The 144,179-nt window shown below is 45.8% G+C and overlaps 1 protein-coding gene across 1 annotated transcript; it reads right to left on the bottom strand.

Moving 5' to 3' along the window:
* Positions 1 to 25,910: 25,910 nt before the first annotated feature.
* On the bottom strand, positions 25,911 to 130,578 carry ADI1 (acireductone dioxygenase 1). The gene is made up of 4 exons (XM_085610770.1): positions 130,366 to 130,578; positions 87,003 to 87,122; positions 69,780 to 69,959; positions 25,911 to 28,405 (listed from the first exon to the last, which is right to left on the bottom strand). Exons 1-4 carry the CDS (start codon positions 130,483 to 130,485, stop codon positions 28,286 to 28,288), a joined length of 540 nt encoding a protein of 179 aa, XP_085466896.1. The 5' UTR covers positions 130,486 to 130,578; the 3' UTR covers positions 25,911 to 28,285.
* Positions 130,579 to 144,179: the final 13,601 nt, after the last annotated feature.

Below are 144,179 nucleotides of genomic sequence, written 5' to 3'. Positions count from 1 at the left end.
CTGCTGGGAGTACTCTGCACCCACCCCTCCTGTGTCTGGGCACTGCTGGGAGGACTCTGCACCCACCCCTCCTATTTAACAATATGTACGCTTAGAACATACACGTGTGTGGGTTCGCTCCATGGGGGTACGGGTCGTACTTACACTGTTGGGGTGGGAGTACGCTCCATACGTACGCGGGTGGGGTACGGGTCGTACTTACACTGTTGGGGTGGGAGTACGCTCCATACGTACGCGGGTGGGGTACGGGTCGTACTTACACTGTTGGGGTTGGGGTACGCTCCATGCATACGAGGTGGGGGTACGTGTCGTACATACACGGTTGGGGTGGGGGTACGCTCCATGCATACGCGGGTGGGGGTACAGGTCGTACTTACACTGTTGGGGTGGGGGTACGCTCCATACGTCCGCTGGTGAGGGTACGGGTCGTACTTACACGGTTGGGGTGGGGGGTACGCCCCATGCATACGCGGGTGGGGGTACGGGTCGTACTTACACTGTTGGGGTGGGGGTACGCTCCATACGTCCGCGGGTGAGGGTACGGGTCGTACTCACTGTTGGGGTGGGAGTACGCTCCATACGTACGCGGGTGGGGTACGGGTCGTACTTACACTGTTGAGGTGGGAGTACGCTCCATACGTACGCGGGTGGGGGTACGGGTCGTACTTACACTGTTGGGGTGGGGGGTACGCTCCATACGTCCGCGGGTGAGGGTACGGGTCGTACTTACACTGTTGGGGTGGGGGTACGCTCCATACGTACACGGGTGAGGGTACGGGTCGTACATACACGGTTGGGGTGGGGGGTACGCTCCATGCATACGCGGGTGGGGGTACGGTCTGTACATATCCGTACCCACGCTGTGGAATGCTTGTACGGGCAATACCCAGGCCTTTGCCACGTGGGTACAGCCGTCCCGCCATTGTTAGGGTGACGTAGGTGTGGGCGTGGTATGACTCGTACCCACGCTCTTAAGGCGTGGGTACGGGACGTACCTGTATTGTTGTGTTGCCGGTTCGCATCGTCAGGCACTTCCGTTGTGGCGGACGCTGGCTTTGCTGGACACGCCCCCACCCCCTCGTAGTGACCAGGGCCTGGGGGTCAGGTATGTCCAGGGCATGTGTGCTGTGTGACTTTGGTGGGGGTTTTGTGGCCTGCCCCTGGTCCTGCCCCCCCCCCCTTTCCCCCCTCCCTTAGTTGTTCTGACCTTCTGCGGCATCTGCGTCCGAACCTGTAGAGGAGGTCGACTGCTATGAGGGCCGGGATGACACGTAGGTTCGGGTCCATGTCTGTCCGTCGCGTACAGGTACTCCTTGTTCGCGTCGTCCTGATTTCCCGGCAGTTTTTGGCAGCCGGAAAATATTGTCCGTGCGGGATGACGTCAGTGCGAATCGTAATTCCTGGTTCGTGAATGGCAGGCTGCGTGCGTCCCGACGTCACGTCGGCGCTTTCCCGGATCGCATTTGTATGTTTATTTTCGTCGGTCGGGGTTTTGTACGATTCGTACGGATATTGAGTTTCCGTGCGAGTCGTAATTCCATGTTTGTATATTGTTACGACCGGGTACGCGTCGGACGGAGAATATGCTCCGTCCGACGGTTCGTACCTGGTTTTTACAGGATCGTAATCGGCACCTATGTGTTTTATTATGTATTTAATATGTATGTGTTAATTATTTTATGTTAAGTGTTCTACTGGTTTAAAAATATATGTATACAATTTTTATATGTTAATAATGGTTTTTTTAAGTTAATTTTGTGTTTTAGTACTGTAGCGGGTTGTGGGTTTATAGGGGAATAGGGTGGGAAGTAATTTAATTATATTAATTTAATTATAAATTTTTGGGAATTATAAATTAATTTTAAATAATTTTAGCGTTTAAATTCTGTAGCGGGTTGTGGGTTTATAGGGGAACAGGGTGGGAAGTAATTTAATTATATGAAATTAATTATAAATTATTAGGAATTATAACATAATTTAAAATAATTTTTGCGTTCAAATTCTGTAGCGGGTTGTGGGTTTATAGGGGAACAGGGTGGGAAGTAATTTAATTATATGAAATTAATTATAAATTATTAGGAATTATAAAATAATTTAAAATAATTTTTGCGTTTAAATTCTGTAGCGGGTTGTGGGTTTATAGGGGAATAGGGTGGGAAGTAATTTAATTGTAATTAAGTAATATTTTTATTTATTTATTGGTATTGATAATTATATTATTGTTAATTAAGTATTAATTGGTAATTAATTATTATTAATTGGTAATTACTTTTTATTAATTGAATAATTGATAATTATGTTAACTGTATTATTTTAATATTTGAGTGTTTTGTGTGTTTATAGGGGAATAGTGTTGGAAGTAATTGAAATCTAATTAAGTAATTATTAAATTTGTTGTTGGGTATTGATAATTAATTAATTGGAGATTAATTATTAATTGGTAAATATTTCAAATTATAATAATTTGGTTATGAAAAATAATTTATTGTTGATTAATAATCAATTGGTAATTAAATATGTTTAAATATTATTTATTGATATTTCTAATTAATATACTAATAAGTAATTAATAATTGGTAAATGTATAATAATTAATAATTTGTGTATAAAAAATATGTAATTGTTTAATATTTTTTAATTGGTAATTAGTGTTTGATTATTTTTTGGTCTAAAAAATGTAATTGTTCAATATTTTTTAATTGGTAATTAATATTAATTAATTATTATTTATTGGTATTTATTAATAATTTATTGCTAATTAATTATTTATTGGTAGTTATGTTTTTAATATCTATTGGTATTTGTAAGTAATTTTGAGTTATTTAATAATTAAATTATTAATTATTTTAAAGAATTATTTTATTTATAAGTATGATTTTTTTTAACTTGTAAGCTATCCAACACTTGCCCTACTGTTGCACTCTCTGGAGTTAGAATAGTAATTTTTACCCCTACGCAATCTAACACTTTCCCTGCTGTTGCACTCTCTGGAGTTGGAATAGTAATTTTTACCCCTACGCTATCCAACACTTTCTCTACTGTTGCACTCTCTGGAGTTGGAATAGTAATTTTTACCCCTACGCTATCCAACACTTTCCCTGCTGTTGCACTCTCTGGAGTTGGAATAGTAATTTTTACCCCTACGCTATCCAACACTTTCTTTACTGTTGCACTCTCGGGAGTTGGAATAGTAATTTTTACCCCTACGCTATCCAACACTTTCCCTACTGTTGCAGTCTTTGTAGTTGGAATAGTAATTTATACCCCTACGCTATCCAACACTTTCTTTACTGTTGCACTCTCGGGAGTTGGAATAGTAATTTTTACCCCTACGCTATCCAACACTTTCCCTGCTGTGGCACTCTCTGGAGTTGGAATAGTAATTTTTACCCCTACGCTATCCAACACTTTCCCTACTGTTGCTCTCTCTGGAGTTGGAATAGTAATTTTTACCCCTACGCTACCCAACATTTTCCCTACTGTTCCACTCTCTGGAGTGGGAATAGTAATGTTTACCCTTACGCTATCCAACATTTTCCTTTCTGTTGTTTTTGTGGGAGCTGGAGTAGTAGTTTTATTGTCTCTGCTATTTAATATTTTTTTTATTATTTTAGCTAATGTAGTATATAATTAATTTTAACAATATTAAAATTAAATGTAATAGTTTTAATTTGTTATAAATAATTATTTAATTTTTATTTATGTTATTGTTTTATGTGTAATGTTTTTGCAATTAGCATTTTTAAATAATGTATAATTTATTAAAATAATTATTAAAACATTATTAAGTATATATATTATATATTATATGTCTATGTTTAATTAATTTTTTATTAAAATATATTTATTAATTATAAATTTTTAACATTGTGAAATATTTTTAATTATGTTTATTTTATTTATAAGTATTATTATGTTTAACATATTTTTTATAACCCAAAAAAAAACGGTATTTTTAAAAACGATATTTTTGACATCTATATTTTATTTTCGATATTTTTGTACTTACCATGTTGTAGATAGGATGTCGATATTCTTGACATCGATATTAGTGTTGCGATATTTGTGTAGGTCGAATTTCTGACTTTCGAAATTTTGTCAGAGAACCCCTGGGAATGCATCAAAATGCTACACCTCCCCAGAGGAGTAACGAGGGGAAATATCTTTATTTCCCTGCGTTTTTCCTCTTTCTACATATTCTGCAGCACATGTAGAAAGAGGAAAATGACTCTGAGGATTGATTTTGTGCAGGAAAGTGTCCCTTATTGCACAAAAACAATTTTGCCTGCAACACAGGCACCCATGTATCACCACTTCAAAATCTTGGTCATCATTTGTTCTCTCACTCACTTCATGCTTCACTCACTCACTTACTTATTCACTTGGTTGTTAACTTACACTCACCAAGTCACTCTCATCTGTTCAGTCACTTACTCATTTGCTCACTCCTTCACTCACCTAAATCACTTGCATAATTGTCGCTTACTGACATCCATTCTCTTTAGTTTGCGTTACCACTCACTTACTTACATGCTGCTCACCCCTTTAATGGTTTTTTTTGCTTGCTTATTCACTCACTAATTTGCACACTTGAGTTCCAGTCCCTCACTGCTTCAGCCACATACTCATTCCCACATTCAACTGCTTATCAACTCACTTGCTCAATCACCCCTCATTCATTAAGCCGTTCAAGCACTGTTTCACTTATGTACTCACTTGTTCATTCCCTTACCCGCTTTGATAGCCATATGCTCATTCAAAACCCACAAATCCATTCACTTGCCAATTCACTCATGCATTCACTCCATCTCTTATTCTTTCACCACTCGCTGGTTAACTTGCATACTCACTAATCCATTCATTCAAATAGTTACTTTATAAAGATTATGATTATTTGAAATATTTTGATTTGCAAGTTTCTAATTGAAAGGATGAATACAGTATGCATTTATCTTTAGCTCTTAATTTTCATTCCTGAATGGGCTGAGAATATCTTAAAGGGGGGGGGGGGGAGGTGCAGTCGCCTAGCTGAATGCACTGTGGTGCATCTCCATTTTTAGAAAGGATTATCTGATTCCACAGTGACTTAGCTGAAATGCCCCAGAGGGTGACATTGTCACATCTCTAGAATGAACTGGCAGATAGCACGCTGGTCTTTTTAGTCTGGAATGGCCAGCCTCGGATTTGCAAGATGGACAATTGGCCATCGGCCGATGGGCCTGTGGTTGAGGCCCGTTGGTGGGTCGGTTTTGTTGTGGCTGTTTCAGTCTCCACCGCAAGGGCACATCAAAGGCTGTAGTTAAAGCCTTTGCATACATCTAAGCAGCTTGACACTATGCACTATATGCCAGGCTGTCTCATTGTCAGAGGCAGAATGACAATGGGCTGCTCTGGATGTCACTTAATGAGGTGTGTCTTCCCAGTGGTTCCCTCTAGGTGACAGTGGCCTCAAGGAGCTGCTGATGGGAAATCATTAGCACTTGCTTTGCAGTGCACTGGTTTAAAAGAAAGATTGGTTCTATCGGGGGGGTCAACTACTTAGAGTACATAGCAATAGCTTATTGGCATCAAAATCAATGATTTGCAAAGAACAAAGTATAACACACACCAGAAAAATTGAGTCACTCAAATTTTAAGAAAAGATCAGGAATTGATCAAAGGCTGTCGCAATTTACACTTTCAATTGCATATGTGAAATAAGTGACTGTGGTGAGCAGTGACGTGGTGAATGGTGATGAAAATACTATATACAAAAACAATTGTAACCAATGTGACAAGGAGGGGGAAATAATTCAAAAAAGTCCTTATTATTTTACACATATGCTTAATAATCCAATGGCGAATGGGACTGTATTCTTAAGTGTGGACATTGGTAACACGTCGACGTTTCGACCCTGTGTATCGCGCAAAAGTGTGTGTGTCAAGGCGGGTCTCCCTCAAGGCAGGAGGGGAGAGATGGCAGCCTAGGGATTGATTTAAAGAGCCAAGTCAGGTATGTGTTATAGCGCAAAGGTGTGAGACACTATATTACTTAGAAGCGATGAGTCTTACCCAAAAGTAGATTCTAACTTAATTTTGCGATGAGTTATTCTTGGTCAGGTAAGTGTGGGAGAATAAATCAGAAGGAACTCCACCAGCCGGTTTGGAGCCTGTGAAAATCGAAGAGCTGAATCAGTGACTGACAACTGTGCTATTGCTATGTACTCTTAAGTAATTGACCCCCCGACAGAACCAATCTTTCTTTTAAATACGTATACCCAGGTTCTGAGGGACACTGGGTTGCCCCATTACGTTTACATTGCAGGGCACTGGGGCAGGAGAGATGACTGGAGGGGGTGGTGGAGGGTTGGTGTGGGCCAGGTTGATGGGGGCTCTTCTGTTATTTTCTGTCTTCCTCCACTGCATGGAGCAGGAAGAGATACATTTGTTTCTGCTGTTCTCCTTTGCCTGTCAGAAATCAATTCCTGCATTCACTCCCCCTGACACATATAATAATAAAGAATTGCTTAAATATAGATAAGTGGAGGAGATCCAGATGGTTGTGCTACGTAGAAAAACTCCTAAACAAGATTGGGTTACCCGAACTGTTTCAAGATCCAGACGAATGTAGAAAGATCTCTAAAGAAAAGTTCAAAAATGTATTTAGGATGAGGGTAGAGTTTGAGAGAAGGGAAACTTATGGTAAAAAGCAGGCAATGGTGAATTATAGATCAATACCCCCAGTGATAGAGAGAGGATATTTCTTTTATCTGTCAGACGTCACAAATGCACATCATAGATTCATATTGATTAGGTTTCGTCTGAATTTGATCCCTCTTATGTTAGGTTACCCTGGTAAAACTTATAACCATGCTGATTTAACTTTTTGCCCCTGTGATGGCTTGTCAAGACAAACTGATCTGCACCTTGTGTTATTCTGCAAATTGTATGAGGAGAGGAATAGTTATTTAAAACCGATACTGCAGAAGATGAATTTTAAACAATGTAGGGTGGCACTATATTTTTTAAAGAGTCTATCAGATCCTCTGACTTGTTTTACATTAGCTTCGTTTCTATGGGCGTGCATGAAAAAAAAGGAAAAACCCAGCACTAGAACCAATCACTGGATGAAAAGTATGTAATAGGAGTAAAACCATGGAAACGGACAATCCTTTATAGATTTAATTGTAAAAATTTTAGTAAGATTAAAATGAACTATTGTATTTTAAATGAAATTGAATATCAAAAATTGTTTTTTTTTATACACGTACATTTATGATCATTTTGTAATTGATCGAATAAAGGATTTTGATTGATTGACTGATTGAATTCCTGCATTCAAGAGGGAGAGGTGGGGCCTTAACCCGCTTTGAAACTGGGAAACTAGGTTTGAATCCAAGCGTCAGTTCAACATCCTGTGATCCTGGGCAAATCACTAAATCTACAGGGGCCCAAATTTCTTTTTTTTACCCCTCCTTCTGTAATGTTATCTGATGCTCATGTAAAGTGCTCAAAGGCCTCTGTGCCATTCTCATGCTATATAAAACTGCATGTATGTGAGGAAAGTGACACTATTTTTAAAATTAATTTTTTTGCATTAACACACTAGCATCATTCCAATTGTCAGACTTTGTCAAAACGTGCGCGTGATGCTAGCAGCAGGTAAAACCAAAAAACTGATGCACCTTTCATCAGTCTCTGAGGATTGAAGGGCCTCTCTTGAGTGCTGTAAAAATAAAGGGAATATCTAAAAAGCCCAGGGTGAGTGTAAAAAGCAGTCTAGGTCTGTGTCATGTCCTGTTTCCCAGCGGACATTAATCATACCATCCACAGCAAACTTCGGGTTAAAAAATCTATTTAACATGAGTTCCTAGTATTTTTCATAACTCTGAGCTTGCAAGGTATATTTTTTCTATTTGAATGTTAATTTCCAATTTAAGTATTGGATCTATAAGGCTTAAATTACTTTCATTACTGCAAATGTTTGACAATATTTCGTTCTATGATCCTAACCAAGCAGTGTATTGCGAAAGGTTGCGATCTGCGAATGTGGGCCACCTTTTGTTTTTGGCTGTCCGGGCCTAATTGTGGTCCTAATCCAACCCTGGGAATAGTCTTCAGGTTTCCATTGTGGGCTCTCTGGAACTGTCTCTGAGGTGAGTGGGAGCACTTGGGGAACTGGTTTCTGAGTAAGGTCTATTGTTTGGGAAGTCTGCTGCGAGTCCTTGCTTTCAGGCTCACATTCCAAAGTACTTGCAGTTTTGATTTTATAATGAGGTAATTCATATTGGGAAATCACTCTCCAAATGCCCCTAAATGCCTGGTGACCTTTCAAGTACTAAGTGCCTGGGCATGTATTTTCAGGCGCCACTCAAAGTGTACTCTGCTAAGCCTCAAAACTTTTGCATTATTTGTTCATATTTTTTCTTTAAGTGTATACCGTAATAACCTGTTGCACCAATAACATAAATTAAAAGGTGCACTTGCATGTTCCTTGTCTAACCTGGGCCACACAAACCCTCGAAACAGCCCTGCTTCTGTGTCTGTAATTGCGGTTCAGAAAGGTGCTGGATGGAAAAACATAGCAGTTTCAGGAGGGCGGGGGGGGGGGGAGGAGGGGAGACCAATGTGAATATGGCAGCACGCAGTAACAAGCGTTTTACAGTCACTGGAGAGGTCACTGACCAACAATAACAGCTGAATGTGCTGTACTGGATGAAACCAATTTCAAACTGAGATCTTGGAAAAACAGTGTGAAACCACAGCCGGAGTCAGTGACACCAAAGTGCAAAAAAAGAGAAGAACTGGAGAAAGCAAGAGGTGGTCTGGGGAGAGGCAGTGATGTAAATTGCAGCATGCAATGTATAGCATTTGAAGAGTCACTGAAGAGGTGCATGGCCAGAACAATAACCAACAGTGCTACTGAACTGAGACCAGCCTGTACCATACCGACTCAGACAAGCACGTGTGACCGACACCACGAGGTGCAAAGACAAAGAAGGAGAAAACAAAAGGTGGGGGAGCAGGAGGTCTGTGTATGTGGCAGAATCGACTCGGGCTACAGGGAGAGCTTTGGGAATTCTCTCCTGCTGTTTTATGCCTGCCCTGCAGGTATTTAAACGTCTTCCATTTGCATTTCTAACGACAAAAAACACATCTTTAAAAAGCATTTGGAAGCGCAGCATCATCACCATCAGCCGCACTTCAAAGGCTCCAATGAAGCATTGAATGAATGCCGTGGAATCCTTTGTAGTGCGCGCTGAGTTTAGGTGTTCGCGAGGAGGGAAACCTAGGCATGCGTGCCCCCTCAGGCGCGCAGTGTACAGGGAACCATGGCATGGACATGAGCATACAGGCATGTTGATAGATGACTTTGGGTCCATCTAGCAGCAACAGGTGAGCATGCCAATACATGAGAAGGTCCAAGGGGTTATGGGCCGCCAGCATATATATATTTTTTTTTTCATCAATTATTCCACTGTACTCCAGAAGTCGTAAGTTTTGAAGAAGCTTTTAATAAAGCATAGTTCCCACCACCATTACCACCACCAAACGTTTCGACCAAGAGATGGTCTTTGTCACGGTTACGTGAGTTATTTTTTGCCTTCACCCTTTATAGTGTCCATTTGTGTGCCCAGTTAGATTGCATTCTGGGACACCTAGTTCCAAATTCGTCATAGCTTAGTTCAATACGAGTGTTACACTTTATTTACTCCTTGCAGTTATATATTGGCACTATTGATTCTTCCACATGATATAACAATACATTAAGTGGTAAGTTCTTATTGTTCTGCAAGTGAATTCCTCTTGTCATGATCAACTTGATTCAGATAGAGCAATCTTTATTCACCATTTTACTCCGCATAGTCTCGCATTATATGGTTAGTCCATTTCTTGCTCAGTACTTTGCGGTTTAGTACCGTTCATTTGGGAGTTGACTTGCATCTGAATTGTATTTGTGGTAAGTTTATTTCCCAGTATAGTACCCAATAATTTAAGTGCCTATATCTGTTTTAACACAGTCATAGATGTATGAGTAATTCTTGATCTCCGTTCAGTCCAAACAGAGTCTTTGTTTTGAACTTGATGATCAGGCGCGATTCTAATCTTCTTAATTTGAGTGTACGGTACCCTCCACTTTCATGGATTGGAACAGTTGCGATCCCAAAATAGCGTATGTTCTCCCAGTTCGTTTTATGCTGTGTGTGGATATGTTTTGATATCGCATAGTTCATGTCTTTGTTATGAATAGCCCTAAGATGTTCTAATATTCGCTTGCGTAGAGGGTAAATGGTGCTCCCTAAGTAGCGTAATCCACAGGTGCATTCTATCATGTAGACAACATATGTAGTCTCACAGGTGATTCTTTCGTTTATCAAGAATGTTTTTCCTCTAAAGTCTTTAATGTTTTTCACAGACTTTCCAATTTTGCAAGCTTTACATTTGTTACAAGAACAAATCCTCTTTGTTTTTCGGTCAACCAAGTAGTTGATTTCTTTGGCGAAAAGTGGCTATTTACAAGTTTGTCTTTCAAGGATGGAACTTTGCGATATGTTATATTCGGTCGTGGTCTGATTATTTTTCCAATATCGAAATCTTTTTCCAAAACATTCCAATATTTTTGCCGAATTTTTGGGATTTTAAAACTCTTTGCTGTACGTGAGAATTAATCTTGTGTCCTCAATTTTATTCTTTGCTTTGACAATTAGAGTATCTGCTCTTGGGACTGTTTTTTGCCCGTTCTAGGCCTTCCTTCACATCTCTGTGTTTGTATCCTCTTCTCATGAATCGCTTTTCGGTCTCTTTAAAGCTTTTCTCTGCCCATTCATCCGCCGAACAGTTTCTCCTCATTCTGATAAACTCTCCGTATGGTATGCTTTTTATCAGATTTGCTGGATGGAAGCTTTTGCCGTGAAGTATACTGTTGGTAGCTGTTTGTTTGGAGCGGATGATGTAGGTGAATTTCAAGCCTATGCTGTTGTTGTTCAAGATGTTAAAATATTCTTTGAATTCACTAGGGCTGCCATTTCAGATCAGGAAGAGATCATCGATATATCTCAACCATAGTTCTATCTTAGTTGTTTATTTTTCATTTCCCTCTTTTCATGCAACACAGTTTTCCCACCACCCCATGGTGAGGTTAGCATAGCTTGGTGAAAATGATTTTCGCATGGCAGTCCCGCACATTTGGGTATATATTTTTTGATTGAAAAGAAATATATTATTCTTTAGGTATAGTTCCACCAATTTCATTAACATCTTTGTGTGCTTTAGTTTTTGGATGTTCCTTTGGCGTAGAAAGTAACCTACTGCATTTAATCCGATTTCATGGTCAATAGAGGTATACAATGATACCATGTCAATGGTTACCAGATAGAATCCCTTTTGCCATCCCATATTGGTTAATGTTCTTAAAAAGTCCCCCATATCTTTGATATAGGAACTTAAGTTGGTTACTATGGGTGCAAGGTGATGATCCACATAGATCGAAATGTTCTCATATAGGGCGTTGCAGCTGGAAACGATGCTTCTTCCTGGTGGGTCTATGAGAGTCTTATGAACTTTGGGGAGAAAGTATATAGTGGGCATCACCGGGCTGTCATTGAAGAGAAATTGGGCTTCATCATCATTGAATAATGATGAAGCCCAATTTCTCTTCCTTCAATGATGACGAAGCCCAATTTCTCTTCAATGACAGCCCGGTGATGCCCACTATATACTTGCTCCCCAAAATTAATGAGACTATCATAGACCCACCAGGAAAACCCATTGTTTCTAGCTGCAACTCTGTTTCCAAGCAACAGACTTGCCTTTTAGTTCACAAAAAGCTTTGAGTGGGTGAGGGGAGCATGAATGTTTGTTGATATTTTTTTTTAAACTATCACTTTCAATACATTTCTTTCAATGCAGAAATATAATGTAATGTACTATGATGAATCACTTATGCATGTTCAAGAAAAGCCCTTTTTTTTTTAACGTTGAAGAGATTTTACATGCGGTATGTGGTACATTTTACAATGCAAACTTTTTCAGTGCTTGGCTAGTTGCCAGGGTCTTTGAACCAAGCCAAACATTTGGCTCAACTGTCTCGGCTTTTTCAGTCAATTATATGTCTCACCCACCCTTGGAGCTGGGTCCATATGTCTAGCAAGGCCGACTTCAGGGCCCTCCTTTATCTCTCCTTAGTCTTACAAGGCCCAGTAAAACACTCTTTTCCAAGTCTCTTTCTAAATGTTATCACTCTCAAAAAGTGTTTTGTCCATGTAATTTCCCCTTGATGGGAAGAGAGGGTTTCTGAGATGATCATATCAGGCAAGTGACACTGTTCTCTACATGAGCCTAACTCAGGAGGATAAGCAGCTTTTTTCGTACAGTCGTATTTTTCAGCAGTAACCTTATGCACATATTTGCGTGCGCAACAATGCTGGATTAGTTTCCCTGAAACTAAACTTGTTTACACATCTAGCTTCGTACAAAATTATCACAATGCCCTGAACATCATGTTCAAGGTCTCTTTTCGCACTATGTACAAATATCATCTCTATCTTCATTCACGGGGCGGCAGTGCTATCTACATTTCCATAACTTCCCTATTGAATACGCACATCACAAGGCTGCTTTCTATTATAAAAGATGAGCATCCTGATTAGCAGAGGAGGCACTCCAGCTGACACCAATCTGAGGTCCGTGCATGCTGAGAATTCACCACGCAGCGGTCCGACATCTCATGAGGGTGTCCAGTTCGTGACCAAGAAGGGGTCCTTCATTCTCTCCCACCAGGTAATGGGGTTGGATCGTCCCTTGGGGAGGATTCTTGGCTCTACACCTACACACACTGTAGGTACACTTAGAGTAGGGTTTGCATTGTAGGAGTACTTTCAATTAATGCCTTGTTATATATGCCAGCATGTATACATTGTTTTAGCATCATGGTAGAACTATATCACCTATTCACGGTATTGGTGCTGAAATCATCCCACTGTGTATTCTTTGTATACTTCTCTGAGAATAAGTGAGCACGAGTGACTGTGAAAAAGGTTCTGTACTGTTTCCACGATCCAAGAGGGATCAAGGTTGTCATGTTCAGTGGTTGTCAGAAACCTTTGCTTCCTGGTAGGTTGGGGGGAGGGGCTTACAGTGGCATTGAGAGCTAGCTGGTCTGTAGGCCAACATATCATGCGGGGGTGTCCGGAATCAATCTTGGCACCAACCCCCTAGATTATGTTGTCCAAACAATGCGCAGATCCTACGGGCTACTAGTAACTAAACGACACTAATTGTGCTCCATCTTTGCCAGCCTTCAGAGAGAATCGCTCTTCATTACTACCTCCACCTGACCCTGGATTCTGCAGCACACTCCCTTCCAGGCCAGATTATCCACTTTTCTACCATCCTTCTCCCATGCACCTGATCTTACAACTGACCTTAGACCCCAGCCCCATATCAGCCACCATCCACCTCCATTTTCATTATTTCCAGTAAAAAAATCAGTAAAATCCCCTTCAAATTTAAAACATTGACTATAACAGTAAATATAATTAGTATGCACTTTAAAATATGTTCCACAGTTGCCCTAATGACCTGACTACTAATAAAAGAAACAGAAAGGTCATGACAGGGCCGGCTCTAGCGCAAAAGTATTTTTTGGCGCCCCACCAATGACCTCTTTCTCTGCAGATATCATTACTACCACCCTTCCACAGTGCCCTTCATCTCTTTGTAGCCTCTCTCTCTCATATGCATTTCATTTGTTGTACTCTGCTACTCATATCAGTGTAGGGTGTCACAGTACTTTAATCATGCACACATTTTACACAGAGACAATAAATCATACAAGTATTTAAATCAGTCTATAGGAAATGTCACACAAGCCAATGATGATTACAAGGGTGTGGCCACGAGGCGGATGGGAACGGACGCATGAGTGAAGAGCTCCGCGCCCGACCCCGTCTTTTATCCTGCTTAGAGGCATTATATGAGGCCCCCGGGAAGGAGAAAAGGACCCGACGCACCAGCACCCAGGAAAAGCGGGTATAGAGGCAGGGTAGACGGGGGCACCGCCAAGAGACAACTGAGCCAGGGGAAGCAGACACAAGATGGTGGTGTGAGGGCTCCGAGCTCAGACTGGTTGCGGAAGCGGCGCGGCCTAAGAGGACTGGCAGGGGCAACCGACGAGGAAAGACTCCCCCCAGTGGAAGCCCAGACTGAACCTTACTGAGGGAGACTGGGGACATCGGACGGCAGAGTGCCTGGGGCACCAACGACACCGGAGGCTGTGAGGACGCAAAATGGCGGCAGGAGCGACCAGCGAAGATTTCAAGATGGTGAGTGGCTGATGCTGTGAGTAGGACTTGAGGATTGCGTTGCCGCTGCAGAGATCGCGGATTGAGAGGGCAGGTTGTGCTGAAGCGCGGCTGGAAGCAGAGTGCGGGGAGCGGCGGGCACCCCTCCCCCCCCCCCCCCATCTTTCTATCCCCGAGGGCGGCACTGGTGGCATGGTGGTAACCGGCAGAAACAAGCCGGCGCAGCTGGGGGCAGCTTGGGTCCCCCGGAGTCAGAGTGCCTCACAGGAGGCGCCGTGCTCATCCTGATCGCTTAGCTGGTCTGCGGAGGCCCCGGAGGAGAAGGTAATAGCGGACATTGAAAGGACTGCCCAAAGCTGCGGGGTGGGGACTGCGTCAGCGCCGGCGCAGGTGGCCGGAGCCGGCTGGAGAGGTGCCCTGCTTGTGGTGGATCAGTGCGGTCAGGAGACGGCTGGACATAGGGGGCAGCTGCTGTGGAACCAGGTGGGGGACCAGGTGGGGCTGCACAGGAACTGGAACCCTGGGGCCGCAGGCACCCATAAAGGTGGTGAAGATAGAAGGTGAAGAGCGCGGAGAGTTGCTGAGAGGACGGCTTACCCAACCGAGGTGTGGCCGCATAGTGGGGATCCGCCGAGAGGCTGCGACGCATAGAAGACAACCCGGAGGCTTTGCAGATCTCGCGACCTGAGGGAACATGGGGAAGCCGAGAGGGAAGCAGGCGTGAGCACCCGCGGAAAAGGAAGAGGACACTACCTTTAGGGAGGCGCAAGAGGGTCTGCAGCAACGTCCAGAGGGGTTGCTTCAGCAACAGGTCGATCAAATACTGAAGGCCTGTTGGACTTGGCCCTTCTGGCAAGTTCACCTCTAGAACTTTTTGCAGTATCCTAGCTTTTATTCTGCGTTGTACTAGTGGTTTTTGGCCTATAGGCGCTTTCACACTGTGTCCCAGTGGAAAGCGCGTGCGCTCTGTGTATGATTTAGTGAGACTGACCTGCCCTCCCATAGGAATGCATGGGGGATCTGTGTGCCCATGGTAGTTCCTGATGCGTGGGGAGTGCAGGGTCGAGTTTGGTATGTGCGAACTCGTGAGAGTGAATATTGCGCGATGATGTTTGCGGCATTACAGTAGCTAGTGTAGAAGTGCCACTTCTAGACACTGTCATAAATGTGCAGTGACTGCCTGGCGTGTGATTGGCTGGTGTGCCTGGCCCCAGGAGTCAGGATGAGTCTGCCCCAGTGGTGGGTGGAGAGAGCTGCATGTTGAGTGGGAGGAGTACACCTGGGACCTGAATAGGGCTGGGCTTTCCCCACACAATGCTGGCTCCGCGCCCTGTGGTGCGACTGATGACCCTGGCCTGCTCTGTGAATAGGGAGAGGGGCTGAGCAAAACAAAGTGCTCAGGAACCAGTTGCATCTGGTTCGCCCCTTCCCTGCACCTTTGGAGACAAAGGAATCTGTGTATAAAAGAGGGGCTGTGACCCCATGAGAGTGTTCTTGTTCTGACTTGAATCTACCAGGGGCGTGCTGCTGCTGGGGCCCAGGGGAAGGCTTGCCCCTCTGGGCCCTGCCCAGGCCCTGGATGCCTGATGGACTCCTGGGACCTGCTTGGATTTATCTTCTTTGCCCCAGGACCTTTGCATACTTCTAGAGCCTGGTGAGCGCTTCATTGCTTCTTCTAGCACCCTGGGAGCGCTATAATGATTTATTTTGAGCCCGAGGAGCGCTGGAGCTCCGCAGCACTGGGCTGCCGTCTGTGTAGAGGGAATCCCCATCGTAGGGATTCCCCCGTGATGTCAGCCGAAGCGGGTGCCCATCCCGCGTTACACTTTTTATTCGGAGGGAGCCTACCCCTCAGTGCCACCTCTTTAATTAACTAATCCAGACTGCGGGAGCCCACCCCGCCTATTGACCTTTAATTAAGCGGGTGCCCACCCTGCATTGCCGCCACACGAAGATCACCGCCGCGGCCCGAGCCGCACATCGAGTCTCTTCCGGGTAGCGCTGGGCAGCGACCTGGAAGACAGGCAGGGCTGTGACTTCATGGGCGGGGCTTCCAAGACGGAAGGGAAGCCCCGCGAGAAAGCTTTCCGGCACCTCAGGGGATGCGGGGCTCCCATGAGCGCGGGAGAGAGCCCCGCGCATGTTCCTGAAGCCCCGGGTCCCAGGAGGGGGCCCGGGTGAAGTGGGGAGGCAGCGTCCGTTCAGGCAGGGCTCCCGTGTGCCGGTGGGAGCCCTGCATGCACACCTGAAGCCCCGGGTCCCAGGAGGGGGCCCGGGTGAAAACGCAGAAGAGTCCTGCCCCCGAAGATCCTCGCCAGCAAACAGCCCGGTGAGTGTGAAAGGGCTGGGGGGGGGACTCCGCAAGAGACTACTGTGGGGCCTGGTAAAAGGCACAGACTCAGTCATGTTTAGAGCGGCCCCAGATGGCAGCGGGCCGCTCCAACGACTTGGGCATCATTATTCTTAGAGCCCCAGATGGCTCCAACGAGTGGGCCAGTTTTGCCAGTGGCGCCGCCGTAGCGGGCCACTGTAGTTCGTGGGGCATGTTCTGTTTTAGGAGCCCGAGCGCTCCAACTAGGGGGCAAGGTTATTTTAAAGAGCCCCGTGTGGCTCCAACGTTTTGGGGGCATCTCTTCCTTCTAAAAAGCGCCAGTGCGCTCCACAGTACTGGGGGACATGGTGTGTGTAGAGCCTAGGTGGCTCCAACGTTTTGGACACTGTTTCTGGGGCCATTGAGAGCCCAAGCCTCATGTGACTTCCCGGCTGCACAGCACTTAGTGCCAGCTGCAGCGTTTAGGCCCTGTTCTTGTCCCCAGCTGCCCAGCAAGTAGTGGGCAGCTGCTAAGTTTAGGTTTTGGCGCAACCTGAACCCTAATGTGATTTAGGTGTTATTGTGCTTTATATACTAATGCGTTGGGTGCTAGGAAATGTTCTGTGTATAGCATGTTTTGCGCACCCTGTGTTTTATACCTCTAAATGTGGTCATTTCTGCCTAGGAGGTTGTTTTACCTGTTTAGGTTGATGTTAGGGAGATAATACTTCCCTGTGCGATATACGCCCCTAGTGTAGTTATACTTAGGTGGTTAGGTCTAATGCGTTAAGACTAATGAGAAATTGCATAATGTGTTTATGCCCCTGTGATGGATGCAGGATTGGTTTTATACCTGATGCTAGTGTGATGACGCGGAGGTCATTATTGCGCCAGTAGTTACTGGTTGTGTTCTACAGTGCTAATTTGTGTTACAGTTAGTATATGTTCTACAGGTACAATTGGTGATTTGTGCCGATTCTGACAGTGGTCCATGTGGCCCTGTCCCGTGTAAATAGTCCCTTGTAAAATTCTGCCCAGTGCCAGTTGGCACAGTGTAAATTGTGTGAATATTATCTAATGTGCTTTAGTAGAATACAAAGGCTATTTTTATATATAACCTTGAGCGGAGTTTCTTTTGTGGTGGGCCTTGGGTGTTGTTGCTGGGTGCGCGCGCAAACGCTTTACACATTGTCTCCGGGATAAGCCTGACTGCTCGTGCCAAGCTACCAAGGGGGTGAGCAGGGGTTATATTTGGCGTGTAACTCCCCAGCCCTGACTAGAGTGGTGGTTTCTGCCTGGCTTTGGCGCAAGCCCTAGCCAACCAGAAATCCCATTTCTAACAAGGCCATAACAGACACTAGTGAGGCCCTGCAGCTTGACATTGCGCATGTGACGCAGGGCTTAGGGTTGCTCCGAGCAGACCACGCCAATCTGGCCGACAAGGTAAAACAAGCGGAGACTGCCATAGAATTCCTGGAACCAGCTCAAAAGTCGATGGCAGCGAAGATGACAGATTTTCAAAGTAGGCTGCAGACCCTGGAGAGGTGGACAGAGGATGCTGAAGGGAGAAATCGGAGGAATAACATCCGGGTGGTGGGGCTACCTGAAGGGGTGGAAGGATCCAGCATGGTGGACTATCTGGAGGAATGGCTAAAAGGGACTGTCGCGCCGGAAGGATTGTCGTCATTCTTTACGCTGGAGAGGGCCCACAGAGTACCGGCCAGGCCCTTAGCACCCGGGAGGCCGCCAAGGCCAGTGGTGGCCAGGCTGCTTCATTACAAGGACAGGGATCTCCTACTGCACAAGGCAAGGACGGCGGGCCCATATACAGTGGACAATAGTAGGGTGACATTGTTCCCGGATTACACGCTTGAGGTCTAGCGCCGCAGAGTGTCGTTTGTGGCACTCAAAAGGGCACTTCGAGATGAGGGTATCCAAAACTCTCTGATGTTTCCAGTGCGCTTGAAGATTACAGTGGATGGCAAGATGTCCTTCCAGGACAGCCCAGAAGAGGCCTGGGAATGGCTGGAGAGGTATAAAGCGGGTATTGGAGAAGCAGGGAGTGGAGTGGGAGCAGGAGCGGAGGGGCCTCGCCCGCGCAGACTGAGGCGTCACCGGCGACGTCAACCAGCGGCTCAGAAGCCGACAGAGACACAAACTGAAAGGGAGAGAGCGGCCGCTTTGCAGGCCGTCACGGCTATCTCTCAAGTGGAAGGGGGTACGCCTCCTGCGAGAACGTACTCGGAAGGGGGGTCCTTGGAAGAGGACGATGAACAATCGGATGCCGGAAGGTTGAAACTGCCTCATGTGACAGCCGGGACGGCGGATGAGGTTGTGGATGGGTGATGTAGGCTCTGGATCGGGAGGGGGTTAGATGGGGACTAGGTTGGCTAGGACTTGCTTATTTCGGCCCGGGGGCAATGCAGGGGCTGTGTAAAATTTGGGAAAGAAGTCTCGTTGATGTGAGGCTCCTGAGGGGGCTGCTTCGTTATTACAGGGGTTGGGTGCAGGTTTGAGGCCTATTAGGTGTCCGACTCTCTGAAGCTAAGGGCGTACCTCCCGTAAGTTTGTGTGGCTGTAGCTCCCTAAGGGCATCGAGGAAGCAGTTGAGCAGTTGTTTGGATGGGTTCTAATGTTGTAGTGCCTGTTCTGGAGGGAGAGAGTTGGGGAGGGGTTGGGAGGCAGATGGGGGGAGTTAGGGACACCGGTGTGCTCTTAGATGGGGGATGTGTGCAGGGGGGGGATTGTTTGACACATGGGGTCGGTACATGATTTGAAATGTATTACATGGAATGTGCGGGGGCTTCACACGATGCACAGGCGCCATAAAGTGCATGCCTACCTAGTGAGACGGGGGGTGCAGGTGGCGCTCCTTCAAGAAACACATCACAACCGGTCTGAGGGAGCAGCATTGAAGAAGAGATGGAGGGGGCAATTATTTTGCACGACTTACTCGGCCTTTGCCAGGGGTGCCCTGGTGTGGGTCAGAGCGGGTGTCCCTTTTCAGCCAATGCAACAATTGATTGACCCAGAGGGACGGTTTGTAGCAGTGATGGGGAAGCTAAATGGAGTAGAAGTGGCTCTGTGCAGTGTGTATGCTCCCAATGTTGGCCAGCCCTCCTTTTTTGAGAGCTTGTCAGGGAGCCTGGCGCCATACTTAACTGGTGCGGCAATATTGTTCGGAGATTTCAACTCAATAGAAGATGTGGATAGGGACAGATCCCACCCTCTGCTTTCTGGTGCCCCAGTACATAAGATCTCCAAGGCGAGGAGAGCATGGCAAGCTAATTGGGGACTGGTCGACACTTGGCGTGCCCAGCATGTGGAGGAGAGGGATTACTCTTATTATTCTGGCCTCCATGACCTGCATGTGCGATTGGACGCAATATTATGTACCCCATATGTTCACACCAAGGTGACAGGTAGCGAGTATTTAGCGAGAACGATCTTGGACCACAACCCACTACTAGTGCGGATACGAACCGAGAGAGGTCACCTGTACCGACTTGGCGGCTCAGACCGGAGGCGCTGGAGGATCCAGTCTTTAGCGAGGAGCTGGGGGCAGGCATTGAAAAATACTTTGAGAAGAACGAGGGACGGCGACATAGGCATCAATTGAATGGGATGCGTTTAAGGTTGTGGTTAGGGGTATCTGCAATAGCAAGGTGGTGGGAGTAAGGAAAACGTTATTGGCCGACCTGGAGAAAGCAGAACGCCGATTGCGGGACGCTGAGAGAGATCGACCTGGGAGGCCCGGGGCGCAGACTGAGGTATTGGAGGCTAGAGTGGCAGTACAGGTGGAGAGACTGCGCTCCTATGACTGTAAGAATTATAGAGCACGGATGCATGCAGAGGGGGACAAATCGAGCGCTTTGTTGGCGTAGCTAGCTAATCCGGTGCCCAGGGGAGCAACGATATTGGGCCTGACAGCTCCCACAGGGGAGGTGGTGAACACGCAGACAGGGATAAACAGATTGTTCTTGGAATACTACGCTGAGCTCTACAGTACCCAATTGACTAGGGATGCCGATGGCATAGGGGAGTATCTCGAGGAGGTGGCCCTGCCGAGCTTGAGTAAGGAGCAGGGAGACTTGCTGGGCAGTGAGATCACGGTGGGAGAGATCAAGAGTGCGATCAAGCACATGGCCCGTAACGCCAGGGGTGGATGGCATTCTCATAGAATTTTATTCCAAGTACGTGGAATGTCTGGCACCGCACTTACAGGTGGTTTATAAGGAAGCGCATAAAGTAGGGAGGCTGCCTGAGACGACTAGGGAGGCTATTATCATCCCCCTCTTGAAACCTGGGAGGGAAGCTACGGATATGAAGGCTTACCGTCCGCTTTCAATGTTGACGACCGACTACAAAATCCTGAGCAGGATCCTGGCATCCAGTCTACTCCCATATATGTCGCGGTTGGTGCACCGGGATCAATCGGGTTTTATACCTAAGCGTAACACTGCTATTAATGCGAGACGATTGTTGCGAATTTTGGAGGAATACCAGGATCCGACATAGACTGCCCCGATTCTTTCCGTGGACATAGAAAAGGCGTTTGATAGTCTGGAGTGGCCATATCTCTTTCGGGTAATGCGCAAGATGGGTTTGGGCGAAGCATTCGTGAGGTGGGCCCGAATACTATATAACTCAGCGACGGCCAGAGTACGAACGGGGGGGGGGGGACGGGGGGGGGGGGTGTCACCGCCCTGCTCAGTGGGACGAGGGACGCGTCAGGGCTGCTCGTTGTCTCCGCTCCTGTTTGCACTGGCGAATGAACCACTGGCGATGCGAGCTAGATCAGGGAGGCATTCTGCTGGGCTGGAGATGCGTGGAGAAGTGCATTACATACCGCTTTACGCTGATGATCTGCTGATGTTTTTGGCCGCCCCGACGAGGTGCTCACGGGAGCGACGGAGCTGTTGCGGATATATGGGGAGGTATCGGGGTTGTGAGTGAACTGGGAGAAGACTTGTTTGTTCCCGGCATGCCGGGCGATGGACGCTCCTACTAGACTGGAGTGAATAAGATGGGAGCCCTGTTGCCTGCAATATTTGGGGACTAACATCTACCATGAGCAGGCGGATCTATTGGAGGGCAATGTGTACAGAGCAGTCCGAGGGGTCAAAGGGAGCATGGCATTTTGGAGTACTTTGCCACTCTCAGTGGCGGGTAGAGTAGCACTACTGAAAATGGTGGCACTGCCTAGACTCTTATATTATTTCAGGACGCTGCCGATTTGGCTCCCGGGTGCGGTGTTTAAGACGCTTAGATCCATGGTAGGCGGATTTCTGTGGGGGGGTGGCAGGCGGCGAGTGGCACTGGCCACGATGATGAGGCCTAGAGCGGAGGGAGGATGGGCCGTCCCGGACTTCGAGGTGTATTATTTAGCGGCCCAGCTGCACTGGCTCACGCAGGCGGTGGCTCGGGAGTTTAGGGGACCGGTTGGCTCAGAGAACCGTTGGCAACCGAGGCAGGTTTTATCATTTATAGTTCTCGGTCAGCGATTGCGAGTGGATTCATTGATGACTGAGGAGAAAACATTAAGAGCGTGTTGGAATAGATGCAAGCATAGGGGTGGAATCACTCACCCATAGGCACCGGAGATTCCCCTGGGCATGTGCACGGCCTTACCACATGGAGGAGACTTGTCAGCGCTAGCAGAATGGGAGGAGATGGGGCTGCAAATGATCGGGGACCTATATTAGAAGGGGGCCCTCTTGCCTTTTCAAGCATTACAGGTTTGCCTAGGGGTGCCTTTTTGCTGCATGCCGCACTGGTGTCTGCGATTCAGAAACACTGGGGAGAAGGGCTTTCGGAGCCACAGATATCTCTGACTTGTCAATGTGTGGTAATGGCAGCGGGGATGTTAAAGGCAGTAACATGTCTGTGTAGACGATTGGTGACGGAGGGATTGCAGCCACTGATTCAGTTGCGTGAAAAATGGGAGGCAGACCTGGGAAAGGATATCCCTGAGACGACCTGGACTAAAATAGTGGAAAGGGCATGGAAAGGCACGCGGAACGCCAGGTTCCAACGTATCCATTTTTACATTATACACAGGGCGTATTTAACCCCAGAGCAGATAAATAAATATTTTCAGGTGTACTCAGCATGTTGTCCAAGGTGCAACATGAATGCGGCAGACTTTCAACATATGCTGTGGAGCTGCCCGCAGCTTGGAACGTACTGGGAGGAGGTGGTAGAGGTCCTGGGTGGAGTGACGGATAGGCAGATAGAGCCAGATATGGGGGCATGCATACTGCACTGGTTTCCGCACACGGCGCAAACTAAGATCACGTGTAAGTTCATTGACCTGGGGCTCTTATTAGCTAAACGGGAACTAACAAGGCAGTGGAAATCGAAGCAGGGCCCTAGAGTAGCGCGATGGAGGGCGGAGTTCACAAACTGGGCGGCTAGTGATAGTATGGTTCGGGTACAATAGGCCAGGAGAGCAAATAATGAAAAAGCGATGGAAACTGCACAGGCATGGGAAGCATTGGTAGCCCTGCTGAAGCTCCCAGAGCCGGATTCGGATACAGATTCCCTGGAGACTCCTCGGGAAAATGATGGAGCACACAGTATAGATAGGTTTGGGTGGACTACAGGAGAAAAGGAGCAGGTACGGAGCCAGCGGGAATGGGAGCTCGACCCTAATACAATCCGAGATCTGCACACCCTAGCATGATGATGACGATTGATTATCCTAGTTTAAATTACTTGGAGCACACCGGTGGATGGGGTTAGGGGGAAGAGGGAGGGGCAAGAGCATGCAGGGGGCACCACGTTTGAGAGCCTTGATTTACTGGGATGGTATCGAATGCATATATTGATGTCAATATCAACAGGAAGTGAGGACGATGGGTAGTTTATCGTAGTATTGATTAAGATGAGGATGCTACCCAAATGGTCGACAGTGAATATTTTTGCAATGTACCAAGGAATGTGCCTCCCATTGACAATGTGCCTTATAAGTGGGGGTTTGTGTGAGTTGAAAATCAATAAAATATTAAAAATAAAAAGCCAATGATGATTACAAGGTGTAGGAATCACGTCATCCATACTGATGGGAAGTATATTTTAAGAGGGGTTGGTCTCGAGAAGCACAAACTCAGGATTTAAAGCGTACCTCAGTGGCTGGTTTTACTAATAAAAATAATTATCTTCCCAAATGAACTCTTTTTAGTAAAATTAGAATAATGAAAGACTAGGAAGTTCTAACTATATTGCAACACACAAAAAAAAACACACAAAAAAGCGAAGTTCTAACTATACCATTCAGTTTGTATGCAGCTCTTTGACGACAGTTCATAGGTCAATGTCCTATGTCAGGATTATAATTTCTGAACTGCAAGTAACAAAAGCATCTCTGTGACAAAGGCAGTATCCCACTGAGCTAACCACATAAACAGTTTATCTGCATTTCAAAACTGCCAACAGACAAACAATTGTTCTCCAGCAGGATCATGCAGTCTTCATAGGTCTTTATCTGTGGTGCTCCAGTAGTCTCCATTACCATAAGCAAGCCGAAACTGAATTAAGGCAGCGGATTTAAAACTCAAAGAAGAGGAACATCTTTTCTTATTTTAGTGTAGGATCCTTGTGTTCTTTGACTCCGTTTCTCTCCTCCTTTATGATCCTTGTGAGACCTTAGTTGCAAGATCTGTGATCACACTTGGTGCTGTTTTTTTTATTTTTTAAAGGTTATTTGGTGTTTTCGGTATCTGGAGGCAAAAGACTGATGTGCGAAAAAAAATTTGCTACTATTTGTATGCTGTGTTTGAAAAGTCCACAATGATAATAAATAAAGAAGAAAAATAAAGAAGAAAAAAAAAAGAATTACACAGAAATCCAAGATGGAAAAAATGGCTTGTAATAATGTTAATTTCAGTGGTTATAGATAGAGTGGTCCCGAACACGTGCCCAGATGTAGCTGGGAAAGTACAAGAGTTGCTTGCACTATAAATTTGGGATCCTAATAAAGATAAGTCTGTAGACCCTCGATTTTATGTTGGTCCAAATACAAAATGTTTGCCAACATCGGTCATGTTATAGCGGTGAAGCAAGAGCTAAAGGGACAGCAGACAAACTGGTGGTACTTTCTTTTAGACTGATCATAAGTGGAATTCGGTCTGTGTACATAAAAAGAAGTGCATTATATTTATGCAAATGTTACTGCATTCATGTAATAGTTAATAGGTTGCAGTAAGTTATCAGAGGCCAGCATTACACCCTAAATGATTGTGAGTTTAGACTTCCAATTAATGGCAGAATGTAGGATGGGCAGTGATGGTGTCCACAGGTAAAGATCCGGATACAATGCATCACAAACGTAGCATTGCGGGCTCTTTGAGGGAGAAGGCTTTGGAACGTCAGAGGTCTCAAAATGAGAATCAAGGTGTGAGCCAAGTAGTGGGCAGCATTGCATTTGATGGGGTCAGCCAGATGTCAAGAGACCTGCGAAGTGGGTGGTTGCCCGAGTTTCCTTTAGATCTTTCTCTACCTGCTTTAAGTTAACCGGTGCCGAAGACAGCATGATCTTCATGACCAGTCAATGTTGGTGATTAGGTTTAAATGTGTTTACCTTGTATTGATTTTCATTTTATCTTTGATTTTTGTTTAATTGCAAAGAAAAGGCAGTGGTGTATTTTCGGCATTGGCGGAGATCTTCTTGCTCTATAATATGCTAGAATGTGGTGGAGCTCTTACGGAGAGCTGTGAAGATGGCAGCTGGAGCTTTGGACGCAGAAGGTCATGTTAGAAAGGTCTCTTCAATAATGTAATTTCGTGACCTATTGATTCTACTTGCTGGACTGTTGTCAAAAATCCCTAACAGAAAAGCAGAGTGCCCTCACAGGCTTGGACCAATCCAATGTTAAACAATTTATTCAAAAGAAAAATAAGTAAGTATTTAAAAGAGTGTTGAAGAGATACATCAGGAATCTCTGTCAAAAGAGTGACGGTGGAACTTTCTAAGATCACTTCCTACTGAGCAATAGGAGCTTCAACCGCATATATGGCGCACCAGACAGTAAATGAAAGCATGGCCATTGTGAGCGGGGAACAAATGCACAGGCTCATGGCAATTAGTTTACAAAAGTGCAGTTTAGGTTAAGCACAAAGCTTAGTTAAAGTGGTTATTTAGAATTATTTTTTTGAGTAATGTGTTATTTTCAGTGATTGCTTCTTAATTAGATGGGTTATTTATTTGTTGTGTGTGAGAGAAGCTGGAATTGCTGCAGGCCATATTGTACATGTTGTCCGCGTGTTAATTAAGCTTGGAAAAAACGTATCTTTATATAAAAGTCACAACTACAGGGTTCGTAAATGCTTGTTTTATTTGATTTTAATAACATTATACACATCCCAGATATTCACATTGACCATCACTCAATTAAGTCATTCACATTAAGCAGGAGGTACAGACATGTATACCAACAAAATCACTTTTCAAAGGGTAATACTGAGTGCAAATGTATGTAAGTAAAGTACAGAACCTATTTTAAATCCTAGCACTACATAAAGGAATATAGGACCTAGTTATCTGGTCAGTTTTATTTTTTTTAAACTCTGCATTAAGTGACTTATTGTTGCATATTTACACCATGACAGAGAGACATAGCCAGAATTTAAGTGTCTCATTATGAATACAGTATTTATTTGTAATAATTTCAGACGGGGTGGTTAGCATATAAATGTCTAAGCCCTACCAAAACTAAATGTAAATGAATTAGATAAAGAGATGGAAGACAGCTGTCTAATCATGGTAGAACCAGAGCTGAAACATTCAACTATTCAGCACGACTTTATCATGATTTCTGTTGGGATAAAATCCCATTTTAATGAAAACCTTATTAAGCAGTAAGAAACAACTGTTGTACAAAAAGGGCATGGCTTGTATAACTCTGTACACTTATCATTAAAGGCACTTTGTCTTTCTCGACCTTGTCTCATTTGTGTTTGTACCGACCTGTGACATTGTAATACTTAACTTCTGAAATCTACCCTGATCAGCGGTGGAAAGGGCGAAGGCAGGAGAGAGGAGATAGCAACGAGCTACTTGTGATACCACATTCCCTCTTCAACGTACATCTTTTTTAATCATTCCCACACATTTAAAATGCATGGGCCCACTACCCAAATCAAAACCAACTACAAAACCTATATGACTGATTCCAATGGCTGACATATCAAACAAGACCTCCATGTAAAACAAGACCTCTATGGAAAAGCTCAGATTGCTCCAATCAGTGTATACACAAACAACTCTGTCACAAAAGGTAACCCTGAGATTGGTCTGTTTATTTCTGGTCTACTTTTGCCTAAGTCTCAAGGGTATGATCTCCTAAACAAGGTTTTTATTCCTGCAAAACTCACCTCTTTCATGGCTGCAGCTTTTACCTTTCTTGGCTCAATAGGAGTGACATTGCCTGGTGATCCTCGTTGCGTTTTGATAGGTACTTTGAATTCTCTTTTGACTTTTTAGGTACCTGGCTTGGGTCTTTCACTGGAAGCCTCAAATGCTCCTGCGGTATTCAACAAATGAACAGTGTCAATTATTCTGCAGTGAGGCAGTTTTTGAGCTGTACTGTATTGCCTTCTAGCTGAATTTTGTTTTTTGGATGAAGAGCTCTGAAACGCTCTGGACTCTTTGGGATCAAACTACCTCCTCCATAGTGGATTCTACCCACTTCTTGAGTCTACTGCTTGGATAGTCATCTCGGCACTGCTTAACCTAAAAGTTTGCCTCTATTTTAGCTTCAGGGCCACTTATATTAGAACTCCGAACTGATGCTTTCTCAGCGAACCCATTACATTGTTGCTATGAGGTCTACTCCCTGTTGACGGCCACTTATATTAGAACTCCGAACTGATGCTTTCTCAGCGAACCCATTACATTGTTGCTATGAGGTCTACTCCCTGTTGATAAAATCAGGATCTGCTGAAGTATCCGCATGGGGAGTTTCTCTCGTGACTTGTGTTAAGACTTGCTTCACTGGTTTGGAAAAATTCAACCCTTGTTTTCACTTCCTTTTAGGTATTTTGGACCTTACACAGGCTGCAGAGATTCCTCTTGGTATTGCTAGAAAACTATTAGTCCAAGGGGAGAGGATGTAGCTTTGAAGGTGCTTTTTATCAGCTCTATATCCAGTGAGCAGTCACAGGAAAAGAGTGTTCTTAGTCTTCCCAGCCACTGTGTCTGGACTGCTTCTACTTCGCCTTCATGAATGCAGACTCAAAAGCAGCTCTTCCTCCAGCAGCCAGGACTATTTTCATCCACACATGCCTGGTTGGGGTGGGGGTGTAGAAGAGCTCTGTTTACATCCACCTCACACAAAAAGGATTCAACCAATGCAGCATTGCTTCCTTTGTAAATCCACAAGGCAGATTATGGTCAAGAGCCTGACATTTGAGGCCACCTTGCTGCCAGGCTGACCCACTCACCAAGAAGGTATTAAGAACACCTCCTCATAAATGTATTAGACTTGACCTTTTACTAAGATTTACACCAATTCCTTTGAATCTTAAGACGGACAAGATAAAATGTGTTGACAACCTAGACCATACTCTAGAAGCATACAGAATAGGCTATGAAATTAGAAAAAAGTCAAAATGTATCCTTTGGAAACAGAGGAGAGACAATTAAGAATCATACTGTCTGCATTTATTTTTGAGGATTCACCAGGTAGGACTATTAACCCATCTGTGTAAGAGTGTGCACATATTTTTCACGAGCTTCAAAATGGTCAGCTGGACGGTTGTATGGTGTCCACACTGGCTCGCCAACGAAAAGCCTCATCGCTTTCACATAATTCTGTGAATAAAAGGAAACATGGTTAGCAGGTCAAAAGTTTTTTTGTGACAAAAATGTATATCTGGATATAACAAAATGAATGAAACTTTGATTGAATATAGTGAAAATGATTATAAAGTATCAAGCTTATTTTGTCAATATATTCCTGTTTAACACAATCCATTGAAAATATTTGAGCATGCAGGGCAATCAATGTCACTGCAAGAGTCAAGTTATGGGAGCGATAACTAAAACTTTGCAGTAATAGCAATATTACGTTTGCCTGCTCCCACCACCATCTCCGACGCAAATAAAAAGCTGTTGCAATAAAGGGAAGTCCTTAAATAAATGACAAAAACTGCAAACGTCTAAACCACTCTGATAAAGAAATGTTGAATTCAATCGTAGGGAGAGGGAGGTAAAACACGATAACAGTCTTTACTTCGCTATTTAGCTAGAAAGCTATTACAGGAGAAGGTCTGAAATCAGGTTCCAAAGTAGAGAATCGGTGAAATCATCTACCACAACAAGATGAAAAAAACATCATTAAATTGGAGGGATGGAGCTGGAGGCCAAGGAGCATGGCAGCACATAACACTCCCCGGCTGTGCAGGCCCTGGCCATCTTCCTCCTGGTCCTGCAGTGGCCTGCCCTGCATACACATGATGTGGTCCAGCTGAGGGAATGTGCGGTTGCTGTTGGGGTGGGGGCCCTTGTAAAGGCACAGACTGCTGTTCTCGATCACCTAGCATCCACCATTTAGGATCGCAGGTGAGGAGCGGAAGTCGCAGGGCAAAACCTATTGAACCAATTCATCACTCATCTACCTGAATGGTGCAGCTGCACGCTGCGATCTCCCCTGGGTCTGGCCTTGCTCTACCTGCCATGGGCCAGCAGCCCCATCGGGTGCACGGACGAGATCCAACAGCAAGCCCTGTAATCCTCGCTTCAATATTGTTGTGCACTCCTGTGAGGCTGCCATCACTGCTGCTCCGCTCAGGGACCTGGGATTGCAGGGGCCATCACTGCTTGTACCGGAGCTACTGAAGCCTGATGCCCTCAATATAGAAAGAGCACTATGCCCACAGTCACAGTGGCGGCCATCCTGATTGAGGGCTAGTCAACCTTCCCCTGCATTGCCCGATACTGACTGGGCGTATTCAGTGTAAAGAAGGACAGGAGTATCTCTTTCTCACAGTGTCCATCTTAGATGGGATACCGCATCTCCACTGTACATGAGAGGCAAGATCAAGTAAAGCCAGAGTGGCCCATCTGAGATCCAACCACTTGGATCTACCTCCTCCTCTCTGGTCCCAAACTTTCATCTAGCCCCTCCCTTAGGTCTCCACTCCCTCTTGTGCTGCACATCATACCTACTTTAGCTACACTACCCCATCTGCACACAGAGGAATGCAGCCCCATAACCAGCTTGGAGTGCAGTGCGGGACTTACCCGTTCTTGCAACTACTTGCCCACACGCTACCCAAAGACCCTACCTGCCCATGTCGAAATGTCCAAGTCAGTCTACTCACCAGGTCCTTTTCTCAGAGGCGGTCTTCAATTATAAGACTTCTACCCCAGCACATTTGGACGATATGGCCAGAGATTCTCCGTCCATATCTTCTTTGGCACTGGACACTTTATTGCACGAACTGTCAGACATCAAGGTCTCCATGGGATCCATAAATGAGGCAGTATCTAAAACGGTCTCGGAGGTGCAATCCCTCAGAACTGATATTGCTTTCTTCCACCATTGATTCAACATCACGGATGCCAGGGTGAAGGACACAGAAACCCGGTTGTCTGGATTACCGGAATGGTCATTGGAGATATGAGCTCTAAAACTTCAGGCAGTGATACTCCAAGTACAGCCCGGGGGCAGCTTGCGGCCCTCATGACCTTCACATGCGGCCCCCTTGGTAAACAGCAGCACAAGCTACTGTTTACTTACTGAGCACTAATATTCAGAAAAAACTGTTAAATAAACAGACAAGCATTTATTTGCAGGTTAAATAAAGTTAGGAAGTAAGTGGTGTCCTGCACCACTGAACTTTAGCTGACCTGCAAATAAAGGCTGGTCTGTTTATTTAACATTTTTTAAACCTCCTTACACAATCCCGGACCCACCCAGAAACCCTACAGGCACCCTGCTGGAATCAATGCGGCCCTCGGTCACACCACAGACCATAATGTGTGTCCCCAGGGCAAATGTTTGCGAGTAACCATGATTTAAGGTGATGGATCTAGAGGACAGGAGCAGGAGAGACATTATACGCATCACAGGCGTCCCTACAAAGCTTGAGAGGGCAAACATGATAACATTCCTTGGCACCTTCCTACCACATCTCCTGAAATTGTGGTTCGCTTCCCTGCTGGAAAAACAAATGGCCCACAAGGTTAAGTCCCATACATCCTCCACATCACAGGCACACACAGCCTATTTTGGCCTATCTCCTGCTACATCAACATGCACAATAGATTATCCTAGCAGCACGGAAACATGGTACCTACCAGTTTGAAAACTAATCCATGTATGCATCAGTGGATTTCTCTCATGACCCCAAACATAAAAGGAATCCGTTTTTGGCATTGTGGCCTCGACTACAGAAATGAGACATATGCTATGGCCTCCTGGAACCTGCTGCGATGTTAATTACTGCTGAACAAGCTAATACAATGAGCCGGAAGGCCTAGAGAAATTACTTGACGCTTAGACACTTTTGACAGACACGGACACTCACAAACCAAGCACTTCCCCTGCGCTACCTGATGCATTGATGACCTAGACGAACACCAGAAACTGGACAGAGTCATCCAAGGTGCGTGGTTTAATGACGTGGACATTGCACAGAAGATTTATACTAGAGGTGAGCTGCTGACACTATACTTTTCAGGTAAAAACCTGACCTGCTATAAAATGTTCACACAGGGATCTGATCCATTAGTGAATAAATGCCCTGCTTGCAAGTGTCACTTCACTCCTGTGCTTGAGCATGTAGGGCCCTTCAGCTCGGTTCCTTCGGACACAGATCAGGTGATCATCCCACAAGAATCTGTCCCCAGGATTAAATGTTTTTTAATCAAAACAATGCCTTTGGTTAAGCACCATGCCGTGCTGGCCGCACCTTCGATGGAATTGTTTCCAATTGTAATCTCTACACTAACTTTGCTATCTTGTCTGCGACGTTGTCTGATCACAGTGCAGTTAGTTGGGAAATCCTTATTCATCATAATATTGCCCCTAAGAAGGCTCCTGGGAAGCGAAGTTATTCCCGGGCTTGGAATCAGGTCGACGCCCAGGATCTTAATTTGTTTTTTTTCTTCATCTCCACACTTAAAGTCTGACACTCCTGATGAAATGGTTTCCATTTACGCCTCATGGCTATCTGAAGAAACTGATGGGCTGGCGCCAGCCAAACGGTCCCTATCTAGGAGAAGCAAACGTACTTCCTTGTGGTTCGGGGAAGCGCTCCAGGCTGCTAAGAAAGCCTGCAGGCAACAAGAACACATAAGGAGGGAAAATTACGACAATAACGAAAAATAAAAAATATAAATTGCTGCTGGCAGATTATAAAAACTTATGTTGAAGGACAAATCAAAGTAGTTCATCAATTCTATTGAAGCAGCTAGCTGTTAGTCTAAGGCCCTCTTTCAAGTTGTTTGCAAACTCTCCTCACCAGCGGCTAGGAGTTTGGAAAACATTAAATCAAGATTTCTGTAACTCTCTAGTATCTTTCTGAATAAAGTGGAAGTCATCTTTAATAACTTCACCTCTATAACTGAAACACAACCTTCTGGGTATATTAACTGTCTTAGGGACGATATTAAGCAGTTGTTCTCTGGGTTTAGTACACTCTCAGTAGACCGAGATAGACAATTGATTCTCTCAACCAAATCAGGCTCCCCTCATGAACCTTGTCCTCTAAAACTCTTATATCTCATTCCTGCTCTGTTTGTTGCCCAACTGACGCCCATCTTTAACACAGTACTTAAGACCGGTGTCTTTTCAAAAGCTTGGAAATCTGCCTCTATTGTTCCTTTGCTTAAGTAAGCCAACTTGAGCTCCCTTGACCCCATCAGCCTTAGACCAATATCCAGATTCTCTAATATCTTCGCAGGGAAAGGCAAAGAAATTAATCTTCAATTATCAGCTTTCCTGAATAGTAATCTATTGCTGGATGATTCCCAATTTTGGGTTTCGCAGTAGGCACTCTACAGATTTGGCTCTTATTGGAGCCACAGAAATGGTCAGGGCTGCAATTGATGATGGGGCAGTGCGGACATCCTTCTTGATTTGAGGGCAGCTTTTGATACTGTCAATCATGACCTAATGATATACCGGCTGGCGGATTTGGGCGTAGATGGGCAGCCCTGGCCTTTTTTAGATCCTTGCTGGCTGAGCGAGCCCAGACACTAGCCCTGGGTAACTTCACGTCAATCATTTTCTCTGCCTTGGGGTGTACCCCAGGGCTCTGCGATGAGTCCAACTCTTTTTAACATCTATGTTACACCGCTGGTTGCCCTGGTGAAATCATTTGGGGTTTCTATTGTGTTATATGCAGACAACACCCAGATTGTCATGTCCCTTTCCAGAAGTGGTCCGGACATGAGCAAGTCATTCTGGGTGTGTATGTGAGAGGTGGGGCCTAGATAGATGTGAACTGCTTCAAGCTGAACTCTGCAAAGACAGAGGTTACACTCTTTGGTAAAAAAGTTCCTTCTGGAAACCCTATTGGTGCCTGGAGCAATTGGGTTCTCCATCAGTTCCGGTTATCAGGGTGAAAAATCTGGGTATCCTGGTAGATGTCAAACTTATCAACAAGGAACAGGTTAATAAGGTAATCTCTACTTTCTTCCTCATGCTGTGCATGATCAGGAAAATAGTACAGTTTCTTCCATCTAATCTATTGGCCACAATGATCCTTTGCCTTGTAATCTCTAGGATTGACTATTGCAATGGCCTTTATGTTAATTTACCCAAGGTTTTTTTTCTTTTTTTTTAATGCTTTATTTAAGTTTGCAAAATCAAAACAATACAAAGACATTGGCTGTATGTTCAATAAGAGACCGTCGATAAGATACATCATGACACCTCTGGCCCCCAAATCATCAACAGTATCTAATAATGGCATCAGTTCAGTGGCCCCCCGTAATCGCCCCAACATTCCCAACTGTCAGAGTTCAATAAGAAACATAAGAAGAACCACCCGCCAAAGGGCCCATCGTTCAATCTCCGCAGCTGCCGCAGCTGTCGCCCCACACCTCCCGTCCAGCCCACGCCAGCACAGACCAGCATCCCAATCAGAACAGCCATGATGACATAACGTCGTGCCAGGTTCATCACTTCTCCCTAGTCATAACCCTGGCGCCGCGCAGTTCACCCCACTCCCGTAGGCACTATTCCGGAACTGGAGTGTGGTGGGGAAGAGCTCGGCAGGGTAGCGATGTATGTCTTATACGGGCCCCAAATGTCTTTAGGTCGCGCCACAGTGGGGAGGATACTAGAGTAGATCTCGCTGTTTGTGCTGCAAAAAGCCATGGAAGTGAGCAATGCATCTACCGTGGGGGCCATTCGATCCCCCCAGCGCTTAGCAATCTCTCGCTTAGCAAGCAGGAGGCCCAGAGAGGCGAGCCTTCAGACAGTCTTAGGGAAATTTACCGTGTAGCCCAGCAGCGCAACCTCGGGTGTGGGAACCAACGTGAGCCCCAGCATCGTACCCAGGATCTCGTGCACCTGTGTCCAGTATAACTGCAGTCTGGGGCACGTCCACGACAGGTGTGCAAAATCGGCGTGTGGTGCCGCGCATTTCCAGCATGTGTGTGGTCGAGAGGGGTCAATGGCGTGGAGTCTGTCAGGGGTCATGTAGAAGCGGCGAAGGAATTTGTAATGGAGGAGCTTATGGCGACTATTGAGTGATATCGTGCTAGTGACTTTGCAGCAAACGGTCCACTGTTCGTCCGTGATCGGCCTGCCCAAATCCGACTCCCAAGCCGCCCGCAGCCGGGCATCCGCATAAGGAACCAGAGCTGCGCATGACTTATAAGCTTAGAAACTATGTGGGCTCCCGTGTCTTTATCAATGAGGAGGGTGAGGGGCTCAAAGGACTCCGGCTCGAGGGGGAATCCCGCGATTTCCGACCTCGCCGCGCAATAAAGCCGGCGTAGTACAAACTTATCCATGAACGTAGCCTCGCTGAAACGCGCCTCCTGCGTCAGAGAATATGTGCCCGCCAGGGTATAAATCTCCAATCTTAGTGAGGTTAAACTTATTTAAAGTGCGCTGCACCAGGAGTTCTCCCGTACCCGGCAGCAGCCCAGGGTTGGGAAGTGGGAGCGAAGAGGAGTACAGGCGAGGCCGGGCTAAATAACGAGCCAGGCGACCCCAGGCCCAGCTGGTGGTGGACACCGTTTGTATGTCCACTGGGCTCCGGGGAACCCCCACGGGCAACACCGCCGACAAGCGACCCGGGAGCACGAAATCCGCCTCCGGCCGAAGGAACGGGATCCGTGCGTCGGGATGATACCAGGCGTAGGCGTGCGCACATTGAGCAATCAAGTAGTACAGGTACATATCCGGTACACCGAAGCCGCCTCTGTCATGAGGGAGCGTAAGAGTCCTCCAGCTGATTCGGGGGCGCTTCCCGCCCCAGACCAGCTTAATCAAATGTGACCGCAGGGTGGAGAAAAATGCCCGAGTAAGAGGAATAGGGATATTATTAAAAAAATACAGAAATCTGGGAAGTACAACCATTTTTATAATGGCAATTCTGGCCGACATGGAGAGCGGGAGACGCAGCCACCCCTCCACCTGCGTCTCTAGCCTGGCAATCGCGCGGCCGTAATTGAGGCGAATAATTTCGTCAGTATTCAGATGTATCTGAATGCCCAAGTACCGTACCGAGTCGGAGCACCATTCCAACGGGAACTCGCACTGCCATTGGGACGTGCCGCTAGTCAACGGGAAAATGATGGACTTGTGCCAGTTGATGCCCAGTCCAGAGTGGGCTCCAAAGCGGAGAATTTCTCGTATTAGGGGAGCCAAGTTGACCTGAGGCTCTCTGACATACAGTATCGTGTCGTCCGCGTAGAGGGAAGCCAATAAGGGACCCGTCCGGAACTGGAGACCCCTGTGCAGATGCCGCTCCTGGAAATGTCGAATTAAGGGGTCCATAGCCAAAATGAATAATAGCGGGGAAAGCGGGCAGCCCTGCCGCGTGCCCCTCGTGAGAGAGAAAGGGCGTGATAGCGTACCATTGATACGCAGACGAGCCGTGGGGCGGCTATACAAAAGCCGCGTCGTGGCGAGGAAGTTCTCCGGCATGCCCATGCGGTGCATGACAGCAAGAAAGAAAGGCCACTCTAGGGAGTCGAAGGCCTTCTCAGTGTCTAGAAGGATAGCTGCGGCAGGCGTGGCCGGGTTGATTCTATGGAGAACCGTGAACAACGTCCGCAAATTGAGAGACGTGGAGCGACGCGGGACAAAGCCCGACTGCATGGGCGATATAATGAATTCCATCAATTGAGACAGTCTGTTGGCCACAATTTTGGCCAGTATCTTGTAATCGAGGTTCAATAGGGAGAGGGGCCTATACGAACCACACAGCGTCGGGTCTTTATTTGGTTTTGGGAGCAGAACTATTACCGCTTCACTAAGGGTCGCCGGGAGGGACCCACGCTCCAGCGCCTCTGCGTATACCTCAATAAGTCGTGGCGCCAGGAGATCCGCAAAGGCCTTGTAGAAATCCCCAGTGAAGCCATCGAGGCCGGGGGCAGAAGAGCCGCGAAGCACCTTAATCGCGCCCCGAACCTCAGTCGCCGTTATGGGCTCCGCCATGAACTCCTGCATACCCCTATCGAGGAACACTAGCGCGATTTCGGACAAGTAAGCCTCACGGGAGGCCGAGGATTCACCCAACTTGGTCTTGTATAGATCCGAGTAGTAAGCCAGGAAGTCGTCCCTGATCTCGGTAGGCGTAGTGTGCAGCGAGCCATCCGTCCCCCGCACCTCGACTATCAGGGATTTGCTGTACGGGGGTCGCAGAGCCTGAGCCAGCGTGCGACCCGGTCTATCCCCCTCCCCGTATCTACGCGCCGTCTCGTACTTCCCCAGGTACAAAATCTCTCTGTCCGCCGCGTCCCTGAAGTCAGCCAGGAGGCGGAGTCGACGCGCGGACACGTCGGTGGTGGGTGCAAGCAGCGCCTCAGCGTTAACTGCCTTCAACTGTGTCTCCAATTGTGTAATCGTCCTGCGCAGCGCCTTTAGGACCCCAGCCTGTTTGGCTATACAAATTCCCCTAATATATGCCTTGAATCCCTCCCAAAGCATGGCCCACGAGTCAACCGATCCGGTGTTAATCGTGAAATAGTCCTCGATTGCCTCGGAAATTTCGTGGACAAATAAGTCATCCAGGAGCGCCCTCCCAGGGAATCGCCACTGCCGCTCATAACCCTCTGACCGCGGAACGTCCAAGCACAATGACACCGGGGAGTGATCCGAATATGTTCTGGGGAAGGTCTGCATCGCGCGGAACCATGGGGCCAGGCCAGGGGACAGGAGCCAGTAGTCAATCCTGGTCCAAGTGTTGTGTTGTCCCGAGAAGTGTGTGTAGTCGGTGGTGTGTGGATTGCGCCTGCGCCAAATGTCCGTCAGAGAGAACTGGCTGCATAGGTCAAGTAGCGCGCATCGCGCCCTAGGCTTAGAGTGAGCCGCCCCCGAGGTACTGTCCAGACTCTCGTCCAGCAACAAGTTAAAGTCACCCCCAAGTATGAGGCCGGCCGGTTCAAGAGCAGCAAGCTGGGCGGCGAGCTCATGAAAGAATTCCGGAGAATCAGTGTTAGGAGCATACACACACACCAGAACAATAGTATGGCCCATCAACACCCCTCGTATTATGCAGTAGCGCCCCTCCCTATCCCCCACGAATGCCCGGCAGTGGAACAGGACCCTCTTATGAATCAACACCGCGGTGCCTCTGGCGTAGTTGCTGAAATTGGAGAAGTATCTATGAGCGCCCCATGAGGCCGCAAAGCGTGAGCCAACCGAAGAGTGAAAATGTGTCTCTTGGATAAAAGCTATATCAACTCTATGGCGATTCAAATAATGTAATACCTGTTCACATTTACGTGGGTTGTTCAGACCCCTGACGTTCCAGGACATTAGCGATAGGCCAAGGGGGGACTCGTGCAGGCCTATTTGAGCCATCGGTGCCATGAAACAAGGAAGAAGGGTATAATAACATTCGTGTCTCCGTGTACCTGCATAATTAACACAATGCCAGCCATGTCAAAAAAATCAAAATAACCAATCCCAACCCCCCACCCTCCACCCAGCCATACCACGCAAACGTGAGGCAAACCCCAACCTGTGGAAAAAAAGCAGAGTTGCAAACAACAGTACCATACGCAAGCAACGATCACAATATAGAACATCATAACCAAAAGCGTTCCCAGCGGTGTCAACCAGAGGGGGATGACAACGACCCGCCACCTACCCAGCACTATAAAGCAGTTATATATAAAGCAAAGAGTTCGCAAGTCCCCTGTAACAAATATTCAGAAAGGGATAAAGCCAGTCCACAGGCGCCGACTCAGCCGACCCCAGAGCCAGAGAACAGGTCCTGACTATTCGCTGTTCCACTACGCTGAGGCGATCGACCATCCTCGTCGCCCCCCGGAGGGTCCTTGCATAGCTTGTAAGTCCGGCAGAATTCCTGCACCGCAGTAGGATTGTCAAAGATCCGCACTCGGCCCTCAATGTCAACCCGGAGCCGGGCAGGGTAGAGCATGCCATATTTGAGGCCCAGATTGCGGAGCGCCGCCTTAACCCCAACGTATTTGCGACGGGCCTCCTGGACCATAGCTGTAAAGTCGGGGAAGAATGAAAGTCTCGAGCCCTGCCAAGTGATCTCTCCCTTTTCCCTAGCCAGTCGCAGGGCCGTGTCGCGGTCTCGGAAGTTCATAATACGGGCAACCAGCGGACGGGGCGGGAGCCCCGGGCCAGGCCGCGGACCCAGGGAACGGTGCGCCCTCTCGACCACAAAGCCTGGTGTGAAGGAGTCTCTCCCAAAAATATCTGAAAAAAGCTTTTCCACAAAAACGTCCAGTCTGCCAGTAGCCGTGGACTCCGGAACCCCAGTAATTCGCACGTTATTGCGCCGACTGCGCGATTCCAGGTCCTCGTTCTTGATGGCCACCTCCTTCAGAATGCGTTCCAGTCTATCTATGCGCTTGGTGTCCTGCCCCGCGCCATCCTCCACGGCCGATATCCTGGCCTCAGCCTCCTGCAGTCTCTTGTCGTGGGCCTGGATCTTGGTCCCCATTGTTTCCAGCGTTCTGTCCAGGGCGTCAAAGCGACCATCGAGGGCCCTGAACCCAGCACGCATCTCATGCAGCCAGTCCGGGGAAGGGGCACCGGCCGCCGGGTCACCGGGCCGGCCTCCGGAGGGGGCCGTCATATCTGGACGGAGTTCCACCGGTTGTTCAGGCAGCTTTTCAAAAGGCAGCGTTTTCTGCTTTGGGTCCTTACGACCCATGCCCCCACATGGCAGGGCCGCAACCAGCGCGTCACGATGGGAAGAGGGTTCCAGGACAATGAGGAGGCGGCACAAGGGGACAGCGCACTCCGCAACCCACTGGGCCCGTGTCACGGGCGATGAAGCAGCCTTCACAGAAGTGCCATGCGCTGGTCAGCAGCCGGGCGAGGCCCCCACTCCTCGGACCAGGCAGCGCCCTCCAAATGCAGAATCATATTGGTTGGCTTCCCAGCTGGCACACACTGTATACTTGTTGAAAACACACAGACACCTGCATGGGCTCACCTGGAAAACTACAGACAACAGGCGATCTCGCGGTTTATTACTCCTCACATGCACAAATGGGCCTAAAGGGTAACCCTGTGCTCCATACCTTAAGCGGCGCATGGAAATGGGCACACACACTGCTTAAAGACCCCCCCCCATAATATGTATCTGCACGCACCCATCTTGAGGGATAAGCACATCACAATAAGAGGAGTGGAACTCAAATGATCCCTTTGGAGGGAAAAGAGAGTACTTCACAATGTTCAAAAATACCCTCGCCCACTTAAGTTCACTATGTTGGGCCTTCAACCAACAGTTCTGGGATAACGTCAACACTTCATCTACCAAAGACAACTTACTGTTACATTTTAAAAACCAGATACCTGCCATATGTGACCATGCTCTTAAATTAATTGCACAACGTACACTTTGAACCGGCAAGAATTAAAAAAAAAAAAAAAATCAAAAAGCTACTTTCTACTAGATCTAAAATATCAATTTTTTAATGCAAGGTATTTCAGAACCCCCGTATATCTTATCAAACTTCACAAGAGAAGCGGACTGTAAAAGTGCTCTTGCTTTAATAACTCGGACGCGTTTGTCCCAGTTTAAATTATGGGAAAAGAGCATACTCAGCCATTTATAAATTCTCACTTGGTTGAATTTTTTATTATCTAAGATCCATGTAAAATGTGTTGCCTTTTTACGAAATACTAAAACTTTAGTTTTTCCCCTATTTCTTTTTAAATAATTCTTTTTATGAAGGCCCCTTGGGGTGTAATGTAATAAAACCAAATCATCTGCCTACATTGGACATGGTATATGGGACAATCCCATCTGCACATGAGAAACGACAAGGGGTAGGCTCTATATTAGACATGGTATATCTGGACCGGGTAAAGATCTTCCTTTGGGAGATGAGTGGAGGCTCCCTGTATTTTGGTATAGGGATGAGGATGTGTGTGGGACAGAGCTGAGCATGTAACTCAATAATAACAGTAATACTGAATTGCGATTGGTCTTGGTACATGTGGAAATGCTGGACTCCATCTTCAGGCTAGCATTTCTTTTTCCAGGTTAAAATGACTAATGTGTGGATGGGCAGCTTAGTTTCATCAAGTTAACCGAGCCCCACTTTCCTAGGCCAGTCCAGCCCCCCGGCTGCTCATGGGTCCACAGTTCATACAACAAGACAGAAAACCAGAGTCAACCTGGCAGATGAACGAGGCAGTGCTGGAGTAGACAATTGCATAGCACAAATTGGATGCAGATTCCCTTAAATGAACTCTAATTCACTCATAGTTAAAAAAATGTAACACACGTAAAGGATTACTGAATGGCCTAGCTTGGATGGGAAGAGGGAGACAGTCAGTTCAAAGATCCTTGCACCGGCTTCCCACATAGACCAGTCAATACTACTTTTTGATTTTTAAAATAAAAACAGGGCCAGACTTGTGTTATTGCTAGAGGACAGTACTGCCTGCTGTACAGTGGTAGCTAGCAGGACTAAAATATGGTCTGGTGCGATGGCGCCAAACTTACCAATGCGGCTCTCAGGTGTAGCACTTCTCCTCTGGTGTCCACATGTAGGAATGGAAGAACTTCCTTCCTGCTCAGTGAAACGCAAATCTAACTAATCCTGGAGCTGCTCTCATGCTGTTTTCAGCATGAGAGCTGCCTCAGGATTGGTGGAAGCAGGCTATCCCCAGTGCTCATTTGAAAGCTGGGAGCCTGTGTCAGCAATCCCCCAGCTCTGGGATTGCTGGGTCAACAGTATGCATGTCAGGCAAGACAGCCGGCTACCCAGACATGCGCACTGAACGGAGCAGCAGTCATCCTGCAATCGCAGGATTCAGCCCTGCCCTTGCGCATTGGCTGTACACAGGGTGAGCTGGTGGCAAAATAAAATAGCATCATTATGCCATTTAATTTATTTGTGTTTGCCTGCTGTGCTCACAGCAGGTGGGGCGATGCTCCTCCACTCTTTAGGAGGTACCTCCACTGCCAGCGAATAGGATGAGCAGCAGTGCTATACACATCTGGTTTGATACTCCTGCCCTTAGTGAGTCCCTTGGACCTTGCTGGTCCCAATGATTGCATCTTGTCTTCCACGCCATTTGTTGCTACCAAGGCTTGTTGATGCTCCCGCCGGACACTGACCACCTAGACCATGGCTCCTGGTCTTTCTCAGAATAGCCTGGTCCCCACAGCTGCAGAGACGAGGTAATCACCATCTCTCCTGAGCTCCCTGGCAAGGGTGGGAATTGTGCTTCTTGGCCACCTCAGAGTGCCATAGACTCTGTCCCCTCTGCTTGCAAGTTCTCCTTTTCAATGATCCACCCTTGGATTTCACCGGACATCTTCACAAACTTCTCCAGAGACCTTTTCTCCCAAGTATTCCACTGTCATCTATGGCAGATTCCTACATCCATTCACCCCTATGCACCTGGCTTCCCTGGTGCAAGTAACCTGGTTTCTGGGGTATCCACAGGTGGGGTGGTTCTCCAACCTTCATTCTTCCAAAGTGTTTCTTCGGGATCGTTTGGGAAGGGTCCTTTTTCTTTAAAACTGCAACCGTAACTTCTCCATAGACTTCCATTGGGCACATGGCTGTGTTTCCATTCTGCACATAGTCTATGTGGGGTTCCTGGGTACTTACCTTGAGTGGTTCCTTGTTTCCCCAGATCCTCTGAATCTTCTGCTCCATGTTCCATTCTCATTTGCAGTTCGCATTCCACTTTTAGTATAGGGTTTGGTTGCTTTCAGGAGACCAGTGTATATTTGTGCTACTTTCCCGATTTCTTTGAAGTATTTTGTGTGCACTATTGATATCTCCGGCTAGGAGATCTACCAATGTGTTAGTGAAGGGTTGTGTAATAAATAGACTTATTTTTATAAACACTGTGTGGTTCTTTTTCATCTAATCTATGCAGTCGATTAAATGCAGTAAAATTAAGCTGCTTTACATTCCTCCTTCAAGATAAGCCTGACGGCTGCTCTCCACAGCTATTACTTTGAGAGCTTTCTATGGTTATCAAAGACCACTAAAATCACCATAAGGGCTGCCTGTATTAGAGCAAGGTGCCTCACTCCTTAGAGCAGTGGTCTTCAAACTTTTTCATTCCGCGCCCCCCCCCCCAGTGTAGAAATAAAAAAAATAAAAAAAATCGGGCCCCCCCCCTCAACATTTTTCACAATTATTCTATTTAACTGACAATGTTTAAATATTTCTAGACTTATTTAAATATTGCAGCTAAGTTCTGTCACTGTTTTAGAAATGCAAACAAATACAGGATTTCCAAACATACTATTCTGGTGAGGCAGGCCTTACTAATGTGTAATAGTATCCACAGTGTGATTATTCGAAATGGTAGTGGGGGTTTTGGAGAAAATTTGGAGTCCATTCCCTCTTGACGCCTTCTCCCAGCCAGGATTTAAATGACGAAGGATGTTAATGAGGTCCCATTACAGACGTGCTTACTGCCGCTCATTTTTTTGGGCTGAAAACTAAGCATAATGTTTCTTCTGGCCAGAGCCTGGCACCCCCCCTGGGATCACTTGAGGCCCCCCTAGGGGGGCCTGCCCCCCAGTTTGAAGACCTCTGCCTTAGAGTGTGCACCATATACTAAGCCAGACTCCTACACAAGGGAATAGTATTAAATGTTATTTCTTGAAAATAGGCTGTCAGTTCCAAATCCGATGTGACTTCTGTGGTATGAAGTACAAGGAAATAGTTATGAAATAGTATATTTGTGTCCTTGGGGAGGTATTCCTGTTGTGATGCAATTTTATAGGCCAAAAGTCTATTAGCCTAATCCCCTTTTCCTGTAATACTGCTGTTTTATTTGCAACATTTATCTGTCTGTTTCCCCCAGAATAATCTGTTCCATTTCACCCTTTGTTGTCTGGAGCTTCCTATACGTTATCTGTGAGACTGTTTGTAGGTGTTTCAATTTCAAGGAGCCTATTTGCTTAACTAATGCTTGTTTGCACTTCCTATTGCTTCTAAAGAAGTTTGCCTGAGATAGCTCACCTTGCACAACTGCTTTGACACAAATCCAATTGGTCGCACACTGCTCGTCCTACCAGCGTGTTACCCCAAAGCATTGTGGTCCATGAAGTCAGCATCAGCGAGTGCGCCTCTGCCAGAGTATTAAGCAAAATCAAAGTCGCGTTGGCCATCCCTGGACACGTGTTTCGAGGTTATTACCTCTCGTCAGCAGGGAATAAAAAAATATTTTGTGTGTAGCATCATTGTTTTTAGGCCTGCTCTCTTCCCTGTTTGCAATTAATTTGTTTGTTTGAAAAAAAGAGGTCGTGAGGGAAGCTTTACTATATGTTAGTGTTTATTTCCCCTTTTTCCCTGACCTGAAGTTCATTTGAAGGGGGTCCCATTTTCTTGCTGACCAATTGGCTTTGTGCACAACTGCTTTGGCGGCATCCCACCTAGGCGAAAGAGACGTAGAAGCCTCATCAGTATCCTGGAAATAATGGGTAACCGTTTTCCTTATTGCAACCTAAACCAATGGGGTCCCTATATAGAACCCCATTCACATGCCAATGTTTACCAGGAGTCACTATATACGTTCCTGTGTCGTATTGGGTCAAAACTGTGGGATGATCAGAAAGGACTGGTGTCCCTGTGACTTTGGGGGTAATCAACCTATGTGTAATTTTTGTGTGCAAAATATCAATTCTGGATGAGTACCGATGTACACTTGAAAAGAATGTAAACTCCTGGTCTCAAGGGTGGTGCACTCTCCACTCATTTGAAATATCGAGATCCCTAATGCCATCTAACAGGGGAGATGGTGTACCAGCTCCTCCAAATCTGGTACGAGATCGATCTATTGTTGGATCGAGGACCGCATTAAAATCTACCCTAGAAGTAGGATACATTTGACAACTCTGCCAATATCTCAAAATGGTCTGCATAGAACCGATATTTCTGTTCTGTTGGAACTAAGGTGGTATCAGAAGCCACCTTTGTCTATATGGTTATATTTGGTACGGAACTTCAGCCCCCTTTGAAACAAATTGGTCAAACATCGAGTCTTCGTGAGGCCCGGTGAGTGATATTGTAAAGGACATAATGGAGAGTTGAGTCTAGGAACATCTTCCCACCTCAGGTAGGTTTCCTGCAAGAAGGCTATTTCTATTTCCTTGAAATCTAGACATTTCAACAACATTTTGCGTTTCAACTGTGAATTTAGACCATTCGCATTAAGTATTAAGATATTAATCAACATCATGATGTCTGCTTGTGAGGTGCTACGTAGAAATCAGGGACAGCTGCAATGCAATGAGTTCCAGTGGTCTACAACACCCACCTCGCGCAGCGTCTAGTGCTACAAGTAATTTGGCAGAAAAGTAAAAATTCAACTCTATCCTACATCCACTGTAAAAAAACAAACAAAAAAAAAAAATAGATAATCAACAATAAGAAAAAACAGGAGGAATAATGTTTGTTCCAAAGTAGAAGGGCAGCAACCAAGCATATCTCTGGGCTGGGAGATTCTGTCACTTTCCTGAGAAGTAGAACTTTCAGTAAAACCGAAACCCCAAGACAACGATAAGTTAAGTTAGTCTCCTTCCTCTGGGGTACTCAATGGTAATGTGCTAGCAGAAATAAGTGATTAAACAACTTTGGTGCGAACTACAATGTTCAACACTACTGAAAGGAATCACTCTGTCCGTCCCCTCCCCAGTAGGGGGGCAAGTGCATAAGTGCACCAGAGTCTATGCGGACCATGGTTCAGGGGATGGCCATCATAGATTATTTGGAGTGACGGACCAATTTGTGGGACATCCCCCATCACACCCCAGATGAAACCACGAGCCTCGTATTCAGTCCTCATCTGACTGCGCACTGGCCTAAGACCAGAGTTTTTGGCTATGTTGGCGTCTTTCCAGTCTCTGCTGTTGTGGGGTTCTCTGGATTTGCCAAGGGTTCTTTCTCATCACTGTTTGCTCAGAGTCCTCCTTAGAAGCGTGTCTGTAGTTTTATGAACAGGCAAGATCGCTTTAGCTTCTTCTAAAATGTAGACTGTGTGACGTTTGTCGAGGTGAAAGAAGAGCAGATGGAAGGGGAAACCTCAACGCTATGGTATCTTATGTTATCTGAGGTAGGTCGTAATGCTTTTGAATTCTTTACGTTATGACAAAATATAGGCAGAGATTTCCTGAAAGATGAAAATGTTATCTCCCTCAAACTGTATCTCATCCATTTTGCAGGAGGCGTGGAAGATCTCTTGTTTTTGACAGAAGTGTACGTTTGTGAGAACATCCAGCATCACATTTCTCTTTTTCTGGTAGGTACAGAAAACACAGTGTGTTCTGTTGAGAAAAATTTCAATTTGACGGGATTCCCAAGATCATGCAAAATAAATTTTGGACATGTGAATAGAGTTGTGCATCTGAGATGGCAGGGTCGATTCCCATGTAACGTAGATTGTTTCTCCTTGATCGCGTCTCACCATCGTCCGTTTTGCTTAGTAAGGCAGAATAAGACCTCTCCAGGGCCGCAACTCTCTCAAATAGTGTCATGTTCCTTAAAGACGTGTTCCCAAATAAATTTCGAACACGCTATAAGCAGATATGGTCAATAACAAACATGGTCAACATGTTTCAGCCAACAATGATCTAACATTTTGATCGTGGCTTTCTTCAGGACCGATTAGTACTACTGCATCAAAAGTGAATAAAAGAAGTGCAAAAAATTACATGACGAAAGCAAAATGGAACGATACCACCTACAGATATACCTGCTTCAAAGAGAATAAGCGGAACTGCAGGGGTTCACAATGGTCACCCGTAATAAATCGGAGATAATCACCTCCACTCCTGATAACGACTCAGGGCATGAGGCAGCGCTCTGGCAATCGCTACCCTGGGCGGTCTTCCTGATCGTACCGTGCGGTAGCTCCTTAACTACACCAGGTGTGGTTAAGAGGAGTGATGGGAGTTTGTCCTCTTTATGAGGACTTTTTCCTTTGAAACATTTTGTCTTGTCGTCATTAGCCTTCAGCAATGTTGGACAGGGTAGGCCAAATTGCCACCTACATGGTGCAGGGGGGGGGGGCGGTCACTGAGTCTGGAGACCAGCAGGAGGCAGGAGGAGGGGAACTTCACTCAAGAGGGGGTAGATAAGGGGGCAGGGGCCATTGTGGGGGGGAAGAGGGACCTGGAAGGCCAGGGGTATTGAGAACTTAGAATGGAGTGAGGGTGAAGGGGACGAGGGGGTGTCAGATGTGGCCTTCGATTTCAGCAAGTTAGGGCGGCACTGGGCGTCTTCGACGTTTGGTGTGGAATCAGGTAGGGTGTGGGGGGACGGGGTCAGGGAAGTTAGGCCTAGCACCCCAGTCCATACTTTTACATTGCAGGCATCGGGGCAAAGGCGGGATCCAGACTCGGCACAGCTGGGAGTGGCTTGGCAGCGCGTAGGTGAAGGGTGGGTGGAGCCTGGCACGGCGTACCCAGTACCGCCGTGGGAATCAGTCGTAGCTGGCACAAGTAGGCACCAGGCCGCCTCGACAGCCCCAACACCCGACGGTCCTCAACGGGACGCGGGACACCGGGAGCGTAGGTCTTCCAGCGGTTGGGAGGCATTTGGACGGAGGAGGGTGCAGTCGGCACCACCGGTTGACAAAATTTGGGGGCCTATAGAGCCCGACGTGTTGGATTATGATGTAGATGGCATGGAAGAGGGTGAATTACGGGATGAAGTGGATGGTGCGGGGGGCCCAGTACTGCTTGTTCTAGTACCTTGCAGGTTTCACGGCGCCCGGCGGAGCCCACGGGTCAGATATCTGGGTTGGTGGACAGGTTGGCCCCAGTACAAAGGAGGAATGGAGCGAGACGAGAACCCTCTTTGGAACCAGGTAATCAATGAGAGCCAGGGATACCTAAAATGGGGTCGATGGGGATTGGGGTGGGGGAGGGGGTGGCGGGAGACGGAGGGAGGTTAAGCAGAGGTAAATATGTTTTGGATATGGGGGTGGGCACGGATGCAGCAGGTACAGGTGACGTCATGAAGACCAAAGAGTTGGGCAACACAGCGGAGGGGACGGGGGATACAGTGGTTAGACCAGAGAGCAAGGAATTGAAGATTAAAAAGCTGCCGTACATGGGGGTTACAAAACCTTTGGGGGCACAACTGATGTTGACCACTAAAGAGCGCATTTGGAAAGGGGAATATGTGGAGCTGCTTAAAATGCTACACAGGGAGGAGGGCGCAAACAAAGGTTCAAAGGAGGAGGAATACGAGCTGGCCACACAGCCGAGAGTGCCCCTTACCACTGAGAACTGTACAGCTGCTTTTCTAATATATGCCAGTGTGTACTGCGAAAAATACCCGGAGAGGTGCGTGGCTCTCTTTAAGTACATGGACGTTATTAGGAAGGCGCAGATTACGGGGGAGGGCTATGCCTGGGCGCAATATGATGAGAAGTTTAGGGCCCGCATGGCATGGGACACCGAAGCCAAGTGGGGGGGAGTTGGATACTGACCTCTGGCAGCACACAATGGGATCCGCCCGGGCAGGGAAGACGATTTTTACGGCCAGCGGTCTCCCGCTCGTTTATCGGCTCTTTCAGGGGCGACCCAACTGGGGAGGGGTGGGGGGGCACAGGTAAGGGGCAGGCGGGAGCGGTGGGGGCCTGTTGGGATTTCAATAAAGGACTGTACACACTGGAATAGTGCAGATTTCTACATGATTCCTCGAAATGTGGAGGCAGACACGCATTGGTCAACTGCTTCGGGGGGGGGGGGGGTGAGGTCGGGTCAGCAGTCGGTGGGGGTCAACAGTGGCACCAAGGGGGTTATCACTCCGAGGGACAACAGCAGCAGACCAGCGGGGGAACTAGGGGGGCTAAGGGGGCTGGGCCTAAAGGCTCGTACACCGGTTAGGGTGGACACACTAGTGGCAGCTTTACAGGGTTATGACCAGACGGCTGCAAAGACACTACGGGACAGTTTTACTGACGGTTTTAGGTTAAGGTATATGGGCCCCAGGATGCGACGTTGGGCGGACAATTTACAGTCAGCCAGAGAACTCCCAAAGGTGGTACAAGACAAAATCGGTGAAGAAGTTCGTGAAGGCCGCATGGCGTGCCCATTTGATGATTGGCCATTGGCGAATCTGATGGTCTCCCCAGTGGGAGTGGTCCCCAAGAAGGAACCGGGGCAATTTTGGTTAATCCAGCATTTATCTTGGCCTGAGGGTAATTCGGTGAATGATTTCATTGATGACACTGAGGCTACGGTGTCTTACGCATCGGTTGACGTGGCCATGTCACTGGTAGGGACCGCTGGTGCAACAGCAGAAATGGCAAAATGCGACAAAGTTGGCTTGCCTGCTGCTTCCAGTCCACCCAGAGGATTGGGACCTCTTGGGTATACATTTCAATGGTAAGTGGTACGTGGACAAAGCACTACCGATGGGCTGCTCAATATCTTGAGCATTATTTGAATGTTTCAGTATGTTTCTACAGTGGTCGGTTTCCAGGCGTACAGGGCACCAATTGGTGATGCACTACCTGAAAACAATGGGGCCCAGTACGACTCTGTCCTTTTTGGGGATTGAGCTGGATTCCCGTGCAATGGAGGCATGATTGCCAAGAGATAAAAAGCAGCAGATGCTGGGGCTCCTAGTGGCCATGCTGGGGGAAGGACAAAGTCACAATGTGTGATATTCAGGTGTTGCTGCGACATATTAACTTTGCGTGCAGAGTAGTGAGAGTAAGGAGGACTTTTTGTAGACGACTGGGTAGGGCATTGTCTGGACAGAGACCGCCACATTACCATGTACGACTATCAGCGGGAGTGGGGGAGGATGTGCGAATGTGGCAGTTTTTCTTACAGGATTTCAATGGAGTGCCATTGGAACGAGAGGAGGACATGGTATGGGATGTTCAGATTTTCTCAGATGTAGCGGGCAGCCAAGGTTTCGGTCTTTTCTGGCAAGGGAAGTGGTGCGCGGAACAATGGCCTAGCGAGTGGAGGGCGTGGGGCAGGAGCATAGCTTTCCGGGAGTTTTTGCCCCTGGTAGTCGCGGTAACACTATGGGGTGAACAGCTGGCCCACAAGAAAGTGACATTCAGGATCGGCAATATGGCGGTAGTCACATTTGTCAATCGACAGTCTGCTAGGGGTGAGCAGGTACTGAAGCCGTTAAGGGTTTTTGTGTTCGGCCGCTTGCGCCATGACATAATTTTTCGTGCAGTGCACGTTCCGGGTGTGGACAATGACACTGCGGATGCTTTGTCTCGTTTACAGTGGGGAAGATTCCGTGGGCTAGCCAAGGATGCAGACAGGACTCCGAACCCCCATGCCGCGGCAGTTGTGGTACTTCAGCAACACCGGATGCTTCAGCTGGTGGTAGGTTCCCTAGCACCTTCCACGTGGTCAGGATATAGCCTGGCAGGAATTTCTGTCTTCAGGGGCACAGCGGAGGGCGTCCCCGATGCACAGGAGAGAGGACGTGATACAGTTTATAATACAGCTGATTGATAAAGGGGTCTCTAGAGTGACCATTGCAGGGAAATTGGCAGGGATTGCTTTCGTGGGGAAGCTTCTATGGGGAAATGCTCCATCAGCAGGGGAGTTGGGGTCACGCATGTTAGAAGGGTGGATCCAGAGAACAAGGCACAAGGGGCGTGTCCCGTCAACCGTTGTCATGGGACTTATTGAAGAAGGTATTGGGAGCCTTGCTCGCGATATGCGAGGACAATTTTGAAGTGGGCCTTTTTTCCACATTGATGGTGTGGATGTTTTTCGAGGCGTTCCGGGTTTGAGATGCTGGGCCACAAACATTCAGGTGGGGTCACCTGGGCAGATGTTGCGCCGGGATCATGTTTGCATTTGGCTGTGCAAGTCCAAGACTGATCAACGTGGGGTGGGAAAATGGGTGTCATTGCAGGCGGCAGACCCCCCACCTTAACTCGTCCTTGCAGATGGGAGGCTCGATGGAGGGCCCTGTCAGGGGGCCAGGCTGGGTGGGTTTTTAAGCACAAGGATGAGCGTAGAGTGACAACTTTTCCGGTACTATCAGTATTGCGCAAAGCGCTTTCGGCGCTAGGGATTCCCAGTAGGGTATGTGGTACATACTCACTCATTCAGGATTGGGGCGGCATCTGAAGCTAGGAACAGGGGATGGGTGAGGGAAGTTATCATGAGACTGGGAATATGGTCTTCTGACTACTACAGGAGATATGTGCGTGGCGCTGCTGGGTGATTATAGCGCGGTTACATGCCTTTTCCTTTGTTCACGCAGTTTTTCTGTTTCAGGTTCGGTTGTGGGCCCCCTTGCCAGGGAGATGACGATATGGATAGTGGGGCATTAATTTGTGAAGTGGGCCCAGGTTCAAGCACGGGACAGCTATTTCGGGGAGAGTTTGGTGTTTAATAAAGAGTTATTTAAAGTTCAGTGGAAAGGGCGGGGGCATGCTTTGAAGAGAGTTGTTGAGGGCACCGAACGGCATGTTGGTGGCTGGTAGGTGCCCCGACATTTTGTTCATTCATTTGGGGGAAAATGATATGGTCCGGGAAAAAGGTTTGGTTCTTATGCGAACTATGAAGAGGGATTTACCATGCTGAAGCGCCAGTGGTCAGTATGTTCTTTAATCTGGACGGAGTTTGTTCCTCATAGGGCATAGAGGGGTGCAGTTAACCCGGGGGGCAGTGGATAGGACCAAGAGGAAGTTGAATACCGAAATGGCACGGTTTTGTAGAGAGTTGGGGTTTTTCAGGATTGCCCACAGAGAGATTAATTATGACACTGGAATTCTTTTTGGAGTGATGGGGTTCATTTATCTCGTTTGGGGATAGATCTCTATTTACTGGAGATTCAGGAGGTCCTAGCTCGGATGCTGAAGGTCTAAGCAATCTTACCAGGGCAGGGGGGCGGGGGGGGGGGGGGGTCCAGGGCAGAAAAAAGGGGAGGCGGCGTACCCGCCTATGCTGCTGCTTTTTCCTGGGTGGCGGGGTTGTTAAGAAGCTGGCTGCATTGGCAGCAGTTTTTTAATAAATGTTGGAAGTTTGTGGGCAGGGTCAAGGGAAGGTTAGGCAGGTAGGATAAGTTTAGATTAGAGGTTAGCTAGTTACAGTTGCAGAAAGGCAGGTAGGGGTTTAGGTTTTTAGTAGAGGGCAGGATTTTGGGAACTGCAATACTGTGTATTGGGATTGTTATGGAATGTTATGTAATGTTATGTTATCGGCAGGGTGGGGGATTGATGTGGGGATCATAGGGGTGGGGGGTGGGAATGGAGTTTCAGGTAATTTATGTATAGTGAGGTTTTAGTTTGTAAGGCAATAGCCTAGGTTGGAAGTTGTGATATGCACCTGTTTTCAATAAAGCGGCCTTTTTCACACACAAAAATAGGTGTCTGTGTTGGCCTGCCCCCCTCCCTCCCAATGAGCATACCTGGGGGGTTTCAGGCACTGCCACTTGCTGAGCATCTCAGGGCGGGGTTGAGTTCCAGGGCTGTACTCCGAACAGTCAGCACACACCAGGCGCAATACTAGGTAGAAGTTATGCTGGGGGTGGGGGGGTGGGCTAATAAAGATTTCGGAATGGCAGGTCCATTTACGCGGGCTGTTTTCTATTGAGGAACGAATACCCAGGGTCGGATTGGTAACGCAGGCACTCTGGAAATGGCCGAAGGGCCGGTAGCCAAGTTCCAGCTGTGGGATGCTGTTTTGGGCAGCCTGGGGTCTGTCTGTCCTATTCGTAGGTGCCCGAGTGGCCTTTCTAGAGGCAGATGGGCCGGTATTAATGTATGCTGATTGAGCAGGGTGCCTGAGCAGAAGTGGTCTCACTTGCATTCATGTGTGGCTCAGCAGTGTGAACTAATCTGTGCTTTTTTCATGTAAGTGAAGTCAATAAAACATGCTCCAACCCCCTTTCTTTACATAAAACTTCGCTGAAGCAGTGTTTTGCGTAAAGGCAATATGCAAATGTGGGCCACTTTTTTTTGGGTGTGCACGGGCCGATTTTTGATCCCAATCCAACCCTGCAAATACCTACATGCAATACATAATGTGAGGTGTGCAATAGGTAAGAAATGACACATTCAAGACAGGTTTACTAAGATGTGAGCACACGCCTGGAGCATCTAGTGTAAGCAGTGGTATAGGTGTGTGCTTCAAACGCTTTCGTCCGAGGTTTCCATTTGTCTTAACTGTGAACACTGATCCACATCAATGCGTGTTTCAGTAACTGATGCACGCCCACTTGTGATCCAGAGGCATTCAGTTACTCCAGGCTGTACGCGGAGGTACTAGGATGCCCGGTCCTGCCTGGTGCTGTAGGTAAGCATCAATAATATCTGTGTTTTCAGAACGGCATCACCCCTTTACAACAGTCACTGTTTAGTGCCTTAGTTTTGGCCTACATTAAATAGTTGTTTTCATTTATACACGCATCGTAGCCACCACTACTTCCAATGGGAAAAACCGAGAAAGTTGTGGAAATGTAATTTAAGTAGCCTGGTTGGAGGTGTCCACGGGTCTGTAAATAAGAATGATTAATTAGCAAAGTCGTCCTTAAAATCCCATACCAAGCTAATAAGCCTTCACCTGTGTTATTTGTAGAGATTCAGAGCCCAGGGTCGTTTCAGCAGTTCCCTCGATTCCCTCTGCTGGGTAGGGCATTTCACAACAAAACACTCAAACCCGCAACGGACCATGACCGTTGCGCAGATCAGGAGGTGGGTCTACAGCATTTGTGGGGGCCTCGAATCTCCCTTTAAGGCAAGAGTCGTGTGTTCCAGGTGCATGCTCGAGTGTCTAACTAAATCAAGGTTTTTCTTACTTTACCGTCTGAAACTTGCAGTCTTGATTTTATAATGTGATAAAACAGAACTACAAATCCCACATGCAAAAAAGAAAAAAAAAGTCTGGATGAGGTACTCGCGCAAACAACTGGGAAAGTTCAGGGCTATGCACCAGTAAGAACCTCCCATGATCAGGGCATTTCTCCAGACTGAATGATCGTGCGAGCAGGAGACTGATCCTAGAGTTCAATGCATTGTATATTTTTGATTGTATTGGAATTGCATTTATGTAACATTACCCTACATCACCCTGTGTTACCATCATGTTTTAATATAAACCTTTTCCTTTTACCCTTAAATTAGAACACTTACTGGAACGCTTCAATTTCAAAACTTATTTAAAGGTGGCTGCATACCCACTGGATAACAATTGCATGGCTTTGCTTCACTGCACGTTTTAAAATGTATTTTTGCTGTTTAGCACCAGTAATACGGCTACAACCATTTATTTTGATTTTGCAGATGCTGAAAACACTATGAAATTAAACTACAAAAGCCAATAGGTCTGCATTAGCAGAAAAAAGGGGCGGGGCCTATTGGCTGTGCCAATGCTTGTTAATTTAGTTTCGGCACCACTCCCTTTCAGATGTAAACCATTTACTGCAGTTCTTTTAACTTTGCTGAGCATTTACAGGTGTCTGAGGACCTCATCTACTTGTATCACTCGTACGACACACATATTGAAATGTTGTTTCTAGTGTTTTATGGTTTGTGCCTTTCGCTCTAACACATGAGGAAAGTCACAACTGAAAGCAGCCAAAGTACAACCCCCTAGAATTTGAAATAAATTAAAACTGTGTGATATAAAGACATAACATTTCAGGTACATTTAAGAATATGAGCAAGATAGCTGAAGGGGTTAGGTCAATGCTAGAGATTACGTGTAACCCTCAAGATAACCTTGGGGACAAGGGAGAATCGATTCCATCTTTACAATGCAGGTATCAATAGTGCCACCTGGTTTCCATAAAATTGCAAGGCTGCTTAGTGATTGGAGGGAGGTATGCAGTCATTTTTATGTGACCTGCGGGGCATGCACTGAAATTCCTGTCTCCAGGGTCAGATCAGCCTTCGATCAATGATTAACAGTTGCAGCTATTAGCCCTGTATAAAACATGTATGCCCTGTCTAAAACATATTAATATGTTATTATAGTAACTGTTAACAGCTTTTTAGGGAGGCAATTCACTTTGGCCCATGAGTTGAACGAAACTAGTTACTTACCTGTAAGAATAGTTTTGCAGCCTAGGCTCTTCTAGATTCACATACTGTGCATATTCCGCCATCTAGTGGTTGGAGTCGGAAAGTGCTTTTGCTTTTTTGTGTGCTTATTTTTCTTTCTGATGGGTGGTTGTGAAACCAAATCCTCTTGGTCAGGGGTTCAGTCTACAACCCCCTATGTGTGTGTGCGCGCAAGCTTTGTATCCCTTGTGATTGTGTCTGCCTGTTGAATAAGTATGGTACGGTTTATATGCCTTTATTGAGCTGAGAGTGTAGGGACACTTGTTGACCTTTAAAAGGTGATATATATTTTATTGTTCAAGCTATACTTGTGTTTTTTATATACGTCGCTGTATATATTTTGGGCATCAGTATGAAAAGCATAGTACTTGTGTTATGCTTTTTTACACATTTATTTATTAATTTGTTTATATGTGGGTAGCTCGGTGTGACATTTTTCGAAACAGGACAGATGCAGCACATTTGCTTTTGTTTAGTTCTTATATAGTACAAATGTACTAGTGTAAGAGGAGACATATAGCCTTTTTGCTATCTGTTAGTCCTAATAAAGTACTTATGTACTATTAGGGACTAGGTCATGAGTCTCTATCTTTTTTTTATTGTAATCATTTTATTCATTGTAAACTTTTACTCCTTCACAGGGGTGGAGGGAGGGTCGTATGTGAATCTAGAAGAGTCTAGGTTGCCAAACTATTCTTACAGGTAAGTAACTAGTTTAGTTGTGCACGATAGACGTCTTCTAGATCCACATACTGTGCATCAATTGTGTTGCGGTATTTAGCAGTTGTGGAGGAGGGAGTGAAGTGTAATTACTCTCCACAGGATAAAAAAAACAAAAATTGTGTTGTGTACCACTTGTTCTTTTTGAGAGAATATGTGTTCTCCCGTTGTGCGCATATAGTAAGTATCCATATAGCTCTACTTTCATGAAAGTATACACATATATACACACACCCTTATACATATTTGTGAGCGTGCTACATATTTATAGATGTGACCTCAAAAACCCTTTCTTTTACGGTTGTCGGCTAGCGGTTAACTGGATGTATACTGAATTAGTTATATTTAGTAGGCCCATTCATCTTTATGTAGGCTACAGCGTGATTTGGTTCTTTTAATTTGGGAGTGCTATTTTAATATCATCTTCTACCAACCACTAGCTCTCATTTGTATATTGTCAGAAATTGTTCGTATTTTTGTAATGCAATGGGCAGGCTTTTAAGTCTTGTGTAGATGTGGCTTAAGGGTTTTTGGGGTGCCTGGTTGTTTTATGTATGTATGTATCCCTTGTTTTGTTGATGCCGGCTTTAGGTAGCGACACAAAACGCTATGCGTATGCCGCTGACGTGTTGAAGTCAGCTCTTACCTTTCCCTGTTTATGGTACTGCCTGGACGTGGACGGTAGCGTATGATTATGTGACTTGTCTAGGGCTTTATGTGCAAATTGAGGGGAGAGGAAAGAAGGCTTTACTTTGTTATATGTACAGTGCGTTTGTATAGTAAGGCAGTGCTGACTAATTTTAGGGCACTTTAGTTTGTACATATAAACATAAATATAACTATTAAAAAAAAAATATATATATATAGAACCTGTGGTGCCCTTGGTTGAGGGTCGGCGCTCTTCACTCGGGCCGGTGCGTAGTTCGCCCGGCAGGGCAGCCGGTGTAAATAGCAACAAGAGACCCCTGAGCCCAGAGGTTGCAGGAACACGCACTCACTAGGAAATCAGTTGCAGTTTTGTTTTAATTCAAAGCCAAATTCATCAGCAAACAAGCCAAACAACGCTGGCCCAACGCGTTTCGGTTCTCACTCGAACCTTGATCACGGGTTACCAACAAAATGACCAGACATTATTTATTTCTATTTTGCCTTTCACTTCCTGTTTCACAGTTTGCAAAGCATTCTGGTCATTGTAGTGTTTTTAAATTACACATTGTGCTGGTGAAGTTGCAAAAAATACCAATTAGATAAAATAAAATGGTGATATAACATATGGAGAAAAGAGATAAGTTTTGAATGGGTTTGTCATTAATAAAATTCTTAACAACACCCTTTTCTTTAGGTAATGATATACGACAATTATTGGGATTTGGGAACTCCGCTATTGTAACTACAGGTAAACGTTACTTTACACTTCTGGATTATAGACACCCTCTGGTGGGTAATGTCAATAGCATGGCATACACAATTTATTTGTTGGCTCTAAAAAACTGTGATTACGATTTCACACACAGAGTACTGTACTTGACTAATGGATTGCATCCCTCTAGTGGGTGTTTGGACATTATACTTTCTTATATATGCCGAAATTGGCTAATTGAACCCATTAATCACAGAACTGAAAGTAATAACAATTAAACTATTAAAGCCTTATACTGTTATACTATTGTGTCATGCTAAGATTACAAGTAAAACCGGTAGAAAGTTCACAAATGTACAAAAAGTTCCTCGTCCTGATTTAAGCCATAAGGAGTCAGGGTTCTGAATGAAACAATGTGCTTAGACTCCTTTTGACGGAGAAGTTTTTCTCGGTTACCTCCGCGTTCCAGAAATGGTACTTGTTCAATGGCGTAGTACCTAAGCAGTTCCCATTTGCTTTCATGCATACTTTCCATGTGTTTTGCAATTGCATTAGAGCGATCTAAGTTCACAGTGGCTCTAATGTGTTCCAGGATTCTTTTCTTGATTTCACAGATTGTACTGCCTATATACTTTAGCTTGCATGGACATTCGACCACGTACACCACATATTTACTTTTGCAGGTAATATGTTGTTGAATTTTCCATTTTACGCCTTTTCTGCCTGCAACCTCTTTTTTCGGAATGCCAATTTTGCACGCTTTGCAATTCTTGCACGGCCAAAAACCTTCGATATTAGTCCATGGTTTCTGTGGTTTGGATTTAAAATGGCTGCGAGTCAACTTATCACCTAAGTTAGGCGCTCTTCTGTATTTGACGTTAGGGTGATCCCCTATGAGGTCTGCAATAGTGGTGTCTAGTTTGAGGATGCCCCAATGTTTTTTCAGGATATGCACCAGATCGCTGGTTTCAGTGGAATAACTTGTTATGAGGCGTATTTTAGTGAAATCTTCCTGGTTTGTCTGTTGTTTGTTTTTGAGTAGCTCTGTGCGATTTCTTTGTTTTGCCTTTTTTAGACTAGTTTGGATTATCCTGCCAGGGTATTTTCTTTTTTCAAATCTTGCTTGCATCGCTCTGCTGTGATTTACAAATTCGTTATCTGCGGAGCAGTTCCTGCGTAGTCTTAAAAATTCCCCATAAGGAATATTCCATTTTTGATTGGTTGGATGGAAGCTGTCCGCGTGTAGGACTGAGTTTGTGGCTGTTCGTTTTCTAAACAGGGTGGTTTGTATGGTGTTGTTCTGCACGTAAATTTCAATGTCAAGGAATGAGATTTTGTTTGAACTTATCTCATAAGTGAATTGCAGGTGAGTTTCATTGTTATTCAAAATTTCGAAGTATGTTGCAAATTCTTCATTGGTGCCATCCCATATTATGAACAAGTCGTCAATGAAACGCCACCATGCGATGATTTTTTGCACATGTTGGTCGTTTTCACTGTTCCATGCGATTTTCTGTTCAAACCATCCCATTACCAGATTTGCAAAATTTGGAGAAAAGGAAAAGCCCATGGCTGTACCCTTCATTTGTTGGAAATGTTTTTTATTGAAGGTAAAAATATTGTTTTGTAAACAGAGTAATCATTTGTAACAACATGTAATCACAGTTTTTTAGAGCCAACAAATAAATTGTGTATGCCATGCTATTGACATTACCCACCAGAGGGTGTCTATAATCCAGAAGTGTAAAGTAACGTTTACCTGTAGTTACAATAGCGGAGTTCCCAAATCCCAATAATTGTCGTATATCATTACCTAAAGAAAAGGGTGTTGTTAAGAATTTTATTAATGACAAACCCATTCAAAACTTATCTCTTTTCTCCATATGTTATATCACCATTTTATTTTATCTAATTGGTATTTTTTGCAACTTCACCAGCACAATGTGTAATTTAAAAACACTACAATGACCAGAATGCTTTGCAAACTGTGAAACAGGAAGTGAAAGGCAAAATAGAAATAAATAAATGTCTGGTCATTTTGTTGGTAACCCGTGATCAAGGTTCGAGTGAGAACCGAAACGCGTTGGGCCAGCGTTGTTTGGCTTGTTTGCTGATGAATTTGGCTTTGAATTAAAACAAAACTGCAACTGATTTCCGAGTGAGTGCGTGTTCCTACAACCTCTGGGCTCAGGGGTCTCTTATTGCTATATTATATATATATATATATATATATATATATATATACACACACACACACACACACACACACATATACAGGCACACACATGCATGTATATATTTTCTTATCGAAAGTACTCAACCCACTTTGTATACCGAAGATGTTGGCATGTACATGTATAGGCATGTACGTATGTTTGTGTGCCATGGGTATGTTTACATACGTGTATGCTTATTTTGGGATCGCCTCCATCTTATTCCTTCTGTGGGTTTGGAGGTATTTTAGTGGTAGGAGGATTGACTTGAGTTGTGGTTGATGGATGTGCTCTTTCTGTATCCATGGGACATCACAGGCCCCTGGTTTTTGGATCTGTGTTACTGCCCTTAATTTGTACTGTGCACAGTGGGCCTTTGGCCAAACTATTTGCGAATGGGCTCCCCATTTTCGGTAGGCTAATGCATGCCTTTAGTGGTATTGAGCACCCCTGTTATAAAGTGCAAAGGAGAGATACAGTAACATTTGAGCATGCTCCGTACAGCCTTTGTGCACCCTTTATTACTTAGTAAGGAAGCTTGGAAGGTGTACCTTGTAATGTTTTCATTCTGTCTTTATGCAAGTTAATAGCTGTTGTAACAGAAAAACAACCTGGTAAAGGGCTGTGTTTTTCTTGCATGGTCAGTAATAAATTCTGTCGAGTAGGAGACGCTGTCTGATGGACCAGATGTAAGGTATGGGCTTTATATCTTTGTCCCAGTTAACTTTGCCTTGCTATATAGTATGTATATGTATGTTTTGAGGTGATGATATAAAACATTTCTTCGTGTATAGATGCTTTATGTGGTGGATGGGTGTTAACCCTTCATTTTATGTGGCAAATTTAGAGGTCATGGTCAACCCCAGTTGCCGGCCATATGGGATACCTTTGAAAGTCGCAGTTAACTCCCCTTGAAGAGTTGCCGGCTCCCTTATGGTGTCAAGATCAGTCTCCGTGGTAGGAGCATACTCTCACCTTTTAGGGTCACTATGCCCTATAACGTGTGTGAGGCCAGTCTTTTCGGTGAAGCTGTCTCAAAGGATAAGTTTTGATATTACTGGTTGAGGGAGTATGCTCAACTAGGTGGTTGAGATTAGTCCCTTGTGACTGAGGCCGACTCGCTTTTTGTTGTTGCGGCAAGCACCTTGTTGTGTTGTAAGTAAATGCTGTTTTGGTGAAAAAGATGCAGTGTAGCCCGTGAAGATATGTACTTGTATTTTGGGGATAGTAAGTCTTCCTGTGTGAGACTTATTTCTTTATTAGAAGCTGACCGGGTGTGACTAAAACCGTGTATAGTGTTTTCATGTGCAGGCCCCTTTTGTTTGAAAAAGGAGTGCAAAATCTCATACGGTGCCAACAGGGCTGTGAAGCATATTAGTGGTGAATGGGGGAAGAGAGTTGGTATGCGTTCTATATCTTGTGAGACTGGCTTTATAAATAAACAATATATGTGCTCTTCTGAAAATCGGCGATTGGCTACTGCATTAAAACAGGCGTAATACACCTACTTAGGGGCCGATTCCGATCCGGGTCGGGCCGGAAAGCACTCCGACCGAGTCGGTCCCCTACAGTCAGACCGAGAGAGTACGATGCGCACATATGCGGTCAGACTCGGTTCGGTCGTACTCCCATAGAAGTCAATGGGAGCCGGTCGTACGACGCGTACATGGGCTCCCATTGACTGAATGGGTACGTCTCGAACAAGTGCGCCCCCTACAGTGGGTACGCGTTGGTTCCATCCGCACTGTACATGCCTGTGTTGGGGAGACCCATAGGTCTTCCCTTGTGTCCGAGTTGTAGGGCTGCGGGTGTTAGGGGGTCCGACGCGGACACTCCAGCTCACACAGGCTGTCCGACGCGTGCATCGTACTGGCTCGGTTGTAAATCGCATCCATTGCACGCCACGGTTAGCTTCCGACCGGGACGTACGGAGCAGTTCGGACCCGGAAACAACTCGGTCAGTGAATCTCATGTAGCTCGCATCGTACTTGCTCGCTCGTACAGCTGTACGAGTCGGCCGGAAAACACGTGTACGGCTTGTAGTTTTTCCGGCCGAACCAGATTCGGTGCCCTTCCGACCGAGATCGGAATCAGCCCCTGAATGATATTTTTCTACCCTAAATATATGTATCCATAAAGATCTACATCAATCTATATACCTACCTATATATAATATGCACATATATGTATATAAATATATACATAACTATCCCTTGATATTTTTGCTTTATTGTGCGTTCCTTTTGGGGATGCATCCAAATATGTGATCCGTAATAGCAACACATTTCTTTATTGGGTGCAGAATAAATATAAACCCATGTTTTACTACCCCACCCCTTCAGGTGTAATTTTGAAAGAGATAGGTACATGGCCATATGTACTTGTGTTCACATTAGCCTAGCCCATGTATTTATGGGTGTGATCTAAAACTACATTTGTCTTTGACCCAGTGTACCCGGGTGTTAGGTGTTTTCTTGGTATAAGGTTAAAATACAAAAGTAACATACAATTGCAACTTTAAAGTTTGTAGTGGCTCACTAGGTAATGTTGCAATTGTGCGCGTATTTGTACTTTGTAGTATGAGGTTCTAGTATCACATTGAATGCAGCAAAATAATGTATTTATTATAATTTTGTGTGAAGTGGCCGTAGTAACTGGTAAATGTTGGCATAGTACCTGTATTAGAGTCTTGTTTAGGGCCGTACGATCTTTCACTGTGCATGCTATCTGTTATATAGCACAAATTTTGTGGTCCATTGAAAAACAAGTCGATTGTGTGCATATATTATTAGTAGTTTTATGAAACTTGTTTCTTTATTGCATATGCAAAATGATTTTAAGTCAATTATTTTAACCTGTGGCTGCGGTAAATGTTGCACTCGCACCTGTGTTAGTGCATGGTTGAGGCACAAGCATAGGCTAGTTGTGAACTGTTGCTCTCTAAAAGTGCTGAATGCTTTGCCGTGAATTGTATTATTGAGCGACTGTAGAAAATGCAAAATGTTGCAATTTTCACCCTTGTTAGTGCGTTTTTTAGGCACATGGGTTATGTTATTGAGGGGCTATATGTTATCTATGATTTTATTTTATTTTTTTTAAAGTTTTTTATTGTTTTAGTGTGCAAGTAACATCTTAACATCCTTATATCGAGTCACAAATAGTTTCCGAATCATTCAATCCCCCCCAACCGCCTATCTATCAACTCCTTCCCACCCCTGCTCCCCCCCTCCCCCTCCAGTGTGCTCCGTTCCGTATTCCATGTTTCTTGCTGACTGATCCTTATGGTTTACCGGAAATGTGCCTTCTCTAAGGTACGGCCTCCCTCCCCATGTTGCCTGGTGCTTTCCCTGTCTAATGCTCTTCCTGGTCTCGCGCTCCCCCTACAGCTCCCTGTGGCCCGCCATCCAAAAGAGGTTCTGACTCATCTTGCAAGTCTCTGACAGGCCTTCGCAGCGCCTCTACTAATGCCTCCCAGGCCCGTGCTCCTTCCAGCATTACCTCTTTCTGCGATCTATGCGCCAACCGCAGTTTAGTCACACTTTCGCTCGCTGCCCACTTAAGAAATTTGTGTTTCCATCTCCGGACTCTAGGTCCCTGACTCTGTTTCCAATGGCTGGCTATCTCCCTTTTAGCTATTATCAGTCCCAGATCAATAAATTTGCTGGTCACCTTGTTGTGCTTTGTGTGCGGGTACCAATGCAGCAAGCTCACCCCCATATCCTTGTTAAGTGTTCGCTCTGTAACCACCTCCAGCTCTGTTATCACTTCTCTCCAATATACTATCAGATTCGGGCAGGACCACAACATATGCTGAAAGTCCGCTTCTACAGTCCCACATCTAGGGCAGCTAGCGTTCTCCACCTTAAAAATCTGTTGGATGTGCTTCGGGGTCATATATGCCCTGTGGAGCACATAGAATTGTATGAGCTGAAACCTAGCGTTCCGCGTAATCTTCCATGCCCTTTCCACTAGTTTAGGCCAAGTAGCTTCAGGGATGTTTCTCTCTAGGTCCCGGTCCCACTTCCCCTTTAGTCGGTCCAGCGGTTGCCTTCCCTCCTGCTCCATCCTCCTGTTAAGGCACGTAACGGCCTTGACTGTGCCTGCAGCCATGGCCACATATTGACAAACCAACGACGTCTCTGGTTCCGTCAGCCCCATCTTCCACCTGCGTTGTATCCCCGCTACCAGCGCTGCATGCAATAAGTAGTGCCCCCGCGGCAGGTCATATCTATCCTGCAGGCTCGAGAATGGCAGTAACGCGCCGTCCTCATAGAGGTCGCCCACCATAAATACTCCCCTCTCCTCCCACTCTCCCAGAGCAGACCAATCTCCTCCGTGGGGCAACGCCGTACATGCTCCGATCGGGAGCTCAGGCGCGTAAGGGCTCTCCACTCCATGCTTTTTATGACACCTGAGCCAGCATCGCTGTAACGTTCTCTCCTCGCTAGTAATAGTATCTTTACGCAGTTTCTGCCCCAGCAGGATATAGGAGATCACATGTCGCGGTATCCAGCAGTTATTGCCTGGGTAGGGTCCCCGATACGTCGCTGCCGCTGCTTCCGTAAGCCACTGTAGTTGGGCCGCCAGATAACGCTCAAAATCAGGTACTGCCCATCCCCCTGCTGCTCTGGGGCGCATCATTATATCTATGGCAACCCGGTTCCTACTGTTCCCCCATACAAAGCCTCCTACCATCGCTTTCAACTGCCGAAATACCGCCCCAGGTATCCATATTGGGAGGGTCCTAAAATAATATAACAGTCTCGGTAACACTACCATTTTTAACAAGGCCACCCTCCCAGCCACCGATATCCGCAGGGCGGACCAGAACTCCATACTCCCCTTGACTCCTCGAATTGCCCTACCAAGGTTACCTTCCAGGAGCCCGTCATGCGTGCGATAGATGTGAACTCCCAAATAAGGCAGGCACTTGGGGTAGCACTGGCAAGTCTGGCCGCACCGGAAATATGCAAGTTTTCAGCCAATTGACCCGTAACCCAGATCTTCTGCCATACCCTGTCAGCAACTGTTTCGCCGCCTCCAGCGCCTCCCCGGTATCTTCCAAAAACAATAAGAGGTCATCCGCGTACAGCGAGATGTATTGCACATCTCCCCGTAATGTTAGGCCCCGGTACTGCTCCCCTGTTCTTGCCAGCATAGCTAACGGCTCTATCGCTATTGCAAACAACAGTGGTGAGAGAGAGCAGCCCTGTCTCGTCCCGTGCTCTACTTTATATGCTCTAGAAATAGTCGTACCCGTACGTACTCTGGCTGTGGCCCCAGTGTAAAGAATCCTAGTCCATTTTATGTAGTTGTTTCCTAGTCCCATTTTCCCCATCACATAATGTAAGAAAGGCCATTCTAGGCTGTCAAAGGCCTTTTCAATATCTACGGCCAGCACCGCTGCCCCCGGCGTAGTGTCTCGCTGCTCCTCCAGGATACGCAGAAGACGCCTAATATTGCCAGCCGTGTTCCTTTTGGGGATAAACCCCCCCTGATCTCTGTGGACCAGGGAGGCCATGTAAGGGAGCAGTCGCGACGCCAGTATCCCACTCAGAATTTTATAATCCACCGTTAGCATTGAGAGCGGCCTATATGCAGCTAGCTCAGCGGGGTCTTTGCCTGGCTTTAGGAGGGGAATTATAATGGCCTCCCTAGCGGTGTTTGGCAGCGCTCCTGCCCTCCAGGCCTATTTATACAACGTCTGTAGCCGGGGCGCTAGTATGTCCACAAACGCGGCATAAAATTCGACTGGTAGCACATCCACTCCCGGGGTTTTGTTTTGGGCCATGTGCTTGATCGCCGACCGGATTTCCCCTAAGGTTATCTCCTGTCCCAATATTATAGACTGTTCCTCCTCCACCTGGGGCCACTCCAACCCGGCAAAATAATTCTCCATATCTACCACATCTGCCACCCCCAGGCTACGATACAGCGCTGCATAATAACTCGCAAACATCTCATTTATCCCCTGCTGGGTGTATACCATCGTGGCGGCCGTAGTGCGGAGCCCCAATATCAGCGCTCCTCTGGTCTCCGGAGCAATGAGTCGCGCTAAAAGCCTACCTGTTTTGTCCCCCTCATCATGCATTCGTGCTGTGTATGCTTTATAATCAAACGCCCTAAGCCTTTCAACTTGCCGCGCTACCTCTTCCCTTGCTCCTGCCATCATCTAGCAATGTTTTCCGCACCCCCACCTTCTCGAACTACCACCTTGAATGCCTCCCATTCTGTCGCTACATTTGTTGTTGGATTATCATTCTCAGTAAAATAATGGCCGATTCCCTGTTGGAGTTCGTCCTGGAATACCGGATCCTCTAGCAGTTTAGGGCTCAGTCGCCAAGTCGGGACCAACGCCCGTTCCTTGTGCCATCCTAAATGGACCAACAGGGGGTTATGATCTGACAATGTTTTGGTCAGATACTCACTGTATTGCACTTTAAGACATACATCTGACGTTCCCAGCATCGCATCTAGCCTAACATGCAAATCATGCAGGCCCGAGTAATATGAGTAATCGCGCTCCTGCTGGTGCTGTTCCCGCCATATATCCAGCAAGTTCCAATTTGACTGCCAACTCCGCCTCCTGTCTGCCAGCTTCACACTCGCCGCCTCAGGTAGCGGCGGGTGAGATCTGTCTATGGTGACATCCAACACTGAGTTGAAATCACCCCCCAGGAGCATCAAGCCCGGCGCATATGCAGCCATGACTCCGGACAGGCGGTCAAAGAAACTACCCTGGTCAACATTTGGGGCATATATACTCCCTAGCGTGACATCCACCCCATTTAAGCGCCCCGCCAGTATAACATAGCGCCCCTCAGGATCTATCTCCTTGCGCAACAGCTGGAAGGGGACTCCCGCCCTAATCCACACCAGCGTCCCTCTCGCGTATGCTGAATAGGTAGTATAATACACCTGCCCACGCCATCTGCACTGAAGCGCCCTCCCCTCAGTCACTGTGAGGTGCGTCTCTTGTAGAAGGGCAATATGTGCCCCCCTGCGCACCAAGTAAGCATGCACCTGGTGGCGCCTAGTCATAGTGTGGAGTCCCCTGACATTCCAGGTTATGCACTTAATGGCCGGGCTGGAGGCCTGTGTCCTATCTCCTACCCCTATCTATCCGCCATGTCGACTGGAACACACTGGTCCCCCCCTGAGTCCCGCAACCAAAACCAAACACCCCCCAACTCCCCTTCCCCCAGGACAGATGCCCCCAACCTGAACACCCATCCAAACTAAGAAAGTAACCAGAGTGCTCGGACCCCTAAGGAATCACAAACACCCTATATCAATGTGGGTAGGCCCAAAGGTCCAAAGAGGCCCAGTTCACCCCGCTCCCGCCGAGTCCCAGCCTTCAGTAAGTTAAGTCCTCCCCATTCGGCAATATACCAACCAGCTCAGCAGGAGTATGTCTCAAATGTTCGGGTGTAGCGAATTATAAGTCCATCAGCTCGTCCGCTGTCCTCGTATGTTATCTATGATAGCCTTGGGAATGGCCAACGAAACAACTTATGTTTGTTGCTGGAACCTTACTCCTGCGTTCCTGCCTGTGTTTAGAGAGCAGCCAAGGAATGCGCTTCCTGGAGATAAGCACAAGATTTATAGGATCTTTGTGCTCGATATGTAGGCCAATTTAGGATCATTAGAGTCCCTGTGTCCGCTCTGAAGTGGAGTCGGGCACGGGGGGGGGGGGGTTTTATCACCTTTGTCAAGATTGCTCAGATAGCCTTTGTAGAAGTGAGCTGAATCTGGTGCCGCGTTAGAAGTGTTGTGCCCACATATTTAATGTCTGCGAAGAACAAAGGGCTTGTTCTGCAACCAGCCATAACGTTATGTGATGGTTTAGTGAATGTTTTGTACGCTGAAATGGGAAAAATTTGGGAAGTAACCCTCCTGTGTAGGTCTCAACATTGTTTAAGAGATCTGTAAAATCCCCTCTTAAGTAAAGAAGAAAAAAAACTCTTTGTTTAGCTTAAACCCTTGTAAGCATAGCGCAGATATCTGAGCCTTTAGCAATGTTAGAAACAAAAAAGATGACTTGGGAATAACTCGTTCCCTAGAAGCGTCGTGCGCCGTGCTGTATGGAAGAGGCACTGTTGTGCGTTCCCATCGTAGTACTAAAAACTATGAAAGTAGGTTTCAAACAATTTTAAAAACGCATAATACGTGTGTAAACAGCACATTGACACATTGCCGTAAGCGCAGCATGGTAGACGTGTTTCCATTTTCAAACCTTGTAATTGAAATGCGGCTGTGTCGCGTTATTTAAAGTTTTTTTGCTAGTACGTGGAGCTGATTCACCTGTGCTTTTGCTCATATATTACATATAAAAGAGCAAATTCTTACCTAGGTTCCGGATGAACCCTCAGCTCCCTGCAGAAACACTCCCCAAATACCTGAAGACTGTATTCTGCCAGCGAAAAATGTATTTGCCCTGGTGCATGAGGAACAAAGTAAGCAGCGCAAACAAGCTGCTTTGCTTAAAGATTTCCCCCTCATGCAACCTTCCTTGGTACCAACTCTCTTCAGAGTTTCTGGTGGGCTTTCTTTTTTGCCTGCGTCTGCTGCTGTATTTTCTCAGACCTCTTCAGTGCACCTCCGATCTCCAAGGCGAAAAAATAATCTGAGAGCTTGCACACACACAAAGGGGGCTATAGCCTGATCAAGAGGATCGGGTTTCACAACCACCAATCAGAATAAAAAAAAAAGAAAAAATGCTCTTTCTGGATCCAACCACTAGATGGCGGAATATGCACAGTATGTGAATCTAGAAGCTGTCTATGCTGCAAAACAAGTATTTATTCTTTAATAACTGTATGGGTGTCAACAAGGTTGACAGCTTTGTTGTGTTTACGTTTGCACCCACCGGCTACTCTGAAGTAAAAGGAGCATCATTTTCAATCGTACCACAGTCCCTTTTTTTGTAGATTACGAGTGTAACCAACCGGCTTTGACGCAAACACTACCTGCAGGTACAACCAGAGGATTCTGATGAGAAACAACTCAGTCACACTGTTCTACAAAGAGATCTGCAAGAGGAGTTTTATGGGTTCTTTTTGCCTTAAAATATATTTCACTACAGCCAGGCAGTGACAAGTGAAAGATTTGGCTGCACGTCACCATCTTATCATCTTCCAAGTGTAAGGGAAAAGGGCTCCAGGTAAATATCTTTAAGTCAATCTTGGAAAAACAAAACTAAAAGGAAATATTTTTATATGTCTAAAACTGAATGAACCATTATTTTGCAGAATATTTACAAGCAGCAGACAGCCCTCGAACTTTCTCCAACTTAACGCGGGGAAAACAGAGATACTGCTCCTGGGGAAAAATACCGCGTCCTGGGGAGATAGCTGGTGGCCTGATGTCTTGGGCCAACCTCCTAGGCCTAAGGAATGCGTTAAAAATCTGGGAGTCTGGGTGGACTCGGCACTGAGGTTCACGCACCATACTAAAAAGGTGGCGGCCACCTGCTTCGGCATTTTACGTAACCTCAGACCCATTTTGAGGTTCTTCGACTGCCGCACCCGCCAGTTAATTGTTCAGGCGACCATCCTTTCAAGACTGGATTATGCCAGTTCTCTTTTATTAGGGGCGAACCTTGCCGAAACCTCCAGACTACAGAGAGTCCAGAATGCGGCGGCCAGGGCGCTGGTAGGTCTCCCTCGCCACTCCTCGGCAACCGGAGCCTTGAAAAAATTACACTGGCTCCCGGTGGGTAAAAGGATCCAGTTTAAGGCACTGTGTTTAGCCTTTAAAATCCTTAAAACCGCCTCTCCCCCAATGTTGTGCCCCCTCTTGTCGGAGTATACTCCTAGGAGGTCGCTTCGCTCAGAGGGACAACATCTCGCGATCATCCCTCGCACCAGACTGGCCAGAGTAGGCGGCCGATCCTTTAGCTTCTTAGCTGCCAAGTTATGGAATAGTCTTCCGGAATCTATCCGTGGCATGCAGGACCTTTTTGCCTTCAGAAAGGCTATCAAAACTCACCTTTTTCAATAATTGCTTCCATTTCTTTGCGCCTCTTTCTCTCTGCAATTGGTCTTTTCGCAGCGCCGGGACGCCCCTTGGCTGGGGCAGCCGTGCGCTATATAAATTACCAGAACATAAACATTAACTGATGACAGGCAGGAGTGGTGGAGGGTGGAAAACTGATGAAACCCCTAGTGAGGGGCCATATGCTTTTTAAGTCTGGTCAGGGAATGGAGCAGTATTTGGTGCAGGTTACTTGTAGGCGAGACCAGTTTCTCTTGACCAGGTTTCGTTCTAGACTCCTAGACCCTGGGTTGATTCTGAATACAGGATGCAATGCGGCTGCAACAACAAGTCTCCGCAGGCCACACTTCATTTTGTTATAATTTGTAATCACTATATCTGGCCTTGAAAGAGATTTTTGCTACCATTGTTGAGGATTTTGAATCTTGATCAAGTTTATCCAACCTTTTGTACTTCCAATTGCCCCCCAACGCTCGCGTCTTATCAGCTGTGATGAGCTTTTTTACATGCAGCTTTGGCATTTGGACGTTTGAGGCCCGATTGATAAACGTGTATGTACTCAACACTGTTTTTGCCCTGTTTTTATTCTACTTTGTATGCTATTTTTATTCTTAGGTGTCTTATTTACATGATGAGGTTATTGTAATGCACTCTGTTCTTTTATGGTCGCTTTGATCAACCGAATGAAGATTCAGGTGATGATGATGCACAATTGTGTAAATGTCCAAAATTTCACGTATATTAGCAAATGCAAATTTTGCACACTCGTACTTCATTTAGGTGCATCTATTAAAAAGGTTTGTAAGGTGTGTTTTATTTTCTTCAAGGGATGTCTATTTCCCTATGCTTTTAAATTGTTAGTTCTCCATAGCGTACCCAACGCTATGTAGAACAATGCTTAGCTGATGTACACACAAAATAACTCACTGAATTTTACATATGTATTCCCAATTCGTTAATCGGAGGGGTGGGGCAATGTATTCCTACTACTAGATGTAAATATCATAAATCTCAACTTGTTGTGAATGAACTGCATGTGGGCAGAGATGAATGCCTAGGCATATGCCTAAATCTATATATGTGGAGATCTCCGTCAATAGATTTAACTTAATGAATCAGGCTTAGAAGTCCGGAGTTCCTGTAAAATTCAGAAATAAGCCATGAGTAAGGCACACCTACCCATAACAAAAATCTTAGAAATCTGTCCCACTGCTGAAATATTTGTATTTATACCTTTTCATCCAATGTAAACCGATGATAAATGCCTGCAGGGAGAGTTATCATATCTCCTTTCTCCATGGCGATTCGAATCCATTTGTCATCTTTATCTCGGACATCGAAATAACCACTTCCGTCAATAATATAGCGGATTTCGTCATCCAAGTGCAAATGTTCTTCGTAAAAATGCTTGATCTTTAAGGGAAGAGAAAATCATGATTTTTTGTTTTTAACTGAAATGATATTAAACATTTTTTTCAAAACTAAACGATGCAACAATATCAATGTTTTTCAAATTTGCAAAAAAAACACTAAAAGAAAAAAATTTGCGTCTTTGGGTAGCTATTGTGAGGTTTCTTCAAAGTCTGTTCAAATGGTAAATGTTCTTTTGATTAAACAGTACTGAAATGTAATAATCAGTTTTAAACTGTCCGTTTCATACAGTTCTTCCTACAGCAAACCTTCTACATGCAGTATCCAGGCATCAAGAAATTCTATACGAACCCTTATTCTGCGTGATGTTAACCACAAAATAATATCATATAGGGTAAGAGATTCCAAAACCTCATGAATCACAACCTTACAAATGCAACAAGAATTGACAAAGCCAACAGGTTGGGCTTTGGCTACCAGCATTTTGCCTTCGCCAATGTTTGTTTTGTAATGGTTTTTGTAAAACTTTGTTATTGGGGAAGTTATCTGTTTTTAACCAATACATAAATAAAATACTCAGCTGAAGGCACATATATATATATATAGTTTGAAACCACAAATCACACGTTTCCGTTCTAGTCTGCCACTAAAGGGAATTATTTTTTTATGTGGATGTACTAAAAGTGAAACAGCAGAATGCCATCACTGACGGTGAAGTTAGCCTATGGCTGAAGTGCGCTTACCCACTGTCCCCTGCTGTAGAGGGTAGAATAACAAGCATTGGCATAGCCAATAGGTCTCACCTTTGGGACCGTATACGTTTTTAGCCAGAGCTATTAGCTTTGCCGATGTCTTTAACCTGACTGTCTGACAGAATATCGACAGACAGAAATTCGACCTACAAAAATATCGACACAAAAATATTGATGTCAAAAATATCGAAGTCCTAGCTACATAATGGCAAGTACAAACATATCGGGGAAAAAAATATCGTTGTCAAAAATATCGATGTAAAAATATCGGTTTTTTAAATGTTTTAATAATATTGTAAGACTAGGTAAATAATACATATAAATAAAAGAAACATAGTAAAATAATATTAAAACATGTTAAAAAAATAAAATCTAATACATAGAATGTTAATATAAATTAAACATATGCATATAAATTAATATATATACACTTACTCCACATAGTGCAACAGTAGGGAAAGCGTTGGATAGCGTAGGGGTGAAAATTACTATTCCCACCCCCAGTGAGTGAAACAGTAGGGAAAGCGTTGGATAGCGTAGGGGTTAAATTAGCAATTATTAATTGAATGAATTTTGTAAAATAAATAACATATTAAAAATTAATTAACAAAAAAATAATAAATAGCAATACAATTAAATTAATATTTACTTAAACATTAAATTACTTCCCACCCTATTCCCCGATAAACACACAACCCACTACACATAAAGAATAACACAATTAATGTATTTCTCAATTAATCAATTAATAGAAATGTATCAACAATTAGTAAAAAATTAATAAATTAATTAACACTAACAATAAAAAATACATACATTATAATTACTATAATTATAAAGTCAATTAATAAAAAGTAATTACCAATTAATTATTGAACAATAATCAATAAATAAACACAATTATAATTAAATTACTTCCCACCCTATTCACCTATAAACTCACCACCCGCTACAATTAAAAATTAACAATTATTTTAATCAAATAAAAATTAATTACCAATTAAGAATACATCAATAACAAATAAAAAATAATAAGTTAATACTAATTTAAAAAATGATAAATTAACCAATTAATAAACATTACCAATAATTAATTAATAATGAATTAATAATCACTAACAATAAATAAAAACATATTGATTACTTTCCACCCTATTCCCCTATAAACCCACAACCCACTCCGATACTAAAATGCAAAATTTACTTTAAGAAAATTACTAATTTCTAAACATTTATTACATATTTTAAAATAAAAAAAAATTACATTACAAAAAATGTTAAATATACATATAAAATATATTAAAACTAGTATAAATATCGATATTATTAACAGCGATATTTTTGCTAACGATTGTACTAACTTCGATATTAAAAAAAAAAAACTATTAAGGTCGATATTCTGGTCACCGATATTCTTGACATCGATATTCTGTCCGTACGATATTAAAAACTCGATATTAGTGTAGGTCCATATATTAAAAAAAAAAAAAAAAAAAAAATGAGATTTTGACTGCACACCCTTTAAGCTACAGTGTAGAGCAGTGTGGCTACTGTGCAGCATGTTGAAGAGTTATAATAAAAAAGCGTTGTAAGCATTTGTTATTTTATATACAACCACGAAGATGTTATGTAGAACTGAACAACCCTATTAAACAAGTACTACAGTGCATTTACATTTTTTCAGAAAGGTATTTGTTTATGTGGTTTCCTTCGTTAGAATAAATGGTGATAAACATGGAATTACCCAAATACTTCCAGCTATTAATCTCTATTTTTATCTATTTCTTTGTTAGTAGACAAGATCTACATGACCCTTTAATAGTAACTTGACACAATTGATGCACAGTAATGTTAAAAGCAGAATAGAATTGTGCTCATGAAACAGAAGTAAGATTAAAAACTAATTGCTCTTCTTACCAGCTCAGGTACTAGTCAAACTCCATCTTAAAATGTAAAGAAAAAAAAGATTTCTGCACAAAACTATCCCCCACGGTAGCAGAGAAACAACAAAGATCCAGCCTGTAGAGCAGACACAGAGTTTGTGGTGGGAGCATAGTTCTGAGATGTCAGGCAGAGTGCAGCTGAAGCTGCAAACACAGATGAGGAGGAGGGGGGGGGAGGGGAGACAGGAAATGGGAGGTTGCGTGCGTTTGACTGTTTCCTGTGCAGTCTTGTCTCACCCGGTACCGCAGACCCTGTTACTGCTGCATACATAGAGTTACTGGTATTTGAATTTATTTTTAGATAGCGCTTACTACCCCTGACGAGGCATCATTCATTATCACCAGTTGGCTTCTACCCTGCTTCTCAGGAGACATCACTAGGGGCTCAACTATCATAGGTGCAGCATGTGTGGGGGCAACACTGCCTGGGGGTACCAGGTGCTTCAGCCCGAGCAGCCACAATTGCCCTCTCTATGTCGGTCTTTCACTTCTGACCCATGTGGAGGTCAGACCATGTGTCACACGATAGGCAACGTGGTGAAGAGGTGATATCACACGATGGAAGGTAGGGGACTCTGAACACTGAATGTCAATAGCAGATTTTGAAACCACCCAGGCGATCAGTGGCAGCCTCAGCAAGCTTTTGTGGGATTTTTTTGGTTTGGGGGGTGAGGGCTGGAGGAGATGTTGGTGGGGAAAGAAGACAGAAGAGTCTCTTACACACTGTAGCTTTTTCTTTTTTAGCTTGGCAGGTCAGGGACGTGACCCATTTTCCTGGACTACAGACTATCTTGTTTGCAAAATGCAATTAGGTCACCCACTGCTGAGGCTTCAGAGCCTTGCTCCCAGAGGCAGCAAACATTACATCATGGTGTGAGCCACTGGCAAGGTCAGCGTGTACTCTATCTGTAACATTTGTGTGCATGTCCCTTGTGTTCCCATCACAAGAACTTGACCAGTCACCACTCAGCCCTGCAGACGTCAGCCATGCGGCTGCCAGAGGCACCTACAACCACAGGCACCTACAACCACTTGACGTCTGAGCGCGGCTCCTTGGAGAGCCTTCCAGTCCCGGGGACTTCAAGGGTGTGAATGTCTTCAAAGGCAGCTGGCCACCAAGCTTTTTAGCGGATAATAAACTCGTTTTGGCAGCTGCGCAGTGCCATCACACCCGGCCACATTCCATTTTTAAGAGGTCAAGGCAAAGAGGTGTTTTATTTTTCTGGTTTCCAAGTGAAACAACAATCAGAAAAGTGTAAAAGAAAAAATGGTTTATTATGTCATCTGAAACAAAACATGCCTTTTTTAGTCAAATTTATATGCTCTATGCTTGTCCCTGGAGGCTGGTTGACAAACTGCGGGAGGGGTACTTCTAGAAGGCAGTCTGTTCCAAGTCTAAGGATGCCCACACCATGCCCCTGACAGGCCTTCTTGTGTAATGTCCACTTGTTCAATGCCTTACCTGCAAAGATCAGAGACAAACCTTCTCTGGGGAAGTGTCTCTACACCTACCACAACCGGTTGTCACAAAAGAGAGGTTCCCAGGGGCACTGTGGCCCAAGATTTTAAAGGTGTTCCAGGGTCCTCAGCTCAGAGTTCCAATGGAAATAAAAATGAAAGCATTTCGTGTTCCTTTAATTTTTCAGTTCATGATGCGCTTTGAAGGATTGCTCATATGTTTAACGGGCTAATTTGTATCGATTTTTTAATTTGAGACTTTTGTATAGAGTCGATGTTGCCCATTGGCTACCTATAAGTTCCTAATATGCGGTTATTGTGCTTTAATCATATCTCTTTCCTTTTCAAGTCCATGGTCACCTTCTAATGCTCCATAATTTTGTGTTACGCCACTGGGGGGTTGGTCCTAGTTCATCGTGAGTGTACCAGTTTTCATGTATCTTTCCTTTGGACAACGTCAATCTCATGGTTCTGGTGGGAACATAGTGTGTGCCTAGTTTCTAAAGTAAATTCGACCATCTATCCCAAAGTGTAGCATTCTCAGCCCTCTCTATAGTTTCCTTGGCACCGAGCGGAGCGCCCACAAGGCTGCTGTGCTTGGAGGGTTTCCTCAGGTCAGGCACACGATGGCAGACTGACTCTGCTGCAGGAAATCAAATCGAGTGCCGGCAAGTGCAGAGAAAGATTCACCAGGGCCTGCACGGCGTTGCCACGGGCCCGAGTCACAGCGGGTTTCCGGTAAGATCTTCAGCGCCACGTGTGTCTCTCACCGCCTCAGTCGTGTAGCCACTCCCGCGGTTCATGGTTTCTACCTCGCTGGTTTCTCTGATCCGGCCGGGCTCAGCTGTCAGCTGCTGCCGGTACCCCCTCAGGGGATTGGCGTTTCCAGCTGCACGGTCGGCCAGGTAGACCCTTGCAGAATGAGGTTGACTCACCGGCCAGCAATCCTTGCAGCTTTGAGGGACCGCGGCAACGGCCAAGTCCATGTCCCCTCGCCGCAGTCTCGATCATACTCTGAGGCGTCGGTCCCTGGTACTGTACCCCAGAGGCGGGTCTGCTCCCCTCTTGCGGACTCGGGGGGGCTTTCCTGCTTCTCTCTTCTGTCTACTCTGAGGTAGACTCCGATCTTTGCCCCAGTCTCGTTGCTCCTTGTGGCTATTATATAGCACCCAACAAGCTTTCCTTCGGTCGGTGCCACACAATGCACCACGCAGGCTAGGCTTTCAAAAACTCAGGATATAGTGTGGGCCGATGTGGAGCAGCAGGCTCACGTGTCCTCCATCAGTGGCTTCCAAGCCACGCCCCCCCCCCCCCCCTTGACTGTGTTAATTAATGAGAGGATTCTGTAAAAGTCACTCTTTTCAGGGGCCTATCAGGTTTTATTAATGCAATAATCATAACTTCCCATATAGATGGGGTAAGGCTGCCTTTCTGGTATGACTTTATGGCTATGAGTCTCTGTATTAATAGCTTCACATATTCCCTATAGAATTGAACTGCCAGTCCATCCAGGCCAGGGGCATTGTTGTTCGGGAGTATGGGGATTACTTGACCAATATCTTCAGTATTTCTAGAGTTTGCTTGTGTGCAGGCCCCAGCCAAGCTAGCTCTGGTGTCCAGAAGCTTATTAAGCTCATCTAAAATTGGGTTAACTATGGAGGAATACAGCTTCTCATAGTCATCTTGGAATTCATCCGTAATTTGCGTAGCCTCATTCACTTTAGATTTGTCCTCTCTTTCTAGTTCTATTATGAGTCATGGATCGGGGAGAGGAAGGATGGAGTGTCAGGGGGAGGGTCCGGGGGGTGTGCACTCACACGCTGTACAGGAAAAAGCATTTCCGTTGCTAGGACACCAAAATGCAAAATGGCGTCAGGCTGTCCACAGTCTCTACGGACACGCGCATGCTGTCTGCTATGGACAAATGGCAAGAGCAGCCATGTTTGCCCATGCAGACGCGTGCACGCAAGCCCTTCGCAGATTCGATTCCAAAAGGTACTCGCAATAGCGAGAGCAACGCATGCGCTGCTTTCGCTTGGCGAAACCTACAAATGTGAATGAGACATCAACAGACCAATGGATGAAGCGGTTTAGCTAAAAGCACTTGTAACAAAATATATTATATATAAATTTAGTACAATCAAAAGGTCTTGGCTAACACCAGACGTAAAAATACCAATACCCTGCCCAACTTAGTATGTATATGTAAAAAAGTGCAACTAACCAGCATAAAAATCAGCTTACAAAAACAGCACACAAAAATTTGCAACACTTTGGCAACAGGTCACCTGCATACTGGTAGCTTTGATATGACTGCTCTTTATAGAGAAGCATTCTCAGGAACTACCAAGGTCATCACAAACCATTATCAAGTAATCTAAAACTGTTCTTCTCTCATCCAGATTAGCTGCCTTGGAGATAATGACGCACAACGATTCAGTGTTGAGGGATACTAGCTGTTGCATGGTAGGATTAAACCTTTTCTCTTTGACACTGGTAATCATCATGTCAGATATACCATAGTCAAATGGTCACCATGCATCTCTGAAAGACATTGTGATAAAGGTCCAGTCAAAGAAGTAGTCCCCAATATAAACATCAGTAAAACAATGCAACCATTATCTGCTGGCTCATTGTAAATTTTAGGATCAGAGTCCAACTATCTAAGGTCAGCAGAGTTTTTAGGTCTTGCCTAGGCAGGGCTTGCTCAGTCTCTTCGAGACATGCTGTATTCAGAATAAAGGCATGAATCTCTGCCCACTTTCCATCCATCTTTTCAATTGTCTCCTGTTTTTTGTTAATGGTGGCTATTCATTGGTCAATAGGCTTAGTAGTCCCTCCTTAGTACTGCCTATTCTCTTCTTGTAACCTCCCATGAGGACACCCCCTGTTAGACGTGTTACTCAGTAGGCTTTAATTACAGCCTCCGAGCACCATTTTCTTAAATAGGGTTGTCCCTCAACACTTTTTAAAAATCTTTTGTCCAGCACAGCACGCCTCGGCAAGAATAGCGGCCATGCTTTTGTTTTGAAATATGCAGGGCGAACCGAACGCAACCGCATGCCTTTCTTTTTCTATTTCTGTTTTTTTACAATGGTGGCACCCGCCCTTTAGCTTTGAACATCTTAGGCTAAAGCGTGGGTGCCGTAATTGCTTTAGAAGTAAACAAATAGAAAAAAAATGCAATTTCTTTTCTATTTGTTTACTTTTGAAGCAAATCGCGGCACCCATGCTTTAGCTTAAGATGTTCAAAACTAAGGCACAGGGGCCGCCATTGTTACAAAAGTAAATAAATAGATATACAACTGTGCAGCTGTCCATTTATTCTATTTGTTTACTTTTGTGACAATCGGGGCACCCGTGCTTTAGCTTTCAACATCTTAAGCTATCTGCGCTTTAGCTTTTAACATCCTTTGCTTAAGGTCTCACATTTGCAAGAAGAGAGTGAGCTATGGACATTGTAAATGACAATGCCTTTTATTTATGTGTTCACAAAACCTGCAAGCAGTGTTTACGCACCGCTTGCAGGTTTTGTAAACACATAAATATAAGGCATCATTTACAATGCCAATAGCTCAAACTCTCACAAACTGCAAGACCTATTGCATTGCAAATGCTTGTTTTTTTTACATCGCAACAGTATAAATATAGTTGGAAAAGATTACACCTGGAGCTTTTCTGCCAAACAGGCACTATTGCCATTAATGTCATCTCGCATTCTTGTCTTTAACATCAGCCTCTCCCTCCTCTTATCCCTCACTGATCTACCCTCTCAAAATGTGACTAATAAGATAGAACAGGAATATTCTCTTCTTCCATAATAGAGTTAGACAGACATGATAACGTGGTCAGAGTCACAGAAATTTAATGAGAAAAAGAAATGTGGAATATATTTTTGTAATTCCTCAATACGATTGTTGTGAATACATATTATAGTAACCTGGTCTCAAATAAGGGTAGTTGCAAATTCTACCCCAATTCCTATCTCCTCCTTACTAGATTCCTATCCTGGGTGGAATGGGATGTATGATTATCTCCCATTCCATCCCAACAAGAAACCTGGGCATTAAGAGGTGGGGTTAAGCAGTCATCACTTCTCACGTCTCTCTCCTACACCTGCCCTAATCAGATCCTCACTAAAGAGCTATCACACATGGTGTCACCCACACATGAATGAGTAAGCAAGGAAGTAAACACTCTGATCCGTCCTGAGAACTCTCCCATTCCCCTTACCCACCTCCTCCATAAAAAGAGCTTGCATCCAAGCAGATGTGACAGACAGGGAGACAAAAGTAACCTAACAGAATGAGTGGCTATTAAAAGTAAATGCAGAGGGGGCAAATCAAAGTCGCCTCACAGAAGGGTGAACAAAAACAGGGGCAGAAGACAAAATCCCCGATATCTGAACCTCCTTTAGGCAACCCTCAATGTCATCTGAGCAATTGCAGGGACGGAGTGTTAATATTTTACCTTATAGCTAGGACCTAGTTTACATAGGAAAAGCATTTTTTGACGTGCCTATAACTTTAGCGTTGTTTGACCAATCTTCATAAAATTTTACAAAAAAGTGTCAAAGTAGGTTCTGTTTGTCATGGACAGTTTGAGGGTGATCCATGCAGTGAGGACTGAGAAATCGGGGCGCGAACTATGGGTGTATTTTTGATGTTAATTCCCATAGGAACCTACAGCCGGAACTGCTGGACGGAATTAATCCAAATTTGACAGAAAGGTTGATGTTACGCAGATTGTGCTTTGTGTTATGTGGTGCAAATCCATTCAGTAGTTTTTCAGTCGAACATTATCGTGATATCTCTGGTCGCGAAGCCTTCGCAAAAAAAAAAAAAGACGAGCTTGTGCAGGGGAATGCACCACTCTGATTGGCTGCCATCACTTCAACCAGGAAGTGTTGGCAGCCATCTTGCGACTCGGTTTCACAGAGTCTCCCCCAAAGGAAAGTGAAAATAAAGAACAGGGGGCAGGGTAAGAATACCCTGACCCCAAAGCCTTGGTATTGGAACCCCCCGCACAGCATAAAAGCATTAAAAAAATAAAAAATAAATGTTGCAGCGAAATCACAATAATCGCAAATTTGTGGGGAAAAAAGCAAGCCCGCACTTGCTTTACAGTAACCCCCGGGTGGGCCAGGCTCTGTGGGCATATGCTAATTATAGGAGACTGGCGCACAGGGCCCCCCTTCCTGGGCTTATAAAGCCCCAGCGACTGCCACCTCCCAGGCGCGAATTCAGATTGTGTGGGGGCCTCGAAGACCCCCTGCCCCAGGGAGCGCCACCTCCCTGGGGCTAATTTCAATAAATCGGGGGGGGGGGGGGGGGGATCGTCACGGACCCTCCCTGCCCTGGGGACCACCACCTCCCCAGGGATTAATTCATAAAAGCTCAGCTAACTAGAACTGCTGAATTTCTCTGGTTTTGTACGAGCGAAATGTCGGCCTAACTATAAGGTCACTGTAACCTTTGGCTTTTTCAGTGAATTTCTAAGGATTTTTTTTTTTTTTTTTTAATCCCTTTTCTGTAACCTTTGTTTTTTTTCTGTGAATACGATTGAAAACATGCTGGTATGCGAAGACAAGCTCACACTGTTTGGCTAATATGTGTGAATTCCTATGGACCTCAATTAGATGTAGGTATCCAACTCCCCACCCACATCTGTTTTTCTACTACACTTCATTCAGCTCCTCCCACATCTACAATTACTGTAGTCTGTCTGTCATCCCAGCCTGCCTTCAACATATCAGTTATCTAGGGTTTTTTCTCAGTTATTCCAACTAATACTATTGTACTATTGCTTTATCCCTTTTAGCACTATTCCATCCACATCTTAATAAATACAAACTTCCTCAGCAAAGTAACTATATTTCTTTTTGCATCTCATCAAAAACAACTTCTATCCAGCTACAGAACAGGTTTTGATATGGTCATTCAACTTCCCTGCCTGCACCCATGTTTGTATTCTCAAATCATGCTACTTCAAGAACCAGTTCCCAAGGCCTTACATGCCATAAATACCTTGAATCCGCCCTCTGCACTGATTGCCTACGTTCTACACTGGATCACCAGAGACTGCTACTGATCGCTTTTAGGCGCCCCCTTCTTGCTTAAGATTGGAGGACTTTTAAAGTTTCTGTGAAGGTTGGAATGGTGACCAAGGCCATAAATACATAGTATGCTCAGTATCGGATTCATGTTGTTCATATCAAAATCCTGTTATCTGCCTCTTGGTAATTTCTGTTAATGTTATAACCACAATGGTACCTTGAAGTTACTTGTTTAGTGCCATATGCTCACTGACAGACGGTCACTTAACAAGATCATGCTTGGGATGATATCAAAGGGAGTGGCTTTTTGGAGTTGATGTCATCAGACTCTACACAATGTCTGTCAAAGTGCTACTAGGGTGTTACTCTCCATGTAAGTAACAATGCTGTAGTTAGCTGGTAGTTTTGGGACTCATCTGCCTTGCCTTACAACAGTATCTGAGTGGAAGTAGTGTTTGTTGGATGCAAAATGGCGAGTCATAGACAACAAGTGGTTGCTGGGGAGAATAGTGCTGCTGGCAGTGGAACTGCTGTGAAGGATTTAGGGGTTGCAGTAATGGTAATAAGACCTCTTCATTGCCTCAGGCATTTATTTGCTTGTCAGACATATATTCTGCAGATCTGTCCGATAAATGATAATACGATGACTAGGACAAATGGATAAAGAATCCACGCAAAAGCACTGCAACTCCCATCTCTTTCTTCCAAACCCACATCCAGCTTTGCAGTCAGCTAACATATGAAGGTCTGAAATCAGGAGTTCCAGACATTTAAATTAAACTATCCTTGACTAAGGTGAATCTACAGCTATCAGATGCAATTGATTGAACACAAAAATGTAAACAAACGCTCGTGGTCACCATGTGCTGCTAAAGAATATTTTTCTCCCAGGGATATTCAACCATACATAATTTTTGTTGCTCACATACCATTGCTAAGCATATGCCCTCTATCCTGGGGCAGTAGGGAGACAGCAGGCTTTGTAGTGAAGAGCAAAACTGCACTTAGCCCCTTCGGTGCTCATGACGGAATGGTTCCGTCATGACCCACGGTTGAGCTGTGCTCATGACGGAACCATTCCGTCATGACCACACCCGCGCAAGATTCCGTCAGCACAGCGGCGGAATCTGCGCAGCATCGAAGGGGTTAAAATCTAGGCCACCGAGGCAAATTACATCATCGGGTTCTCATAAATGCTTCCATACTTCCTTACAGAATCTGCTAGAGAACAGTGAGATACATGTGCCTCAGATACACAGTCTGGGCCTGTGTAGTCCAATACGTTTTTGAACTTGCCTTCTTGTGCCTATACCCTGAGGCTACAAGTCCACCATTCCTTAACAGGCTCCAGTCAAAAAGGTTATGTACTGTGGTTAATAGCTCAGCACTGGTTGTGGCTCAGAGATGATTGCTGCTGAAAGGGAGATAAAGGAGATTGCTTGGTATTTGCTCAAATATATATACACATGGCGATTGATGCATTACGCATAATATAATCCCCAATAGATTCAAATCTCTGGCTTGGAAATTATGAGTGAAAATATGCATTCACAATAGCTATTATTTGTGCGTGATCCTGAGATCTTATCAAGCTATAGAGCTTGGTGGTGATGCGTGGACTGCCAAAAGAAAAACGTTGTGGATGTTTTCCACTATTTTAACACTCCCTATCAAAGTTATTCTGATATCAGTCACTCGTGAGATTTCCATCACAGTCTGTCAACTACATCGCCCTGTGTAGCCTCAAACAAGGCAGAATACATCTGGGATTGTCATATTTAACCCCTTCGCTGCGGCGCGAATTCCGCCGCAGCGCTGGGGGGGTTTGGGGGGTTTGTGGCGCCGCCATGCTCATGGCAGAACCACGCCGTCATGAGTCACGGGTGAGCTGTGCTCATGACGGCGTGGTTCCGTCATGATTCCACCCACTTGCGCTAATCGCCCGCACAGGCGGGGAATTAGCGCCGCGTGGGAGGAGCGGCCACCAACGGCCGCAGTAGGACGGAACCACTCCGTCATGAGCACACGGCGCCCGTGGCTCATGACGGAGTGGTTCCGTCAGAAGCATGCAAGGGGTTAAACTAATATTACTCAGATTACAGTATTATGCTGAGCTTGTACTGCATGCCCAAGGATGTCTTTGGGGCAGTGGAAAAAAAAAAAAACATAAAAATCACAAAGAGCAAACCCAGGCAACAAATAAACCTGCCAAGTAAAACAAAAGACAATATAAAAAATCACATTTTAGAGCAATCATTCAGTCTGAGGTGACTGGAAACAGAAAGGATGACATGAGAAAGACATCAGAGACTTCTTAAAAACAACCTATTCTCATTTAAAAAAAACACGTACTGTTGAGAAATGAAAATAGCCTGAAGCTCAACAACACTACCACTACTAAAGACTGTCTTTAATGTCACCCTTTCAAATTTATTTTAACCACAGTCTCAAAGTGTTTATCAAATACTGGCATGTAATCTGTGGAACAAATGTGTCAACTCATCAAAATGAGGGCTAATAAAAACCAACAATAAACATTATGGGACGTGAGACGTGGTTACCAAAACAACATTTGTTCAAATAAATTACATGTAGGTCTCAGAATCAAACTAGTAATCTGTGGAAAAGATTATAGAGGATAGGGCTGATCAATACTGCATTAGGAAATTCATTTGTGACTAAGCGGAGTGGTTCAGCATGGGGCTTTTGGGTATTTAAAGATCTGATGGAAGCTTCATTTCTGAAGGCTCTTCCACAATGATGGCTAACTTAACTAGGAGTCCAATTCTCTTACTAGATCTTCCTAGCATTCGTCCATTCCTTTTTGGGTTTGCACCTCCACTCTTCTCAGGTCAAGATGGTATTTTTTGTGCACATAGCGCTGAATACTCCTGATGGATGGAAGCACTGAATCCAGTTTTGCAGGTGCAAATTCTTTAGAGTAATAGCCATATGTGCCATATGATTAACATAAAAGTTAAAGATGAAAGGACAAGCATTTTAAATGAACAGACTGCACTATGAAGACATAGTTATTAATATAGGCCACAGCAATGCTTATATGCAAGTTTTTCTATAGTCAGAAGTGAACTCTACAATGTTGAAATGTGCAGAAAGGAATTTAGAGACCTGGCCTTAATGTGACATGCTTAGCAATATTCATCATAACCGCAGAATGTTCCAGTTTAACAAATTTATTACATTTTGCCAAAAAACATCAGATTGTAATGATCAAACTTCCTATTTACCCTATATTACACAATGTTTGAATAGAATAGTTGCATATTTTAAAACAGTGTTTCTTGTTCGTTTTAATGAAATGCATTACTGAACAGTATTTTTGCAAGTTGATGTTTATCTTCTTTAGCATGGCACATTGTTTACGCAATAGAACATTTAACATTAGACGGTTAAATTGTGTACGATGCCGATGGGAATGGAGACTTATGAAGAATCTACATACACAAGATGTCTGTGACAAACTCCGATATAAAATGTTGCGAGCTGCATGTTACTTCGTAGGGAAAAAAAGAGCTGAACTCGAGCGCAGAAGAATGCTGCTGCCTGATTGGACCCGAATGTGTGTTTCTAATGTAGATCAACTCATTCCATGCAGGATTTCCCAGACACCCATTCTATTTCCCTTGTCCTTGACTGACAGCTATGGCTACCACTGCTGCTGTTTATCATTTGCCTTTTTACAGATGCTCAATATTTAGAGATTGCTACTGCATCTGAGTGCTTATTTGCGCAAACTGCTTTGGCTCGGCTGAGTTTCATGAACTACCCTAATGTGAAGTTCAACTGCTTTAATTGGATTTTGAGCATTATTCTCTCTTTATCTCACTTTTCCTTTGAACTCGAACTCTTCATGAGTTCTACTAACTCTTAAATTCTGGTCCTCTAGAATAGGGAATTTGTCCTTTATGAAACGTGCTTGATGCATTATTTGATGATTTATTCTAACCATATTTTTATGAGATTTCTGTAAACTTACTTGAATTTATCGATTAATCTGAATAAACATAAAAATAAATCTTACTAAAGTCTCAATGAAAAATAAAAACTTTCAAAACTAATTTAAACTCGGACTGAATTTCGAATGGTCATTTTGATATGATGATGAAATAGCTCTTGATTCAAAACGTGGTGGCAAAGATCCGTCACCTGAAGCAAGTTACACTCATAAGCCAGCACAGGAACAAAGCTTAACTTTGAAATTGATGGTAAAATAAGGTTGAACCATATTATTTAAATTGTGTCCCAACTCCGTGCTATCACAGGTATTGGCCAAGAGCTACTATATATAGGCCATTGGGCGGGGAAAGGCAGTGTGACACTGGATAATAATCCAGACCACAGTACGGTCCTCAACCCTGCATGTTGAGATTTCAGCTCTTTCCTGACAGGTTACTTGCTATCCCTTACATTTCTATCTTCCGGCTTTGAGGGATGCTCTAACCGGCTGCACCAAGCTGATCTCAGGAACACAAATTGAGCAGAATAGATACACGGAGGCTCTGTTGTAGAAAATGGAAGCATAACGACCAGAGGAGACCTGGAGTGTGAGAGGGACTACATCAGCTATCCCAGAGTCTATAGACATACTTGCAAAGGCTGAGAGCAACTTGCTCACCCTGCTACCCCCTGCAAAGATAGTGAAAACACCATGACACCAGTCAAGGATTGTCAGGAGCTGCACTATCATCTGTCTCAGATCCACCAGCCACAACACGGTCACCACTGATGGGTTTCAAGTACAGCAGAGCCCCTGCCATCAGCACACATGGTGGATTCACACCGACGCAGTCAGCCATACAGCAGCTCCTGCTCCCCACACTCCACCTGCTCTCATTCATCTACCTGAACAGCAGCTGCACGTCACCATCATGCCATCTTCGGGGTAGAGCAGCCCTAGTATGTCTAGGGCTGTGCCCCAGAGTAAGAGATTTATCATTTAGGCTAATGCAAAAACTGTTGATGGACAGAATGCAGAACAATGTCATACATTCACCCCAGTACAGAGATCTGGGCCTAAATCCATCGTTTTTTTGCTCACCATGCCATTCCAGTTTGAACCCAGCCATATGCAAATCAGCCTTGACCCTGTGCCTCGTGGGAACAGTCCAGCCCGAACTGCCAGGCCAGGTCCTCCCTGGACTGGAAACAAGCATCCTAGGACAAGTTTCGGGGCTTCACTCCTCTTCAGCCAGGATAACTTGATTCCAGTGGCATGGAGAGCACGGGACTCACGTCTGAGCATACCTGGCACACTTAGGGCGAGAAAGCAAGAGACACACAATTGATGGACGGAATGCAGAACAAATCAAAACATTCACCCCCGTCAAGAGATCTGGGTTAAATCCTTCATTTGTTTGCTCACCATGTCACCCCAGTTTAGACCTGGCCATAAGCAACTCAGTCTTGACCCTGTACCCAGGATGCGTGTTTCCAAGGGAGGCACAGGGTCAAGACTGATTTGCATATGGCCAGGTCTAAACTGGGGTGGCATGGTGAGCAAAAGAATGATGGATTTAACCCAGATCTCTTGACTGGGGGTGAATGTTTTGATTTGTTCTGCATTCCGACCTTCAATTGTGTGTCTTTTGCTATCATTTAGGCTGGCAGGAAGAATCCACAGGGGATCCTGAACTAGGGGTTCAAGATCTTCCTACTTGGTCAGCTTTCTGCCACGCACTGTGAGCTGACCTAAATTACCTACTCCTGAAGGTTAAACATGCAGATGTGGAAAGAGGAGCAAGACTGTGGACTGGTCCACCAACACAGCTGGGCTGGTCTGTGCATATTCTATGACCAGAGGTTTGCTCTCCACTGGAAAGGCTCAGAAGGATTAATTTATCCTATGCCTTTTAAACACCAGACAGAGGATGCCTCTTCCCTGCAGCACACATACCTACCCTGAAGGACTCCATTTACTAAGGTATCAGCCTGACAGTAGGACAAAAACAAAGCCTTTTCTAAGAGATATAGCAGAATTCCAGTAAAGGCTGAAATAACCCCTAGGGCACACATCTGCAGTGAAAATCTAGGTTTTAGTCCAACAGGCCAACAGTAAGTTATGGTGTAAAACCTGGTGCCACAGTGTAAGACCATATTATCTGTAAAACAAGGCATACCCCAATGTGAGGTCTAACTGGAAACTTGGATGATCCATCAATGTTGTATTTATGAACAAAGTCCATGAGAAACAATCCCTCACTACCTGAGACAAAGAGAAAAGTAAAACATGTCCGATACCTTTCCTCATCTGCAAATCTCGAAAGTTTATGGAGATGAACACTAGAAAGAGTCCTCTTCATGCAGTTCTGGAGAGGTTAAATCGCACAAGGGCATCGAATGCTGGCCCAGCAGGTACATTAGACAAAACCGGTGGGAGCTAGTAAAGTGAACAGCCCAAGTCAGAAACAACACAACTTAGGATTTCAACATAAAAAGGTAACCCCAGCAGAAAGGAAGCAGACAAGGGAACCATAATCTCCCACCTCAGAAGAACCCGTAAGGAAGGAATTCGAGATTATCAAAAACATGAATAACTGAAAAAAGCATTCATTCCTGTGTTTGGAATGGTCTGGCAGATGTGGGGTGGCACCCAATTACAGGCAGGAATGTAACGCTCCCAGGCTTACAAACTTAAAGTCAATGATTTATTATTTATACACTCTTTCTCCTGACTCACAGCAGGAGCAAACTAATTGCGCGGAGGAACGGTGTACAGGATGTATGAGTATGTCCATATTTCTTTAGTCTGGCAGTGCACCTAATTACTTAAATTCAAGTTCCAATCTGAGCTGCCCTTTTTATCAGCAACATTCAAAAGTCTCACCTCTTCATACTGGTCTCATTCCTATAAAATTACCTTTTCTTCATAATTAGGCAGCAGATCTTTATGAATAGTTATGATATCCATCCAGGAGTAGTTTCTCTCTTTGCGGATCCTTGCCAACACTGGGTCAGTTTCATGATGATCTGCATCTAACTGAAATGAAATGAAGGAAAAACAATTACTGATATACACCAGAGTATCCTTTAGTTGAGAAAGGATTAACATCTATTCAAGGACACTGAATACTCAATGTGGTGGCTACAACTCCTCTGCAGGCCTCTACCCTGCAATGCTCTTCAATACAGGATATGTTTTTGGGGATAAAGGTGACGAATAGAACACTGGAATTGCCTACATGGAAAAAGAGTGGTAACCTTACTGTAGCTGCAAAGTTTCTGGGGTAAACAGATTAAACAAAAGATTGGCTTGTCATGTTAAAGAAGTGACCAGCTGCCATGTTTCTTCTAGAAACTTACAATGGGAACATCCGTGAAGTAGACCCTTCTTTTATGGGGATGTGTTATCAATAATGAAAAGGCCATCAGCGTGTAAACTGTTTGCATGTTTTACTATAAACCATCAGATTACGGAAGTGAACATGAATTAGTAATATGACTAGGGTTCTGGGGTTAATCTTGTCTAAATAGCATCATATCCTCCCAGTGTACTTTGAGCTTCCCTATGACTTGCTCAATTGTTCAGGAAGACAAAAGGAAACAAGCAATGGCAAAGCAAATGGGTCTCGCTTTTGCAAGAGAATTTTATTCTTGGTTCTATAGAAGTGCGGGTGTATAGTAAGTGCAGATTGTATGTGTTTTTGATAATAAAATAGGCTTTAATGTTTGGCTGATGAACTGATGCATGATGAATGCTATGAGTTTGTAAATAAATTGTGAGATTTTGCGAGATTATTAGCTTGGTCAATGATTTTAGACAGGTTGCACAGCAGCGTGCTGAAAGTAAAGAAAATAATAGCTCTAGGACGCGGTCAACTCAAACTGCGTCATGGCGCTTTTTATCCTTTAACTCATGTTGCACAGCAACATGTCTAAGTAACATTGTCAAAGACAATAGATCTTGCATATACAAAACGTTTGTGCTTTGCCAATACCCGTTTCTTGGCTTCAAATTCTAACTCTTGAAGTAAGGGGCCCTGCTTATTGTGACATAACTTTTAGATATATACCCATCTTCTTCTTGTGAATTGATCTATTGTTGTGATGGATTGAGTCCTTCGTTATGAAAAAGTAGGGTAAATAAAAAAATACATCTCAGCAAAGGGCTCCAATATGTCAAGCTGAAAATCAGTTAGGCACAGCGTTAAGAAAAATGGCTTTTAACTTTAATCTTACACCTCAATTTCAAAGTATTAAATAAAAATTCAACTGACATTAAACAAATCATCTGAATTAATTTTTCCGTTAAAATATGAGCTGTGTCGCTGCAGTGAGGAGGGTCTGCGCAGTTCGTAGTGGTGGGCGAGCAACTGAAGGCTCGAGAGCCAGATGCATGTGTCTGACTCAGCTTGATGTCCTTGAGCATAAAGAGTCAAGCTTTCTTATGTTTTCTGCCTGCCATCAAAGCATGCTCCAAGAGTTAAAGAGAAAGAAGTATCTCCTACTTTTCATATTTAACATGACTATGGTTGCACGATTTACGTACCAAACATTTTCAAGGCTTGGCTTATGCACTGGTTCTTACAACCATTCCAGAGCCTTGGCTCAGCTTGGTCTCAGGTCTCATTATTATTTTGGCGGCTCGCCCACCTCTAAAAATTAGAGTTCCCATATACCTGCAACAATACATACAACAGATCATCCTAACAATGCAAGCACTGTCTAGGCTCGACCAAAAACAAAAAAAAAAAAAAAAAAAGAGAATGCTTCAAATTGTAAGGCAATGTCAATGTGAATATGCATTGACAAATCCAACTTGTCCCGCCTTTGGGACCTATTCACTTTGCCTATGGTAATTAGCTTTGCTGTACAGCGAGGCCAAAACAACAAAGTTAAACAAGCATTGAAAGTGCAATAGGTCTCGCCTTTGATTAAGTAAAATACATTTACTTTGCTAATGGTATTGTACAGCAAAGCAAATGGCTTTAACTTAATAAAAGGCGAGACCTATTGCATTTTAAATATCGGCATATTCTTGTTGCCAAGGTACTCCATACTCCTTACTGCTGGTACTGCACAATGTAGTATGTTTAAAATGCCAATAAAGTAATCCGACATAGAATACAAAAGGAACTTGCTTTTTGATTTAGAAAAACAAACTGATGCATTTTCTTATTATTTTAATACCAGAGTATTGCCATAGCTCTCAACCTGTCAGTGGAGTCGTAGGCCCTCAAACACTGCAATGCCACTGTAGCTTTTAATTGAAAACCTGAGATCTATAAGTGAAACGACTCGCTTAGGGTCTTTAAAAAAAAAAAAAAGTTTGTTTAACAATTATGCATACCTCCACTAAATACTATATACTGGCAATGAGATGTGAAACTACTAAGTACACTGAAACCCATATCAAATCGGGAAGAACCGGATCCGGTCCCTACTGGGCGCTGCAATCACAGATGGGAATCCTAACAGAGCAAATATTTTGATTCTTCCTTCGGAGGTCGACAAAACAAGTACTCTTACCTGGGACAACAATCACGGTTATTAAGTGCAAAGAGGCATACGGTATGTGGAGTCCGGTATACAAACCACGCATTATTTGTATAGTTCTGTGGTGCCTTGGCTTAATTTCTGCTCGGCCAACCATAAACACCGTTTCCTAACCAGTTGCTTAAAGGCACACCAAGGGCACGCCGGTGTCTACATGGCAACAAGGAGGCCCCAGAAATCCTTCAACGGGGCCGCTCAGCGCATCACCTGCATTTATTCATGGGCCAGTTTTACAAATGAAGGCCTACAATGGGGTCATTGCTTCCCCGCTTGTATGTAGGAATGGTCTACCTCCTGGTACAAGATGGCAAACAACCAAATTCCGTAAATAACAACCACTGTGCCGAGGTACTCAGTGTGCATCGCACCCTCAAAGTAAACCAACAAGTGAGAGAGTGTTAAAGTGAGGGAGGGAGGGAAAGACATTGTGAGAGAGAGGGTGAATGAGAGAGTGTTAAAGTGAGGGAGGGAGGGAAAGACATTGTGAGAGAGAGGGTGAATGAGAGAGTGTTAAAGTGAGGGAGGGAGGGAAAGACATTGTGAGAGAGAGGGTGAATGAGAGAGTGTTAAAGTGAGGGAGGGAGGGAAAGACATTGTGAGAGAGAGGGTGAATGAGAGAGTGTTAAAGTGAGGGAGAGAAAGAGGGAGAGAGAGAGAGAGAAAGAGAAAGAGAAAGAGAGAGAGAAAGAGAAAGAGAAAGAGAGAGAGAAAGAGAAAGAGAAAGAGAGAGAGAGAGAGAGAGAGAGAGAGAGAGAGAGAGAGAGAGAAAGAGAAAGAGAAAGAGAAAGAGAAAGAGAAAGAGAAAGAGAAAGAGAAAGAGAGAAAGAGAGAAAGAGAGAAAGAGAGAAAGAGAGAAAGAGAGAAAGAGAGAAAGAGAGAAAGAGAGAAAGAGAGAGAGAGAGAGAGAGAGAGAGAGATTGTTACTGTTCGAATGAGTCTAGTTCAGACTGGGGTAGTGCAGGGAGCTATAGACCGATGGGGAAGTAGTTTAAAAGATGGAATAAGTGACATGTTGGGACGGTGAGGGGACAGGGAAAAGATATCACGAGGTCTTGAAGTTTTAAGAAATTGACAATATATGTTTGGATTTTTGGGAATGTTTGGTTTGAATGAGGATTAAGGGAGGGATTTTTAGGTAAAAAAACTGTTGCTTGCATAAGTGAGTTGGCCATTATAATATATCCTTAGAGCCTGACATACCGGGCTTCCCCAGCAATTAAAGGCCCGCTCCAGCATTAGAGCCCAGAGTCGAAGGCAAGGGCCTTTAACAAGGGAGAGGATGTTTAAATGGTAGGTAGAGCCCGCTACTGAGGGCTCTAAGGCTATTAGAACATTACGCTTCTAGAGGGCAGAATGTTCTAACATGTAAAAGAAAGGCCTTACTGAGCCCGAGGGGTTTGAAATCCCCTTAGGCTCCGGGCTTGTACGAGCCAAAAGAAGCTAGGAGTACATCATTGTCTTCAATGGAACGCTCAACATTTCAATGTTTTAATAGCCTGTACAAGACGTAAGCAGGTGAACTGTTGGGTATACACCTTTTTTTACATCAAGTGGTCAGTGGTTTTCAGGCTGTATTGCCTTAAGGAATATGCTACTTACCAGTATGCATCTGTTCTTGGCATGTACAGCTGCAGAGCCACACACTAAGGATAAGATCGCCATCTGGTGTTGGGCTCGGATGATTGCAGGTTGTTGTTGTCTTCGGAAGAAGTCTTTGGTCACGAGATAGGTGACTCCTCCTCTGGACAACAGTGCGCATGGGCATCCACTCCATCCTCAGAGTGTTTTTCGCCATGATGGAGTGTATAAGAAGTAAAGAGAAAGGATGTCCATGTGTAGTGTCTAATTAAGACAATGCTGGAACGGATACAGGTCCCGGGGAGGCGGGTGGGCGTGTGTGGCTCTGCAGCTCTACATGCCAAGAACATATGCATACTGGTAAGTAGCATATTCCGTTCGAGGCATATGAGCTGAAGATCACACACTAAGGATAGACTATATAGCAGTGTCTCCCCTAGCGGTGGTCACCTGTATCCGTTGCAGCAGTTTGGAATAGAGTTTTTAGGACAGCTTGGCCTACTGAAGCTTGTTGTTTGGATTGCACATCAAAACAGTAATGCTTAGTGAAGGTGTGTGTAGTAGACCATGTGGCTGCTTTGCAAATGTCTTCTAAGGGGATGTTCCCTAAGAATGCCATAGAAGCCCCTATTTTACGCGTGGAGTGCGCCCTAGGGGGAACGGGAAGAGTACGTTTAGCTTTTTGGTAACATATTTGGATACATTTGACTATCCACCAGGCGATACCCGATTTGGAAATAGGGTTGCCTTTATGTGGTGGAGCAAAAGCAACAAACAGTTGCTTGGTTTTCCGAAAAGGTTTGGTTCTGTCGATGTAATACAGCAAGGCTCTCTTAACATCTAAGGTATGAAGTGCCCTCTCAGCTACGGAGTCTGGATTAGGGAAGAAGACTGGCAGTTCGACTGACTGGTTTAGATGGACAGGGGAAATGACTTTAGGGAGGAATTTTGGATTTGTCCTAAGAACCACCTTGTTACGATGTAGTTGTAGGAAGGGTTCTTCGGGAGTTAAGGCTTGTATTTCACTTACTCTTCGCAGGGATGTGATTGCGATGAGGAAAGCCACTTTCCATGTTAGGAACTGCAGTTCGCATTTGTGCTTTGATTCAAATGGGGGACCCATGAGCCTTGTTAGAACAATATTAAGGTTCCACGCCGGGGAAGGTGGTAACCTTGGAGGAATAATTCTTTTAAGACCCTCCATAAATGCTTTAATGGCTGGTACCTTAAAGAGGGACAGGTGTTGTCTATTTTGCAAATAGGCTGCTAATGCCGCTAGATGTAGACGTATAGAGGAATACGCTAAATTGCATCTTTGCAAGTGTAGTAAATAGCAAATGATGTTTTGGATGGAAGCATCCAGTGGTTGTATGTCATAGTTAGCGCAGTAAATGGCAATTCGTTTCCATTTTGCAGCATAGCATGCCCTAGTAGTAGGTCTTCTGGCTTCTTTAATGATATTCATACAGTCTGGAGGAAGGTTGAGGTACCTGAACTCTAAGACTTCAGGAGCCAGATTGCCAAGTTCAGTGTTTGAGGATCTGGGTGTCTGATTTCTCCATGGTTCTGGGTTAAAAGATCCGGGGAGAGACGCAGTTTTTGATGTGGAACTAGCGATAGTTCCAAAAGTGTGGTGAACCAGGGTTGACGTGCCCAAGTGGGAGCTACTAGGATGAGTGTTAGCGACTGTTGTTTCAGTTTGCGTACCACAAATGGAATGAGTGGGAGAGGCGGAAAAGCGTACGCAAATCTGCCTGACTAGTTCATCCATATTGCATTGCCCTTTGACCGTGGGTGTGGGAACCTGGCGGCGAAGGTTGGGCATTTTGCGTTTTCTGGTGTGGCGAACAGGTCTATGTCTGGTTGTCCCCACTTTTGGAAAAATGGGAGTAAGACTTTGGGGTGTAGTTCCCATTCGTGTATCTGCTGTGTGTGGCAACTTAAGAGGTCGGCCACCTGGTTCTGAACCCCTGGGAGGTGTTCTGCTAGCAGGTAGATGTTTTGGGGAATTGCCAATCTCCAGATTTTTTGCGCAAGAGGGGACAGTTGTAGAGAATGTGTCCCTCCTTGTTTCTGTATGTAATACATTGTGGTCATGTTGTCCGTGCGGATGAGGACAGTCTTGTTTTGTAGATGCACTTGGAAGGATTTCAGTGCTAGGAACACCGCTAGAAGTTCTAGGTGATTGATGTGCAGCTGTTTTTGTTGAGTGGTCCACCTACCCCGAGTGGTGTGTTGAAGGAGGTGGGCTCCCCACCCTGTGAGAGATGCGTCGGTGGTCAGCACAACTTGTGGAAGAGGCTCTAAGAACGGCCGCCCTTTGGACAGGTTGATGGTGTTCCACCACTTCAGCGAGCGAAGTGAGCGGCTGTCCACCAACACCAGATCGGTAAGTTGTCCGTGGGCCTGGTTCCACTGTTGTGCTAGACATTCCTGTAAGGGACGCATTTGAAGGCGTGCGTGGGGTACTATGGAGATGCATGACGCCATCATGCCCAAGAGTTGCATGAACACTCTTGCGGGGAGAGAGTGTTGTGTTTGAAATTTTTGGATGAGAGTCTGTATGTTGGCTATCCTGGCTGTGCTGGGATAAGCTATGGCCTTGGATGTGTCTATGGTGGCTCCCAGGTATTGATGTACATGGGAGGGTTGTAGTTGACATTTGGGATAGTTGATGGTAAATCCCAAGTTGTGTAGTGTTTGAATAGTGCGGTGAGTGTGGAGAACGCATTTGTCTAGAGTATTGGCTTTTATGAGCCAATCGTCCAGATAGGGGAAGACATGGATTTGTTGTCTTCTGAGATATGCTGCCACAACTGCTAAGCATTTGGTGAATACCCTGGGTGTGGTTGTTACTCCGAATGGGAGAACTGTAAACTGATAGTGCTGACCGTCTACCACGAATCGTAGATACTTCCGGTGAGCGGGATGCATAGGGATGTGAAAATATGCGTCCTTGAGGTCTAATGTGGCAAGGAAGTCTCCTTGTTGAAGTAATGGAAGGACCTGTTGGAGAATGATCATGTGGAAATGATCCGATTGTATGTACTGGTTTAGTAGTCTGAGGTCCAGTATGGGTCTTAAGGTCTTGTCCTTTTTGGGAATGAGGAAGTATAGGGAATATACTCCTGTGCCCTGATGTTGTAGTGGAACAGGTTCTATTGCGTGTTTTTGAAGCAAAGACTGTATTTCTTGTTTGAGGAGCGTGAGGTGGTGAGACGTCATGGGACGGTGCCTGGGTGGTATGTTTGGGGGTGGGTTTATGAGTTCGAGGCAGTAGCCAGATTGGATAATTTGTCTTACCCACCTGTCTGTAGTGATGGTATTCCAGACAGGTAGGAACTGTTGGAAGTCTTCCCCCGACCGGAGTGGAATGGTCTGGGGGGAGGAGTGGTGGCAAGTCACTGTTTGGTGGCTGGAGAGGTGCGGGTGTTGTTGTTGTTGCCCCGTCCTCATCCCTTAGTATTGTTTCCCCGATAACCTCCTCTAAAATATCCTTTGTTAGGGGATGTTTGACCTGATGCTTTGAAGTTGGAAGAGTTGTCTGTTACCACATTTTTGGAAGCTCCTCTATCAAAGGAGCGACGAAAGGAGCCTCTGGGTTGAGTAGACTGCAATGCTCCCATAGATTTGGCAGTCTCATTATCTTTCTTCATTTTTTCTAGGGCAGTGTCTACTGCAGGACCGAATAGTTGCTCCTGATTAAAGGGTTGAGCAAGAATGGTGGTTTGGACTTCCAGGCTTGAAGCCGGAAATGCGCAGCCATGCGTGGCGTCTAAGCAATACACTTGTGTTGACTGCCCTAGAGGCGGTGTCCGCTGCATCTAATGCACATTTAATGGAGGCATTGGATATTCGTTTGCCCTCTTGGATGAGGTCAGTGGCCTATGTTTTGTATGGATCAGGCAGATGTTGCAAAAGATCCTCTATCTTGATCATAATGAGCTCTATCATAACGAGCCAATAGGGCGTTGTGTATTGGCAATACGCCAGTGGTTAGCAGCTTGTGCGGCAACCCTTTTGCCGGAAGCCTCCAAGAGTTTAGACTCTTTGTCTGGGGGCGGCGTGTCTCCGGTTGTTTGGGAGTTCGCCCGCTTTCTGGCATTTGATACGACTAGTGAGTCTAGGGGGAGTTGCGCCTTGATGTACGCAGGATCTTGTGGCGCCGGTCTGTATTTTTTTTCTATTCTGGGGTTGAGAACCCTGGCCCTGACAGGGTCTTTAAAAACCTCATTGGCATGCTTTATCACTCCCTTAATCATGGGTAGAATGTGAACTGTCTTCTGCGACTGCTCAAAAGTGTCGAGGAGAAAGTCCTCCTCAGGAGTGTCGGTGTGCATGGTGACGCCATGAAACAATGCCGCTCTGTTTATAAGCTGACCGAACCCTAAATGGTCATCAGGAGGGGATGGTTTTGAGGGGTATGGAGTGGGGTCAGGCATATCAGGCATAGGGTAAGTCCAGTCATCTACTGGTGCTGTGTCCGGGAGTGTAAAGGGATCAGTGGGATCATTAAAGAAATCTGGGTCTCCCCCTCCCCCTAGATCATCATCATCATGTGGAGGTGGTGTGTGAGAAGGAGATGGTAGAGGTGAAGGCGGTGGGGGTGGGGGGGTTGGAATAGGAGGTAATGTAGGAGAGGAAGAACATATGGGTGAAGTGGCACAGTCCTTCTTCTTCGGAGGTGCTGGAGGAGGTGTTGTGTCCAGCTTCCTTTTCTTGTAGGGCACCGCTGTGACATGTCCAGTTTTCGGATTTATGTAAATCCGTTTGTGCTTTGGATCTGGCCGAAAGAGTGCCTCACTGTCCGAAGGCAGCTTTGGCGCCGACTTTTTTGTTTCTGACTTTGATTTTTGTTCTTTATGGACTTGTTTTGGCATCGAGGATGTTTTTGGTGCCGAAGAACTTTTCGGTTCCGGTGGATTTTTCGGTGCCGAAGCTCCTTTCGGTGCCGACGGAGACCTCGGCGCCGAAGAACGTTTCGGTGCCGGTGGAGGCGTCGGTGCAGAGTGACGTTTCGGGGCCGATGGAGATTTCGGTCTCGGAGCCTGCTTCGGTGCCGAAGGTGTTATAGGCACAATGATATGAGGTTTGCTCGAGCCCGAGCCACCTGCAGGCTTACTTTTCTTCGGAGCCGGGCCCGAGGGCGGGGCTTCTGAAGATGTTTTTGGATCGCGACTGGGCCCAGCTGGCAGAGTCTTGACCAATGTCTTTTTGGGTGGTGTTGGGGTAGGGGGGATGGTACTCACAGGCTGCCCCGGATCAGAATCGTCGGCCTCGGACACGATCTGGAGATTTTCGGAGTCGTCGTCAGGGACATCCTGTGCAAAGATGTCTTCTGGTTCCGGAACCGGCTTGGCCATGATATGGCGTCGAGCTCTTCGGTCCCGGATAGTTTTCTTCGAACGGAATGCGGCGCAGGCTGGACAGCTGGATTCATTGTGGTCTGGTGAAAGGCACAAATTACAGACCTCGTGGTGATCACTATGAGGAAACTTTTCTCCACATTGGGGGCATTTTTTAAAAGGTGTCCTTTCCATCAGCCGCGTCCGGATCCGGTCCGATGTGGATTTCGACGTCGAGTTTTCAAATTTTGAGAGTTGGTCTGATTGCTAGAAGTTTTCTGCTGACGCGGAAAAAAGTTCATCCGAACCCAATGGCGGAAAAAAACAATCTGAGGATGGAGTGGATGCCCATGCGCACTGTTGTCCAGAGGAGGAGTCACAGATCTCGTGACCAAAGACTTCTTCCGAAGACAACAACAACCTGCAATCATCCGAGCCCAACACCAGATGGCGATCTTATCCTTAGTGTGTGATCTGCAGCTCATATGCCTCGAACATGTTCTCACCCAAATAACTGACTGGTTTAAAAATAATTTATGCCCCTTGCTTATTTCTCCTATCCCAAACTTGTAAACATTTACTGAAAAAGGTTTACATTTAGAATGATATATTTTGTATAGGTGTATAATACCACCAGAACTTTGCAGGCTTAACTTTCTGTTGTTACCTTTACTGTTCTTTCTTCGTGGCTCTGGTTCGCTCTAAACTGCACACACAGATTAAATACTTGGCATTGACAGTTGGTCAATAACTATGCATTCTCCAACTACTATTATGACTATATAGCAATATTTACTGATGAAATATGATTAAATTGCTGAGGCCGCATAAATACATTTCACTAATGAGGAAAACAATGAACATTAACGGAAACCAATGAGTAATGTATCCCCCAAAGAAAAAACTAAACATTTTTGGCAAAACAAAACATACCACTGAGTCATAAAAATAAAAAATAAATTATAAGCTGCGCCCACAGATCTGATGCTGTTAACAGATGTCTCCGTGTTAATTATAGCCAGACACGTCTTTTTGCTCCATATGGTTTCTTTCTTATAGTTGTATCTACCTCGACCCTGAATTCATATTAAACTACGGTTATACTGATCTATTTCTGGTGTTCAGAGTGCTTTGAGACCTGGAGAGAGCATAAGTGAATAAGAGATGGCAGCCAAGAGCGGAACAAACGAGGGAAGAACAGAAAGAAAAGACTGGCAGCTAGGAGGGACTGTAGGAATTTGGAATAAGGCCCAGTACTTAATTAGCGACGGTGTATAGAGGTGTGGGCAACAACACTAATTCCTGGGGACCAGTTCTTATTTTAAGAAGCAAGAGAGAGAAAGGGAGAAAGAAGGAGGAAGCGAAAGGGTGACAAATGGAGAACGCTGGAATGAAAAAGAACTTAAGAGATAAGACAAATGGGGGTACTAAAGAGATGAAAGTAAAGAAGGGAAGAGCGAGCGCTTGAGTAAGTGAAGTAGAAATCAGGAGAGTGGCAGATGATGTCAAAGGCAGGTACCGTAGTAAAGCTCGGGAGAACAGGACAGCAGAGAGTTGAAAGGAAAAGAATAGAATGGATGTAAATAGGACGAAAGCTGGACAGGGAATAAAAGGAAAAATAGGAAGCAGGATTAGGAAAATGGAGTGATTCCACGTGCACATATATACACACTCCACGCACACAGTACAAAATAGTCGTAAACTGCACAGGCACACACTGACTTTCATTCACAGATCAGTCACACACGTATGGATTTACACAAGCACACGCGCCAGGCAGATAAACACGCTCACAGTCCCGGGCCTTCTCTCCGCGGCTGCAGTTGCTTCAAATGTGCTTTATCTCCTTGCCAATGGGACAGTGGATGACAAAGGACACGTTGTTGTTGTTGGTGCTCGTCTCCTTCAGCGGTTTCATCCTCACCAGATATAAGGCTTTCTTCCTCGCCTTCCCCTGGCCGCCCGTGTCTGGGGCACAGCCCGGCGGCGAGGGGGAGGAGGCGGTGGAGGAGAACATCCCGGGCTGCCAGGCGTGTGTGAAATCCGCAATCTGTGCACTCCTGCAGCCTCAGCGCCAATCTGACACACCGGCGCACGCACGCATCCACGCGCTCATACATACACGGGATTAGGAGAAAAACACACACAGATTCAGGGGGAGGTGAGGAGCCCACCCCAAGTCTCAGTGACCTCTACGAACCTGCAGCGAGACCCAATCTGAGCAGGGCGATGCAGCCAGCAAATGAATGGCACCGATGCTACACCTGTGACAGCCACGACCCTCCCCATGGCTGAATGAAAGACAGTCCTCCGTTTTATTGCTGCGGAGATAACCCCATGGACAAGCAAAAAACTTGACAGGCAGCCACGGTTTATTTTTGCATCTCGCTTTCACTTTAAAGTGAAAGCGAGATGCAAAAATAAACATGCGGCGGAGCTGGTCTTTATGGGGCCATGTGTTTAAACACATGGCCCCATAAAGCTAAAGCTTTTGCGACGCAAGGAAGGCAGACGAGCCCGACCAAATGGGACGGCTCAAAAAGCCAAACGAAAACGTCACAAGGAGCTCTTTTCCAATGGCTGGCCACCGTTTAGCATAAACAGTGACGCCGGCCAATGGAAAAGAGGGGTGGGGCTTAATGCCCTTTACAGAAAATACACCAAATCATTAAATCTGGTCAGCCAGACTGTGCATGAGCGCAGCCCACGTCAGGAGAGACCTAAAAAAAAGTTACAAAAATGAGCGAATGCCCAGAGATCGCGTCATTCATTTTATAGGGAAGCACCATGCATCCATCTACAAAATGAAATGAGCAATTTTATTTTATGTACCAATTTGGATCAGTAAATTAACAAGATATACACATACACACCACAAAAAAAATATATAAACACACAAATAGTTATATGTTTTGCTTTTTAGGGTGCAGGTGGGGAGATCAACACAGAGGGCCAGGGCGGGGATTGGGAGCATGACGAGAGTAAGTAACACAGAAGTGGTGGGGAGGAAAAGCAACTGGCGAGAGTGGAGGGGGAAGAGAGGGTGGGGCAAGCAATGCAGGGCGAGGAAGAGAAGAAACAAGCGAGACAGCAACATGGTGCGGGCAGGGGAGATGCACATAGGCGAAAGACAGCAACACTGAGTGCAGAGAAAGAAATGTATAAAAGAGAGACTGCTGGAAAACACATGCTCTCCTATGGAATGTTTAAGACGAAAGAAAAATGTAAGTGTATGAAAAAGGAAAAAAGTGGAAGCGCAGAAGCTAGCCAATCTAAAGAGATGGTAAAGCGACTATGCTCCATCAAAGAGGCAAACAAAAGATTGACAAACTGGGACAGGAATAAGACACTGACCAAAGAGTGTGACAGTGTAACGCCCTGACGTCTCAGGATCGTTTAACAGACACGATAAAGAGAACGCAACCACTTGTGAAGGTTTAGTTATTTTAATGAAGGCAAAAATAATACAAGGAATAAACAAAGGTTATAGTCACTGGAATCCTCCAGGCTAAGTACGTTACCAGCCCACAGCACGGATGGTCCTAACCGTCCTCTGCATATACGCCGATCCCGGCGTATGCCAACAGAGGGCAGAAATGAAATGGCCGACAATGCCAATCGGTAGGCTGTGAGGGGCACGAAGAGTGTTGGGGAGAATCGAGGAGTCAGGGAAACACCCAGCCGGGGTCTCTACCTGAAGGGAGCAGCCGCTCAACCTCTTCCTCAGACTGCACCGGGACGCGGAGTCACCTCCTGGTGATGCGTCACCGATACCCCAATCACAAGCAAAGAAGACTGAACCGAGAGCAGCCGCTCGATCGATCCCGTGGACTTCCGAGTCTGTAACGCGGCAAACACCTCCTGGTGTGCGTTACAGCTGGCAGTCCCTGTACCTCTGGTCGGGCTGGGAGTTACGACTCCAACCAGCAAAAAGCGCCACTGCGCTTTGACTCAGCCGAGTCAAAAAGCGAAGCTCAATGGTTATCCGGTAGAGCTTCCGGGTCCTTCACAGGTGACGATGGGGCAAGACACGACCCAGGGAGTAACGACTCGACCTACCTCCGTTCTTGCCTTACTGGAGCACCACTCCGGAACACTGCTCTTCACTAAGCAGGTACGTCGGTGTAAACACAATATCCGACAGCGTTGTACCTCCCGGTTCCTCCCTTTATAGGGCGTGTTTTTCTTGAGTTATGTAACAGCTCTCCTGTTTACATAAGGGCGTGTTTTCCTTGAGTTATGTAACAGCTCTCCTGTTTACATAAGGGCGTGTTTTCCTTGAGTTATGTAACAGCTCTCCTGTTTACATAACCTCTCAACCGCTAAGCATCCTGGGAGATGTAGTCCGTTTTCGCTGGTTACCGTTTTCCTCCCCTCGCATGACAGGAATTCTTGACAGACAGGAAAGCCAACCAATAGGAAGCAATAGACTGGCTCAAAGCCCATTTATGTTCTTGGTAAGCCAACAATATGTCTCACAACAGAAAGCGAGAGAGCTCTACTAGACTCGAGCTAAATAGAAAAAAAAAGTTATGCAAAGGCTGGGGAGAAGAATGTGAGTGGTGTGATAGAAGGCAGGTGGTGGGAGCAACACAGAGGGCGGGGAATAAACATAAGGTGCGTTGGGGGAGCAACATGGAGGGCGCAGGTGGGGGAAGCAACATAGAGACAGAGCAATGTGGAGCGGGTGTAAGCGAACAAACAAGAGAGTGCAAAGTGGAGTTAAAGGGCACAGGAGAGCGGCTCGAAAGGTGAAGCTATATAAAAGTGAAGCCCTAAAGAGGCTTGAAGGACAAAGTTGTGGAAAATTAAATTGATATAATGTTTGGAAAAGAAATGTGCTGAGAGAAGCGAGAAACTTGAGGAAAACACATGCACTCTCATTGAGTGCTTTCAGAAAAATGTAAAAACTTTCGCTAAAAGCAAACACATGTGGAAGGTTAAAAGGAGCCAATCAGAGAGGCGGTAAACAGGCTATGTTTCATGGGAGGGACAAAGACTAGATGGATGGGCTAAAATAAATACAACCTTCAAATAGAAAGCAAGAAAATAAGAGGGACTAAACAAAAAGACAATGGAAACCAATGGGCGGAGTTGCTTTCCAGGACAGCTATAGACAAGTCCCCAATAAGTCTTTCTTAACCAAATGGGTGCTGTGTCTGGTAGGCTTCAACCTAAATATTGCAATAATAGATATACTGTATGTCACTGAGTTTCAATAATAGTAATCACTCCTGTAGACTCCAATCACTTTGTGAGAGTTAAAAAAATAAAAATAAAAAAAATAAGAGTAGTCAGATCATATGTCATAGAAACAATATATTTTACCAAACAATCTATGGCTAAGCATATCAAGACTGCTGGCATAGTATTCTACTTTTGTGCCATTCCTGACCTAATAATAAAGCATACTGATCGTTCCTGTGGATAAGATTCAATCTGCTCCCTATCTCTCAGGAATTAAAGGGACAAACCCCAGACTAAATGCAGAAATAGGAACTATAGAAAACAAGCATACAATCTTTTGAGATAGGTTCAGCACTGAAGGGTTGCCTAAGACCTTCAACTAAACTTAAATTAACATATACTTGATGTGAGAAGTTGGCCTGATGTATGATGTCACTAGTTCTAGTGTACACCTTATATCAGTCCAAATACCCTTATGGTGATTGGTTGTAAAGTCAACCTTATAGACCAGCTATCCTAGTGGTAGCATGGACAAGAGCAGTCTTAGGCTAAACTCTGAATGGCATGTGAAGCCAGCTGTGATACCATATATAATCCCTTGAATACCAAATGAAAGGACACCACAACAGATATATATATAAAATAAAGTGTATTTATTCTAAGCAAACCCTCAGCACTCTTTATGAGTTTAGAGGTAAGTACAACACAGTCTTATTAATGCATACAGTAAGTCACACAGGTAAGTAATACAGTTAGGCCCTAGGGGCCACGCAAACCATATACTAAATAAGTGGTATAAGAACCACTGTCACGGAAGTAGAATAGGCCTAGGCCTAGGGAATCGCTGGGGCTACACTACACTAGCGTTAGTTAGGAAGTGGGAGGCCCACGGGATTCGTGTGCAGAGTGGAAACACTCACGCGTAATGCGTAAAAGTCAATAGCAATGTTACAGTTTAGAAATAGATAGATTTAGGACACTTCCGGAGTAGCTAGGAAGTTGAGACTTGAAAACTAGACACTAGGATAGTCACTATCCTGATGAGCACCGGAGTACCCAAGTTACCTAGCCCACAGGCTGCGGGTGCATAGGGGTGAAGATGCGTCGTTTTCGTCGTCGACTCCTATGGATGCCTGAAAAAGATGCTGACAGGCAGTCAGGGGAGAGTGTCCGGTGGATCCCAAGGCTGGGATCAAGAAGAGAAGAAACCTGCAAGCAGAAGGGACAGAGTCAAGGTCACTAGCCAGTGACCACGTGGAACCAGGAAGGAACCAGGCGATGTCGTGAAGAGTTGCAGGTGAAGGTGAAGCTTGTCGCTGCAGCCAGGAGGACCAGGAAGCGTCGAGGACGACCAGGACCAGGAGGCGAGCTGTCCCACGAAGGCTCTTGCTGTCGGCGGCGTCGAAGTTGGACTAGGACTCACCAAGCCTTGGCAAGCGGAACCCACGAAGAACAAAGGACTTGCTTCTGGTGCAGACCAGGAAGGTCTGGGGTGCTTCTTCTTTGCAGAGAAGCGGGAGCCAGTCTGGAGGAGCCAAACCAGCGCAGAAGATTTCAGGGAGCGTCGTCACAAAGGCCACTAGCCAGCGGGCAAGCAACCGGACAGACGCGGCAAGCAGGAAAATGCTGAAGGGCCCCACGCAGGACTCGTGGAGTGTGGGGGGCTGGTCTTCGGTGCAGATGGTGCTTGGGGTTGGGGCTTCTCAATCCCCGGTGCACAACTTCGAGGGTACCTCAGAAGCTGCGCTGTAAGTTACTAGCCACTTTTCCCAGGTAGCCGGTCCCACGTCGCTCGTCGCCTCCACGGATCTCAGCTCTGCTGCAGATGTGGATGAGGGTCGGAGAAGTCTGGAAATCAAGGCTCTGGTCGGGCTCTGCAGTCGGTTCCTCGTCGAACGTTTCACAAAGCAAAGGGTAGTCTCTTGATGGTGCCTGTTTGCACAGGGTAGCCACTCCTTGGCTACAAGGGAGATTCTTCAGTCTTCTTCTTTCGTCGAATGTCGAAGGTCCAGAGTTTCTGTTCAGTTTTGCAGGTTCAGGATAATCTAGAGTCTTGAGGCCCAACTCCCACTCTTATACTAATCTGGGGGGCTGGGATACCTGCTAGGTCACGCCTTATGGGTGGGACCTGGGAGGGGGTGGTTACACCCACTTCCCTTTGTCCAGTTTCGCGCCAGAGCTGGGGCTGGAGTGCCCCAGCGCCGGTTTGAACTGGACTATGCAAGGAACACCTTGTGTGCCCCAGGCATGTCTCATTCCTTTCAGCCCACCCTGCCCCAATACACTAAAGGCTGTCTGGGGAGGTGCTAGCACCTCCCCAAGCAGGAAACCTATTGTCCAGGCCTCCCTGGCTGGGATCACTCCCAGCTGCAGGAGGTCAGACTGGTGTCGTGGCAGCAGCATCCATTTTGTGATGCTGAGGCTTTGGTCAGAGGCTAACAGTTGAAGTATGATTTTAACATGTCTTTCCCTCTAGAAGGGGGGAGTAATATTCTCATGTCCAGAAATGGCATGGGGGTATTATTCCCGAGTGTTAGACACCTTACACGACATGTTTTGATAAAGCCAAACCATAGTTACCATAACCGTCTAAGATTATAAGGCACTTTAAGAGTATATGGTAGGCTATATCATAGAACAGCTATAAGGACATGGTTCCGAAAGCTGCAGACAGGCTCAGCTCATGCTAGAGCACCATCTCACATGTTACCAAGCACTCTGCCTCCAGGATTGTCAAGGCCTGCCATAGGAGTGACTGATAGGTACACATGTGTCTATATGTAAGTCAGGTATAGGAATACTACACCTAAGCAAGGGGTGATTACACGACCTTGCCCCAGCTGAGTGATCAGCCAGTTGTGTCAAAATGGAAGGCCAGGCCAGGGGTGGCACAATACATGCTGCAGCCCCTGGTAGGCCTAGGGTACACCTATGCCCTGGGTACCTAGGGTACACTGTACAGGGGCCAATAAGGTGATCCTATCCAAATGGGTTATGCACCTAAAGTACATAGTATTAATTTAGAGAGAGAACAGCAGGGCTGTGGGTCTGATTAGCAGGCCCACAGCCACATCCAAGTCGAAAACCAGTAAAGCAAAAGCAAAAAGTGGGGGTGAACATAGAAAGCAGACCCTACTCTCCTACACTTGATATGTATCAAAGCTGTTAGCAGCAAACAGAAGGTGGCTTATTAGGTGGACATGGAGGAAGAGGTCACTGATCAGGTGAACACAATGAATCAGCAACACGTTTTAAGTGAAGAAATGAGATGGTGATGGGTGGCTAGCACAAATGATCATATTGAAATATCCTGGAATACAGAAGGGTTTGAAGTGCAGTGACAATACATTTTGCCTACATTTGACGTGTTTATGTTTAAAACAAACTTTCCTCACTACATTCTCCTGCTTAAAAAAGTTTTACATATTGAAGAAGTAAAACCAGGATAGGCAGGGATATCATCCTTAAGCAGAGCGGTTTACATCTATTTTCAAACGAGTAGTATACCAGTTTAAAACTGCTAAGTAGCACAGACAGTTGTCTGACAGTGGTAATAATTTATAACTCAAGGGATTCTTCAATCCCTATATAAAACCCATCTCTAATTTCTTAGTTATGTATGGCTCTCACTGACATTCACTAGCGTAAATGTCACATTCTAAATGTGATAATTCACCGCTGTGACATAGCAACAGTGGGTTACATATCTTATAACTCACTGATGCTACATCATAAAAGAATTCCTGGCTGCTTTGGGTGGGCTCTATGAGAGTGTGTCAGAGCAGCAATGGAATGCAGAGAGCACAGTTTCTGGAGGAGAGGCAAGGAAGGGCACAGAGAGTGGTTGGGGTGGGTGACATAAGGTAATTTCTTTTGTTTACATTTTGGACAGGGAGTAGAGGGCATGTTATGTATGGCTCCCCCATTACTTCTCTACATCTACGTAGCAGTTGGAAGCCAAGAGGTAGGAGATTTGAGGGGCCATATCCAACAAAATTATAGATGGGTAAAGAGCTAATTACGGGGATATTATTCAAGGTAAGGTAAAGTAGATTTATAAAGAGCTCGATTGCCGAGGCGTCTTGGCGCTAGGTAGGTGTGAGGAGAGCTGCTCAGTTCAAGCCTGCACTTAGATGGAGGTAAAAACGACCAGGTTTTGAGAAATTTCCTGAAATGCTGCCCGTTTGGCTGCAGCCTCATAGCAGCCAGCATCTTGTTCCACAGTTTAGCTGCACAGTAGGATAGACTCCTGCCTCCCCATCTTGCTGTGTGGATTTTGGGAATTTGTACAAGGCCCGCATTGGTAGATCTAAGGTATCTCGTGGGTGAATACCATAAAAACTATTTCTGAATATCCACGGCACCTTCTCAATACAGTGCCTCGTGAACCAGACAGAAGGCCTTGAATTCCACTCATTGAGTGGGGAGCCAATGTAGTGACCTGATACTAGCGGAGATAGGGGGACCTTTAGGAATATTTAGTAGTAGTCGCGCAGCAGCCTTTTGTAAAGATTGTAGTTTAGTCATCTACACTTTGTCAAAGCCCAGAAAAGTGCATTGCAGTAGTCTATTTTGGAAAGGATAAGGGCTACTATCACAGTTTTAAAAGCTCCTGTGGGATGAAAGAAAGGATCTTGTGTAAGATCTTCAGCAGAAAGAAACATGAGGACGTTGGGCGATTGATCTGTCCTGCGAAGTTTAGCTGAATATCGAGGATCACTACTAGATTCCTAGCCTTAGTTGTAGGGCGGGGACACTCACCCGCCTCGGTTGGCCACCATGTTGGATTCCACAGGGTTAGGCCCTTGCCAAACTCCATAACCTCCGTTTTATCGGTGCTAATTTTAAGAAAGTTTTGATTCATCCAGCTCATGATTTCAGTCAGGCAGTTATGAAAGCTTATGGCTGTAGCCTCTGATTTTTTTGATACGGATATGACAATCAGAGTCATCCGCGAATGAGACAAGAGTGAAACCATGCTCTCTGATGAGTCTGGCCAACGGAGTAACATAGATGTTAAATTAGGGTTGGTGAGAAGGCCGATCCCTACAGTACCCCGCACGGGAGATGGAAAATATCAGATTGTCCGAATGTGTATCCTATGTCCGAATGTGTATCCTCTGCTCTCTGAAAGCTAGGAAGGAGCAGAGGAGGGCCAGAGTCGCACTGACACTGCATGATTCATGATGTCAAATGCTGCCAATAGGTCTAGTAGGATAAGGACGGCTCTGCACCCCCCCCCCCCCATCCACCTGTCTGCGACTCTCCTCCGTGGCCATTATCAGGGCCGACTCCATGAAATGACGTGGTCGGAAGCCATGCTGGCTGGGATCCAAAAGATTGTTGGAGTTAAGCTGATAGATTAACTCACCGTTTAGTGATTTTCAAGAATTTTTGCTGCTATTGGCAGGCACGATATCGGTCGATAGTTTTTAACCTCAGTTGGATCCAGGGTGGACTTTTTCAAAATCGGCCTGATACAATCCTTTTTCCAAGAACAGGGGAAAGTCCCTGACTGGACTACTTTGTTTAGGAGGGGAGCTAAATGGGAACTGATCTTTTCTGAAACCAGATGTAGAGTGGCGGGGGGGGGCATGGATCGTTGGGAGATCCTGATTTAGTTGTTAGAAGGAGGTTATTCACTTTCTCTTGTGTAAAGGTCAGAAAGCTGGTTAATTGGCTCTGAGTTGTAGTCTCCTCGAAGGTAAGCCTATTAACTTGGGTTCTGAGTGACATCATGCCAGTCAGAATCTCTTGGTTAAAAATATCACCGTAATTCACAGTTACCCATCTATAATTCTATATATAATAGGCGACTTGAGACACATCCAGAGCCCATTATAAAAAGTGACATCAGAACTCTACTAAAATAACTTAGAACAGTTGAGTTCTGACACTAAAATCCCTGCTACCAGAGCCAACAGCGAGCGAAAAGGCAAGTCAGGTCAAGGGACATAATTAAAGCAGCTATTTAAAATAAAACAAAATGTTGCTTTTCTTTCTTCTACTCTTTTACTATCTTACAGTGATTTGCGGAAAGGAATTGTTTATGGCAATATTTTATTTTTTCAACTACTTAGGCAATTATAGAAAAGTTAGAATATGTATGCATAGTTCTACATATTTCAAGCTGCTGCAGCTTAAAAAAAAGAAAAATTGGACATGTATAAAAATTACTAATATTAATGTCTTTTTGGGCAACGAATAACAGTTTTTTGATGCGCTTCATTTTGCGCTAGAGATTCTCTTTTTATTCTTCATATTTGCTACACAACAAGGATTTAAGTGGTTTGTACAAAAGGTGATGGTGTGACCATATATTATATAGCCCGCCGTAGAAGACTAAACTGCCCATTAAAGGCCTGCTCCAGCGTTAAACAAGGGAGCAGGAGTTTAATGCCGGCATAGCCCAGCTACGGAGGGCTATAAGGCTATTAGAACATTCTGCCACAAGAAGGCAGAACATTCGAACAAATAAAACAAAGGCCTCTCTAAGACTGGGGGGACTGAAATCACATCTGGGTCTGTGAGGCCTTTGTTCACAGCAACAGCTGTGAAGGACAGCATTGAAATGTTGGTGCTCCAGGCTTCTACTGGCCATTACAAGCCCAGAGCACTCCACTGTTTTCAATGGAGCTCCCAGCATTCCAATGTTCTAACATGCCTTAAAGTATTCCCCTGCCGTACACGAGAAGGATATTTTAAGTTTCCTATGAGTTCCCATAACCTTATAAAAGGAACTCAGCCTTGTTACTCTATATGGTCATGGAGGTCCTCTGGGCCTTTCAATATCCTTGTAATGTACTGCAGGGAGTACTTTATCAAATATTGAGTTTGACAGTGAGAACAAAGATGTAATATTCGAACATATACTTTCCATCAGGAGTATATTTCACACTTAATGAGTGATAGAAAAGTGTTTCTTAATCAAGTCCTTGCACTATAATGTTAAATGGCAACTACAGAGCAACAATGACATTTTTGTAGCAATGGTTCAGTTGGTAAATTCGTTATATAAAGACTGATGGGGAATGGCTAGCAGGACAGCTGGCTCAATGTGTTCTCCTAAGCTCCTAGGCGAACAGCCAGGTGGAAAAATAGGCACTTTCTTGGATGATACACAGAAGAGAAGCTACTGGCCCAAGGCAGAGGGCCCAAGATAGCGCCAGCACCTTTATGAGCTTGTGCATTCAGACCCGAAGGAAAAGAGACAGAGCGCAGTAAAGAGGGCATTCTGGTTACATGTGAAAAGAGTCTAATGGAGTCAGAGGAAAGCTGGCATGGGTTGGAGAGAAGTGGTCTGCATCCCTCTTCAGCCCCCAGGTGGCAAAGGGAAAGCAGCAGGGCTGCCGAATGCCCTCCCTCCCCACTTATAAATAAGCACTGGGAAAGCTAATAGGTCTCACATGTATAATGGGAATGCAAAGTGCTTGACTTTTTTTCAATGCTTGGATGTGAAACATTGTTTGAAAATCAAAAAAAAAAAGTATTAATAAACTATAATAATAAATAACTATAATAAATGTTATGATAAATATAACTTAGTAATAATAATACTGGATGAAATCAAACACAAATGTTAAGCTCGCTCGAAAATGTACATTGAATTTAATATTTTTGTTCTTTCTAAACAGCAGTTTCTTTTTCAAAAATGTTCCACGCAGGAAACGATCCACAGAAATTAAAAAGTATAAGGAAGAGTCAGAATTTAAAGGAAAATGCATTCCAAGGCCTAATTTACTTTTCAGAGGGCTCACAAATTAAACAAAATCCAAATACTAGAAGCTATTGGTAGCAGCCCATGGAGCAGATTATGGGCCTCCACATGAAGAGATATCTACTTGCATGGCATGGAAAATACACCTTCTGCCTCAAATGCAAGCTAAGTGAGTTCACAAGTCCGCCCTTCTCCCAGCACCACAAATGTTCCTTTTTTTATATGCCAAGGTGCAGGTTTTGATGCAACATGTAGAACGCAGGATATAGAACAACGCCAACTCAAGATCAGCTTTTTAGTCCAAACCCTGCAAAAAAACATATACCCATTACTGTGTTGTTAAGATTGAGTTTTAAGGCATGAAGTGCAACACAAAGCGCAAGAGATGGGGAGCAGCACGGGGGGGGGGGGGGAGAGCATCGAAACACATGCCCAACAATGGAAGGATAAAAGAAATCTAATTGGAAGGCGTGGCCAAGATGGCAGAGTGAGTGGACGCATGGCAGAGTGAGTGGATGCGCATTTCGGTTCCTCCGCTCCGGCCCCGTCAAAACACCGTAAATTCTTGACTGAAGGGGTGGATCTCTCGCTCTGCGGCTCCCTAACCCATGTTCCTCTTGGCTGCCAGGACCGAGCCCGGATGATCCTTTAAAGCAACCAGGCAAACTAGGCCATGATGGCCGAGAGACCGCGAAGAGAAACAGACACCGGGACACATCCAGAGTGAGAGAGGGCCCCCTTGAAGCGTCGCGTGCCCAAGATAAGGGTTCACAGCCAGGGCCCAATGGGCCAACAAGGAAAGAGGCCCCAAGAAGCAGAACACAACCAAGGCAGGGGGGACCCTCCCCTAAGAGAGACTAAGCCAGCATCCAGCTCCAGAGTTCACTCCTGGGGGAGTGAGCCATGAAGTACCCAAGAGCAGCATCCTGAGTACGACAGGCGAGTGAGGTTCAGGGCGAGGTGGGGGAGACGGGCTGACAAGCGCTCGCAAACCTCGGCCCCTAAGGGGCAGCCTGCGTGGCAAAGAGACGCCCAGTAGATCGGCTAGAGTCCTGTGCCCTACTTCACTCTGCCCTACATGGCCGAGGCAACACACAGATTCCTGGGACTTGAGAGAGGGGGCCCACACCTAGGCTGTGTTCCCCTCCACTGAAAGCCGAACACCAACAATTAAGATACTGCCCCCTCTTGGATGTGGGAGGCAGGCAGGATCCCCACCCATGCAGATTTGAGCCCGCTGTGGAAGAGACTTTCCCACCTTTATAGTGCAGAGCCAAAGACAATCGCACCTCAGACAGAGATATGACGGCGCCCCGGGGTAAGAAGGACCGCTCACTGAGGGACATGCAAAGGAAGTCTCCTGCCTCGGAGCGCCAGAGCCTTTCAGCGGCTCCCCTGCCCTCTGAGAATACGGATGAGGAAGAGGCACTGATCACCCGATCCTACCTGGGGACCTTGTTCACATCCCTCTGAGAAGACCTGCAGTCAATTAAGAGGGATTGGGCTCAGGACCTGCAGGGAGTTAGGAAGGAGATCTACGACATTGGGGACAGAGTGGGCACCCTGGAGACCTACGAGATCACCAGAGTTGAGCAACTTGACCAGCTCAGACAGGAACTAATCCGCCTTACCGATCAGCAGATAGATCTTCAGGCATATGCTGAAGACCTCAAAAATAGATCAAGACGCAACAATATCAGGATCAGAAACCCCCAGCATCAGCAGAAGCCAGAAACGTTAAGGAGTATGTTGCTGCTAATCTTCGCCCAGATCCTAGGCATCCGACATAATAGAGTCCACCGAGTGGGCCCTCCCGAGACATCTTTGCCTGTGTACACAATTTACCCCTAAAAGAGCGTATCCATCGCAAAGCTAGAGATACCAATCCGATACACTTCTGTGGCCACCCACTACAATAATTCCAGGACCTCTCACGATCAGGCCGCAGAAACTGAGGAAGTTCCGCCCAGTGACTACCTACCTCCGAGAGCACAACACACCATACACATGGGGACCACCCTTTTCGCCAAGTCTTCCCCATGGAAGGGAAAATCCACCAACTACGCTCCATCAGCGCGGCTTGTGACCTCCTCTGGATTGAGCCACCAGAGGAACCCGTGTGAGGCACGGAGAAGACAGGAGCTAGGACTGGCGCCAATAGTTGCGGCGGGGGCGGAGGTCCCTTGAAACTGGACCCAGAGCAGATGGCACAAAAAAGAAAGGCGCTTCTAGAGAGCCTGGCCAGTGATCGGTGCAGATAAATACCGACTAAAACATTGGAGTCGACCTCAACCACAGAGGGGATGTACATCAGATGCTATCCGGGGCCGAGGGACCACCCCCCCACACAGTTATATGGCCATCAAGGACCCCACCTTCTGTTCTTCTTGCCAGAAAGCCTGGATCGCCCAGATCGGCCCATTCATTCCCAAGACGTTGTTCCTGTTTCTATATGTTTGTTTGACATGTACCAATCCACTGCACTATTGACAGCGATGACAGCGCCTCAGGCGCAGCAACTCCCATTCCCTGGGCACTCACTCCACACTTTAGTACAGCATGAGAGACAGGGGGACAGATCACTGGCTCTTAGCTAGACTGCACACATATCATGAGGCCAGGTGATCTCCTTAAACGTTAAGGGACTTAACAACCCAGTCAAATAAATAACTGTTCTCTCGTACCTAGAGCACACCGGGTGGATATTGGTCTCCTTCAAGAGACACCTCCTTGCAAGCGATTCTCACAGGCTCAACTACAAAGCCTTCCCACAACAACTATTCTCCTCACATGGACGCAAAACAGTGGTGGTGGCAATCCTATTACCCCACAAATTCCATGGTTCGATAGGCCTAAGCTTATCGAACTCAAAGGCCACCTCCTGGTCCACCAAATTCAACTAGGCACCCAGACACAGACTCTGGGCTCCTTGTACGCACCTAATGAAGGCCAGGAGCATTTTATCCGCGAGGCACTAGCTCAAGACAGACTGGTTCTAGTGGGGGACGACTACAACATACTCTTCGACAAGAATATGGACCGATCTGTCTATAAGGAGGGAGGTGCCGGGACACGGTCAGTGGAAGGACATGCCTGGAAGAGGGAGGTGGGGCTGACAGATCTGTGGAGGGCATTCCATCCCCACAGCCGGAACTACACATTCATTTCACACGCTCACAAATCATACACCCAATTAGATTTCTTCCTAGGAACCCGCGACATCCCGCAATTGCTCCGTTTAGTGGAGATAGAGCCAAGAGCCCTGTCCAACCACTCAGCGCTCATGTTCGAGATTCCCTACCCTCAACGGAGGGATATGCGATGGCACTGGAGGCAGCGGGAAAAACTACTGCAGCGACCAGAGGTTGTCAAGCAGAATAATAAAGCCATAAGCGACTATCTGGATATTAATGACCACACTGACACGCTCACCCCTAGCCTCTGGGGTGCGCTGAAGGCGGTCATTAGGGGGGAGCGGATAGCCCTCTCGGATGTCGATGCTCAAGGTGTCTATAGTTGTTATCCCCAAGCCTGGGAAAGACAAAAGCTTGTGCGCTAATTATTCTCCTATCACGTCTGAATGTGGATGCAAAACTGTTCACTGGAATCCTCGCATCCCGCCTTAACCCCCTCATCCAGGGCCTCATAAGCCCCAATCAAGCAGGATTCGTCCCTCAAAGACAATGCGCGGACAATACCAAAAGGCTCCTACATATCATAGATAAAGCTCACCGTAGGGAAGGGTCCAGTATGTTATCAGTGAACATGGAGAAGGCCTTCGACCGGGACCACTGGCCCTTCCTGAATGCGACACTGATGCACTTTGGATTCAGGGAGAGATTCCGATCCTTCGTTCTCAGCAGCTATGAGTCTCCGGTGGCCTCGGTGCAGGTGAATGGACAGGGCTCTGAATACTTTCCAAAACGTAGGGGCACGCAACAGGTTGCCCTCTCTCCCCTCTCCTATTTACTCTCTACATGGAGCCTTTTGCGTAGGAAGTGAGAGATCACATCAAGATCCAGGGGATCCACCTGGGTGGGGAGGAGTCTATACGCAGATGATGTAATGGTCATGAAAGACAATCCCTGTGAGAGTCCGCCACATTTTCTAAAAGAGCTGGAGGAGTTAGGAGAGGTGTCTGGGTTCCGAAGGAACGTCCATAAGTCCCAGGCTCTCAACCTCATGGTTCCTCCTCCTGCAGTAGAGGTCCTACACAATTTGCTGGGCAACCGAGTCAATCCCATACCTAGGAGTCCAGCTCGCCCGACACTAGAAAGAACAAATGTACTAAATTACTGAGCACTGATGAAACGGGCGCATACCGAATTGGACCAATGGCTGCACTACCCACTGTCCTGGTTGCGTTGGGTTACGGCCTCGAAGATGACTACCTTGCCCAGGATTCTCTTCTTATTCCAGGCCCTTCCCTTGACCCCCCTCGTAGGCACGATCATGGTCCTACAGGCTGCACTTCATCACTTTATCTGGGCGGATAAGCAGCCCAGAAGGAGTACAGAGAGAAGCTGGCTCCTCCCAGCAGAAAGCGGTCTCGGCATACCTTGTTTGCTCCGGTATTACCAAGCACCCCAGCTTCGAAACCTAGTGGAATAGTCCACAGTAAAGTCAGAGAAACACTGGCTGTCTATGGACAGAGCCCTGGCAGGAACCTCGTTGGAGAAAGTCTCATTCCTCTCGCGGGTGCACCGAGCACAACGCCTTTACATTTCACCAATCACAAACTCCTTATTGAAGGTGTGGAACAGGTGCACACGTGGGGGAAGATTAACTACCCTTCCTTCCCTCCTTATACCAATCATAGACAAGCCTGACTTTACACCTGGTACCGGGCCGTAGTTCTGGGCGTGGCAAGAAGCAACCTGTAAAGCAGCAGGAACTTCTTTGACCGAGATGGCCCTATCCCCTACACCATGCCAGAGGGCGAACTTTTCCGATACCTCCAAATTAGACATTGGCTAATGCACCCATCAATTCGACAGGGAGCAGAACTATTACTGACCCCTTATGAGAGGTGGCTCCTAGGCAAACTGTGACACAAAGGCCTTCTCTCGAACGTTATGTTTTTCTTCAGCCTCCGCTGACCAAAGACAAATCCCCAGCTCAGAAATGCTGGGATATAGAATTGGGGCGCCAGCTCTCTCCGAAAGAGTGGCATGACATATTCCACAGAGTGAGGCACACCTCCTACAACATGTCAAACACTGAAACCCCCATAAAAATAATTTCTTATTGGTACCCAACGCCGGGTGTGACTCCACCTGGGGAACCCAGCCTGCAGTCATAATGGCTGACGCCAGTACAGGGCGAAGGGCATGCCACCCACATACTCTGGGACGGTCAGAAAATAACAGAGTTCTGGTCCTTGGTACTAGATAATATTGATACCCACTTCACCACCCAGCTCCCCAGATTCCCATTGTGTATCCTGCTTGGCCTACCAAACGCTCTTGCATACCCTCTCACATCACGCAGGGGGCACCAGATAAGTAAAGCGTTGGGGCCGCTCATCAGACTATTATAGCACTTTTGGGGTCGACCACCACTCCGACTCATGCGGCTTGGTTACAACGCTTCTGGGGCATACTCAGGAAGGAGAAACTCACCCTTACGCTCACATCTTGAGGTGACACATTTAGAACCACATGGCGACCCTTCATAGCTCTATTAACTCAGTGAGTCAGAGAGTTGACCTGTCCCAGGTACTTGCGATTATTATGGCTCGCTAATCTAGATCCAGTGGAGAGCATCTGAAAGCAACCCATTGCCAAAACCCTAGACACAGTACAGATATTGGTACAAGGGAAGTGGGGACGGGGAATAATGAGGAAGGGGGGTGTTCTTTTTCTTCTCTTTTTTCCCTTCTCTTTAATTGGGTTTAAAAGTTGCTCTATTTACTCAGGTTGTCGAGGGGTTACCTCTAACACCTAGAATTGTTAACATGTTGTACAAGATGTGACTAACAGATTTGAACCATAAAAGAAATCCAATTAGGGGGGATAATAAAGCTATTCGAGGGGAGAGACAAACATAAGAGGAAAGAAAATCATTGACTAAGTAAGCAAATGAGATTACAAGAAAGCCAACCAATGGCAAGCAATTAATTGGCAGAAAGCCCGCTGTAGGTTATTGGTATGGTCAACAAGGTTGTTCGGCAACAGACAGCTAAAGGCTGTAAGCAAAAGCTACAAAGAGATGATGAAGGCCCTGGAAGAGGTGTGCTAATTATGCACTGCAAGAACATATTGAGTGAAGGCGGTACAGGATCCTGCAGCAAGAGGATGGAAATAGCCCCACAGGCACTGAGGCAAGTCGTCAGGAGCTAAGAGAAATGACAATATATGAAGTCAAGACAGGTCGACCAGGCAAGCTAATGGGTGTACTGCTCAGAGACTACAAATGTAACCACTCTTGAACCAGAAATACAAGCATTGGCATAGCCAATGGGTCTTGCTGATCGCTTTGCTAATATGTTTTAGCTCTGTTGTACTCTAGTGTGGGTGCTATTCAGTATAGCTGTTATGTTATGTTAAAAGTATTTAATGAGCGCAGGTACACCAAGCGGTTTCATGGCGCTAACTAGAAGTTATTGGTCAAAAGGGACGTGGAGTGAAGTGTTCGAAAGTTGAGAAAAGTGTAGTGTTATGGAGAGGGTTGAGGCGTACAGTGGCGCTGCGTAGAGCGGCATGGGGTTGCCTAGAGCGGCGTGGATTGACGTTGTGTAGAGTGGAGCAGCGCAGAGTGCCGTAAAGTGCAGTATAGTTGCGTGGAGTGACGATGAGTAGCAGTTACTTAGAATGGTCCATGATAAAGTTCCCTTGCAGTTTTGTGACATTAAGGCACCTCTCTCCTCTTTTTCTTGGGCTATTAATCTAATGGCAGTGAAATCCTCCTCCTCTGCAGTTGAATTTAAAAACTGAGCGCCTGGCATGTCAACTCTTATCAGTATGCTATGGCTCAGAGGTCCGTAACAGAGCGCTCAAGTTTCCCAGGAAGGAACATGAGTAGCACAGCCATTCTGGGTTTTGTTATTTGCATGCTGGGATCTGAAGTCCTCATTTAATAATCTGATGATAAAGACACCAAATTCCATAATATAATGAAAAGTGAAGAAAAACAAGCATTTGCAATGCAATAGGTCTCACATTTACACGAGTTTGAGCTATTGGCATTGTAAATGACAATGCCTTTTATTTAGGTTTTAAAAACCAAAATATAAATAAAAGGCATCGACATTTACAATGCCAATAGCTCAAACTCACGTAAATGCGAGACCTATTGCATTGCAAATGCTTGTTTAAATGGTTGGCAGAGGGTGTTAAATGGATTTAATTTACAACCCAGCAGCGTTGTGGGAGTCAGCCATATTCGAGAAATGTGCTTTCAGGGGCAAACAAGAGAGGGGTTTGGGAATTACTGGCCATAGGAAAGGAGTGAGGGCTGCTGCTATGTTCTGAGCTCACCTATTGGGTCTAATGCATCAGATATCGGTGGGCTCCAGGTCTTACTGGAGTGGCCAAACGTATCAATTTCCAGAATTAAAATCGCATTCTGAGCCTCTGTTAAAATGTGAAATTATGTGCCGCTGCTGTTTGTGGGATCTGTATTATCTTCTCCCTAGGGATTGGTGAAGCTTTGCCAAGCATGAAATATGGATCAGCTGTTGCAATTTTTATTTGAAGAATGACCAGCAAAGGATGTTTTTTTAACACCGAAAATGGGTGCAAACAAGTCAATTATTATTTCGCCTCGCAGGGCCAGGATTTAGTTCCAGTCACAGGCGTGCAATGGGGCTGCCTGCGTCTGAGATGCAAATCTCTGAAATGCTCAGTGATGACAAAAAATAATTGAGTGCCATTTTACCTTATGTTTTTTATGCCAGCAGTAAGAAATTCCTTTCACGAAGGAAAGGGCGCAGTACCACAGGCTGTTTATAGGTGTCCCTGGAACACCTAGAAAAGAAATTCTAGGGACACCTAGTAACAGCCTGTGGTACTGCGTCTGTTCCTTCGTGAAACAAGTTTCTTTTCTAGGTGTTCCAGGGACACCTAGTAACAGCCTGCAGTACTGCGCCTTTTCCTTTGTGAAAGGCATTTATTTTATTATGCTACTGCTGGCATAATTTGAAACAAGAAAAAAAAAATTGCATGCCCAATGCCAATAGCTCACATTTTGAGTAATGTGAAACGTATTGCATTGCAAAGGTTTCTTTGCTGAGCAGCCTCCTGCGTGGCTTCAGCAGTAAAGAGGTAATTGAGGCAGGAAGCAAAGAACAAACCTTGAATTTTCAGAGTCTAAGTTAAAAGGTTAGACCAAGTAAAAGGAAACAAGCAGTGACAACTGCAGAATCATTAAAAACAAGGAAGTAGTCCCTAAATGACAAGATAACAGCCCAGCGCAACTAAACAGTAGTCGGTCGGTGCTGCTTCCTGCAAAACGGAAGGAAAACGGAAATGATGTGATGGATCACAAGCCAACGATAAGCCAGCCTACAAGAGCAATGACAGAGTTAACAAATGGCAAGCAGCAGGAGAATGGCAGGAGAAATGACCATCGATATTGTGTTTACTATAGGTCTTGCGACAGGGCATGCGCTGTCTAGGCTCAACCTAAAAAACCCTCCTGAATGACCTACTTAGGCTCGGGCCTGCACACATTAGATTGCTGCCCTCGAGCCTGACCAATCTGGTATTTTAAGGGGAAAACGGAGCTGCTGCAGCTCACCTTCTCGCTTGGACCACAGCTGAGAGGCTCGCAGTGGATAAGTCTGTAGAGAGCCATTCGGGCTCTCCTCTACATTGTAACATGCACAAAACCTCCCCCCGCCCTCGGGGCGGACTCGACCCAAGGGGATAAATAAACGGCAGGACACCGCTCGGGGTCTTCCGGCCAACATAAAAGTAACTGGTGTGTCGTACCTTATTAGAGCGCTGCTGCGGTCCTTGTTCCCTAGACCCTGCCACGCTACATTGGCGACGAGGCTGGTCGCAGCCCCCGGTGCATCGCCTTCAAGACTTCACCCGACCAAACGAGGTGTGGTCCTGCAGTTTTTGAAGCGAATCTCGCCCGATGTAGTCTTTCTGCAGGAGACACACCTCATTGGCAACTCCTTCTGCGCCATGAATCGGCGTGGCTATCGCCTAGTGGCTCACTCGGGCTTCACGTCTGGCTCAAGGGGTGTGGGCATCATGGTGAGGAACTCGCTCCCGTTGGAGATTGATGAGGTGCTCCACGATGACAGGGGACGTTACACGGTCTTGGTGGGAAGACTGGAGGGCAAAGTGGTTGTCTTTGTGTCAGTATACATCCCACCGGGGCTGCAGTCGACCACCTTTGCAGACCTGGGGCGCCTTCTCCTGGGCCTTCCGGGGGGGCTTTTAGTTGTGGGGGGGGGATTTCAATGCGGTGGTATCTGGGACTGTGGATCGTCACCCCCCTAGGGACCTCCCCCGGGCACAGGCGTGGCTACCCGGCCTCTTGGATACATTTGGGTTAGTGGACTGCTGGCGTTTAAAACACCCCACGCAGCTGCAGTACACTTTCCACTCGGGAGCCCATGGTAGTCTCTCACGACTAGACTATGTCCTTGTCCCGGCGGCCTATGTTGGGAGGGTGGGAGAGGTGCGCCATTTGCCACGGGGTATTTCGGACCACTCCCCGCTCCTACTGCACTTTGATGTCTTTCCGAGGGGTGAGGGTAGGGTTGTCCCAATCAATCCTTGGTACCTGCGCGACCCCACCATTCGAGCTGAATTGATTAAATCCCTTCAGCGATATTTTGATGAGAATGTGGGGTCCGTGCCTTCGGCTGTACCGCTGTGGGAGGCCTTCAAGGCAGTACTCCGAGGGGAAGCCCTATCCCTTATTTCCCATGCCCGGAGGCGCGAGCGGGAGGAGGTGACCCGGATGGAGGCTGAAATAGCCGAGTTGGAGGGTAATTTAGAAGGTGGGGTGACGGATGCCGCATTACATGTCCTCCAACTCAAGCAAGCGGCCTATAGGGCCCTCGTCACGGAGGCGGCCAGGGGCCTCAGTAGAGAGCAACAGGGGCGACTGTATGATGTGGGTGATAAGGCTGGTAAACTGATAGCGTGGTTGGACAAAAAAGAGAGAGCGAATCGTGTGGTCCCGCTGATTGAGAAAACGGATGGTGTGTGTGTAACTGAGCCAGAAGAAATCGTCTCCTGTTTCGCGGATTATTTCCGTGGGGTGTATTCCCGGTGTCTCCCTGCTCGGAAGAGGATTCCCGTGCCCTCCTCAGGGATATCGCGCTGCCGTCCCTTTCCGGGGATGACAGGGTGTTGCTGGACGCCGCTCCCACCTCCGACGAAATCGCCCTCGCCATACGCTCGGTCGCTTCCGGCAAGGCCATGGGTCCGAATGGTCTCCCTATCGAGTTGTACAAGTTGCGACCGGATACGCTGGCACCCCACCTCCGGGCTATGTTCCTGGCGGCACACTCGGTGGGCTCCCTCCCGCTGGACCAGCGTCTGGCTACAATCGTGGTCATCCACAAGGAGGGGAGACCTCGGGACCGGGTTACATCCTATCAGCCCATTTCACTACTGAATGCGGAGCCCAAGATTCTCGCCAAGGTACTGGCCAATCGGCTGGTCGGCGTGGTGGGCGATTTGGTTCATCAGGACCAGTCCGGCTTTATTCCTCATCGCAACACAGCCCTTAATCTGCGGCGCTTGCACGGTGTGCTCGCACGTGTCCCGTTTATACGGGAGCCGGCCATTTTGGCGTCCTTAGACGCCACCATGGCGTTTGACACGCTTGAGTGGCCATACATCTGGGCGATGCTTGCGAAGTTTGGATTTGGCCCAGGGTTCATCAGTTGGGTCAAATTGCTGTATTCGGGCCCATTGGCGCAGGTGGTGGTGAACGGAAGAGTATCGGCTCCGTTCGAGCTGGGCCGGGGCACGCGGCAGGGCTGCCCCTTATCGCCGCTCCTCTTTGCACTTGCCTTGGAGCCCCTGGCGGAGTGGCTGCGGTGGGAGCCTTCCATCCGTGGTCTCCGCTGGACCCCCGAGTATGAGGACCGCGTATCCCTATACGCTGATGACATCCTTTTGTACCTAGCTTCCCCACGTAAATCACTCATAGTACTGGTTGATGTTTTGCATTCATTCGGTCGTAACTCCGGTCTTGTCATCAACTGGGCTAAATCGTGTGTGTATGTTCTCTCCGGGGAGGCTCCTATCCTCCCGCGGGGCTGTCCGATCCAGGTCGCCCCGCAGGGATTTAGGTACTTGGGTGTCTTCATTACTCTGGACCCGGAGGCTCGGTATGATCGGAACTTGCTTCCCCCCCTCCAGCGTCTGAAAGAGGATGTCGCGCGCTGGCGGCGTTTGCCGCTTTCGCCGCTCGGCCGGGCGGCATTGTTTAAAATGATGTCGCTGCCGCGTTTCCTGTACGCGTTGCAGAACACTATGGACCTCGTCCCAGCGCGCTACTTCCGCGAAGTGGAGAGTTTGCAGCGCCGCCTGTTCTGGGACGGGAGGCCACGTATTGCCCTGGCGAAGCTGACGCTCCCATGGTATGACGGGGGGATTGCCCTTCCGGATATCAAACGGTACTATTGGGCCTCCCAGCTAGCTGCGATTAATCAGGGCCTATATGGGCCCGCCTTAAACCCGGCATTTGAAATGGATAGGATGCTCCTTCCAGGTGGTGACCATAATCGAGCGCTCTATTCTAGCGCGGCCAACGCTCGCCTAACGGGCCCCACGCGTGTCATGGTGCGAGTGTGGCATGCGGCCAATGCAGCTATGGGGTGGAAGGACCGTTTGACCCGGGCGTCACCACTATACGCGTCTGAGCGGTTGGGCTCCTTGTGGACCTCGAAGGGCTTTGAGAAGTGGGACATAATAGGCATTAGCAAAGTGGGGGATCTCTGGACGAGGGGAGGATTTAAAACGTTCGAGATGCTGCAGACGGAATTTCAGTTGCAGGGCAGCGAGTACTTTCGGTATTTGCAGGTCCGTCATGCGCTGGGCTCCGTCTTTCCGGACGTTGCCTCCATCCCGGAGTGTTCCCCCCTGGAGGATAGAGTGCTGGATGGACACATCCCGGACAGCACGATCTCACTGATCTACAAAAAACTGATCAACGACCGCTCAGACTTGTTGACTGCCCTTCGTGGGGCTTGGGTAGCCGACGGGCTGGAGCTGGACGACGAGGACTGGACCTCCGCGGTGGCCTCCCCGAAAGAGGTGGCCATACCGGCTCGCCTTCGTTTCGTCCAGCTCAAGATACTCCACAGGGTCTACATGACGGGGCCAAAGCTCCTGCGTATGGGCTATGCTGAGGACGGTTTGTGTAAGCGTGGGTGTGGTGCGTTGGGGACTTTTCTGCATATCCTGTGGGAGTGCGCGGAGGTGGAGGGGTTCTGGCGTGGTGTGCATGAGGTGCTGCGAGTGGTTACGCATGTGGCGCTGTTGCCCGAAGCGAGGAGATGCCTGTTGAATGTGTGGGAGCCTGCCGACTATTCGGTGCCGCAGACGTGGTGGGTGACTCTGGGGTATATGGTTGCCAAGCGTGATATTGCCCAATTGTGGGGATCCCAGAGGCCCCCGACTGTCTCAGCCTGGAAGGAACATATGGATTGGTGCATGTTTCGGGAAAAGGTGGTGTATGTGGCGAGAGGTAAGCCTGGGACATGGGTGAAAGTGTGGGGCCCCTGGAACGCCTACCGCGGGGGAATCTGTGCTCCGCCGTTATTGCCTGATCCGTCGCCGGCCCCGTCCCCTTAGCCAACTCATCCCCCCGGCACCTGGGCGTTGGGTTTCCCCAGCCCTAGTTCTGATCTCACCCCCCTCTTGAGACTTCTATGGATGGCTAGGATTTCCCCTTTAGGGGAGCACGTGTTGCTATTTCCGATTGAGGATTGCCTTGTGGGTTTGTTTGTACTTGTTGTTCTTTAAGTTTAAAATGGAACCGTATAGTGGGGTCTGGATGGTGTGGCTCGTAACGATGTTAACTCCTATGCATGCTCTGCCGCAGCACCATGTGTTTTATAAATGTATATCGTATGCTCCTTTCATTGCTAGCGGCCGGCCGGAAGGTTGTAGGCCCACATTTGTATATTTTTGAGTCTTGTAATAAACGGTTTCAAAAAAAAAAAAAAAAAAAAAAAGACTTCACCCGACAATGAGCACGAGGAGCCCACCCGCGATGCTCTGTCATCTTGGCAATGGGAAATTTTGCCCGCGCCCACATGCGCCGCCATCTGCAGCCCGGGCCTGCCTCAGACGCCCTGTGCTGCTGCCTCTACTGTGCCCACATGTCGCTCGGCACCCTGACACCTGCCGACGTGCCCTGCACCCACCCGCATGCCTCCCCAGTGCAGCAGAAGCGTGCTCAAGCCGGCGGTGCGCACTGCCACAGAAGAAGTCACCGGTGAGTGAAAGGCCCGAGCGGGCACCTGCTGTGGCACGTAGCGGTACTGCAGGCCTCCCGAGCAGTAAGGGGCGAGGGAGTCTCAAACGTGGCCCCTGCCTTCTCCATCTGCCAGCTCCCGGACAATACAGAGGCCCAAAGACACTGAAACGGCCTATAAGTACTGCCAAGCCAGCAGGCCCCAGGCAGCCATAGCAGCCCTGCAGCTCGGTCAGCACGCTTGGGAGGGAGGTCAGCTGGGCCCAATACCAACCACAGAGGCCGAGCAATACCGGTGTGCTCCCCAGCACATACGCCTTCCTGGATCAAAGGGAAGAAATACGCGGCCAAGTCATCCAGGGGTGACGCTCGACACTGTTGCGGAAGCTGATCCTTCGACAACCAGGGATCTCGCTGGACGAGATCCTCATCCTGGCCAGGTCTCATGAAATATCGGACGTCCGTGCTGGCAAAATTGAGGCTGCGTTGCACAAGACAGTCGTGGCGCCACACGCGCCAAGATATGTGCCCGTCAAAGAGGAAAGGGGTGAGGCAATCCAACGGCGCCACACCATGGCTCACCAGGCACCAAGGGCGACGACCGGAGGGCCATGCGGCAACTGCGGAGAGGACCACCCGGCGACAGCAGTGTGTGGAGCGAGGGGGAAGACATGCTCCCTCTGCGGGAAGGTGAACCACTTTGCCAGGGTGTGTCGAAGCAGCCGGTCCAGACAGGCCCCGCCAAGGTCACGGGGCATGTCACAACGCATGCACCAAGTCACACTCGAAGACCTGCAGTCGCATGAAGACGACCCGCCACAGGAGCGCTGCCTCACCCTCGAAGATGATGACGAAGTGTTTGTCGTGTCTTTTGTCAGCAGGTCTGACAACCACCGGAGGCTGCCACCGATGTGTTCTGTCCTGGGAGAATGAACCGCTGTCCGGGAACTCATCGACACAGGCACATCGGTCAATGTTATGGACTCGGAGCAGTATGACAGTCTGTCGCCACGGCCCCCGCTCGCACCCACCAAGGCCCGAATCTACACATACGGAGGGACAAGCCCACTCCCCTTCGAGGAGTCATTGAGGCCAAAATCGCCAGCAGAAAGCATGTCACGGTGGCTCGGTTCCATGTCACGTAAGGGAGAAAAGGCACGCTACTCAGCTGCCATACGGCAGAAGCCCTGGGCTTCTTTGCGCACCAGATCCACGACTCCCACGCCATAACCATCCTGAGGGAATTCCCGGCACTGTTCACTGCGCTTGGCAAGCTAAAAGGAAAACGGTTCAAGCTCCACATTGACACCACGGTGAGGCCCATCACCCTGAGAAACCGGAGGGTACCATTCAACTTCCACCCGTAAGTGGTTGAAGAGCTGAAGAAACTAGAGGACCTCGATGCAATTGAGAAGGTGTCCGGCCCAACTCCGTGGGTGTCCCCACTGGTCATAGCTCCCAAACCAAAGCAGCCCGGAGCCATCCGGCTCTGCGTGGACATGAGGCTCCCGAACCTGACAGTCAAGAGGGAAAGTCACCTCACGCCCATCATGGATGACATTGTGGTGGATCTGAATGGAGCCAAATGGTTTTTGAAGCTGGACCAGAACGCAGGGTACCACCAGTTGGAGCTCGAACCTGAGAGCAGGTACATCACCGCGTTCTCAACTACGTTGGCCTCAGGAGGTACAAGAGACTGAGTTTCGGGGTGTCGTCAGCAGCTGAAGTCTTCAAAAATGCCATCAGGAAGGCACTGTTGGGTCTGCAGGGTGTAATCAACCAGAGCAACGACATCCTGGTGTTCTCGAACACCCTAGAGGAGCATTACACTCTCCTCCGAGCCACCCTCCAGTGACTCGAGGACTGCAGTGATGGCCTACTTTCACCCAGGACAGCGCACTGAGTTGGTCGTAGATGCCAGCCCATTAGGTCTTGGGACGGTCCTCCTTCGGAACATGATCAAGAAACCTGGAGACCCGTGGCGTACAGACACAGAGACAAGTCAGAACAAAAGCACAGGTGCACCACACAACAAAACTTAATCACAAAGGACAGTTATAGAGTCCATATCCAGAAAAAATGTTCTTTAATTTTTTCTTTAATTCTATTTTCATTTCCAGTAGGTAAAACATAAGAGTCAAATTTTTATGACTCAACACACAGTACAGCCGACGCGTTTCATCCCAGTGCAGGACTTCTTCAGGGCACTAGATGATGGTGGGGTCAAACATCCATAAGCTGAAAAGTCATAGAATTTCTCACTGATGGGTTGTTTTCCCATCCGGTGTTATAATGTATTCAAGATTGGAGCCGTCTATATCTAAACCGCGACCAAGTGATGGCTAGAAGGTACATCCCACAATAGGGATGTACAGCACCGTCATGTTAAATTGCGATGGAGCTCAGAGCAAATCATGTGGTAGTGTATCTTCAAAGTAGCGCGTAAGGGCCTAGAGGTAAAAACGGTCACACCTCTTGTACAATAGCGGTCTCCGCTAGGCCTATAGTATATCCAAACAGAGCAGACGTCCATTTGCAAGTATCTCATCAATTGAAAAGATACCAAATAAGCAGGAAACCAGAAGCCAAGATAAGCCTGTCGTGGTCGACGATAGTGCCGAGGGACGCAACAGCAACGGAGAGCCGGACAAAAAAAACACGGAGACAAGGTACGCCCAAATTGAGAGGGAAAAACAGAACAAATAGTCCAAACTAAGACTGACTATACCTTATACTTTTATAGCTCCTAAAATGAAATGAAACATGAGAGGAGGGTTTTATGGATTTCCTTATTAATCACAGGAAATGATTTTGATTTATTTCACATTTCTAAACAATTGTGCGCTGCAACATTACTTCATTGCGCATTTATCTTTTGTACAAAACAATATCTTACATTACATTTAATACATCAACATGATACTCATGATCCCCTAAATGAGTAAAACAAACATCCATACACTCTTCAGACATTCATGGCCAATATACTCTTACATACACAAAACTACACACGCACTGTAAACCAGGTCCTAGTAGCACCCTTTCTTTTCTGGTAGATTGACTCCAAATCAGTTTGTACAACAAAAGTGTTCTGTTTTTTTTGTTGAAACAATAAAGTTCCAGTGTTAATTTGAATCAAAAAAATCACAGGACGGTGCAAAACAAGGACCAAACTGGTCGACGCGTTTCGAACCACTATCTTTTGGGTTCTCTTCAGGACCAACCAATTTCTGCAATAAAAAAATAACAGAACCGTTTTAGGTATTATACTACAACTCAGAATTCCACAAAAACCGCCAAAAACTGACCTCACCCACCTTCACAAAGTGCCTCCACAATGGAGTTCTAGCTGCCTGAAATATGTCCGACTTGTCCCAAGCGATGTGGAACCTAAACAAAAAGCCGTTTGCATTATCATTTCTTGTTCATCACAGAAAAGCTAAACACACAACACTGGACAGACACAAGACTGTTGCACAGATGGGGTACTGGCTACACCTACCGGATTAGGGGAAGGCTGCCCTCTTTGCCGGCTGACAAACGTGTCTACTGTTTCTTTGCTAGAACCAAAAGTAAACATTGGTCGATTACTTGAAAAAGTGCTTTCCCATGGATAGGCTGAATCACGATATATCCTTGGGAAAAAGAAGGCTTACCTAGGTGAGTTCGCTCGTTCGTCTCACGTAGGATACCCGCGCCGGATTCTGAAAACAAAAAGGCGGTACAAGTCGTCACCAAAAACTGCTCCGCCCGCTGTGCTAAAGTTCTCTAAGTTGTCACAGCCCTTAATGTCCTATCCTTAGCCGGCAGAACACTTACCGGGATTCTCCTCTGGTATCTCGTTGTCCGTATCAGTCCATTGGTAAAGCTCGTTTGGCATTGTGGGAAATGGTGACGGTTAAACGATCCCAAGTGCCGGAAACCAGATGACTGCTGGGGGATGTAGTTTAACGTGGCGACTAAAAAATTGGGTATGTTTAAGAAAGGTACTGGTGCAACAGTTTGAAGAGGGAGGCACTAGCAATAAAATGGGTGTGCCAGCACTTTCACCTTTACTTGTACGGACAGGAATTCCAGGTGGACCCTGACCACAAGCCACTGCTCTCGCTCTTTGCAGGGTCATCGAGACTGGCGCACCGAGAATAGAGAGATGGTCCGTGTAGCTACAGGCGTATAATTTCAAAGTTGTCTTCTGCCCTGGAGCACACAACCCGGCAGACTACCTACTGCGACACCCTGAGTCCTTGATACCTCAAAGTTCACTGATGGATGTAGCATACTCCGATGCGTTTGTGAAAATGATCTTGCAGGAAGCATGCCCCACAGCCATGACGCTAGAGGAGATTGGCCAAGCAACGGATGAAGACGAGACGTTGACCAGAGTGAAATCCACACTGCTGAGCAATGGATGGGCGCACTTCATGGACGGGACTCAGGCACTCCGAGCAGATGACAGCCACGCTCAGCAACAGATCTGGCAGGTACGCCACAAACTGAGTGTGGGAGAACAGGGAGTTGTTCTGAGAGATAATCCCAAAGAGACTATACAACGACGGATTCTTCAGCTGGCGCATGTCGGAGAAACAAGGGATGGCGAAGACAAAGGCCAGACTACGGAACAAGGTCTGGTTGCTAGCTATGGATGCCATGGTAGAAGACATGGTGAGGCAATGTCACGCTTGCACCATCACTGGGGGAGACCGGGTGCCGGTGATCACTGAAGAGCCAAGTGAAATCCCTTGGGCCAAAATCAGCCTCGATTTCGGGAGCTTCCCGGATGGGCGTACCATGTTGGTGATGGTCGACTCCTACTGAAAGTTTCTAATCGTGGAGGTAGTGGCGTCGACAGCATTCATGCATGTCAGGAGAGTCCTCGACAAAACATTTGCACTTATGGGTTTGCCGGATGAAATTTGTTCAGACAATGGACCCCCGTTCAAAGGCCAGGAGTTCTAAGAGTACTTGGAGAAAAGGGCGATCCGCCACAGGAAGATCACCCCTCTGTGGCCCCAAGCCAATGGGGGGTGGAACGTCTCATGCGAACACTCAACCGGGCCCTGCGCATTGCCGTAGATCAAGGGGAAGATGCCGAGTCCGCACTCGACCAGTTCCTTGATGCCTACAGGCAGATGCCACACAGCACGACCAAGTGTGCTCCCTCCCACATACTCTTCAAAAGGCCCCCGCGGGATAGCATCCAGACGGATCAAACATGGAAGCCTCCAGAACAGGACAACGCGGCCGTCCAAGCGAGAAGGACAAAGACTACTCAGAAAGCGAGTGAAGCCCGCAGGCAAGAGAGCCACAGCTGAAAGTGGGTGACTGCGTTGTGGTCAAGGACATACACCACGGCTGGAAATTCAGAACGCGCTATGACCCAGAAGGGTGGACTATTGTGAAGGTACAAGGAACCATGGTCACCACCCAGCGAGGGTCGCAGGTCGTCACAAGGAATGTGTCCAGCTTCAAGAGAACTTATGATCAAAACTCTGGCCAAGAAGAGTCAGAGAGTCCGGATGATACTCCAAGTCTCGCTCCACCCAGCTCGCCGGAGCTGCTGATTTCCCCACCAAGAAGCACCCAAGCGGGGAGTGAATAGGCTGCCCCACATGCCAGCAGGCTCAGTTAAGATGTTACGACTGAGATACCCCCGAACACTCAATCGGATGCAGTGGTCAGTTCCAGCTCCTGGAGCCAGAAGTATGGTCTCCGGCCAAACCCTGCACCCAACCAGAGGCTGAGAGACTTTGTGGGTACATCCCTGTGAACCTGATGGTCGGTCACTAAAAGAAAAGAGGGATGTAGAGAGCCATCCGGGCTCTCCACTACATTGTAACACACACACACACACCCCTCCCTAAGGGCGGGCTCGACCCGAGGGGATAAATAAATGGCAGGAGACCGCTCGGGGTCTTCCAGCCAACGTAAAAGTAACTGGTGTGTCGTAGCTTATTAGAGCACTGCTGCGGTCCTTGTTCCCCGGACCCCGCCGCGCTACAAAGTCCACTCTACAGTTTTAATGATAAAAAAAAAATAGACTCTTTCCACTCACTCACTCCCTAATGCTATGTTTCTAGGGCATCCAGGAGTGGACTCCCACTGCAGTTTTGAAAAGCAAATGGAGCTGGCTAAAACTAGTATCCCACCTGGACCCCTGCTCAGAGTAGCCATGCCAAGATTCCCAGGTGCATGAATGACTAGATGCTCCATTTCAGGATTTTTATTTGCATTCTGGAACTTGAAGTCATTTGTACCTCATCATAAACCTAGGACTAGAAATCGCAGAATGCAAAGAAAAACCTTAACTGGAGTATATATTGATATCTAGACCTAGAAAATGTGGCATCTATGGCACAGTGCCCCCTCACCCCCCAGGCAGGAGCATCCCCCTTCTGTGTCTTTTTCAAAAGGATTCCTCTATCCTTTGGTCTGGGCTCCAAGGCAACCAGCAGCTTGATGCTCTTGGATTGTTACAGAAGAAAACATTTCCCCCAAACCTCGCCCCATCCTGTACTTTGCCATGACTTTCAGGACCCCCTGGATCATACTGGGTACTATACAAACAAGCATTTGCAATGCAATAGGCCTCGCATTACAGAAAGTTTGAGCTATCGGCGTTGCATCATTATTTGCACCGCCAATTGCGCAAACTTTAACTAATGCGAGACCTATTACATTGCAAATGCTTGTTTCTGATGTGCTTACACACAGGGTCCTGTTTACCCTCTGGTTGAGCTCCGTACTCTGGTAGCTGCCTGCAAGTTTCAGTCCTAACTAAAAATATAATTAGGACACATGGTCCAGCCTCACTGCTAGACATTGAGCCCCAAGACAAGAGTACCTCTAAAAACTCACGCATGACACAAACCGCTTCCTACATAGGATAACTAGTACAACACTGCCACTACTATGTGGTTGAGAGAGGAAATTAAAGTTAGGGGTTACTGGGAGTGTGTTTTTGTGATCGGGATGGTGGTCTCGAGCAGGCGATAAAGCGTCCTCTGTAGAAAAACGTACTTATTTTCCAAATTAGATTGTTTTGACTGATAGCAATGCGCTAAACTGTGGGGTGCTATAACTCACCTTACATGCGGCATGCCTTTTTATAAAATAAAAAACACAGCAGAATATCTGATTACCCTTTGCACGAAGAACTCTGACCCGCCCCAGGACTGCCCACGCTCTGCCAAATAAAGAGCCAGCTGATGAACCAACAAGAAAGAAAGAAAGGACTCTTAATGCGTGTATTTTAGCGTAACTTAATCCAGTGTCAAGTTATGGGAACGAGCGCAAGCAGTTGCAAAAAAAGTACTTACAGGAGGAAGTTTTTACACTGGCTACCGCTGCAATGCAACTGCCACTGAGGAGCTGCTATACGGTTTGCTTAAAAACTGGCATCCGAAAGTGAGCACAGGTTCTTCTCAGGTTGCTGTCCCGTATATTGACTCCGGTGACCACAGGCACCTCCAACAGCCCCCAGCGCGACCTACCGGGGCCCTTACCTTCCAGTAGAAGACACCTAGCCGCTCCAATTCAGCGATGCTCACAGACCGGTTTGGCTGCAACTGATGTGGCTGCCTCTGGTCCTCCGAGGACTCGTCCATGTACCACGCTTCCACCATGTTTGCAGCTCTGTGTATGCATATAAAAGCCTGAGTCACAAAGGAGGAGTAGAGCTGATTTCAGCCCGCCCCAAATGGGGAGGAGCTTCGCTCAGCGTATGCAAATAAAAGCCGGAGTCACAGGGCAAAAGAGGAGTAGATCTGCTTTCAGCCCGCCCCGAATGGGAGGAGCCTTCAACACACCACCCCCTCCCAGCTGGTGTCGTCATTCCAAGTGTGATAAAGTTGAAGCAAACACCAAATTCGCCAGGAGAGGTGGAGTTGTCATCAAAATAATTATCAAGTAAATCACGCATTAGAAATGTAAAAAAAGAAAAAGACGACTGGACTGTAAAATGCAACAAAATATTCCTTTAACCGTCGGGTTCTATGTAGAACATTGGATTATATCACCAGACTAGATTGTGCGATAGTTAGTTTCTTCTAACCATGAGCTCTGCAAGATTCACAAATACAAATTCCATGTATTTTGCATGAGAGAGCCGAAAAACAATTGAATGTGTCATATGCACAATACTGTTACGTTTGGTGCGAAGTTGTAAGGCACTCGAATGTATATCAGTGAGGTTTTTCTGCACGCTTTGAAATTAATTTCACTCCAAGTGCCTCTCAATCTGACAAATAATAAGTGAATTAGCGTATCTACTTTGTTACATTCCGACATTCGAATATTAATAGTGAACTGGCGGTGAGGACAACTGACATTGCAAGAAGTACTAATATGGAATTCAGGGCGTTAGCTAGTTTAGAAACTGGGAAGACAACAATCACATCGACTAGATATCGTGCGAAGATTCTAGAGTTCTTTGTCTTTGGCCGCCGTCTGATCTGGTTGGTCTTCGGTAGCTGTAGAATCTGATGGTCAGTTTCACGATTAAGAAAAGCCTGTCTGGAGTAGCCCCTATCACCCCAGATTTTTGCTTTTGTTATGGATCCTCTGTTACTTAAAATCCAGTTCAGCTGACTACAGGCAATCAAGCAGGCACAGATGTGTTTCCTGAACAAAATTGATACCTCTCTACATCACCTGATCAGTGGATTAGGCAAATTCCATCAATTGGAATGCTTAAAATACATTATTAGGAATTAACGGGACTATAAGTATTTGAGTGGGAAGAAATATTAAGATCCTCGTAGTTAAGGTTTGAGTTTTCCAGAGACTTCCATAAATTGTAATGACTGGTAGTGAACTTGAGCCCATACATTTCTCCCTTCTCCACTGTAATTTCCCTGCCTTTTGGAGTTCATTAACAATTTGAAAAATAAGCAGCTAGGTTAAGCACGTATGCACTGCCTGGACATGTCACTTTTCAGTAGTGAGAGTATTGCCCACCTCAAATGGCCAGCTGCTTGAAAGACCATAGACAATAAAGATGAGCACAAAGGTATGAGAGGCAACACAAGAGCGAATTAACTAATACAATGTGGTACTGAACAGATTGTGTAATCCACACAGAACTTGTAAGGTTTCAAATTTTCTTTATTCCATAGTTTGATGTTGTCACATTCACAGCCAACGCGTTTCGCCCAAACATGGGCTTCTTCAAGGCTGTTGGAGATCATACAAAAAGTCATATCAGAATTTTATATAATGAAACAGTTTTATTTGACAAACAAACTAATCGTAATACAAAGAAAAATAGAGAAGTGAACAACACACCATAATATAGATTGTCTGTCAAACCAAGGACCTAAGATCAAAAATAAAACGTGAAAAATAAAAATAAAGATGAATTCAAAGTTTTCTAGCACTGAAGCCCAAAATATCTTGTCACCAGAAACAGTGTTGATTAGAAAAAGGAATAAACCAGTGTAAGAAAAGTACTAGAAATGAAACAGAGAAACAAACATGTATGGGTTTAGAAATGTCGCTTACCAAGAAATCAGACTGAATGGCGCATAAAAAATGGGTCACAACAACGCAGAATGTTCATGACGGATAGGGTCTAAAAATAGTAAGGGGAAACATAAGTAAAACCCAAGTTTGGTAGAAATGCAAAGATTCAGTTAAAAGGTACTGATCTCTGGTCAGTCCACAGTCACTGACCTTGTTAAACGCTCGCGTGTCATCTATATACGAAAGTTACAGTAGTAACTATCAATGAGAACTTCCTGTTTTAAGAAATCCTTGCCGAAGTTATCTGTAATATAATTGGAAGAGTAATAGTAGAGGTATATGAGAAAAAGCAAACATAAATCTACAAAGACGTATTGAAGAGCACACTCGAAATCAGTACCAACTGACCTTACCGAATTGTAACGAGAGGCCGGTATACAATCGTAAGAAATGATGAGTAATCCAAAGACAATTATTTCCTGAACAGTTCAATCTGTATTGTTCTAATGGTGAAAGAACAAGATAAAAGCTAAAGTAAGATACGAAAGAATTTATGTGTAGGTATCAAACACGCACAAATAAACCGTAACGGTCAAGAGCATAATGTATTGTGTATTATTTGTTTGTAGAGCGCCAAAACGCCACCCAATCCTGCATATCTAAACAGTAGACCGAGGTATTTAGAAACAGATATTAGCCCAAACGAGAGCATAAAATTGTTTATGATTTAGAAAAGTTTAAAAGGTATACCTAAAATACTAAGAACAGCGGACCAAAGAAACGTACAACCCATTGCTAGACAATCGCCCATGCACAAACTATACACAAGGGCAATGGTCTAGCAAAATTAAGTGCAAAGCCCCAAGAGGCCACTAAAATCACAAATCTAAAAACTAAATGTGCAAGCTAAACACATATTTATCGGAAATCTGGCGCCGTTTCACCGGCATTCAAGTACTCACTGCTAAGTCCAGAGAGCCCCAATATCCCCACACGTCCACCTTACTTGACAAAAAGCATACATCCAATTCTGAGTAGTGAAGTGGTCTGCACAGGTACGAGCACCGTCGTGTAGGAGCGGTAACCGATTAAATGCTGGGACGCCCATATATATATGTGTGTCTTCGGCGCCCGGATGGATTTCCCGGAAGTGGGGAATGACGTCAATGCGCAAAAGCGTATCCTACCTGAATGTCCTCCATCTTGGACTAGTTCCGGATTATGTTGTTGTTCAAGGAATGACATACGACAGAAATAATGAGCTTGCAAAATTACTCATATACCGTCTGTCCTTGAAAGAGTCTCGTCATCCTAGTTCTCTACCGAAATAATGTCATCTGAACTACGAGACGAAGTTTCAGAATAACAATTTCGGAAATAAAAACAAAAGTAAGGAAATGCATAATTGTAATTAAAACAGCAAATAGCTCCAAGAGTGCGCACAAACACAGAGCGCCCAGAATTGTCCATTATTATATCTTCGGCGCCAAAATGATGCATCCGAAATTACGGGATAAGCTGAGTAGGCTGAAAAATCACTCTAAAAAAGAATCCTCCATATTGGAATGGTTCCGAGTGACCGGGCAGTTATGCGACTTTCTTCTATCACATGAGGCGATGAATGACCAAATCCACAACGGACTGTCAACATATTGAAAGACATTGCAAAAAACGTCTCAAGACAGTAAGATTTAAATAAAAACAAACAATAAAATGGAAAGCCGGAAGTGCATAAATGTGATATGACCAGAACTCAAAAAGAAACCAAACAAAACTCCATATGAAGGTAGTCAAAAACGTAAAAAAATAAAAAAAAAAAATAAGTGAAAATACCAAAAAACGAGTAAACAAACAAAGCAGCAAAAGGTCCTATGTCCATAGATAAAAATCATGAGTGTTCTAGAAACCAAACACTATGTAAGTGAGGGGGACGTACTAAGCTTGAGCTAGTCAACCGTGAAACCAAACACTATGTAAGTGGGGGGGACGTACTAAGCTTGAGCTTGTCAACCGTGAGGTAAGCGACTACTAATCAATTCAAAATTACATATACAGTACTACGTGTATAGCACATCCAAGAGACATTCCCTCACACCATTTTAAAGGAGAAAATAATGTGTAAGCATTCACGACCACAGCGACAATCCGTTCTCAATTCGAAAAATGGAAGGATATAAGACATACAGGATCAAAAGAATGTAAAAGTGGTGCACTTAGTGTGCCAATTCATTAGAATAGATTAGTACAGTGCTTAGTGGACATAGTATAGGAATGGGCAAGAGGGCCAAATCACAGACAATGCACATACCCAAGATTTTCAATTCATATTCGGTGTATCAGTTACACAAACATGAGCAACAAGCACAAAGTGCGAATATGAGTATTTAAGACTCAAAGGTACACAATAGCAGTTAATACATTGAAACACAGTAATTTTGATGGTAAAGAAAATCATCCAATCGGCAATGAGAGCAAACATTGAGTTCTGCCTGATACACTCAGATTTTTAGGGAAAATAATGCATCTCATTATCACTATTGAAACCCTGTGTGACCGATCGTAAAGTACAAATCCATCTCGCCTCCAATTGTCTCAATCTGAGTTCTCTATCCCCACCCCTTCTGGCGGGCATGGCTACATCAATGCCATGGAAACGAAATTTGGATCTATCTACACCTTCTACATAGTTGTGTGTCACTAATGCATATGTGGTATCACCATGTAAGGCAGCTCTACGATGTTCCTGTATGCGAATTTTTAAAGGTCTAACGGTGCTGCCAACATAAATTTTACCACATCCACAGATCAAGACATAGACCACATAGCTGGTGAGGCAGTTAATGAAGTGATAGATTTTGTGTTCTTTGTCAGAGTTGTAACTAAACGTTAAGGTCTTGTTGCATCCCAAAGGGCAAACGTTGCAAGAGCTACAGGTAAAAAATCCCAACGGTCTCTGTAGCCAGCAAGACTTGGGTGGTTGGGACAACGTGTAGCTGGGGCAAAGATCGTCTCTGATTGTTCTACTTTTTCTAAAGGTCAGAGATGGTTTTGGTGTGATGATGCTGTTGACACCAGGTGCTCCCTTGAGAATAGACCAATGTCTATTTAAGATCTTAAATACTTCATGATTCAGGGTAGAGTGAGTCGTAATAAAGGCAAGTCTCTCTTTTTGTCTGTGAGCAGATCGATTAGTGTTCTTAAGCAGATCCTCTCTTTTGAGCTTCATGGCCCTACTTTTGGCTCGTTGCAAAGTGATTTGCTGATATCCTCTCTTCTGCAATCTGTTCATAGCCAGTGTGGTTTGGTTCTCAAAATTTTCTTCTTCACTACAATTCCTTCTAATCCGAACCAATTCACCATATGGTATAGAATTTCTTGTAGATGCCGGGTGCGCACTAGTGTAGTGTAAAGTGCTGTTGACTGCTGTGTCTTTCCTGTGAAGTGTACTATGTATTCTTTTGCCTTGAACATAAAGTTCAAGATCCAGGAAGTAGATAGAGGTCTGAGACGCCTCCATGGTAAAAGCCACATTGAGTGTATTTTGATTCAAGAAATTAAAGTACTCTTTAAGTTCTAGTTCAGTGCCTGTCCATAAGATGATAATATCGTCAATGTAGCGACCCCAGAACTGAATATGTCCAGTCCAATTGGATGCCATACGTGACCAGGCATACATATGTTCCACCCACCCCATGAATAGAGTCGCATATGAGGGGGCAAATTTAGAACCCATTGCGGTACCTTGGTTTTGTTTGTACCAAATTTGGTTAAAGAGAAAGAAGTTGTTGTCAAGAATCAAGTTGATCATAGACAAAAGCATGACGTTATGTTCCATTAATGTAGCTGATCTTTTGCCCAAAAAGAAGTCAACAGCCTTTATGCCCAGATCCTTTCTAATACACGTGTACAGTGATGTCACATCCAAAGTGGCAAACCACATGCCATCCTCCCATTCTAGATCCTCCAATTTATTCAGAATATCTGTACTATCCCTGATGTATGAGGGTAAATTAGTAACTAGAGGCTGTAAGAAAGTATCGACAAATTTAGCTAGAGCTTCTGTCATGGAGCCAATGCCCAAAATTATGGGGCGACCAGGGGGGAAGGGTTGTTTTTTATGCACTTTAGATAAAAGGTATATGCATGGAAATCTGGGATTATGAATGATGAGAAATTTGTACTCTGTCTCTGAGAGAAGGCCAATCTCCTTCCAGTGTGAAAGATGATCATTTATTACACTTGTGGCTAGAGGGCAGGGGTTAGATGACAATCTAGTGTAGTTAGTGGTGTCATGAAGTTGTCTGAGTACTTCACCTTCATAATCCTCTCTATTCATGATCACTATATTTCCCCCTTTATCAGCCTCTCTAATGATAATTGAGTCATTTGCCCTGAGGGTATGTAACGCTGTTCTCTCTTCCTTGGTCAAATTGTCATTAGTGTATCTTTTAGTACGTGTGTGTAATCTGTCTTCTAGAATGTACAAGTCTCGAGATACAACTTCATAGAAAGTATCTATGCTATAAAGGTGTGTGCCTTGTGGGGTGAATTTACTACGAGTATGTAGACCACTATCACATGAATAGTCCTGTCTGATATTAAGATCTGAAAGAATATTGTCAATTGATGAATCATTCTCCTCATCGATGGATAACAGAGTAGCAACATTTTTTACATGAGAGACAGTAATATCCGTATGTACAGTAGGCCCATCCATGACGTGAGATTCGTAATTATTCATGGAGTAATGACATTTGAGTTTGGCATTCCGTACAAACTTATACAAATCGATATGTAAATGTGAAAAGAAACCCTTGGAAACAGGGCAGTAGCCTAATCCTTTATTAAGCACATTAATTTCATATATTGACAATTGATAGTTAGACAAATTAATCACCAAATTCTCAGAAACAGAAGCTGTATCCATACAATTCGCAGACACATTTATGTCGTAAATCAACGTTTCTCTATCTGGCTCTTTTGATACCGTGTCAGAACCCTGTCCTTTCCTTGCATTTTTCCTCCTCCCTCCTCTCCTGGTTTTTCTTTTGACTTTTTGTTCCCAATTCTGAAACGCAGGACTTCGTCTAAAAAAGTCGATGAACTAAGTCCCTGCGCTCCAGTCTCCGTAGGCCCTACTGTGTTGGTGTCTTCAATAGAAGACGCATCAGAGCTAATGCTAGAAATACTGCCAGTGCTATGTACAACCGAAGTATTGGACTTTGGTAGCTGTATATTATCAAACTTGGCAGCAAAAGTAAACACACGACCATTGTCATAATCACGGTCGTCTCGTATAATCTTATGTAGTTTTCTACTTTTTACCGTATTCTGATGTAAATTGATTTGTTCTTTTAAGATTACATAGTTTTTAGCAGTAGCCTCAATTAAGTTTAGTTGTTTGATGTCGTCCTCTAGAATCTTAATTTCAGCCTGTAGTTTGGTACATTTCCTTTCTGCATGAGTTATTAATATTCTCATCATGTTGAATGATGAGTTATGCAGATTATCCTCCCAGTTAAGGAGTAAGTCCGGATCAAGGTCGTCAAAGCTAGGGAATGTTAGAATCCTAAGGCCCCTTGGCACCTTCTTATTCTCAAGGTATCTTTTGAGGGTGACACCATCCCACCATTTGGATAGTTCGTTTTTTTTAAGTCTTTCCAATCTTTGAAATTTGGATTTCAGACCCTCCTTGGGATTGCTCCCATCAGAAACTACTTGTACAATATCTTTGTTTTGTTTGAACAGGTCCTTCGCTAATTCTTCTCTATTATCATCATTTAATCAATAATAGTGCGTCCGGCGTGCAAAACACCATGAGAAAATTAACAATTTGAGAAATAAGCAGCTAGGTTAAGCACGTATGCACTGCCTGGACATGTCACTTTTCAGTAGTGAGAGTATTGCCCACCTCAAATGGCCAGCTGCTTGAAAGACCATAGACAATAAAGATGAGCACAAAGGTATGAGAGGCAACACAAGAGCGAATTAACTAATACAATGTGGTACTGAACAGATTGTGTAATCCACACAGAACTTGTAAGGTTTCAAATTTTCTTTATTCCATAGTTTGATGTTGTCACATTCACAGCCAACGCGTTTCGCCCAAACATGGGCTTCTTCAAGGCTGTTGGAGATCATACAAAAAGTCATATCAGAATTTTATATAATGAAACAGTTTTATTTGACAAACAAACTAATCGTAATACAAAGAAAAATGGAGAAGTGAACAACACACCATAATATAGATGTCTGTCAAACCAAGGACCTAAGATCAAAAATAAAACGTGAAAAATAAAAATAAAGATGAATTCAAAGTTTTCTAGCACTGAAGCCCAAAATATCTTGTCACCAAAAACAGTGTTGATTAGAAAAAAGAATAAACCAGTGTAAGAAAAGTACTAGAAATGAAACAGAGAAACAAACATATATGGGTTTAGAAATGTCGCTTACCAAGAAATCAGACTGAATGGCGCATAAAAAATGGGTCACAACAACGCAGAATGTTCATGACGGATAGGGTCTAAAAATAGTAAGGGGAAACATAAGTAAAACCCAAGTTTGGTAGAGATGCAAAGATTCAGTTAAAAGGTACTGATCTCTGGTCAGTCCACAGTCACTGACCTTGTTAAACGCTCGCGTGTCATCTATATACGAAAGTTACAGTAGTAACTATCAATGAGAACTTCCTGTTTTAAGAAATCCTTGCCGAAGTTATCTGTAATATAATTGGAATAGTAATAGTAGAGGTATATGAGAAAAAGCAAACATAAATCTACAAAGACGTATTGAAGAGCACACTCGAAATCAGTACCAACTGGCCTTACCGAATTGTAACGAGAGGCCGGTATACAATCGTAAGAAATGATGAGTAATCCAAAGACAATTATTTCCTGAACAGTTCAATCTGTATTGTTCTAATGGTGAAAGAACAAGATAAAAGCTAAAGTAAGATACGAAAGAATTTATGTGTAGGTATCAAACACGCACAAATAAACCGTAACGGTCAAGAGCATAATGTATTGTGTATTATTTGTTTGTAGAGCGCCAAAACGCCACCCAATCCTGCATATCTAAACAGTAGACCGAGGTATTTAGAAACAGATATTAGCCCAAACGAGAGCATAAAATTGTTTATGATTTAGAAAAGTTTAAAAGGTATACCTAAAATACTAAGAACAGCGGACCAAAGAAACGTACAACCCATTGCTAGACAATCGCCCATGCGCAAACTATACACAAGGGCAATGGTCTAGCAAAATTAAGTGCAAAGCCCCAAGAGGCCACTAAAATCACAAATCCAAAAACTAAATGTGCAAGCTAAACACATATTTATCAGAAATCTGGCGCCGTTTCACCGGCATTCAAGTACCCACTGCTAAGTCCAGAGAGCCCCAATATCCCCCCACGTCCACCTTACTTGACAAAAAGCGTACGTCCAATTCTGAGTAGTGAAGTGGTCTGCACAGGTACGAGCACCGTCGTGTAGGAGCGGTAACCGATTAAATGCTGGGACGCCCATATATATATGTGTGTCTTCGGCGTCCGGATGGAATTCCCGGAAGTGGGGAATGACGTCAATGCGCAAAAGCGTATCCTACCTGAATGTCCTCCATCTTGGACTAGTTCCGGATTATGCAGTTGTTCAAGGAATGACATACGACAGAAATAATGAGCTTGCAAAATTACTCATATACCGTCTGTCCTTGAAAGAGTCTCGTCATCCTAGTTCTCTACCGAAATAATGTCATCTGAACTACGAGACGAAGTTTCAAAATAACAATTTCGGAAATAAAAACAAAAGTAAGGAAATGCATAATTGTAATTAAAACAGCAAATAGCTCCCAGAGCGCGCACAAACACAGGGCGCCCAGAATTGTCCATTATTATATCTTCGGCACCAAAATGATGCATCCGAAATTACGGGATAAGCTGAGTAGGCTGAAAAATCACTCTAAAAAAAGAATCCTCCATATTGGAATGGTTCCGAGTGACCGGGCAGTTATGCGACTTTCTTCTATCACATGAGGCGATGAATGACCAAATCCACAACGGACTGTCAACATATTGAAAGACATTGCAAAAAACGTCTCAAAACAGTAAGATTTAAATAAAAACAAACAATAAAATTGAAAGCCGGAAGTGCATAAATCTGATATGACCAGAACTCAAAAAGAAACCAAACAAAACTCCATATGAAGGTAGTCAAAAACGTAAAAAAAAATAAAAAATAAGTGAAAATACCAAAAAACGAGTAAACAAACAAAGCAGCAAAAGGTCCTATGTCTATAGATAAAAAACATGAGTGTTCTAGAAACCAAATAAGCTTTGTCAAAAGAGGACACGCCCAGTGTGGTATGGTACGGTCAAATGAAACAAATGTTTGGGAACCCACCAAGTGGGTTAAAAGACCCCTCACACACCAACCTGGTTGGTGTCATGCTTCATCATCGGGGCCCCAACCGGGTGGCCGAGTGCCTCCCGGTTGTGCTGCGACGCCTGGCTACAGCGGAGCTGGTGTAGTGCAAAAGTGTGATGTGGTGAAAATTTAAAAAATACCGCTGAGAATCCTTACCATTGCAAAATTTATTATTGGCGGCTCAGGGTATTGGTTAAAAGGATATGTGGTGCAACTAAATGGAGAAGTAATTATCTATTAGTTGACTAAGTGGTGGGTCTACATGTTTCAGCTCTCTAGTAAAAGTAATGAGGAGCTTTCATCAGGACCAGTGAGAAGTGAGTGGCAAAAGGTGTAGTGCCACGTGGTGAAAAAAATAAAAATGGGGTTACCTACACACTCGCTAAGGTGTGTGGAACGCGGTGTCAACACATTAGCGGACACTTGGCGCAAACCTGTGGAAGGAAAAACAAGACAGCACACAATACACATTTGACATTGGTGCACTGGATGGCAGGCGACATACAGGTAGTGTTTATTGTGCCGTGAAATATCAAACCTGTCTTCAATGAGCGTACCGTAAGTGACACACATACCTATGAAGTGTATCATGCTGCGATGCAGAGGAGCGGAGGCAAGACCATTAGGAGTGCTAGATGATGCGTAAAACCGTTCTGTGGACTAAGGGTGCCAAGTGGTAAATACCGCGGCACTATGTGGGGCTATATGTGGAAGTCATACAAACAGCCGCCAAGTGATAATGCTGGCAATGATTGCGGAACCTCAGAATGAGGTATGAACATAATGAGAGGCCCAGGGTGCGCTAAAAGTGAGGGGCTGCATGGAGCCTCTAAGCGCTGTAGAAGATTACTGGGCACAGACTAAAATAGGACAATGCGCAAAAGTAGCAATTAGAAAGGTAATTACACTATGGCTGAGTGGAGGCGCTGTGCAGGAAGCGGGAGGGGGGCGCTTCTTACAAACGAACTGTGGGTAAAAGAAACAAGTTTAGAGAGCGAGGTAGGCAGGAATGGGCTCGTATCCTGCTAGAGCAAAAAGGAGACACCTTACTTGATTGTGAAGCTGCCATCGCCTTGCACCTACTGTGGCCTCCCGAAGTCCCGGATGCTGACGGACCCCGGGGAGGGAGGAGGTTAAGTAGGGAGGAGCGCCATTGAGTACGTGCATTCGTGCTGGCTGGCTTGGGCGTTACTGGCTGTGATGCGCATGCGTGTTGGAGCAGCGTCGTGATGGCGCGCATGCGCGGAAGTAAACGCATGCCAGTGCTTCACTCGGTGTGGCGCGCATGCGTGTAGAAGTAGCGCGATGCGCGGATGGTTGGCAGTGGTGGTCGAGGAAGTCATGCATAGTAGTGACTGTTAGGCGAAGCAAGTGTTGTTCATGAAACTGGGTATTGCTGGGTAATCCCACAGAGGGAGCGTTCAGAGAGGAGGCAAGACTAGGCAATACACCCACAATTTGGATATGGTTGGAACCCACCATTTGGTCCACCACCTCCCTACATGAACCAACACCAACAACAGCCTTTTTTAGGAAGAGGCCGAAGAGGTCGTGGAAGGAGACGCAGAGGGAACACAGTCCACTGGCAGGACGACCCTCCACAGGGAGCACAGACGAGGAGCCAAACCAGAGACCAGCAACCAGGCCCGAGCACACGCTAAGCCTTATCACCAACCTTTCCAAGCATACTCTAACACCCGCAGAGGAAGCCATCCTTGAGAAAGGTTTAGGTTATGCACCTACGTCCAAGTTGGACAAATTCAAACTTCATTGCGAACTAGCTGAATTTTTTCGCAAACTAAAACTCAAGGCATTCTTCGAGAACACTCCGATTCTTCCTGACCCTATTGACCAGGGGGACACCACCCTCCGGGTAAAGTCTACCTTCGTGCCCCCGCCGAGCTCTATCCCCCCGGAAATCTTGGTATACGAGCAAGCGGTGTTCAAGGAAATAGAAGCCCTCGAAGAACCCCACACATTTCAAAACACCAGTAAACAAGAACGGCTGGCCCTACAAACACTGAAGCATAACCCTGACATAATCATCAAACCTGCTGACAAAGGGGGTGGCACAGTAATCCTCAACAAAAAGGATTACCAGCAGGAGTGCCAACGTCTACTCAACGACATTAAGAACTACGAACTGCTCGATCATGATCCCAGCATTTCACTCAAAGCGAAAATCGAGACCCTAGTAGGAGAAGCTGAACAAAGTGGGCACATCTCTAAAAGTGAGGCGAAATTCCTGACCACCACCAAAGGAAAAATACCATACTTTTATACTGTTCCCAAAATCCACAAGAACAAGTTTCCCCCCCCAGGTCGCCCGATTGTTTCAGGCATTGGGTCCCTTCTGGAACCCCTCTCACGCTTCTGTGACCATTTTTTACAACCTTTGGTCCAGTCCACAAGCACGTATCTCAAAGACACCAAAGATCTGCTGGGACTCTTAGCTAACATTCACTACGACCCCGAAAGCTCTTTCCTGGTGTCGCTGGACGTGGAGAGCCTGTACACCAGCCTCCCCCAAGATGATACCCTACGTGTTCTTGAACAGGCCCTCAATGAGGCTGATTGGCAATACCACACGCCCCCCTCTTTTGTCCTGAAATGCGCTACCCTCGCACTCAAGGAGAATTACTTCGAATATGAGGGCAAGCTCTACCTACAGAAGTATGGTACATCAATGGGGAGCGTTTTCGCTCCCAGCATAGCGGGCCTGTATGTTTTTAGCTTTGAGACCAAACATCTGCTCAACAACAACCAGCCACGCAGTCCACACATCAAGTTCTACAAACGCTACATTGATGACATTCTCCTTATCTGGGAAGGTTCGAGCGAAACCCTCATCACCTTCTGTGACTGGCTAAACACGTGTGACCCTAACTTGCGCTTCACACACAGCTTTGACAGATACCATACCACTTTTCTGGATCTCGACATCTGTGCAGTGGCAGGGGGTCTCATGAGCAAAACACACTTCAAACCCACTGCACGCAACTCCCTCCTCCACTTTTCCAGCTTCCACCCACGGGCCCTCCGGGAGAATCTCCCGTATGGCCAATTTCTGCGACTTCGCAGAAACTGTAGCGATCCCAAGGACTACAAAACACAAGCCCAAGACCTCTGCCTTAAACTGCACCGACGCGGTTACCCAAGGCACATAACAAAGACCGCTAACAAAAGGGCCAGAAATCAAAACCGAGAGGGTCTTCTCACAACGTACCCTAAGGAACCCACCCCTCCCCCACTCACATGTGTCACCACGTACAACACAGTGTCCAACAAGGTGGCGCAGATCGTTAAAAAGAACTGGAAGATCCTCCACACAGGCCACCTAAATTGGGACCCTCCCCTTCTCTCTACCAAAAGGGCAAGATCCATCAAGGACACCATTGTGTCAACCAGACCATCGGCCCCTACCAGACCTCCAAACAC

This window comes from Triturus cristatus, chromosome 6 (genome assembly GCF_964204655.1).
Source record: "Triturus cristatus chromosome 6, aTriCri1.1, whole genome shotgun sequence".
In the NCBI taxonomy this organism is placed as follows: domain Eukaryota; kingdom Metazoa; phylum Chordata; class Amphibia; order Caudata; family Salamandridae; genus Triturus; species Triturus cristatus.
The sequence above is the reverse complement of the archived record's forward strand: the minus strand, read 5'-3'. Positions and strand labels throughout refer to the sequence as shown.

Bases quoted from the DNA above. Each gene is read 5' to 3' on its own strand.
- ADI1 (XM_085610770.1), bottom strand. From the start codon at position 130,485: ATGGTGGAAGCGTGGTACATGGACGAGTCCTCGGAGGACCAGAGGCAG. The intron at 69,960-87,002 runs GTAATTTTATAG...CTTCCCTTAAAG, and splicing joins TGCCTAATTATGAAGAAAAG to ATCAAGCATTTTTACGAAGA. The intron at 28,406-69,779 runs GTATAAATACAA...TTTTATTCACAG, and splicing joins GGTTTACATTGGATGAAAAG to AATTATGTGAAAGCGATGAG.